This window comes from Cynocephalus volans, chromosome 3, assembly GCF_027409185.1.
Source record: "Cynocephalus volans isolate mCynVol1 chromosome 3, mCynVol1.pri, whole genome shotgun sequence".
Classification (NCBI taxonomy): Eukaryota; Metazoa; Chordata; class Mammalia; order Dermoptera; family Cynocephalidae; genus Cynocephalus; species Cynocephalus volans.
Genome location: NC_084462.1, coordinates 14,686,499 through 14,788,808, shown reverse-complemented (window position 1 = coordinate 14,788,808; position 102,310 = coordinate 14,686,499). Strand labels below are relative to the sequence as shown.

Sequence of the window (102,310 nt, the reverse complement as noted above, 5' to 3'; positions counted from 1 at the left end):
TGGTATGGCCCAGCAGTAGGTGGGGCAGAGCAGGGAGGTGGCAGAGCAGCCCTGGGCAGCGGTCCTCAGTTCCCTAGACCCAGAAGGAAGTGTTCTCTGTGGGCATCTGCTGATAGCCCATATGTGTGTAGCATGGTGCTATGACTGATCATCACTCAGGGTCAAGAGACAGAGCCACAGGAGATGTTTTTGCAGATCTGCTACCTAGGTATTATGGGATGGAGCTGTCACAGAGTGGGAAAGGTGAGTACTGCTGGGAGCAGCTAGACCCCTAGGGCTAAAGGAACAAAGGGAAGGATTGCAACTTAGAAGCTCCAATGAGTTTCCCATGGAGCTGAAACTCAGGCCCTTGAGGAGGGGCTGCTGCCAGGCTGGTCCAGGGGTCTCTTAGCTGGCAGGGAGGCCCTGTGGGCCTGGGACCCAGACCCCTGAGGAGAGGGTACTGCTCAGCTGGTCCTGAGGTCTCTGGGCTCAGAGGAGAGTGACCCATGTACCTAGGATGAGACACTGGTGTGGGTGTCTCTGAGGGGCCCAATGAGCCTGGCTCTGGGAGGTATATAAAAACCTCTGCTCCTGAAGGACCTGCTGCTGCCAGGACAAGGAGCAAGTGGACAGGTCTGAAGCCCAGAGGCAGGAGCTTAACCGAAGCCCAGCCCTTCTTTCCAAGAACAGCTACTTGAGGCCTGTGTGTCCAAGCTTCTTCCAGGGATGTGGCTGGACTTTCCCCTACCACTCTGAGGCACCCTGACCCCCAAGACTGGGTCCCTGACCTCAGAGAAAGATGACAAGCCAGCCTGGGCCAGAGGCCATCCTGTGTGGCACAGCGAGGGGTCCCTGGGCCAAAATCTGCAGAATTAGAGGAGTCGTGACTGGGCCCTTCAGCAGACAAGTGCTACCATACTATCTGCAGGGCTGAGGGACTGGACAGAAGGACCACCCCACCTCCACAAAGACACAGCCACGGCCTCTAGGAAATCCATGAAAGGTATCCAGTAAAGGAACCTCCAAGGCCCTGGTGTGGCCAAAATAATGGGCCCAGCCAGCCTGTCCTTGGATCATCTGCACGTGAGGCCAGACTGTTCCATCCCAAGCACAGCACCTCTCCCCCGAGTGCCGCATCTATCCAGTTATTCTCACCACAACCCCAGCCTCCCTGATTCTATTTCTCTCCACTCCTCAGCATTGCTCCAATCTCAGCTACCCATCTCTGCCCTGGTGGTCCAAGGCACCTCCCCTCATCCTCCCTTCCCTGCCTGCTCCTGCCCCTTCCTCTCCAAAATGGACTCTGTCTTCCCAATGTCGGCTCCCAGAAACTACACTAATGCCCACAGCTGCACTTCCAGCCTCACTCCTCGCCCACTGCATTCTGTCAAGTCCCTCTGAGGTGCTGGCCCTGGCTTCCCTCAGAGCCTTTGCACATGCTGAGTCCTGTGCTGCCTTCCTAGAAGCAGTGGACCCAGGGGCTACAGGAACCCTTGTTCCCCAAGCCACCTGACTCCTGTGCCCCTCGGTCACTTGGATGGCTGTAAGGGTGAAAAGGAAGACACAGCAGCACCACATCCAACCCAGGCCCCAGATTCAGTTCGACATCCCCTCCTCCCTGGTCTGGACTCCACGACCTTCTTTTTCTCAGCATGTTGTTGAATGGTTGATGGTCTTTCCCCACTGGATGGTGAGCCTTGAGGCCAGAGATCACATAAATCCAGCTTTGGCTAGTCCAGCATCACCTCTCTGGGGGACCAATACCCCATTCCTAGATGGGCCTTCAGCAGATGGGCCTCAGCAACTGACCCAAGTATGGACCCATGGACCAGGCTGGACAATAGGAACCATTCCTGAGACTAGATGGAAACAGCAGGATAGTCATCAACCACCACGTAGAGATGGCCTGTATGAAAATAATCAGCACAGAACAAGATGGCTGAGAAAAGAGAGGAAGGGAGATAGAAAAAGGGAGACTGAGTCTGGAGGGGCCCTCTGAGTCCCAGAACCATCCTTGTGTGAAGCCTGAGGAAGCTAGGACAGTTGAAGTCATGTTTGGCCCCAAACTCAAGCTGTTTGAGGCTTCTGAGCCCCTACCTCACCCCAGACCTCTCCAGCACCAGCTTTCAAGAGTAAAGGAAAGAAAGGGCTTCCGAGTGGCTCCGCCGAGGTGAGGACCGCGGGCCCGGGAAGGGTCGATTAGTAATTTCTCAGATGGCGAAGGAAGGGCCCAGGAGGAGACCTGCCTGACCCCACCACGGTCCCCCCTGGACTGCTGGGACCACGTCTCCCACAATGCCCCGGGCAGTGACTGCAGCCGCCACGGTAACTGGAGGGCTGCCCCCTGCTGACCGGCCCCACCGTTTCCGTGGCGACGGCCGGAGGTCGCTAGGCCGCAGGGCGCCGTTTCCTCCCGCCCTCCGAGGCATACTGAGCTGTGATTGGAGGGGAGCCCACATCCCGCGGTCTTGACAGCGGTGGAGAGACGCAGAGGCCGCCGTGCGTCTCCGCTGGAACCTGGGGCCCGAGCCCAGTCCGCTAAGTGTCCACCCCGGAGAAGTCTTCCCCTGACTTTGAAAACCTCCACAGTGCTTACCACCCTCTGGCACAATACATGTTTTATTTGTTAGTTTACCTCAATCAGAATCTCCATGAGTGGGGATTTTTGTTTGGGTTTGCAATGGGACACTGAAGCTCGACCCCGCACTCTCTGGGCAACGCCCCTGGCTTCGCCCAGGCTCTAGCCTTCCGTGATCACCCTGCCTTTGTGACCTCCGGGGTCAAGGACTTTGTCTGACCCGCCCCCACCGCGCTCGGCACATAGTGCAACATAGCGTGGACTGACAGAGAGCGAAGCGGCCCCCATCTGCCCCACTCAAAGATGGAAGCCAATACCGCTTCCTGCCCGGTCCAGCGAGTGTTCCCGGAAGTAACCGCGAGACTTCCGAATCGTCATCTCCATGAACGGAAATATCCGATCCTAGCCGAAATAGCCCGAACTCCAACTCTATCGCTGAGCAACGCGGGTCTGCGGCGACTGCGCAGGCGCCCGGCGTGGGCCGGGCGGGAAGAGCCGAAGCGGGCAGGCAGCGGAAATATCCGAAGCGGTGGGGTGCCCGAGGCCGTTGCCGACTTCCGCGCCGAAGCCGCTGCTGCCGCGGAAACCTAGCCTCCTCCGGTGCACGGCCGCCGCCACCGTGACTGCTGCGTACTCCTGCCCGACGTAGTGAGCTGGCAAACTGCGCGGCCGAGGAAGCCCCGCGTCCGCACCCACAATTGGGCCTAAGGAGACCTGAGCGGGCAAGGGTTGGGAGGAAGCAACCGAAGGAGGCAGGGGCGGGGCCGAGCGGGCCCGAGAGCAGCCGAGTCCGGCCGAGCGCCGCCGAGCGAGCCTGAGGCTCCGGGCCAGGCCCGAGCCGGACTACGGGAGCCGAGGCGGGCCGCGCGGTGGGCGCGGAGCGGTGCGGCAGGCCGGGCGGGCGGCGGCAACAGCGGAGAGGCCGCGGCGGCGGGTCCAAGGAGCGGAGGCGGCGCGGGCGGGGGCCGGGTGGCCGGGGTCCCGGGCCCCGCGGCGGCGGCAGGGGCGGCGGCGGCAGGATGATCAAGCTGTTCTCGCTGAAGCAGCAGAAGAAGGAGGAGGAGTCGGCGGGCGGCACCAAGGGCAGCAGCAAGAAGGCGTCGGCGGCACAGCTGCGGATCCAGAAGGGTAGGGGGTCGGCGGATGGGGGCCGAGGGCCGGAGGTCAGGGCCTGGGGTAGGGTGATGAGGTCGCCGAGGGTGAGAGATGGGCGGACATGAGTGTAGAGAATAGGACGTCAGGGCTTGAGGTTTGGGGTAATGGGGTAATCAGGGATAGTTACTGGGGGAGTCAAAGATAGGAGCCTGGTATGGGGGTTTTAGGATATTCGGAAGGCCTGGCATCTGGTATTAGGGACCCGGAATTTGAGGGTCAGGCGATGGAGGGGGGTGGGGACTCGAGAGTCTGGGAGTCAGATGGGAACCTCGGTTTGGGGTGACAGGCGAAGAAAAGAGGGATAGTGGTGGCCAGGGATTGGGGATATGAGTGGGAGAAGATTTAGTGAGTTATGGTAGGGTCGCTGGGAATCTCAGAGCCAGAGGGCTGGACTAGGTTAGGGGGCCCGGGACTCATGGGTCTGAGGGTCAGACTGCAGTCTGGGGATTTGAGGCAACAGGTGGAGAAGGGAGAGAGAGTGGGTGCCAGGAATTGGAGGTAGGTGTGAAGGAGAATTTAAGCTATGGTGTTGAGAATCTCAGAGTCAGAGGGAGTGGGGTGGGGGTAGGGCCCAGGGACTTGAAGGTGTGGGGATCAGATGGGATCTTGGATTTGGGAGACAGGCAAAGAGGAGGGACAATGGGAACTAGGGGTTAGTGTGAGTGAGACGGTGTATGGGGCATAGGGTCCTTTAGTTTGCTTGGACAGGTAGATACTGGAAAGTGGAGGTCATGGCTGGGGAGCCTGGGGTTTGGGATGGTCAGAGGCTGGGCCAGGGGCTTGGTGGTGGGGGCACCTGGGAGCTGGGGGACACAGCCACAATTGAAGATGCATGTTTCGAGTGTGCTATGGATCCAGAAGCGCCTTCCTAGAGACTGGGGAGGGGAGAGGGTTGGAGGTGTGGAGCACAGCCCAGAACAGAGTTCCAGGGGTCCAAGAGGAAGCCATAGGGGCTCTGCTGACACCACCACCCCCACCTGAATTCCTCTCCTTCTTTCTGTCTCCTTTCTCTGCTGCCCAATCACAGACATAAACGAGCTGAACCTGCCCAAGACCTGTGACATCAGCTTCTCAGACCCGGATGACCTCCTCAACTTCAAGCTGGTCATCTGTCCTGATGAGGTGAAGGCCCACATGTTTGAACTCCCAGGAGCAAACCAAGGGTGGCCCCACCAAGGGGAGGGAGTCCTGTTCTTCACATCAGGCCCCGAAGGATGGGGTCTTAACACCTTCTTATGTCTCCCTCCCTTCCCAGGGCTTCTACAAGAGTGGGAAGTTTGTGTTCAGTTTTAAGGTGAGTCCCAAGCAGGCAGGGGTGGCTTCCTGGACTGAGGAGCCAGCAGCTGAGGCCCTGCCAGACACGTATCCACCTCCCCTCTCTTTTCCTGGAGTCAGGTGGGCCAGGGTTACCCGCATGACCCCCCCAAGGTGAAGTGTGAGACGATGGTCTATCACCCCAACATTGACCTCGAGGGCAACGTCTGCCTCAACATCCTCAGGTGAGGGCACTGGCTCTCCATTGCCCTTTACAGCCCTGCCTGTTCAGTCCTCTTTATGGATACTGCATCAGTCTCTGTCCCTTCCCTCCCCCTGGTGGTCTGTGTCCCTTCATTTTCAAGTCACCTGCCTCATGGCCTGACCTTGGCTTTGTTTCTGGCCTTCTCCATGCCCTCCCCCACTGTCCTGTGCCCTGGGCCTGACCTGTACAGTACCAGCAAGGTCTGTGGCAGCCTTTCGCTCACAATTCCCTGACCCTGATGCTCTTTGCCCACAGAGAGGACTGGAAGCCAGTCCTTACGATAAACTCCATAATTTATGGCTTGCAGTATCTCTTCTTGGTGAGTAGGGGTGAGTAGTTAGGGCTGGGGGAGGCTGGCCTTCTGTCCCTTTGCCTGTTGACCTCCACCTTTACTGGCCACAGGAGCCCAACCCCGAGGACCCACTGAACAAGGAGGCAGCCGAGGTTCTGCAGAACAACCGGCGGCTGTTTGAGCAGAACGTGCAACGCTCCATGCGGGGTGGCTACATCGGCTCCACTTACTTTGAGCGCTGCCTGAAATAGGGTTGGCGCATACCTGCCCCTGCTAGGGCCACGAACCCTGGTATCCCCTGCAAATATTTATTGGGGGTTACAGGTGGGGGGTGTGGGGCGGCCAATGGGGTAATCCCTTCCTTGGCCTTGCCTCCCCTCCCTGCCACCTGCCCCTAGTTATTTTTTTTTTTAACCACCACGTGATTAAGGTCGGCGCTGCCTCCCCCGACCCACTCAGCAATGGGAAATGAATTGGCTTGTCTAGCCCCCCTGCTGGGTGCTGTCCAGCCCCCACTCTGGGCTGTGGGGTGGGTGGGCAAAGGGCCTGGGTAGCCGGGCGGGCAACCCACCCCTCCACCACCGGAGGTCCCACCAGGCTATTAAAGGGGAATATCACTGCATGGCCTCTGCCTCTTCCTTTTGTGGGGTGGGAGGGGCACTTGAGGTCCACCAGAGCGCCGAAGCAGGGAGTGGAAAATGTGTGGTCCCCTACAACAAGCTGCCTGGTGCCTGGGGCAGCCTTGGGGGTGGTTGGGATACCAGGCCCTGAGCCTTGCCTTGGGTAGGATGAAGCCCATTATGGAATAAGAAGTGAGGGCAGGATCCAGTGACCACTGGCTTCCTGGCTGCGTAGGCCGGCATAAAGTAAAGCAAGCAGCATCTCCAGTTTTGCCCCTTTCTGCCTCAGGTGGGCCCTCCTGCCTGGTGCTGTCCAAGGCCTCAGGCAGAAGTCAAGGTCCCACGGATGAGCTGGGCTTTCAAATGTGACGTAGTATTCCATGCGGATACGCGATGCGGGACCTCCGGGGTGGCTGCACGGAAGGCGCCCAGAGCTGCGCCACCCCCGCCAGAGCTGCGATCCCGGGCCTGGCTCTTAACTCAGGCAGGACTCGAACCTGCAGAACTGCTTGAGACCGTCTACAGATAAACGGAAGCTGGTGCGCATGCGCACAGATCCCAACTTGTTACAGTGCGCGTGCGCGCGAGCGCTAATGCCACCTCCCAGAATTCCGGGTGCGGGCGGGGCGTGTTACGTCAGGTTGTTTAATCCGGAAACGGCGGCGACGGCAGAGGGAACAGAACCGAGGGGCTGTCGTTGGTGGGTGCGCCGGGTCCCGAACAAGAGAAGCGTGACCCGGAAGCGGAAGCAGGTTCCCGTCGCAGCTCCGGTGAGTGGCCCCCGCTGGTCCCGGGCGGGCGTGCGGTTGGTGGCATAGGAGGGTTTCTCTTCGCCCGGGCGCCTCGTGCCTTGCCCCTCCCTAGGACCCTATCGTCAACATCGGGGTCCCCAGCACAGCCTTGCCCTTGTTGTGCAGAGCCCGCTGACACTCCCAGGCGCTATCCTTGGTGTACATTGTGCCCCAACCTCCATCATCCCGTTCTCGGTGTACATGGTGCCCACAGTACCCCGATCCTTGTCCTCCGCACCCAGGTTCCCTCCTCATTCAGGAGCCCCCAATCCTAATACCACTGTCTTCAGCTTCAGAGGCCCCACATACATCCTGTTCTTGGCACTCAGGGCCTCCAACCATCCTGCCCTCGGGCCTGCAGTGGTGGATGACTTTCAGGTCTGGCTGTCCCCATGTCCCTAGCTGTTCCCTTTTAGCCTCTCATTCATGCCTCCTGTCCCTGCTTGCCCCTTCCCATTTTGTCAGCCCCGTGACCCTGCTGTGCCTCTTGCCCTCCTTCTGGGCCCCATGATCTACAGCTAGGCCTCACATCTGTCCCAGGCCTGCCAGCTGGCTCCTATCATCATGGACCTGTTGTTCGGGCGCCGGAAGACGCCAGAGGAGCTGCTGCGGCAGAACCAGCGGGCCCTGAATCGCGCCATGAGGGAGCTGGACCGCGAGCGACAGAAGTTAGAAACCCAAGAGAAGAAAATCATTGCAGACATCAAGAAGATGGCCAAACAGGGCCAGATGGTGAGTGCGAGTGGTCGGGAAGGGTGTCATCACTCAGGCAGTGCTATATTGGCAGCGAACCAGACAGGACACCAAAAGACAGGTGCTTTGAGGAAAAGGAGTGAAAATAAGGGTGAGCGGGGCTTCCCTAGTGTAGAGACGTGGAAGGTCACCTCCAAGAAAGTAATCAGAGCCAACAGTTGAGTGACGAGGAGAGTGAGCCTACTACAGAAGGTTCAGGCAGGGAGAGTGTCAAGAAAATGGAGCAGTAAATGTTAGATGAGAGCAAGGTTAACCCACAAGAATAAGCTTTGACCAGGAGGCCAGTGAGAAGAGAGAAACAGCCAAAACCACTAGGGAGAGCATGGAGAAACAACAGTCTTTGACCATGACAGGGTTATGGCCTGAACATCTGGTCAGAGGAGGTGCCATTTCCCAGGATGGGCAAGGAAGATATTTGGGAAGGAAATCAAAAGCTAAGCCTCAGGTAGGTTTGTATGATTCTGGATAAAGTGTGAGGTGTAGGCTTGTGTCAGGTAGACAGGCAGAGTTTTTGTCTAGACTGGGGCTAGAACTGGATAAATGGGTGTTGTAAGTCAAGGGAGTAACTCTAAACATGGAAGAAAAGGATCCTCTAAGGAAGGAGACTTCCTTCCAGCATTTAGGATCAGTGGTAAGGAAGACCTTACAAAGGACCCCAGAGTGGTGGCCCAAGGGGCAGGAGGGTGATGTCAGGAGAGAATAGTGGTGACCAGTGCGTTCAGCCACATGGAGGCTTCTGCAGACCTCAAGAGCAACAGAGGCACTGTAGCTGGTGGGAGTGCCAACGAAGTATAGGATTGAGCAAAACCCCACTGCCTCATCCTCGATACCCTTGTCTACTCGGCAGGATGCTGTGCGCATCATGGCAAAAGACCTGGTGCGCACCCGGCGCTATGTGCGCAAGTTTGTGTTGATGCGAGCCAACATCCAGGCTGTGTCCCTCAAGATCCAGACACTCAAGTCTAACAACTCGATGGCACAAGCCATGAAGGGCGTCACCAAGGCCATGGGCACCATGAACCGACAGGTGCGCCTCTCCCAATCTCCCTTCCCACTCCCACTGCCCCACAGAGACCAGACTTACCATCCCCCCATTTCCAGCTTAAACTGCCCCAGATCCAGAAGATCATGATGGAGTTTGAGCGGCAGGCAGAGATCATGGATATGAAAGAAGAGATGATGAATGACGCCATTGATGACGCCATGGGTGATGAGGAGGATGAAGAGGAGAGGTGTGGAGAGACTGGGTTCTAGGGTGGAGATGTTTGCCTGGCCCTCGCCCATGCATGCGGACCTCACCGAGCTTCTCTTCTCTATTTCGTAGTGATGCTGTTGTGTCCCAGGTCCTAGACGAACTGGGGCTGAGCCTGACAGATGAGCTATCAAGTGAGTTCTCTAAACCCTGGGTCCCATTTCCCACCCAAGACCCAGCCACAGTCCTGACTTGCTCTCCTTGCCTTGCTTCCGAGTTTTCCTAATACCCACTCTCTCTGCAGATCTCCCCTCCACCGGCGGCTCACTCAGTGTGGCTGCTGGTGGGAAGAAAGCAGAGGCCACAGCCTCAGCCCTGGCTGATGCTGATGCAGACCTGGAGGAGAGGCTGAAGAACCTGCGGAGGGACTGACCACCCCCTTGCTACCCCACGGGGAGGGGGAACAGGTGGATGCCGAGGATGTTTACCATGCTCCTCTGTAATAAAAGATTGGACACTAGTTCCTGAGCCTTTGTGACTATTAGCCTGATGTGGGGCCACGAGCAGGAGTCATGCAGGTAGAGCTCAGTAAGGAGACAGTTGGAATGGGGCCAAGTGTGAGATTTGTTGGGGTTAAGGGACTGGAGTGGACAAGTCAAGCCCACCTGGGACGTTGAAGACTTAGGAGCTAAAGGTCACCTGTGGGCCCTGCTCCAACACCCTTCCCAGTCTCCACTCCTAAGATGGAGGACAGTTGAAGCCAACAGATTGAGGTACAGGGATAGCCAGCTTGACTTGGGGATTCCTCTGGGGCTCAACCGGACATTAGCCAGGAGGCAAAGGCAGCTTTAGATCACTGTATAGCCAAGCCACAACAAAAGTCAAAACAAGGATGAACATACTTCTGTGGTTCAGAAACACTATTTGGATTCATTCTACTGTGAGATATACAATCCCCACCCCCAACCTTATTACAACTTTTTTTTTTTTTTTTAAAGATGACCGGTAAAGGGGTCTTAACCCTTGACTTGGTGTCAGTACCACGCTCTCCCAAGTGAGCTAACTGGCCATCCCTATATAGGGTTCTGAACCCGTGGCCCTGGTGTTATCAGCACCACACTCTCCCAAGTGAGCCACAGGCCAGCCCCTTGTTACAACTTCTAACATGGAGGGGTGAAAAAGACCCATCAGGAACTTCAGCAAGAACAGGAATGGAATACAACTAGATATACATACAGGAGGTGGTTTCAACCCACCCAGCTCACTGTGGTACCTCCATCTAATGATGACAGATAGTTACAGCCCCAAACCCCAGTAAATACTCTGAGAGTAGCCGTCATGAGGTGCACCTGGGGCCTCACCCTTCCTACCCAGGACAAGTGAGCCAGGCCTACTCACCCACAGGGTACCACCTGGACAGCCTCTAGTGTGTGCATCCTTCACCCTGTGTGACCCTCCCAACATCAGAAAGGCCCAGGAGGGATGCTCTTCTCCACTCCCTGGGCACCCAGATAAGCCTAAACAGGCTAAGGACAAGGTCCCCAAGGGCCACCAGTGCTTCAGGATGGTGAGGAATAGATGCAAGCCGAGACCAGGCCCCGGACCATAGCCCCCCACCAGCCAAGGCCTGAGGAACTGGTGAAGTTTTTATTAAATCCACAGAAGTAAAAACCATTATTGTGAGGGACTGGGGAACGGGTCCACCAGGGAGTGGGATTCAGGCCACCAGGGGATGGGGGAGTGGGGATGGGGTGACAGGACAGACAACAGAGTCTGGCTAGACTGGCCATGGGGGACCCCAGACTCAGGGGCCATCGCCAGAGCCTCCAGACAGCTCCTGGGAACTCAGGCCAGCACCAGGCAGGCTCAGCGGCGGGGGCTCCACCAGCACAGCAGAGAACTTGGTGTCACCGAAGGCCTCGTTCATGCGCGTCTCAAAAAAGCGCTGCAGACCGATGATGGACTGCACATCCGCCTTGTCCTGGGCCAGGCAGGAGCACAGTGGGTGGATGGGTCCTGGCTCTTACACCACCACCTCCCCCTGCCCTTAGCACCCCCATTCGGCAGGCTCACCTCAGTCAACTTGTTGAACTGCTTGAACATGCGGCCCACATCCTGGGCAAACTCCTGAGGGGAACTATAAGGGGGTGACAACTTCTCCTGGAGGCGGGCGCGGATCAGGGTCAGGTCCAGGGTGCCACCGGGCTGGTCCTGCAGGCGGAAACCACACGCACGTTGAGAGTGAGGTTCAATGGCCCCATCTCTCCCCTCTCCCCCATCCTAGGACTCACCAGGGAGAAAGTGGAGTCAGTAGCCAGCTGGTGCAGGGGGCGGCAGGGCTCATGGCAGAAAAGGGCCAGCAGGACGCGCTCACATTTCTACAGAAAGACCAGGGATGTCAGAGCTGCAGGAGAGTGGGAGGGTTAAAGCAGCTGCACAACTCCCCACCTGAATAGCCCTGACACTCACCCGCTGGTTGGCTGGCGAGAGCTTGGCCACCACTCCAGTGCTGTCAGCACCATCCAGGCTGAGGCTGCCATCCTCCTCCTTCAGGTCAGGGAGCACGTGGCAGAGTGAGCAGCTCCACTCCTCCCTAGGATGAAAAAAGAGTGAGCTGCTGCACAGGACTCTACCCAGCCCTCCATGCCATATCCAGACACCACCCAGGCCCCACCCAGCATCACACACACCCTGGCACATCTTGCAGGGCAGGCAGGTGGCAGTCGAGGTGAAAGCAAAACTCGCATTGGTTGCACATGACCAGATCGCCTGGCTTCTGGCAAACACGGCAAATGGTGGCACTGTCATCCAGGGTGCCAGGGCCACCAGCTGGGGCTGAGGTGCCATCAGGAGCCACCACCTCCAGGCCCGAGCTGGTGCTGCCACTGGGTGAGGCCAGGCGGGGGCCCTCAGCACCAGGACCCTCTGCTAGAGCCATCAGCACAGGCTTGGTCTCAGGCCCCTCAGCAGCAGCAGCAGGAGGGGCTCCAATGGCAGCCTCCGTCTCCTCCTCCTGCAAGGTGGTAAGAGGTGTCCAAGAGGGTCCAAACCTGAGAGGCGAGTGTCATCCTACAGTCACGGTCCCTTGCTCACCTTGACGATTGCCATGCCAGGCAAGGGCGGGGCACCAGGAGCTCCTGGGGGTGCCGTCCCAGGCTGGCCAGCAGCCGCAGCCGCAGCCCCACGCTCAATAACAATGAGGTTGTAGTCCTCAGTGGTGCTACCGGGGAAGACTTTGAAGACGGGCGGCTGGCTGTCAGCTGTGAGGTCCAGGTCCAGGCGTTCAAGGCTCACCCGTGGCACCTTGCGCATGAGGCCACTCACCTCACCCTCACTGGAGCGGGACCTATAGATGCAGCCTGGTGAGAGCCCCCATCCATCCCCAGACCCACCATCCCAGGGAACTGCAACACTCACCGCTTCACACCTGACACATGGGGCTCTGCACTTGAGTAGGGATCATCTGCTCAAAAGATTTTTTAAAAAAAAGAAACAGCAGGTTGCAGTGGACACAGGGCACTGGTGCCCTCCTGCTCACCTGCCAGGCAGACCCAGTTACCTGACCCAAAGCCATAGCCTTCCTGCACCTCCATGGGCTGCAAACAGAGCAGAACAAGTGGATCTTAGAGGGGGAAGCATCCTGAGGGACCCAGTCCCTTGCCTTTCCCTGGGTCCTCTTCCCTGCTCACCTGGCTGCTGCCAGAGCCCTGCTTGCTCAAGGGTCCTGGGGCTCTGGGAGGGGCCATAGGCGCAGGGCCTGTTGAATTGGTGCCAGGACGCTCTGCCACAATCTTGCCTGCAGAAAGGAAAGAAACAATTAAGTACATAATTACACACTCCTGGGGAAGTAACAAGATAGTGCAGGGACAAGACTAGGACCCACCGAAGGCCTCAGCACTCTTGGTCCAGGCGTTGAGGTCCCACTGAAACTTCATTTCACCATGTGGTTCCACGGGATCCACAATCATCTTCAGGGCCCGGTGTAGCTGGAAGTAGATCTGGAGGCGGTGGGGGGTGGGGGGTGGGGCATAAGCATACATGGCAATGAATACGGCTCGAGGGTGCTGTGCTGGGGGTCACCTGCCTGGAGCCTACCACCTGGGGGCCCACCAGCACACACCAGCTTCTTAGAAAGCAATAGGGCTGTGTTATTGTCGCTCTCCAGAGCCCAAGAAGCGAAGCGCAGGATGTGCTCCTGGTGCTTCTGGATCTTGGTCATGGTCCAGTGCTGCCGCTCTAGGCGCTCCTGCTGCCCCTCGGTCACCTTCTGCAGGTGGAGAGGGGATGAAGTCAGCGGGGAGAGCACTAGGATCCTTCTCCACCGTGGTCAGGACCAACAGCCAGCAGACGGGGCCCAGGGACCCTCCTCGCTGTACAAAGTTTACCTGGGCATCATTGACCAATACACGGCCCCGCTTGTTCAGCTCCTTCATGATCTGTAGGATGGCCATCTTGACATCCACCTGCACACGCTTCTGTACATCAGACACCTGGCGGATCCTAGAGGAAAGGTAGGTCAGACCAGGCAGGGTCTCACCAAACCGCTAACGCCCACAGCCCTGGCATCCACACTTACGAGCTGCGAACTTCCTTGGTGCTCTTCTGCAATGTTGCATGCTTGTCCCCAAGGCGCTTCACCAGTGAGGCCAGGAGCTTGCGCTGGTTCCTCACTGCATCCTCCAGGAACTGGTACCTGAGAGAAGAGACATGTGGGCCTGGGCATTGAGCCCAGGAATGAGTGGCACCCACCCTCCCACTGTGCTTTAGGACTCACTGGTGGTCCTTGTGGGCATTGAGCTGACAATCCCGGCAGGTGAGGGTGTCACAGCTCTCACAGAACAGCACGAGGGGTTCATGCTTGTGCACGTTGCAATAGACAGTTCGTTCACCATCCCGAGACTTGGCAGGCCCTAGGCAGCAGGAACCATAAGGCTAGACCTTTTCCTCAGCCACCTCCAACTCCGGCAGCCCAAAGAGCTTGGGGCCTCGTTTCCTGCCTGTGCTGCCACCCTGGGCCAACAACTATTGGGAAGACTTAAGAGGGCCTGTGGCAATGGCTGAGAAGGAACACAGGCCTGCAAGCCCAACTCCTTACTCCCAGAACCCTTTGCCCCAGCCTGGCTAAGAGAAACCACACCCTTCCTTTCAGCTTCTGGGAGTGATAACATAAAGGGTATGGATGACAGCTTCTGACAAAAGAGGACCAACCCCTGCTGTTCCCTCTACTGAAAACTTCTCCAGGTGGGACACAAAGAGTTCTGCCTACATGCCATGCTCCATTTGGCTCCCTTTCTCCTCTGTTCATGGCAGCCTACTCTTTTTTTCCTTGATGGGAGAATGCCAAGATCCCTTATAACCCATATGGGCAAACAAGGGGGCCTCGCAGAGCCTTTTCACACTAGGAGAGACCAAACCAAGATCCTTAGAATGGTGTCAGGATCCCTATCTGGGGCAGAAACCTGGTGCTCAGAGTAATGCCACCTCAAGTCAAAATACCAGTAACCCCCAGAACCTGTCTACCCATTAGAAAGCAGATTGGGCACACTGGTCCCTTTCCTCCCCAACGTACCAGCTAAATCTGAAATATATTAACATAAGTACAGGTCAATCAGGCACGACTTCTCCAACGCTAGCCATTCCTGCACCCTGACCCTTTGCCTGCAACCCCTGCAGAACCCTGCCCATCCCTCCTGGCTCCTCATGCCCCACAGCCATCACCTCCACCCCCAACTTCCCACCAATGCTGTCCTCCAGGATGGAAAGAATCCTAGCCAAAAAGCCACTCACTGGAGGATTCTAAGCCAAAAACTGGACTAGACTCAGGAGAATCTTAAATTCCTTCCCATATCAAAGTCAGCCATGCCCAGAAAATCCTGAAAATAACTGAACTTCGGGTAGGACACTGCCAACTCACAGCTAAAAGTAAAACGTTTCCAGGAGTAGCTATCACCAACAGCCTAAGGGTTCTTAAAGCTTGTCAAGAAGCACTGTCCCAGAATCCTCACTTCCCCTAGCAAAGTCTTAAGACAGTCAAACCCCATATCCAACAAGCCCCTCACATCTTGCCTTTCCCTGTCTGAATATGCTAGGCCCTCTATCAAGACCTACTCTTTCCTTGGCGGTTTCCTTGGTAAGCCGCTTTAAACTCTCTGCAAACCCTGCAGCACACTGAGGGTGTCCTGTGCCTCTCTTGCCTGTGGCCTTTCCCTGCCTCCCAGACCTCCTAACACTGCACACCAGAGCCACAGCCTCCCTGCTTTTGAAGTTCTGCCTCAAGCGCCTCAAGTGGCACACCCTAGAGAACAGCCCTAAGACCCATCAGCTATTTGTAACTACCATCATAAGCAGCTGAGTACACACACAGGATATTTCCGCAGCCACCTTCGTCTCACGTACCAGTGGAGCGCACAGTGTGGTCCTTGGTGTACTTCACCCGCTGGTGCGCCTCCACGCACGTCTCACACAGAGGCTCGGAGCACTCCACGCAGTAGCTGGTGGCTGGGGCATTATCCTCACAGCTAGTGCAGCACTGCCAGGCAAAGGCAGGGTTAGAGAAAGCAAGACCACCTGATAGATCCACATCAACATCCCAGGAAATGCAACCTCAGATTAAGGTGGGTGCCTTGACCTAGCCTAAGCAGCCCACGTAAAGCCTTAGAGAGTAAGGAGAGTAACACCTACAGCTGGTGCCAGGCAACTCCTAGGCAGATGCCCCCTCCCCATGGCCAGAGACATCCTGGAGGTTGGTGGGGTAGAACGCACCTGGTTCGCATCCTGGGCATCAGTGGCAGCTTTGCTGCCACTATCGCGCATGAAATAATTCTCCACGATGTCTTTGGAGAAGCACTGTTGCTTGCACACGGGACAGTCCACCACTGCGAGTAGCAGGGATATGTGTGAGACCATTGCATGCTCTCACCCAGGCTGTGCCCCGACCCCCTGCTGGGCGCAAACCACCATCCCTGGCAAAGCCAAACCCTCCCCTCCCTAAGCCTGCTCCCCTCCAACTTAAGTCAGGCATCCTACCTCAGCACCAGGCCAGGAACCCACCCCCCACTCCCACTCAGGGTAAATACTGTATGAGCCCCTCATCTCTGCACCGAGTCGGGATCAAAAGCTGAAGGTGGGGGGAGGGGCGGCCCCCGGCCACTCAGTACTCACCAGAGCTGTCGCCCGCCGCGCTGCTGTTTCCCGAGCTGTTGGTGGCGGCGGGCGCAGCGGGCCCGAGACAGGCACTACAGGCCGAGTGCAGGCACGGCAGCAGGCGCGGCTCCCTCTCCGGTCGCAGGCGCTCCCGGCACACGCCGCAGTGCTCCAGCAGCTCCAGGGCCTCGCCGCCGCCCCCCGCTGGCGACGACGCCGAGGCCGAAGCGGACGCCGAGGCCGTGGCCGAAGAGGCAGCGGCGCGCTTTTCGCCGCCCGCCGATCCCTCGCCCTGGCCTGGGCTGCCGGAGGCGGCTGAGGCCGCTGCTGCCGAGGCCGCCGCCGCGGAGGCCGCCATTCACACGCCGCCGGGGGCGCCCAGGGGGGAGGAGGGGCGCGGGGCCCGCCGCGCAGGCGCAGACGCTCACTCCGCCAACGGTTGGGCCGCCGCAGCCGCGAGGCCGAGCGCTGCCACACGCCTCCTGGGCCGCTGCCCGCCGTGCGCGGGGCGTTGGCGAGACACGGCCGGCTGCTGCCTGCTCGTCTCCCGACAGCGCTGCCCGCGCTTCCTTCTCAGATGCGGCCAGACCGCACCACACGCCACGCACACAACCGCTCGCCCGCGCGCCCGCTCGCAGAAAGAGCTGCGGCCGGGGGGCGGGACAGAAATAACTGGCGCCGACGCAGCGGCGCACGCGCGTTGGGCGCTGCACGCCCGGGGGCGGGGCCCAGTCTGGTCGCCGCGAGCGAAGTTGCAAATACGCACGCGCCGGCGCCAGGTCCTCCTACCACTGCCAAACCCTCCTCCGCACAGCTAGAGCGGAGGGGGGGAAACGGGTCACTGTGACGTCACCGCCGCAATTTAATACACGAGCGGGGCGTGCACACCGGCAGTGGAACGAGAACCTCACCTAGCTCCACCTCTAGGCCACACGAAGGCAGGACGCTTTATGCCCAAAGCGCGTGGGCAGGCCAGACCTCCACCCTAAACCCCACCCCTTCGGCCAGCAAGGAGACGTCTCCAGCCCCTGCGTCACCAATAGTTAGGGAGAGAGAGCGGGGACGATAGAAACTGGGCGGATCCGAGACCTAAGGGAGGGCGGGGCCAAGGAGAGGGGCGGTAGGGTCTCCATCTGAGGCAGGGACCTGTCTAAGAGCTGACTTTTGGAAATTAACCTTTTTATTGTTAAACTTGAAAAGCACAGAAACTTGCTCCCCCCCCCAAAAAAAAAACCAAGAAAGAAACTTGCACAAATCAATTGCAGACTATTAGGGGCTACAGAGCTGCGAGTCCGCGAAATCCCGCCCAGCCCCCCAAGCGTCCCCTCCCCATGTTTTAACTGGTGGTTGTCCGGACTTTGATGCTTTCCCAAGTGGGCGAACCTCTACAGTGGGGAATCCTAAGAAGGAAGGCAGAGTCTGTGTGGGGAGAATCCTAAGAAGGAAAGCAAGGTCTGTGCGGAGAGGGGGACCCGCCTAAGGACCCTCAGCGTGGAGAGAACACAAGGTTCGGTGCCTCGGGGCTGGTCCCTGGGGGTGGGCCTCAGCCCCATGTTGAGTGCCTCTGAAGTCCTGAGGTCTCCGGTCCCGGACGACAACGGGGACCGGGATCCCCTCCGAGAGGACGCGGAGAGGCCGCAAGGACTGACGCCACTCGCCGCTCCCCAGGAGCACACAGGCAAAGGCGGGAGGGCAGGTGGAGAGTGGGGGCAATGGGCAGGGCCTCCCCGAGTCCCCGCTCCCAGGTGTCCACACGTGGCGGCGTCGAAGGCGCGTCCCGCCGCTGGGCCAGGTGGGACCTTTTGTTCCCGGCGGAGACTGGGGGCCTCGAGGCTTTGTCCCGCCCCTGCCTTTGTTCCAGGCTGGCACGCGGCCCCCCAAATCCGGGCCCCGCCCCCTCCGCCGTGTATTTGCCGACCTCCGCTCCCACCTCACTTCTCCGCAGGGCCACGCCCCCGCGCCTCCCCCTCTACCCCACCACCCCTACGAGGCACGGGACCGTTCCCTCGTTTCCTTCCTGTGATAACTGGAGAAAGAAAGTTGTTGGCTGGCAGCGCATGGGGTGCGGTGTGGGCGTCCCTTTGTAATATTTGATGAATGCCTGGCGCGTTAGTTCAGTTGGTTAGAGCGCAGCATTATAATGTTTCCTGAGCACCTTCCACGGCCCTACCCAGTGCTGGTCCCCAAAATGCCAGGGGGGACGTGTGACCCACACCTACCCTGTCCCCTAGGATACTGGGGCCAAATGGTTAAAATAAGATGGTAAAGATTTGTAGAAGTGTCTCTCCTAGAGGCCGCCTCCATATACCTTCTGGTAGGACAGTTCAGGTAGAAACAAGTGCAGTGGCCCTGAGGCAGAATAGCCATCTAGGGAGTAGTCAAGTGAGAAGTGGTGGGGGGTGCCCAGAGAGGTCACTGTGCAGCTTGCGGAGTCTGGGTGTAGGTTAGGTCCCCTGCCACCCTACGGCTGGCTGCCTGCAGGCCCTCCCCTAGACCCTGGCAACAGGGCCCTGGGATTTCAGTGAATTATCAAAGCCCATGCTCTTCTCTCTGCACCGTGGCGGTAAGAGTTCCCTTTCCTCCTCCTGTGCCCAAGACATTCATCCCCAGTATGAGGCAGCCACACAATCAGGTGTCACCCAGTGCCAGCAGCAGGCCTTGGAGTGTCTCCTCATCACCAGGCACCAGGCCACTGCTGGCACTATTATCCTGATGGGGAGACTAATGCTTCAGGAAGTGCCAGGACAGCATTGAAGGAAGGGGGATTGTAGTGGATTATGTTCCCCCAAAACTCACTGGACCTTGAATTGTGTCCCCCAAGTTTTATGTATTAGAAGCTTGGTCCCCACTGTGACTGTAAAGAGGGTGGAAATCCTGTTATGGTAATTGAAAGGTGGAGCCTTCAAGAAGTGATTAGAATGTAGGATCGCAGTAGTGAATGGATTAAAAATGGTGATCAGGGGCGTGGTTTTGAGGGCTTTAAAAGAAGAGGGAGTCTGTCTTCCTCTGCTCTTCTTCCATCATCTTGCAATATGAGACCCTTGGATGGACTTTGGACTTACCAGACTCAGAAACTGTAAGCAATAAATTTCGTTTTCTTTATAAATCACCCAGTTCTGTATATTTTGTTATAAGCAACAGAAATGGACTAATACAGGGATCAACTGGGAACCAGGTTCAGGCAGACTCAGGGAAAGTGAAGGAGGGTATCCTGGACTGGCCAAGCCAGGGTGTATATATAGGAGGACTAGGCTGGGGTAGGAAAACCACTCAGAGGCCGTCTCTGAGGAGCCAGCCCATCTAGGGTCCAGAAATATCTTGCTGGACACAAGTGCACCTCAACTCTACCCTCAGTCAACCCAGCCAAATGGTCAGTGTCAACTTACAATCTCATCCTCTGTGCTCCTGGCCAAACCTTTAGAATGTCTCTTTTTTCCTAGTTCTGGCCCACTGGGAGCTGTCTATATTCCAGCTTTGCAAAGAAAACTCTTTGCAAAAAAAACTCTTCACTTGGAAGAGTGAAGCAATATACGGAGGTTGCTCAGACTGCACCCAAGCCTGCTGAGGACTGCCCACCGCTGCAGTTGGCAACCTGCCTGTAGACAGCCACCCTCAGCCTCTCTTACTTCTTCAAACCCCACACCTGTGCCTGGCTCTCCCTCGCACCTCAGGTATCATCCCCAAAGCTACTTCCTGAGGAGATCTTGTTGCTTCATCACTCCAGAGTCTGTCTCTGTCTTCACATGGCCTTCTCGTTTTCTCTGTATCTTCCCTTCTGTCTCTTATAAAGACACTTGTCATTAGATTTAGGGCCCACCTGGATAATCCAGGATGACCTCATCTTGAGGTCTTTATATCTTCAAAACCCCTAATCCAATATGACTGGCGTCCTTACAAGAGAAGAGATAAATACACGGAAATCACCATATCTAGACAGAGGCAGAAACTGGAATAATATGTCTACACGCCAAGGAACATCAAAGATTGCCAGGAGCCACCAGAAAGTAGTAGAGAGACATGGAACAGATTCTCCCTCAGAAACACCAGGAGGAACCAACCCTACCAACATCTGTAGTTTGAACTTCTGGCCTCTGGAACTGTAAGAGAATAGATTTCTGTTGTTTTAGGCAACCCAGTTTGTGGTACTTTGTTAAGGGAACTCTAGGAAACTCATATGTACCCCCAAACTCCCTCCTCCCAGTCCCTAGCACTCACTAATCAACTTTCTGTCTCTATGGATTTGCCTTTTCCCCTTTGTGTTTTGCTGTGCTATTTTCTCCCCTTAATTGCCCACACTGTCCGCACTCCCTCCCCCTCCTCAGCTGTCTTCTCTGGACTTCTGAGTGTCCTCCAGCATGATTAACAGATAGAAGCCTCTGAGTGGCCATGGTTAGGCTCCCACCTGCCACCTGCTGTGGAGGGCTTCATCACAGGCCTCCCCGGTAGACTCATCTCCCAGTGATGGACCCCAGACAGCTACTCCCTCCATCTGTGGTCCATGAAGTGCTGTGACAGCCTCGTGCAGGCTAGGGCACACTTGCAGGCATTTCTCTGGGTTTATACCTGGACAGAGAATTGTCATTGTGATGATTAATTTCATGTGTCAACTTGACTAGGCCATGGTACTTGGATATTTGGTCAAACATTATTCTAGGTGTTTCTGTGAAGGTATTTTTTAGATGAGATTAACATTTAAATCAGTAGACTTTGAGTAAAGCAGATTACTTTCAATAGTGTAAGTGGGCTTCATACATCAGTTGAAGGTCTTAGAAGGAAAAAATTGACCTCCCCTGAGAAAGAGGAAATTTTGCCAGCAGACTGCCTTCAGACTCAGACTGCAATATCAGCTCTTTGCAGGGTCTCCAGCCTGCCAGTGTACCCTGCAGATTTTGGAATTGCCAGCTTCCATAATCATATACCCTGCAATGGTCATATTTGATTTAGAATAAAAATCAGATTCCGTTCTGGAACTAGGTAGTTGTAATGGTTGCACAACATGGCAAATGTACTTAATGTCACTGAATTGTATACTTTAGAATGGTTTAAGTGGAAATTTTTATGTGTATTTTACCACACATACAAAAAAAATCATATTCTGGGGCCGGCCCATGGCTTACTCAGGAGAGTGTGGTGCTGATAACACCAAGGCCACGGGTTCAGATCCCATATAGGGATGGCCGGTTTGCTCACTGGCTGAGCGTGGTGCTGACAACACCAAGCCAAGGGTTGAGATCCCCTTACCAGTCATCTTATAAAAAAAAAAAAAATCAGATTCTGATGAGATCCCTAGAGTCTGGCCCTGCTTGCCTCTGACCTCACCACTCTTCCAGCCCCACAAGAGACCTGTGGTCCCCAGCACAGGGCCTTTGTAGTTGCTGCTCCCTCTGCCTAGGATGTTCTCTGCCTCTCTTTCTGGCCGACATTTTCTCTTCCTTCCCATTTCAGCTAGAGAGAATCACGAAGCTGTGAGCTCTGAGTTGTTTGTTCTCCTTGCTGCATCCACCATGCCTAGCCCAGAGCCCACCCCGTGGTAGGCAATCGGTGAAGGTGTGAAAGGACAGACAAGTGCATGAAGGTGATGGCCGTCCTGACCCTGCAGGTTTTGTAGGCCATGAGATGAGGTTTGGATTCTATCACTCTGTAATTCTTGTGTGTGTGTATGAGTTAAAATTTACATAAAGTCAAATTGAAAGTGTACATTTGGTGGCATTTTCTACATTCATAATGTTGTGCAACCGCCACCTCTACCTAGTTCCAAAACATTTTCTTCACCTCAGAAGGCACCACATATCCATCAGCACTCTCCCACCAGCCCCTAGAACCACACTAATCTGCCTTCTGTCTCTATGGACTTTTTAACCTTTTGATGGAAGCTTATGATATGTAGATATATGTACGGTGAGCACCCTAGGTAACCAGCTCTGATAGCAAAAACAGATCTCTGGCTCCCAGAAGCCCTTCTGCCCCTCAAAGCTACAATTCTGACTTCAGACGAGCTTTGCCTGTCGATTCATGAAAACACATGGAGTTTGCACTTCTCTGTCTGGCTTCTATCCCTCAGTGCCCATCCGTGTGGTCTGTGTGACCCTAGTTCTTTCTCTTCCCTGGTTAACTAACATCTGATCATAAAAATTCCCTGCAGTTTGCTTACACATTCTCTTGCTTGCATTTGGTCTCCCTCCTGCTTGTGCTATTAGGAATGCACCTGCTGCAGTGGGCACTACCCTGGCATGGCTTCTGGCTGTGTGTTTCTTTAATTGTAATGAGGTGCTAACAGAATGTTTTAGCAGAAGGTGGCATGATCTGATTCCCGTTTCAAGGGTTCCAGGTGGAGAATGGGTGGGTGGGAGCAGGAAGGAAAGCAGAAGATATGTCCATGCAGGCCAGGCAGAGAAAGTGCTGGGTCTTAACTGCTCTTTGGAATCACTATGCTTCCTCCATTAGTTTCCTGTAGCTTTTGTAACACATTACCACAAACCTGGCGGCTTAAAACAAAAACTTATTCTCTCACAGTTCTGGAGGCCAGAAGGAGAAGACCCTTCCTGCCTTTTCCAGATTCTGGTGGCTCCAGACGTTCCTGGGCTTGTGGCTGCATCACTCCAGTCTTCAAGGCCAACATTGAAATATCTCTGGAGTTTTTTTGGCGGCTGGCTAATACAGGGATCCGAATTCTCAGACCTTGGGGTTACAAGGCTGAGCTCTAACCAACTAAGTCAACCAACCAGCCCAAATTTCTCTATTCTGACTTCATATTGTTGTAGTGAGCAGGACTGAAGCCATGTTGGGACCTAAAACCGCATGGGCTATAGGCAAATTTTAAAAGGACACAGTTTTTTTCTCGGCATGCATTTCTCTGAGTTCCCTTTCTTCCCACAGTTATTTGATATTTTGAACCTTGGTTATGGGGCAAGATGACATTATTTACATGAACGTAAAGTTGTTTTCCAGCCAGCCTGAAGCTGCAGACTCATAATGAGGCACTTACTATCCAGCAGGACCCAAAGACAAGGATGGCAGCAGAAACCAGATGAAGTCTTGGGGACACTTTGCACCTGAGACCGTGCATGAAGCCCTTGCTGCTCACATACCCCTCCCTCCTGCTTTTCATTCCTCACATTACATTCCCTTGGCCCTCTCTTTAAAAACCCCTCAGTAAGGGCCGGCCTGTGGCTCACTTGGGAGAGTGTGGTGCTGATAACACCAAGGCCACAGGTTCGGATCCCTATGTAGGGATGGCCAGTTAGCTCACTTGGGAGAGTGTGGTGCTGACAACACCAAGTCAAGGGTTAAGATCCCCTTACCTGTCATATTTAAAAAAAAAAAAAAAACCTTCAGTAAATCTGAGTCTTGGAGATGGCTTTAGTCTGGCCATTCTCCTTCAGTTTTACCAGAGATGTGGGTTAGCCCAACATCTCTCCTCAGGTCACTGGTATTCCTGAACAAAAGCTGACTTCCATTTTCACCAACATTTGACTTTTGAGTGGTTTGTTTTGAAGGGCAGCAGGCAGCCGGACCTGTGCCAGGTAATAATATCACCTTTTTCTCTGTGTGTCATGGCTAAGGGCTGACTTGTGCCCCTCCCCAAAATTCATATGTTGAAACCTTAACCCCCAATGTGATGGTATTTGAAAATGGAGACTTTGGGAGATAATTAGCGTTAGATGAGGTCATGAGGGTGGGGGTCCCCATGATGGAATTAATGCCCTTGTAAGAAGACACACCAGAGAGCTATCACTCCTCTCAAATCCCTCCCCCTGCAGCAAGCCAGCAGAAGAGTCCTCAGAATGAAATCTCCCTTATTGACACCATGATTTTAGACTTCCCTCTCCAGAACTGTGAGAAATAAACACCTGTTGTTTAAGTCTATATCATTTTCTTCTTTGCCTCTCTCTTATAAGGATGCAAGTTAATTTACATTTAGAGCCCACCAAATAATTAATAATTTCCTGATGTCAAGATTCTTAATTTCAATTGCAAAGACCCTTTTTCCTAATAAGGTAAACTTCCAGGTTCCAGGAATTGGGATGTATATATCTTTGGGAACCATTTTCAGCTCACTGCAGTCCCCATTCCACAGGTGGAAAAAACAAATCCTGGAGAGTGGAAAAAGTTGCCCAGGCTGGCCAGTTAGTTCAGTTGGTTAGAGGGCAGCCTTATAATACCAAGGTCATGGGTTCGGATCCCCGTACCAGCCAGCCACCAAAGAAAGAAAAAGTTGTCCATGGGCCAGCCCGTGGCTCACTTGGGAGAGTGTGGTGCTGATAACACCAAGGCCATGGGTTCAGATCCCTATATAGGGATGGCCGGTTCACTCGGGAGAGCGTCCCAAGTCAAGGGTTAAGATCCCCTTACCAGTCATCTTTTTTTTTTTTAAAGAAATAAAAATAAAAAGTTGTCTAGAGAGCACCACAGCCTATATGAATCTAACCCAGTCCAGGACTCGGGGGAGGACAGGAGACCCCCCAGAGCTCAGACTCTAATCCCTTTCCCTGCTGAGAGGAACCAGGGCTCTAGGGAGAAATGGCTGATTCCAGGACTGTACAGGGAAAGTCCCAGGTGAGCCTGAAACACCTTGTTATGATACAAAGTATGAAGTGCCCAAATAATGACAGGGTATAGTAAAAGAACACAGAAGCCAGGGGCTAGCTAGATAGCTCAGTTGGTTAGAGCGTGGCCTTGCAACAACGAGGTCAAGGTTTTGATCCCCATGCCAGCCAGCCAGGATGGAGGAAGAACACAGAAGCCAAACCTGCCCATATGACTCGACGAGCATCAGAAAGAACAGTGACTGTCATCAACTGACATACAATGAATCCCCACTATCCATAAGTTCTTAAGGTTCTCAAAAAGAGAGAGCCAGAAAAATAAATCCATCTGTCACCATATGATGCTGCTTTTAAGCCAGCCTCTCACTCTGAGAACTTGGCATTGATTCTGCCTTCCCAGGGGAACTGTGTTTCAGGGGAACACATGGCCCCAGTTCTTGCTTACAGAAGAACACCACTGATAATTAGACACTTGAATTTGAAAAACATCATTTCCCAATTTATGATGAAATCCCTGTGCAGGCCAGGATTATCTGCTTATGTTTATACTATGAGGTGTGTGGATTATCTGCTTATGTTTATACTATGAGGTGTGTGGAGGGTGTGGTGTCAATGTGGCTGCCTAGGGGGACATGTGAATGGGAAGGGGATAGTCAGGCTGTCACTGTCCCATGTTAGAGTCAACACTGAAATCCCACCCAACACCCATATGCCACATGTATTTTATGGCATAAAAATTAGACTTCGGCTGGGCTGGCTCGTTAGCTCAGTTTGTTAGAGCATGGTGCTGGTAACACCAAGGTCCACGGTTTGATCCCTGTAAAAGCCAGCTGCCATGAAAAAAAAAAAAATTACTAATACAAATATTAAGAAAGGAGAAGGAATCCAAAGAAGGTACACAAGTGGCGAATAAGTGCATGAAAAAATGCTCAATATTATTAGTTTTCAGGGAAATGCAAATCAAACCACAATGAAGTCATGATTTACAACCACTAAGGAGCTATTTTTAAAAATTACAGATAATTATAAGTGCTGGTGAGGTTACAAATGTGAAATGGTGCAACTGTTGGAGTGAGCAGGACTGAAGCCATGACCCAAAAGCCTAAAAGCACATGGGCTGTAGGCAGATTTGAAAAGGACACAGTTTTTTTCTCGGCATGCATTTCTCTGAGTTCCCTCTTTTCCCATAGTTATTTGATGTTTTGAACCTTGGTTATGGGGCAAGGTGACATTTGCATAAAGGTAAAGGTGTTTTCCAGCCAGCCTGCAGCTGCAAACTTGCAGACTTGCCCATACTATACAGGCCCTGGGAAACCAAAGAAGACATTAGTAAAGCTGTGCTGATTCCAACCCTCCAGCAGCACCCTCAGATAAGAGCAAGGACAGGAGCAGAAACCAGATGGAGTCTCAGTGAGACCTTGTACCTGGTTCCTTGCACAGAGTCCCTGTGGCTCATGTCCCCCTCCCTCCTGCTTTTCACTTCCCACGTTCCACTCCCTCAACCCCCTCTTTAAAAACCCCTCAGTAAATCTGAGTCTTTGAGATGGCTTTAGTCTGGCCATTCTCCTTCAGGTTTACCGGAGAGGTGGGTTAGCCCAACATCTCTCCTCAGGTCACCAGTATTCCTGAATAAAAGCTGACTTCCATTTTCAGCAACAGTTGACTTTTGGGTTGTTTATTTTTGTCTGGGACAGGCAGCAGGACCTGTGCCCTGTATCAAATTTCAGCAAGCCAAGCCAGGAGCTGTGTGGCCCCAGTAAGACAACCACCATGAAATAGTCTGGCAATTCCTCAAAGAGTTAAACAGATGTACTATATGATCCAGCAATTCACCTCCTAGGTATATACCCAAAGGAATTGGAAACAGATGTTCAAACAAATCCTTGTGCAGGAATGTTCTTAGCAGCACCACTCATGATAGGTAAAAGTTGGAAACAACCCAAATGTCCATCAGCTGATGGATGAATAAATGTGGTACATCCATCCAAAGCAGTCTCACTCAGTCATGAAGAGGAAGTACTGATATGTACTACAATACGGTTGAACACTGAAAACATGCTAAATGAAAAAAGTCAAACACAGAAAACCCCATATTGTATGGTTCCATTTATATGAAAAATCCAGAATATGCAGATTTATAGAGACAGAAAGTAGTTTAATGGGTGCTAGGGGCTGGGAGAAGGAGGGTATGGATTCTTATTTTGGGATGAGGAAAATGTTTTAGAACTAGATAGAGGTGGTGGTTATACAACATTGTGGCTAATACTAAAAGGAACTGAACTGTTCACTTTAAAATGAGTAATTTTTTATTATATGAATTTCATCTTAACTTTTTACGGAAGTGAGTGGGGCATGTGGATCCACCAGGAACAAAGGAAGTGAGGAGTCTGGAAAGGGTCCCTAGACAAACAGGCTATCAGGGCCCATTTAGAGACAGCTGGAGACTTGGGAATGTGGACCAGGTATGCTAAGGAGTGAGGAAGCTTCTGAAAATGATCTAGGAAACCCATTCTTGTTTTTAAAAGCTGCTTCTTGAGGTTAAAAGAGAAGAGTTAATCAATGTCTTAAACACAAAGAAGGCAGGGCAGAGAACAGCTCTTGTCATGAGGAAGAGGTTGAGTCTGGGCGTGGCAACTCTGGGCCGACCCCTACTGGACTGCAGCTTTAGCCACCACGGTAGGAAGATGGCTGAGAGAGCAGGGCTGGGTGGCCATTCTGCCCGTTGCCCACCTCAGCAGGGCAGCACTTCTCACACCAGATGCTCCTGAATGGAAAACACTGAATTAATCTGATCAGACAAAACCCACAACATTTGGGTGGCACAGGAGCCCAAGGCAAAGTGACACGCCAGTGAGGGCAGAATCCAAGACTTTGTATTATGTGATTCCACTGATAAGGAATGTCCAGAACAGACAAATGGATAGTGACATTAGATTAGTGGGGACAGGGGTGGGAATGCAGACTAACAGTAAATGGGCTGAGGGATTTCATTGGGGATGATGGAGAAATGATCTAAAACAGGATGGAGGGTGGTGGGGGTTACACAGCACGATAAATTTACTAAAAGTGATTGAATTGTGCATTTGAAATGAAAGAATCATATGTGAGTTGGTGTCTGGAGGCAGGAAAGGCCTTAACTTGGCTCACACCTACAGTGGGTGGTGGAAATTCCCAACCCCAGGGCATTAGAGGGGCAGTGACTGCAATGGGATGCTATTGAAGAAAATCTATTGAGTTTGTTTTTTTTTTTTTTTTTTTTCTATAAAGACGACCGGTAAGGGGATCTTAACCCTTGACTTGGTGTTGTCAGCACCACACTCTCCAAAGTAACCAAAAAGGGAATCAATTTACCTGGGCTTCAGGGGGTATGTTATACTCAGGGGACAGAGCTAGAGCTTGCCTGTGGCCTTGAGGGATGGAACTGCCTAGGTGTCCCATCGTGGGGGGCTGGGGCTTTCCTTTTCGCCTTAGAGATTTACTTAATTTTTATTTTTGGTGACTGGCCAGTACCAGGATCCAAACCCATGACATTAGTGTTACCAGTACCATGATCTCCCAATTTAGCTAACCTGCCAGACCTCAAAAGAAAAAAAAATTTTTTTTGGCGGCTGGCCAGTATGGGAATCCGAACCCATGAACTTAGCGTTAATAAAGCTGTGCTATTTTATTTTCTAGTGTACCAGAAATTTGCTAATTTGGGGATTTGAGTACTCGAGTCTACGCTATACCATTCTCTGTATTTCTTGGGTTTTTTAAGTTTTCGAAATTAATCCAAGGGTGCAATGCTGGGCCGAGGTGCTCGAATTCTGGAGAAGAGAGAGTGGTTGTTGCCTCGTTATGATTATTGTTTCAATTTAGGTCTCTTCCTCCCCGAGTTGTTTCCTCAGGGACTGGTAGGATATTCTTCTTTGTCTTTTACATATGAAAGCGCATTAAACCTTTTCTCTCACAAATATTTTCTGCCCCACCCCTCTTTGTTGAAGGCCCTTAGTCCCTTTTTGGGCTGTTATTTTTTTGGTAAATTCCAAAGGCACCTTGCTTGGTCCCACCCTTTGCTTCCACCACCTCCCACAGGGCCTGGGGCTGAGCCTTCCCTCCAGCCCCCTCCCTAAACTGCAGCCTTGGAAGCATTTCTCAAGTGTAAACAGGATCCTGTCACTGTGCATTCCCTGCTCCACAGGGCTCTGGTTCCCTCTCTGTCCCACCAGGAAGGCTCAACCCCTCACTGCTGTTATTTGCTTTGCTGGCCACCACCCCCATCTGCCTTGTACCAGAAAAAATTCCTGCGGGTATATATGCTTAGTGTTTGCCCCCTGGGCCAGTTGTAAGCTTCTGGCACACTGAGGTATGTGCCTGGATCGTGGAACCTGCATCCTACCCCTGACACAGCCCAGACCCACTAGGACAGGGCTGGGTTTGTGGATAGTGGTTGCCACAGAGGGAGACCCTGGATAAGAAGCTGGCCTGCTAGTGATGGAGGAGAGAGGGAGGTTGGGACATTGCCTGAACTGGGAGCAGGCATGGCCAAGGGGGCCCTGGAAGATCCCTTACTGGGGGCTGTTAGAGGAGTCTGGCCTTGGCCACCGGGGGAGGCCCAGTCACCTTGGAGTTCAATTTCTTCTCCTTTCATGTCTGTGGTCATTGTGAGCTTACAGCTTCTTCCCTTCAAGGCCAGCTGGTGGTGCCTGCCCCTTAGCTGGTGGTGTCTGGCCTGGAATTTTCAATGTTTTCAGGCCAATTTTCAATGTTTTCCACCCCCTCTCTGACTTGTTAAATCAGTGTTCTCAGCTATACTCATTTATTCCTCCAAATGCCCCACACAAACACTGTGATAGGTCTTTGGAGAGAAAAGCAAAATAAGTGTTTTTTTCAAGGCTTGCTACTCTGGAGGTCATATCTCTTACCTCCCTTGGCTGCCTCAGAGGGGTCAGGGTTTGGGTTTCTCCCTTTACACCCATCCTAGCCTCCTGGGCCAGGTCCTCCACCTCCACCTTGCCCTTACCTCTTGGGGCTGAGACCTTCTCTGAAGCCACCCATGTCCTCTCTTTCCCACCCTGAATCTATCCCCTTCTGCTCTTCCCTGCTGAGGTCAGAGCATCCATTGCTGCCTGCTGAGTCTCCCACATTTGCCACCCTACTAGGTCCACTGTCTTCCTCATACCCCGTTAAACATGCCATGGGACATGCTTTCCCCTCACACACCACAATCCTGCAGCTCAGCCCACAGTTCCCTCACCTGCCTTGCCCAAGGGAGGGCCACCTCCTTCCTCAGAGCCCTCATACATGACCTTCTACCTGTCCTTTCAATCTTCCCCCAAATCAGCTGGGCCTGTTCCAGTCATGCATCTGGACAATTGGTTTCCTCTTTCACCCACAGCCCCTCTGCTTATAAGATGGGGGAAGTAAGAGCTTCTCCCTGGGGAATGAAATCTCGAAGTGCCTGATAAAGGCTGGTAAGGCAGAAATGAAGCATTCGGAAAGAAGGATTCATCAGATGGGAGAACAAACAGTGGCATTTATCGGACGCTGTGTGGAGGCCTTGGGTCTCACCAGATGAATTTTTTTTTTTATTAGTTAGGAATATTCATGAGATACAAAGCTGATTGTCACCCCTCTTGCCCGTGATGTGGGGCCAGATTGTGGCTGTACATGCATAACCACAAATTGCATTTGTACCCTGTGTCCCCCACCCAATTATCCCCCTCCCCGCTTCCCCCCAACTCCACTTTATAGCCCATAGAATGTTCTCTCCCTCTGCAAGTCCAATGCTCTACTGTGGTCTTTCTTTCCTTCCTTCTTTCTCTCTTAGCTCCCACATATGAGTGAGTACTGAATTTGTTTTTTATTGCCACAAATTACCACAAACTCCGTGGCTTAAAACAACATCTAGTTATTAGCTCACCACTCTGTGGGTCAAAAGCCCAGGTAGGTCCTCTGCTCCAGGTCTCACAAAGGCTGCAATCAAGGGCTAGGCTGGTCTCTTATCTGAAGGTGCTGGGGAAGAATCTGCCTCCCAGCTCATTCAGGTTGTGGGCAGAACCAGTTCCATGCAGTTGTAGGACTGAGTTACCTGTTTTCTTGCTGGCAATTGTCTGAGGAACTTGGATTCTCCACAACCCTGCCTTGCACCACCCCTCACCCCCCTACCCCCCCCCCCCCCCCCGCCATCCCCGCATTCCATCTGGAGGCCCTGTCCACCTTCAAAGCCTCTGAAACAGTTCTCCCACTTGAAATTTCTCCACCTTCCTCTTCTGCCTTTAAGGACCCTTGTGATTACCTCAGATCTACCCAAATACAGTCATGTGCTGCATCATAATATTTTAGTCAACAACAAATCACATATACAATGGTGGTCCTGTAAGATTATAATACTGTAATTTTGCTGTTCCCTTTCTTTCTTTCTTTTTTTTTTAAATATGACCGGTAAGGGGATCTCAACCCTTAGCTTGGTGTTGTCAGCACCACGCTCAGCCAGTGAACCAACCGGCCATCCCTATGTAGGATCCGAACCCGTGGCCTTGGTGTTATCAGCACTGCACTCTCCCAAGTGAGCCACGGGCCGGCCCTTTTGCTGTTCCTTTTCTATGTTTAGATATGTTTACATGTTGAAGTGAGCAGGACTGAAGCTATGTGGGGACCTAAAACCACCTGGGCTAAAGGAAAATTTAAAAGACACAGTTTTTTTCTTAGCACACATTTTTCTGATCTCCCTTTTTTCCCATGGTTATTTGATATTTTCAAACTTGGTTATGAGGCAAGAGGACGTTATTTACATAAGTGTAAAGTTGTTTTCAAGTCAGCCTGGAACTGCAGACCTGCCATGGGACACATAATATCCAGACCCTGAGAAACCAAGGAAGGCATCAATAAAGCTATGCTGATTCCACCCCTCCAGCAGGACCCTAAAATAACACCAAGGATGGGAACAGAAAACAGATGGAGCCTTGGCAAGACCTTGCACTTGGCTCCTTGCACAGAGACCCTATGGCTCACGTCCCCTTCCCTCCCGCTTTTCATTTCTCAACCTCCTCTTTAAAAACCCCTCAGTAAATCTGAGCCTTTGAGATGGTTTTAGTCTGGCCATTCTCCTTCAGGGTTACTGGAGAGGTGGGTTAGCCCAACATCTCTCCTCAGGTCACTGGTATTCCTGAATGAAAGCTAACTTCTATTTTCACCATTATTTGACTTTTGAGTTGTTTGTTTTTGTTTTAGGCAGGCAGCTGGACTGGGGTTCCCCAACAAGATTTTGAAGCCTAAGCTGGGAACTGAATGCCCTGGGGTAACAGATTTTGGTGAGCCAAGCCAGGGTTTTTGTAAGGGGCAGGCAGACTTGTGCCCAGTAATGTACATACACAAATACCACTGTGTTACAGTCACCTACAGTATTCAGTACGGAAATGTTCTGTACAGGTTCGTAGCCTAGGAGCAGTAGGCTATACCATATACCCTAGGCGTGTAGTAGGCTATACCATCTAGGTTTGTATAAGTACATTCTGTGATGCTGGCACAACGACGAAATTGTCTAACAAATCTCTCAGAATGTATCTCTGTCGTGGTTAAGCGAAGCATCACTGTAATCCACGGTCATCTCCTATTCTAAAATTAGCTGGTTAGTAACCTTAATTACATCTGGGCATTAGCCTAGCGGGTGACCCACGGAAGACTAATACATGGTCTCTGACAGACCCCAGCCTTGCCAGCAGGGAGGTGCCTCTGCAGCCTGGCTTCTAGGAATCTCGAAGGGCCTTTGGGGCCCAGGATGTGGGTGCAGCACAGAGAGGGGTCGTACATGGAATGAGTGTACCTATTTCACCATGTAGTGTAACTATTCACACATAATATTATCATATTTTCAGCTTCCAGGGATTTGGGCATGAAATCTTGGAGGGGGGGCATTTTTAGAATTCTGGCCCCCCAACTCCCACCCCACCCCCCATATCAGATTGACTTGCAGTGTTCCAGAATCCTACAGGTTCAAGCTCAGTGGAAGCCCAGAGCAGGGTGAAGTGGCTATTCCTGACCATAGCAGCAGCAGGTGCCAAGATGAAAGAAACAGATGAACCCCCACCCTCACAAACCCTGTGACACACGATGGGGGGGGGCGGTTTGAGGTCAGGGAGGACCCTGGAGGAGGTGGTGGTATCTAATCTGTGTGAGAAGGTGCTAAAGACAAACTACGTGGGCCAGCCTCAAGGTGGGCACATGGAAGATGGAAACTTAGGAATGAGCAGAGACAGAGAGGAGGAAGGGGTTGTTAAGGCTGGTGGGAGCAGACCCAATGCATGGGGTAGGCCACAGTGCAGCTCTTAGAATCTGAACAAAGATAATGAGGCCAAGCCATTACACTTGGGTATTTTTTGCTTTGTTTTTTCTGGGCGGCTATCCAGTATGGGGGTCTGAAATGTTGACCTGGGGGATCCAAACCCTTGACTTTGGTGCTATAACACCACGCTCTAACTAGCTGAAATAACCAGCAAGATCTCTTCCTAACATTCTGTTCCCTCTGGTGACTTCTGGTGTTTGGTTTCTGGTCTTTCACAAGGCCATCTCATCCACCACATTTCCTTACTTTTTTGAGCTCTGATCCAGGGTGTGGCACACGGGAGACATTCAGTTCAATATCCATTCATTTGTTCACTTTTTATCCAGGGCAGGTGCGTCTGATGGTCTGAGGGTGGGGGTGGGGACCTCGAGTCAGGTTGCCTCCACCTTGGGACCCAGGCTCAGAGGCAGAAGGCGGGCGCCTGGGCCGGATGGGGTCCGCTCCCCATCCCACCCGCAGCCCGCGATCCTGGGGGATCGGCTGCAGGGGTATCTCACCTGCGCCTCACGCGGGGTGGAGTCGGACAAGCGATGGGGAGAGCCCTACTCCTGCTCTCACCCGTGTTATGGGGGAAAGGTCGCCTTTCCGGGTAGCAGTGGGGTTCACACCAGCCGGGCAGGTCGGGGGACTTCAGTCACTAACCGACACCCCGTCCTCCATTACTTCGGGCCGTCTCCACCCAGGCCGTGCACGCCCGAGGGCGTGGCCCGATTGACAGCGCAGGCACCGCGATTCATTGCGCCTCTGCGGCTCCATCATCTGCGACTTTGGTTCCGACTCTCACGAGAGCTGGAAGTGCGACCTGGAGGCGGCGGTTTATCTCCGTAGAAACACCGGAAACGTGCTCTGTCTTAGTGCTCCCCTGCGCAGCAGAGGTCGCCGACTTCGGTTCCGGAGACGTTGCGGCCCGGAAGTGCGGCCTTGGCGTTGGTGAGCAGGAGGCGGTCACGGCCCGGCTGGGTGCCTGAGGAGGAGCCGGAGGTGGGGTCGGGCGGGCATCCCCCTGCCTCAGGGCCGGCGGGAAGGCCGGGGCGTGCCAAGGCAGGGACGCCCGCGTTAGGCTCGGAGCGTACGCTGCGAACGCGAGAGGGCGCTGCAGGATCGGGGTACAGCGCGGGCAAGGGTGCGGAGGCGGGAAACGTGTTGGCCGGGGCTGGAGCGGGTGCAGCCATAGCGGATGGGGGGCGCGTTCTGGGCTCAGGGTCGAGCGCAAGCAGTGGCGCAGAGTACGGGAGAGGGTGCTCAGAGCAAAGTGCATGGCGTGAGCGAAGGCGTGAAACAGCGAGTATGCAGCGCCAGACCCGGGAAGGTGGGCCTGGGTACGGGGTCTCGAAGGTGGGCCTTTGTTCTAAAGCATCCAAGAAGGTCCTGCCGCATCTGGACTGAGGAATCGGAGCCCGCCAGGGAGCAGGGCGGGGGTGGGTCGGAAAAGTAAGGTTTCAAGCCCTGCGGGTTGATGCACAGGTTTCCGACCCTGTCGCCAGGACACTGATTTGAACACCTTCAGATACTAGGTGAATAAGGATGGGAAAGGGTTTGAGGAATTGCAAGGAATTAATTCACCGCCTAGAGGGCTCTGAGCAGAGGAGGGTTAGGATCTGTTAGGTCTGAACAGGCTCCCTCTGGCTGCCTCGTGGGGAATAGGACCGGGAGGTGGGGGACGCGAAGGGGACCAGCAAGGAGATCACTTCATCAGCCCAAGCCAGCGGTCACCGGGGCAGTGGAGTTGTGCGAAGTGGCCTGAGGGGTCAGATGTGGGGCGTGCAAGAAAGGGAGGGGTCTGGTTGGAGCAAAGGGAAGACAGTTTGGGAATAAGAAGCCGGAGAGGTTGAGTCTGAGACCTCAGTAGACCTCTAGGGTGTAGGGGCGGGATTAAGTGGTGCCCTACTCCGGCTGTGTGATCCCACGCGAGAGACAGGCTGGTGGAGAATGCATAGGTCTCAGGGTGAGTCCTGTGTCCCTCCCTTAGACTTCTAGTGTGTGTAGTCTGGGTGGGGGATGAGCCGAATGTCCCATCCCTTGTTTGATAGAAGAGGAAACGGAGGCCGGGGGAATCGCGGGCTCACCTGCTTGATGGGTGGAGTAGCAGAGCTTCTTAGATTCCCAGAGTCCTCTAGGGGCTACCTCCTCCCCTCTTCGGTGGCTGAGGGTGGGCAGTGCCCGGATCACTCGGCCACAGGTTCATAAAGAAGCATCCGGATTGCTCAGCCATGCTAGTCTTGCAGCAGCTACTGCTCCACCCACGCCCATCCAGTCACACACCCCTGCTCATTCCACACACTCCCCCTCTCCATGCCACACCCACATGTTGGGCTCTACCGGCCCCTTCGAGATTCTTAGAAGCCGGGCTGCAGAGGCACCTCCCTGCCGGCTGGGCTAGGGTCTGCCAGGGACCATGTATTCCTGTTCTGTGGGGCACCTGCTAGTCTAAGGCTCTACCATCAGCCCTTTGTGACCAGGCACACCCGAATTGCTCTGCCCAGAAGCGGACCACGCTCTGCGAGGACTAACTAGTATACCTGTATACTAGTTAACGTAAACGGGTTCGGGAGACAGCGGTCTTGGGTATGCACAGAGCCTTAGATTGGAGGGTGTGGCAAGGGAAACCCAAAAAGGAGCCAAGAGTGGGAGGAGTCGAAGCTAGTTGACTGGAGATGGGCCAGTACTTCTGCGACAAGGTCTGCTGTGGGTGAGGCAGGACAGCCAGTTCTGGATGGGAGGTCCTGGCCTCTTCTCCACAGGGCTGCACCCTGGAAGGGGGAGGCTTATGGATACTGGAATTGGAAAAGGGGTAGGAGGATGAGCCAAGATAGGGAAGGTCAAGCCCTGGACCCTCCCGGGGCAGTGAGCAAGGCTGGGAGGGGTCAGACCTTTAGTATCCCCAACCATCTCCCAGGAGTGTGCTGGGGGCTGCGGAGGTGGAAAGCGCTGCAGAGGACCTGGAAGGCAGGGGAGTCCTGGCGTGTCCTATGTTGGGAACGGGGTTTGGGAGGGGCCGCTGGGAAGGGATGGGGTCTGCGAAACCTGGGGGTGTGGTGTGCCCTTGGGGGCTGTCCTGCAATAAGGGATGAGGGGACAGTGACTCTAGGGCAGAGGGAGGTCCTCGGCTGGCCTCTCCCAGGCTTCATCCCCTCCTCCTGTGCAGATGGCGGCGGCGGAGGCGGTGCACCACATCCACCTGCAGAACTTCTCGCGGTCCCTGCTGGAGACCCTCAATGGGCAGAGGCTGGGTGGACACTTCTGCGATGTGACTGTGCGCATCCGCGAGGCTTCGCTGCGTGCACACCGCTGCGTGCTGGCCGCTGGCTCGCCCTTCTTCCAGGACAAGCTGCTGCTCGGCCACTCTGAGATCCGCGTGCCGCCAGTGGTGCCCGCGCAGACGGTGCGCCAGCTCGTCGAGTTCCTCTACAGCGGCTCGCTCGTGGTGGCGCAAGGCGAAGCTCTGCAGGTGCTCACCGCCGCGTCAGTGCTTCGCATCCAGACGGTTATCGACGAGTGTACGCAGATTATCGCGCGCGCCCGCGCCCCGGGAACCCCTGCGCCCGCGCCCCTGCCCACGCCTGTGCCCCCGCTGCTTGCACCCGCGCAGCTGCGCCACCGCCTGCGCCACTTGCTGGCCGCGCGCCCCCCCGGGCACCTCGGCGCCGCGCACAGCCGCAAGCAGCGGCAGCCCGCGCGTCTGCAGCTACCCGCGCCCCCCGCGCCCGCCAAGGCGGAGGGGCCTGACACCGACCCCGCACTGCCTGCGGCCACCGACGAGAGGAGTGAGGACGACGATGACGACGAGGACAGCGATGATGAGACCGACGGCGAGGACGGCGAAGGTGGCGGCCCGGGCGAGGGCCAGGCACCCCTTTCCTTCCCCGACTGCACCGCCGGCTTTCTTACTGCCGCCCCTGACAGCCTGCGCGAGGACCCCCCTGCACCCACCAGCCTAGCTGATTACAACGGTGCCGGGAGAGACTTCCTTCGGGGGGCTGCAGCGGCAGAGGACGCGTTCCCAGACAGCTACGTGTCCGCTTGGCACGACGAGGACGGCGCCGCTGCAGAAGGCTGTGCCGCTGAGACCCCTGTCCCGCCCGACTGCGTCCTAGCGGGACCCCGCCCGCCAGGCGTGAAGACCCCAGGGCCGCCTGTCACTCTCTTCCCATTTCACCTGGGCGCTCCCGGGCCGCCCGCACTTCCCCCTCCCGCGCCGTCTGGGCCGGCCCCTGCGCCCCCGCCCGCCTTCTACCCGGCCCTCCAGCCGGACGCGGCCCCCAGCGCTCAGCTGGGGGAGGCCCCAGCCCCACCTGCCGCTCCTGCCACTGCCACTGCCCCCTCAGGCACACCTGCGCGCGCCCCGGGTGCCGAGCCGCCTGCCTATGAGTGCAGCCACTGCCGCAAGACGTTCAGCTCGCGGAAAAACTACACCAAGCACATGTTCATCCACTCGGGTAAGCCGGGGCGTTAAGAGCGGGAAGAGGAGAGGGAACAATCCCTCACTGCAGATTCAATCCCCAGGGGGCCTAGAAATTGATCCCCCCAAGTGCAAGGCGTGTGGAGGAGGGGAAAGCTCCTCCCTGGCCCCCTCCCGTGGAGCAGTAGGCACTCCTGCTGGTCTGCCCACCTTGTTTTAATGAGGGAGGGAGGATCCTGAGGCCGGATAGGGAGTAGGAACCTTCTCCGGCCTTTGGAAAGCTGGCGGTGGATCATTTAGTAGCCATGATGCAGCCTGGGATGCACAGAAGATATGGAACCCTAGCAGGGGAGTAGTGGCCGGGTCGGGGAGTGGTGCTTCAGACAGTCTCCTGCATCTCTCCGGATGTCAGTGTGGCCAGTGACAGGCTGGCAGCGAGGGAGTGTGGGATTGCTGGCCTGGGAAGCGTGGGAAGTTGGCAGAGAGGTGGCCTAATGAGAGCCTCAGGAGTCTTGATTGAGAACCGGGCAAGAGGAGGAAGACATGGCTGCAGTATGGGGACCTCACACCCACGGAGGGACGGAAAGGGCCTCCAAGGGGGGCAGGGAAGTTAGAGTCGGAGTGGTGCTGGGAACTGTGGCTAGAGGTGAGGAGAGAGGGCCTGAGGTGGTGGTGGAAGGGTACAGGGTGCTCCCTGGGAGCTGAGGTGGAGGATGGGAATGGAAATCATGGGTCTGCTGGGCATTGTCAGGAAAAGCAAAAATTTGGCTGGAAGGCCACAGTGGGAGTGAAGTGGGGGATACTTCAGGGGTAGGAACTTGGGATTTGACTATGAGGGGCAGGGAAACTACCAGTGTTCCAAGCTGGGGAGTGACTGAGATGTCATAATTTAAATTTTCCACCTGGCTAGGGCCAGCCCGTGGCTCACTTGGGAGAACGTGGTGCTGACAACACCAGGGCCATGGGTTCGGATCCCTATATAGGGATGACCGGTTAGCTCATTTGGGAGAGTGTGGTGCTGACAACACCAGGGCCATGGGTTCAGATCCCTATATAGGGATGGCCGGTTCGCTCACTTGGGAGAGCGTGGTGCTGACAACACCAAATTAAGGGTTAAGATCCCCTTACTGGTCATCTTTTAAAAGATAATAAATAAATAAATAAATAAATAAATAAAAATAAAATTTCATCTGGCTGCCTTGGGGAGAATGGGGAGATGCTGGGGCCTGGGAATAAGGTGAGCTGAGTGATTGGCCTGTGGAGGCTGCGGGGGCGCCAGCGTAGTACCGGCTTTGCCCTAAGTGTGTGACTTGAGCCAGGTGCCTGGGCCTGCCCCCTCTCCCCTCCCCAGCAAGGCACTACTGCCCTGCATTTCTCTGCTGCTGAGATAGGCTTCCCCCCCCACTTTTCCTTTAACATCTGATGACTAGAGGCTGACACAGCCTGCCTCCCCTCCTCCAATCCAGGTAGCCCACCCTGTCACCCCGAAGATGTTATGTTTGCCATCAGGAAGGGGTTCTGGGCAACTGGGGCTTCCAGCAGGAAGGCGGCAGATGTGTTTGGGTCTCTCCCTATGTAAGGGTTCTGGATCTTGTTAGAATGTCCCCAGAATGGTGGCTGGTGATCAGAATTCATAAGGCTCTATGGGCATGGGAAGAGGGGAGGTAGACCTGTGTCCCCCTGTGCCAGAGTCATTAGGAGTTGGGGGCAGGGTCTGTCGAGGTGGGGGGAATCTGAGTGGGCAATCCAGATGGGCAGCGGATATTGCATATGGACAGGGTTCCCTGCTGGGAGAGTATCAGTTGGATTGTGGGGGTGGGGTGGGGGGGTGTCCTGCCAGGCAGTGACATCATAGGATGACAGGTCTGGGAGAGGGGCCGATCGCTGTAGGGCAGGGGTGGCAGAGACATACCGGGGTGTGTGAGGGTCCCTGCCAGACAGGAAGGTCCCAATGTGAGGGGTGGTTAGGGAGTGAGGGAGTGTTCTTGTTGGGCAGGAGGATCCCAGAGTGAGGGGAGGGATCCTGACAGGCACAGGATCCAAGCTGGTTCGGGGAGGCAGGTACCGGCGCTCAGGAGATGGATGGTCTGACGCGCATGCACGACCTGCCCTGTCCTCCGCAGGGGAGAAGCCACACCAGTGCGCCGTGTGCTGGCGATCCTTCTCGCTGCGCGACTACCTGCTCAAGCACATGGTCACGCACACGGGCGTGCGCGCCTTCCAGTGCGCCGTCTGCGCCAAGCGCTTCACGCAGAAGAGTTCACTCAACGTGCACATGCGCACGCACCGGCCTGAGCGCGCGCCCGCGGCAAGGTCTTCTCGCACCGTGCGCTGCTGGAGCGTCACCTGGCCGCGCACCCTACACCTTAACAGGGGCCCGGGGCCTGGCCAAACCCGCAGTGGGATCGAGGGGGTTCCTGCGCAGTTGGCAACACCCACTACGGAGCTGGACACGTTCCTGCTAAGTCGGGTCACAGCAGCCGCAGCACCTTGACCAGGTTCCCTCCACCAGTCCACGCTTTCTCCTGAGTGCAGGCCCTCCCTCTACCCATTGCTCCAGACTAGACCCTGGCCCGGTCCGCCTTACTTCACTCCTTCACGTACTTGGACCCTCCAGGGGCTGGGGCTAGTCAGGGACACGATCACCTCTGAGAACTGAACCATTAACTGTTCTGCTCAGACCCTTGGATCTGGGCCCAGGATTTCGTGTCTCCCCCCGCCTCCTCCCGGAGTAGGGCCTGGGGTCGCTGCCCTGCTCCGGTGTCCTGGGCAAGGCTACTGGCTCCCCATCCCGAGCCACCCCTCTCTCATCGGGTGCCTAAGGAGGCTCAGGTGGACCCATCATGGAATGGGGCCTGGCCATGGGACTCCTGCTCTGTAATAAAGGATGGTGGACCACAGGGCCTTAATATCGCGAAGCTGTGAGCACCTGGACCAGTGTGTGCCTCGCTCATAGATGGGCTGTGGGCATCAGGGCTCAGCGTCTCCGTCCCTGGGTGGCACCCGGGTTCTCCTAGGCAGGGACAGGACAGTCTGCTTTGCCATCCCAGGCCTTGGTTCTGGGAGGCCTGGGTGGGCTGCATATATGACTGGCACTTAGTTCTCCTGGAGCCCTTGGTCCTGTGGGGAGGGAGACTGGCCAGCCCCTTCTGAGGTGGGTCTCCCTTCTGAGAGGGAGGACACATATGGGAAACCCCCAGTCACACCCATGGGTGCTGCTGTCCATGATGTAGATTTCGAGACCCCTCCCCTAGATCTTTCAGCCAGACTCTGACAGCCTTTTGGATTTAAGACTTCCCCTCCCCCATTCTGATGGCATGATAGTTGAGCTCCTTACTTTGGGGGAGCCCAGGGGAATCTTTGGAGCCAGGCCACCGTGAGGGTCTACAAGCCCCAGGATACCTGCCCTGGTTACTGGGGGCCAAGTTCTGCAGTGCCAGGTCAGGGTTGGGGGGCCCCTTGGGCTGCCAACTTGTCAGCTGAGGACCATAACCCACAGTGGCAAGCCTGTGTCACGGGATCTGGCACCAGAGAGGGGCCACACTTCTCCCCTTCAGTGTCTAGCACATTGGCAGCTCCTGGCCTGGGTACCCAGCCCTAAGGATTTGGAGCTGATGGAGGGGAGTACAGTCTGGAGCGCCATGCCCCAGCCCAACCTGCTGGGCTCCTAGGCCAGCGGTGGGTCCTCTGACATCTTTCTCTTTGACTGCCTCCTAGAGGTGAGAAGCTAAGACTTTCCTGGTCTAACCACACACATCATGGGCAGAGTTCAGCCTCCTGAGCCCAAAGACATCCCCACTGATGTCAGGGGTGGGGCAGAAAGTCACAGAGCAGGCACATGGGTGGGAAGCAGAGCTGGGTTTGAATTAGTCAATGCAGGTGCTCTTTTGGGTATTTACTAAGCACTTGTGTACCTGGCAGAAGGCTAGGCTCCCGCAGATCACTGGGGTCAAGGGGCTTCTACCAGTTGAGCCACCTCTCCCTGAGGGTTAAGTTGGGTGCCAATGGAGGACCTCCCAGTGAGGTGGGCAGAGTGGCAGGCCATGCTTGGGTCAGGTCCACCTTGCTATCTTGCTTTTCCATTTGGCCTGACTGGAACGTTTGCCAAGGGCAGGGATTTCTGCCTGTCTCCCAAGTGCATGGCACACAGGGGACCTGGGAGGGGAGGGAAGGGAGACAGGTGCCAGCCCTGGAGGAGTGACTGGGCAAGCAGGACAGCAGAAAGGAGGTTGGTGCTGTGTCTAAGGGGGCAGAGACCTGGGAACCCAGAGGCCAGCGACAGTGGAGAGCGGAACAAATCTAGTGAAAGGGATGCCGGGGACTGATGAGGGTGGTGAACAGGAAGAGAGGCAAAACAAATGTACAGACGAAAAGGCTGGGGGCGGAGTCGGGGCAAGGAGGAGCCACTGTCAGAAGCGCCTGGGCTACCACCTCGGGGCGGGGGAGGGCGGACGGGCAAGAGGTCAGGGCTAGGGAACCCAGGGGCAGAGGTGAGTCTGTATTCACAGCGACTTCTCTGAGGAGAGAGCTGGTGCGATGGGTGTCGCACTGCGGCTGGCCGTTCTGCTGCTCCTGCTGCTCTTGCTGTGGGGCCTGGGGCAGCCCGCATGGCCGGCAGCCACAGCTGTGGCCCTGCGGTGGATCCTGGGGGACCCCGCATGCTGCGTGTTGCTTGGCCTGGCCGTGCTGGCGCAGCCCTGGCTCAGGCTCTGGATGCCCCACTGGCTGAGCCTGGCGGCTGCGGCCCTCACACTGATTCTGCTGCCAGCCCGGTTGCCCCCGGGGCTACGCTGGCTGCCTGCCGACGTGGCCTTCGTGGCCAGAATCTTCTTCATGGGCTTGAGCATCAGGATGCGCGTGAGCCGACAGCCGCCCGAGACCTTTGTGGATGCCTTTGAGCGGCGAGCGCGAGCACAGCCTGGCCGCAAGATCTTGGTGTGGACAGGGCCCGGGGCCTGCACGGTCACCCTCGGCGAGCTGGATGCTCGGGCCTGCCGGGCAGTGTGGGCACTGAAGGCCACGCTGGGCAGCCTTGAGGATCTGTGTGCCGGGGAGCCCGTCGCCCTCTTGGTGCTGGCCTCCCAGGTCGTCCCAGCCCTGGGTTTCTTGCTGGGGCTAGCCAAGTTGGGCTGCCCAGTGGCCTGGATCAATCCGCATAGCCGAGGGATGCCCCTGGCGCACTCCGTGCTGAGCTCTGGGGCCCGGGTGCTGGTGGTGGATCCAGGTGAAGGCCCCAAGGAGGATGGAAGGGGGTAGGGGCAAGGAACGGGCTAGAGGACAGAGGTCTTGGCAGGGGCTAGGCAAAGAGCCCACCAGCCTACCGTCAGAAAGTTCAGGGTCAGAACTCAACATAACTGAAAAGTAATTCTGAGGTCACCAGAATTTTAATTTTTTTTCCCGCAATGGTTATTTCAATCTTTTTTGCCAAAACAAAAACGAAAACCAAGTAATTATGGGATTCTTTATCGAAGAATGTGGAAACTTTTTTCTGCTATCTGCTCCTCTGTCCCTGTCTCTGGGCCTCAGGTCCCCTTCACAACCTCAGCCCTACCTCAGTTTCTCCTCTGACCTATCCTTGCAGACCTCCGGGAGAGCCTGGAGGAGATCCTTCCCAAACTGCAGGCTGAGAACATCCACTGCTTCTACCTCAGCCACACCACCCCAACGGAGGGGGTAGGGGCTCTGGGAGCTGCCCTGGATACTGCATCCTCTGACCCAGTACCTGCTGACCTGCGTGCTGAGATCAAACGACAAAGCCCTGCTCTATTCATTTACACCTCCGGGACCACCGGTGAGAGTGCCCAGCAGCCCTAGACCTGGCCTCTGAACTCTTACCCTGACCTGATCCCAAACTTGATCTTTGCTTCAAACTTGACCTCTGAAACCCACTCTGCCTCTGATCTTAACACCTGGCCTGAACTTGACTCCCATGTGACTGAGTGGTCAGTGCCAGAATCCCGCCTCTGCCCAGTAAATGGCCACTGAAACTCTTAGTGACCTTTGGGCTTTTATTGTTTTGTTCTGTTTTCTTGCAGCTGGTTGGTACAGGGATTGAACCCTGGACCTTGATGTTATCGGCACCGTGCTCTAACCAACTGAGCTAACCAGCCAGCCCTGACCTTTGGTCTTGACCCATTACTCCCAGTCAGAATTCAGCCTCTGAACCCAGCCACACATCCCCGTAGTTGACCACCCTCTCACAGCCTCAGACCCCAATGCAGGCCTGACCGTGGAGACTCACCCACTCCGTGCTGGTCCCTCTTCTGTGCAGTCCTTTCACCACCGCACCCTTCTCCTTCCTTCATCCCCCAGGTCTCCCAAAGCCAGCAATCCTCACGCATGAGCGGGTACTACAGATGAGCAAAATGCTATCCTTCTGTGGGGCCACAGCTGATGATGTGGTCTACGTGGTCCTGCCTCTGTACCACATAATGGGCCTTGTCCTTGGGTTCATCGGCTGCTTAGACCTCGGTAAGCCCTTCTCTGATAAACCCTCCAATCCATGGGACCACTCACTAGAGTGGGTGTCAGGGTGGGGCTGTCAAGGTGACAAGATCCCAGGGTTACCAGCACCCTAGGTTCTCACTTTTTTGTTTGTTTGTTTGGTGACTGGCCAGAATGGGGGATCTGAACTCTTGACTTTGGTGTTATAACACTGTGCTCTAACCAAATGATCTAACTACTCAGCCCCTGGGTTCTCATTTTTGAGAAGGGAAATGCAGCAGCAAGTCCCAGGGCCACATGGACAGAGGCTTGGACACCCAGACAGTCCCTACTTGTTGTGCTTTGGTGGGGAGGTGGCAAGAGCTGATATAAGTGATGGTCACCTAGGGAAGCTGGGGTGCTTTGGGAGGTGACGGGGATACTGGGCCAGATCTATGACATGGTCCTGGAGGAGCAGGTGAGGAAATGCTCACCACGCACTCTGTCGGCTCAGAATTCAGACTGGGACATCTCCACAGTGTGTTCTTTTTGTTTTCAATTTTTATCATAAAAAGTTTGAAACACACATGGACATTTCTAAATTTTTCTCCATGAATCCTCATGTACCCACCACCTAGCTTCAGCCACCATCAGCATTTTACTGTCCATGCTTCGTTTATCACCTTCCCCCCAATTCTGCTTGCCTTTTTACTCTGTTTTAAAAGATTTATCACGGAAAATTTCAAACATATACAAAAGTGAAAATAGTTTGATAATGTCTCATACATCCTACTCAGCTTCAACAATTGTTAACATGTTGCCAGTTTTATTTTATATTTACTGCCCTCTTTCTTTCTGGATTATTTCCCCTTGCATTTCCTGTTAGATTGGAAACTCCCTCTATAGTCATTGTTACACTCATTTTCAATTATTCTTGGCAAGAACCTTGGGGAGATGCTTTGTGCTTCATAGTGGAGGCAGCTCATGCCTGCTGTCCTATCTCAGGAGGCTATGTTGGATTGGAAAAACTCCCCCTTAACCTTCCTCCTGCTATTTTTTTTTTTTTTTTTCATTTTTTTTGTTTTGGCCACTGGCCAGTAAGAGGATCCAAACCCTTGACTTTGGTATTATCAGCACCATGCTCACTCAAGTGAGCTAACCAGCCAGCCCCAAAGACATTTTATGAATCAGATGTTTCATTAAGTGTTGGAAACAAAGCTGTCACTTTCAAGGACTAGGCATTCATTTTCACAGAGAGGACATTACATATTATCCCCCCCCCCCAAATACAGCTTCAAAGAAGACACACTTGTTACATCACCAAGCACATGATGTCCCTTTGGGTGCAAAAATGATGATATGTACCTTGCAGGTTTTGTTGAGGATTTGGGTTGGGGTACAGAGAGTGCCTTCCAGAGTCAGATGCAGATGAGGGGATCAGGAGGGAGGAGTCATTTTTCTGGAGTGAATATAGTAGGTCCTATATCTTATTTTTTTTTTTTTTTTTTTTGTCATTTTTTCGTGACCGGCACTCAACCGGCACTCAGCCAGTGAGTGCACTGGTCAGTCCTATATGGGATCCGAACCCGCGGCGGGAGCGTCGCCACGCTCCCAGCGCAGCACTCTACCAAGTGCGCCACGGGCTCGGCCCGGTCCTATATCTTATTAATCCATATGTCCATCCATCAGTACATCCATCCACCAACCCACCCATCCATCTATTCACTTCCTCACCCATCCATCCTTCCACCCATCTAGCCATTCATCTATCTTTACACATATCCATCCATCTCTCCACTCACCCATCTAGCCATGCACCACACACCCACCCATTCATGCCACCACCCATCCATCCATCCATCCATTCATTCACCCATCCAGCCTGTCCATCTACCCACTCACCTTTCCATCAATACATATCTGCCTAGTTGGGCATTCATTTATCATAATCAAGAATGACTGGGCTGACCAGTTGACTCAGTTGGTTAGAGTACAGCCTTGTTACACCAAGGTCAAGTGTTCAGATCCCCGTACTGGCCAGCCACACATACACAAAAATAAATAATTAATTAATATTCACAACCTTTATTTAGCAGTGCTTACTTTGTACCAGGCACTGAGCTTTCCACATCTTCTGGAGACAGCATTAATTAATTAATTAATTAATTAATTAATCAATCAATCAATCAATCAATCAATCAATCATCTGTTTATCTATCTATCTATTTATTTATCTAATTTTATTTATTTATTTATTTATTTTTGGTGAGTGGCCAGTACGGGGATCTTAACTTGTGACCCTGGTGTTCTTTTTTTTTTTTTTTTTTTTTTTTAAAGATGACCGGTAAGGGGATCTTAACCCTTGACTTGGTGTTGTCAGCACCACACTCTCCGAAGTGAGCCACGGGCTGGCCCGACCTTGGTGTTCTAAAGCTGCACTCTTGGGGTAGGTCCGTAGCTCACTTGGGAGAGTGTGGTGCTGATAAAACCAAGGCCACGGGTTTGGATCCCATATAGGGATGGCCAGTTAGCTCACTTGGGAGAGCGTGGTGCTGACAACACCAAGTCAAGGGTTAAGATCCCCTTACTGTTCATCTTTTTAAATAAATAAATAAGTAAAGCTGCATCCCTGGAGATGGGATTTGAACCCAGGACTGCCAGTGCTCTTCTGTGGGGGCAATTCTGGCTGGGCCGGGGACACAAAGATGAGCTCAACATTATCCTGTGCTTCAGGGGGTCACAGTCAGGTGAACAAAGCAGCTTTTCACAGGAACTTGGCTGCATGACCTGAAACTCTTTCCTTCCTCCCTCCCTCCCAGGAGCCACCTGTGTCCTGGCCCCCAAGTTCTCTGCCTCCTGCTTCTGGAATGACTGTCGGCAGCATGGCGTGACAGTGATCCCGTATGTGGGCGAGGTCTTGCGATACCTGTGTAATGCTCCCCAGGTAAGGCTCTAAGAGTAGGGCTCCATGGTGAACACCCCAGGTATGAAATCTCAGATGATATCCCAGGTGAGTCTCAGGTAAAGATTCAGGTATGGAACTCAAACAAGTTCCCCCATGTAAAACATTCTAGGCAAGAGCCCCATTTAATGATTTCTACACAAATTTTCTTTTCTTTTTTTTTTTTAATTTAAAAAAAAATGGTGACTGATAAGGGGATCTTAACCCTTGACTTGGTGTTGTCAGCACCACGCTTTCCCAAGTGAGCTAACCGGCCATCCCTACATAGGGATCCGAACCCGTGGCCTTGGTGTTATCAGCACCACACTCTACTGAGTGAGCCACGGGCCGGCCTCTACACAAAGTTTCTGATAGTGGCTCCTCTGATGACCAGCTATGCTACCTTGGGCAGATGACTACCTCTCTCAGCCTCAGTATCCTCATTTGGAAAATGGGATAATAATAGCCCCTACCTCAGGGGAGTGTTGTGAGAATTAAATGAATTAAATATAAGTAAAGTGTCAAGAATAGAGTGTGGCTCAGGTAGACTCACTAGATGTGAGTCAGCCTTATCCTTACAGAGCGATGAGGTATGGTCCCCAGGAACTATCTCCAGGCAAGGTCCCCTGGTATCCCTCCAGGTAAAGCCTCTAGGCAGTTCCTCAGGGAAAAACTCCATGTAACTACCCCCAGGTAAGGGCCTCAGGTAATCCTTTAATATGAGGCCTCAAGTCATTCCCCAGCTTACGTCCAGGTAAAGGTCCCCAAGTAAGCCTTCTAGGTAAGGCCTCCAGGTATCATCCTCAGGTAAGACCCCAGAAGAGGCCTCCAGTCACCCTTTAGGTAACCCTCCAGGTAATGCCCCCAGGTAATTTCCCCCAGACAAGGCTCTCAGGTAACCCTTCAAGTAAAGACTACAGTAACTACTCCAGTAAGAGTCCTAGGTAGGGCTGGCCCATGGCTCACTTGGGAGAGTGTGGTGCTGATAACACCAAGGCCAAGGGTTCGGATCCCTATATAGGGATGGCCAATTCGCTCACTTGGGAGAGTGTGGTGCTGACAACACCAAGTCAAGGGTTAAGATCCCCTTGCCGGTCATCTTTAAAATAAATAAATAAATAAGAATCCTAGGTAGATTACCTAGGTCTCCCCACACCCCCCAGGTAACTCTAGAGGTAAGGACCTGAGACAGCCTCCCTCCCCCACCCTAGGTAAGGATTCCTGGGCATGCTCCAAGGGCACCTTCTCCTCACCCTTCTTGGGATGTCTCTGTAGCAACCGGAGGACCGGACACATACAGTCCGTATGGTGCTGGGCAATGGACTTCGGGCAGATGTGTGGGAGACCTTCCAGAAGCGCTTCGGTCCCATTCAGATCTTGGAAGTCTATGGCTCTACGGAGGGCAACATTGGCTTCATGAACTATCTAGGGCGCTGTGGGGCCCTGGGCAGGATGAGCTGTCTCCTTCGAGTGAGTGGGTCGGGTGCTTGGCATGACAGTGGCCCTGACTGAGGCTAAGTCCACAAGACCTCTACTGATGATCCCCAACCTCCACCCCAGATGCTGGTCCCCTTTGAACTGGTACAGTACGACCCAGAGACAGAGGAGCCTGTGAGAAACAATCAGGGCTTCTGCATCCCTGTGGGGCCAGGTATGGTGGTCAGGGAGCCTTCCCTGGTTATAGGGAGTGGAGATGTGGAGATCCCTCAATTTCTTTCTTGGCTGGACAAAGCTGCCCAAAACGTTGAGATTGCTGACCAGTAGAGATGTCTACAGCCCTCATCTGGACCCTGAGTCCCTGGCCTGTCTGACCACCTTTTGTGGCCCTCTGCCTCAGCTTCTTGACTCTGCTCAGCTTTCCTGCTTCAATCTCTCAGCCTGCTCTGCTGGGTCTCTGGTTGTCCATCTGAGTTCTCTCAATCTTTCTGTGGAAGTTACATCTTTCCAGGAACCATCTGTTCTGTACCTTCTCTTAGAGTCTTTTCTCCTGGGGGCTTGCAAGGCCCTTGCCATATCTCTTTCTTCCCATCACCATTTGTCTCTATCCCTTGTAATCCTTTTCCTGTTTCTCATTGGCTCCCCGATGATGCCTTCTCTGTGCTTCCATCTCTCATTTTCTGTATCCTCGTGTTCCTGTCTCTCGGGGTCTCTCTCTGTCCTCTGTCTCTGTCCTTGTGTCTTTCCCCTTTCTGGATCTCCCTGTCTCTATCTTGGTGTCTGTCTCTGTTTCTTTGCCTGTCATTGGCAGGGTCCTGGGTGATGAAGAGTTGCTGGAAACCTCCAACAGGAGGCTGGTGGGCTCCTGCAGTTACTGGTCATGCTTTATACCCCACTCTTATTCCTACCCCTAGGGGAGGCGGGGCTCCTGTTGTCTCAGGTGCTAGGCCGTAACCCCTTCGTGGGCTACCGCGGCCCCCGGCAGCTGTCGGAACAGAAGTTGGTGCGGAACGTGCGGCGCACGGATGACGTTTACTTCAACACCGGGGATGTACTAGCCATGGACCGCGAAGGCTTCCTGTACTTCCGTGACCGCCTCGGGGACACCTTCCGGTCCGGGGCGGGTTTTCTCGGGCCGGAACTGGGAGGCGGGGTTTCTGGGGATTAAAGTGGGGGATCTTCCAGATCCAAGAGGGAGCCAGGCTGAAGAGGAGGGACTTCTGGATGCCTAGGGGGCGGGGCTTCCTATCCTTAAAGAGGTGAGGCTTGGAGGCAGTACTTCCCATCCGAAGGCGAAGCTTCTCGGTTCTGGAGGGTCCTGGGCTGACCAAGCTTTCACTTTCGAGGCGGGGCTTGGTGGGCAAGAGGCGGTGCTAGAGGCGCAATCACAAGCACTGGCTCCAACTCTACAGGTGGAAGGGTGAGAACGTGTCGACGCGGGAGGTGGAAGGCGTGTTGTCACTGATGGATTTCCTGCAGGAGGTTAACGTCTATGGCGTGTCTGTGCCAGGTGCGGAGGGTTCGCCTCATTTTAAACCTCTAACAGCTTTGTGGGAGGAGGGCTGTTATCCCGATTTTACATGTGGGTGAACTGCTAGGGCACAGAGAGGTTTAGAGACTTGCCCAGTCGCATAACTAGTGAGCAGAGCTGGACCAGGCGGGAGGGTTCGCCATGGGCCCCACGAAGTGGGTCAGCAGAGAGTGACCGGTGTGCTTTCCAGGGTGTGAGGGTAAGGTGGGTATGGCTGCCGTGCAGCTGGCTCCCGGCCAGACTTTCGACGGGCAGAAGCTGTACCTACACGTCCGCTCTTGGCTCCCTACTTACGCTACTCCCCATTTCATCCGTGTCCAGGTGAGCCCAGAGTAGCAAGAGTAGGTGGGGGGGGGGATTATGGCTGGAGGTGGATCACAGTCAGGGGGTCATGGTCATTGTCCTGCAGGAAGCTCTGGAGGTCACGGGCACGTTCAAACTGGTTAAGTCCCGGTTGATGCGTGAGGGATTCAACGTGGATGTCATTGTTGACCCCCTATTCATACTGGACAACCGGGCCCAGGCCTACCGGCCCCTGACGGGAGACGTGTACCAGGCTGTGTGTGAGGGAACCTGGAAGCTCTGACCACCTGGCCAGCGCACAGTACATCTGAAGGGGCAGAAACCAACACTGGTCACCACCCCCACTCAGTGTCACCTCCACCACGCACCTGCATGAGATTGTCATGAATCCCAGACTGGCCGTGTCCCCAGCCGCACAGGGCTGGAAATGACCCTGGACCCAGTAGTAGACTGTGAATAAACTCGAACATGTACACAAATCTGCGTGGATGAAGGAACAATGGAGGAGTGAAGGGCCCTGTATCCTCCGGAGACCTTACCCCAGGGTATCCTCTGCCTCCCTGCCAGGGACCTCAGCTATTCCCGCGGGATGGCACTGTCTGGGCAAGGCCAAAGGTATGGGAGCAGCTGGCCAATCTCGCAGCCACTCCAGGATAGAAAATAAGAATCCTGACTCCATCTGTGTGTCTTTTGTGGCCACTGAGGGGGGCCAGGCTTGGGTCAGGATGGGACAACGGATGTAGATGGTTCCCCTGTGATCTGGAGAATGTGGGGAGAAGTGTTGTGGATGAGCCATCTGACAAAGACTGGAGGGCACTGGACTTAGGAAAGACGGGCGAGCAGGAAGTAACTGGGAGAGGAGCATCCCTGGCAGAGTGAACAGCACCTGCAGAACCCCTGGGGCAAGTCTTGTGGGCGGAAGCAGCGGGCGCATAGGCCTCCGGTAAATGGAGTCCGCTCCGTCTTGAGGGATGCAAGTGCTTCCTGGAGCACTGTGGGAGCTTAGGTAGGGGCTCCTGGGCATCAAGACCTCTGGGAAATGGAGTCTACGCTGTTTCAGGGGTTGGAAGCACTACGCGGAGCATTGTGCAGAAGTAGTTGGGGGCGTCTGGGAAGTGTAGTCGGCCAGCTTTGGGCCCGGAAGTGCCCCAAGGGGCATTGTGGGAGGTGTAGGCATAGGCGAGCGGCCACCAAGGCCTCTGGGAAGTGTAGTCGGCCGCGGCTCAAGGGCCGGAAGTTCAGCTCGGAGCATTGTGGGAGCTGTAGGCGAGGCGGCGAATGCTGGAGCAGTTGTAGCAGTACCCCAAGGTGGGATTTCCCCCGATGACCTTTGGGCGCGCCGCTCAGGCGGTGAAGTCGACGATAGTAACTCCACAACAGTAATGCCTGGATTCGACCCTATCCTGTCAGTGTCGTAGGCTGCGACCCCGCCGATCCTTAACCTGCACTCCACCGCGCTTCAGCCTCCTCGAGCCGGTGGGCCGCGGCGAGGCCTGAACGGGCCTTACTAGGAAGCAGCACAGGCAGCGCCGCACACAGGCCGTCGGGCAGTAGGGCCGCGCTGAGCTCTTCAGGGAGCCGGTGATGAGGCTCTGCCTGTCAGCCTTGCAGCCTGGGGCGGAGACAGTGACTCTGGAGTCTGGTCATTTTACCTTAGATACCGCTGTGAGGATCTGTTCGTCATCGGTGGCGGTTGCGACCTATGATTATCTTCCACGAAGTGGTTGTTGTCACTTGATGTCTCTCTGTCCTGCGCGGCCGACGGATCTCCGCCTGGCCCCTGCAGAACTGCAGCCCCTTCGCGCAACTGGATTTGGATTCACGCCCACTGTGGTCCAACCCTCCTTGCCTGTACACAATAGCACCTGGAGAGACCCTGGCCAGGAAGGGAGTTAGAGCTGTGTGAACACAGCAGCAGAGGCCCAGGATGACCACCCCTTCCTGCAGCCCTAGCTTGTCACCCTCTAGTGCACAGTATGTCCAATATTATTTAACAGCTGGTGCCTAGCAGCAGAGACTGAGCTGGTCCCCCTGAAAGGCCCAACTCTCCTGCCCTGAACACAGTCCTTGTTACATTAAGGCCTTTGTATCTTCTGGGACCAGAGACCACCACAGAAGGGAGTTGGAGTGCACCGATGAAGCAGCAGAGGCTGGCGCCGGCCACCCCGACTGCAGCCCCATGCTCCTGCCATATCTTGTGACCATCCCTTGACACCTGCTGGGCCCTGCTCTCCAGTACCATGCTGCCCATGACCCAGTGCCACCCTGAGCCCAGATATCTCTACCTCTGTTGCATGTACCATGTTGTGAGTGGGCATTAAGTTATGGCCATTCTCCCATGAGGAATGCTGTGTGGAGAGAAAGGCAGCCACTTACAGGCTGTGTGACCCTAGGCAAGTCCCTAGACCCACCTGCCTCCCATGCCTCAGTTTCCTCCAGTGGAAAATGGGGCTGAGGATCATGCCTACCTCGAAGGATGTTTGTGGAGATTAAATGAGAAAATCACAGGAAGAATTCCCCACAAGGGTTACCTGTTGTCCCTGCTGTTGGCATCTTGGCTCTCATTCTTTATTCAGGGCCTCAGAGCAAGTATGTTGACCGCACCTTGCATTGTCATTGGAGGGGATCCTCATCAACAATAACAAAAATAAACTTGTGTCTGAGGCTCCTTGGGGCCAGGCCAGGACCGTTATTTCTCCACTGACAGCTCATCTCCTCACCACATCTCACAAGATGGGTTGTAGTGTTTTCACTTTATGACCAAGGAAGCCCCAGCTGAGAGACGCACTTTAACCAAGAGTTACTTAGCCAACCGCATCATGGCAGATGTCAGGTCAGAGGGCATGGATGGTATAAAAATCTCACTGTGGATCCTCAGATTTACAAGTTCACCAGCTCTTTATACAAATCCGTGCTCTACCAAACCCCAACCAGCTTGGAGTATTCACACTTTTTGCTATTACATTTGCAAGGATTAAAAAAAATTGTTTACTTTTCTTATTCTCCCCCTAGACTAGAAATTATGAATTATTTATTCAATATATCACACACATTTTATTTATTTTTTCCTTTCTAAAAAATTTTACTTATACACCGTCGGTGCAATATTAAAAAGCAACACAGTCAGCTGGAGCAACAATCCAGAGAAAGAAAGGGGGGAGGGTAGGGAGGACCCAGGGACTCACCCCAGCTGCTCCCCAGGGGCTGGACGCCAGGGGCAGACTGAGAAGGAGCATGGGTGGTGGGGGAAGGAGGAAAGACCATCAGTAATGTGAACAGGCAGAACAGAACATTTGTATGGGAAACATCTGGCTGAACTGAAGAGGATCTTGGTGAGATGGGGAGCCCTCATTTCTTCTTTTCAAAAATGTCCTGGGCTGTGGGGGAGGTTTGGCCTCCTGGAGAGAAATAAGTAGGCTGAGTCCCACCCCACACTCCACTGTCGTGGGATATGGGATGTGCTGGAGGACAGATGGCACACATTTTATTTCATTCTATTGATCTTTCTGTTTCTCCTTGTCCCACACCACTGTAATTAGCACAGCTTTGTAATAAGTTTTAATATTTGATAAGGAATTCGTTCTCCTTACTCTTATTTCAAAACGTTTTCAGCTAGTCCTGTGTCAGAATTCTTCCCCGGTTCTGCCTTCTCACATACACAACACTGGCTAGGTAGAGAAGTGAAAGGTGTTGGAGGGCACCATGCTTTTGTCACACTCTCAGGGTGCCTACTGGTGCAGGGATCCCTGAAGTGGTTGGTGGATGCCCTCCTACGAGGACCAGTGAATCCCATGAACAGCAGCCTGTGTTGTCCAAGGGGATAAACAATGCCTGTCACATAGCCTGTGAGTTGTCAAAATACAAGCGATGCTATTGTGATGGCTCAGATGGTGAAGTTTCTTAAAGACTTTCCCAAGTCCACAGTTTGTCCCACCTTTCCCCCCTGGCTGCCCCATGTTAAGTGCCCCACCCCTAATGGCAGATGAGTTCCCTGCTCCCTCTTCAGCATCCAGGGCTGTGCTCTCAGGTTTGATGGTTTAAGGTGAGTTTTTCTCGATCAACGAACAAGTCATGATAGTGATAAACAACGGTGTTAATGAGAGGCACCTCTTCACGTTCATCTCCTTCTGTGTATTAGTCCATTTCTGTTGCTTATAACAAAATACCTGGAACTGGGTAATGCATAAGAAAACAAAATTTATTGCTTACAGTTTTGGAGGCTGGGAGCTACAAAGTCTAGGGAACACATCTGGATGTCTTCTTTGGTGGTGACACAGTGTATCACATTGTGAGATGGTGGAAGCAGAGAGAATCTCACCTCCTCTCCTTTTAAAGCCCTCAGAACCAAGCCCATGACCACCATTATTAATCCATTCATTAGGGCATGGTCCTAAGAATCTAATCACCTCTTCAAGGCTCCACCTTTCTTTTTTTTTTAAAAGATGACCGGTAAGGGGATCTTAACCCTTGACTTGGTGTTGTCAGCACCACGCTCAGCCAGTGAGCGAACCGGCCATCCGTATATGGGATCCGAACCCGGGGCCTTGGTGTTATCAGCACCGCACTCTCCCGAGTGAGCCACGGGCCGGCCCAAGGCTCCACCTTTCAATTATCATAATAGGATTTCCCACTCCCAACAGTTACAATGGGGATCAAGCTTCTAATACATAAAACTTGGGGTTCACAGTCCATATCATACCACTCCTGGCCCCCAAAGTTTATATCCTTCTCACAGGTAAATACATTCATTCCATCCTCAAAGTGTTAACTTGTTTCAACTCAAAAGTTCAAAGTTCAGAGTCCCATCTGTGAAATCAAAACAAGTTATCTACTGCCAAGATACATTGGTGGAACAAGCATAGGTTACATATTCCCCTTCAAAAAGGGAGAAATAGGCCAAAAGAAAGGGGTAACAGGTCCTAAGCAAGTCCAAAACCCAGCAGGGCAGGCGTTAAATCTCAAAGCTGGTGAATCATACACCTTGACTCCACGTTCGATATCCTCTGCATGCTGTTGTAGGAGTTGGGTCCTCAAGTCCGGTGGCAGCTCTGCTCCTATGTCTTCCCTGGTCTGAAGCCACACTTCAGCTCTCCCAGGCTGGCATTGCACACTGGTAGCTACACAATTCTGGGGTCTCCATGGTGGTTCCGCTCCCATGGCTCCACTAGGCATGACTCTGATCAGGTTTCTCTGCTGCAAGTCTAACCCCACATTTCCTCTTGGCGTTTCTTTTTTTTTTTAAGATGACTGGTAAGGGGATCTCAACCCTTGGCTTGGTGTGAGCACCATGCTCAGCCAGTGAGCTAACCGGATATCCCTATGTAGGATCCGAACCCGTGGCCTTGATGTTATCAGCACCGCACTCTCCCGAGTGAGCCCCGGGCCGGCCCCCCTCTTGGCATTTCTCTAGCAAAGCCTCTATGTGGTGAATCCGCCGTTGTAAATGATCTTTTCCTAGGCCCCCAGGCTTTTCCATACATCATTTGAAATCAGGGTGGAGTCTCCCATGCCTTCACAGCTCTGGCATTCTGCGAGCCTACAGACAACACCTTGTGTGCACATGCCAAAGCTTCTGGCTTGTAGCTCCCAAAGCTGCAGGTCCAGCCACACCTGAGGCCAATTTAGCCACAGCTGGAGCACCCAAAACAGCCAGGGTGCTGGTGCAGAGACCAGCATCCCAAGGTGGCCTGGCCAGCGAGCCTGTGGAGGGCATCTCAGGCCTGTTCCCTGAGATCATTTTGTCTCCATAAGCCTCCAAGCCTGTAATGAAAGAGGTAGCCTCTGAAATGCCTTCAAGGTCTTTTTCCTCTTCTCTTCATAATGCCTTTCTTCTGTACTAATCTTGGCATATGGTCATTGGGCTGTACCATTGTTTTTGTGGCCACGCTGAAAATTTTCCAATTTTTTTCCCTCTGCTTTCTTTTGAATTATAAATTCTGGCTTTGCCTCATGCCTTTTCTACCATAACTCAGTGTAAGCTGTTGCAAGTAGCCATGCAGCTTCCTTAATGCTTTGCTGCTTACAAATTTCTGCCAAATACTCTAGGTCAGCACCTTGAAGTTCCACATTCCATAAAACTTTTGGGCATGAACAAAATGCAGCCAAGTTCCTAACCAGATCATAGCAAGGGTGATCTTTGCCCCAGTTTCCAATAAGTCCCTTCTCATTTACATCTGAGACCTCAGAATGGCCTTTACTGTCTATATTTCTATCAGCATTCTGCTCACCACCATTGAACCAGTCTCTAAGAAGTTGTAAACTTTCCCCGGTTTTCTTGTCTTCTAAACTCCCACCAGCAGCTAGGCTTTTCCTAGACTGTTCCTCCAAATTCTTCCAGCTTCTCCTCAACACCCAGTTCCAAAGCCACTTCCACATTTTCAAGTATTTGTTATAAGCAACACCCCACTTCTCTGGTACCAATTTTCTGTATTAGTCTTTCTGTTGCTTATAACAAAATACCTGAAACTGGGTAATTTATAAGGAAATAAAATTTATTGTTTACAGGTTCAGAGGCTGAGAAGTCCAAAGTCCAGGGAACACATCTGGTGAGGGTTTTCTTTGGTGCTGACTCAGGGTATCACATTGCAAGAAAGGTAGGAGCAGAGTGAGAGAGACTCTCATGTGCTCTCCTTTTAAAGCCCTCAGAACTATGCCCATTGAACACCATTATTAATCCATTCATTAGGGCATGGTCCTAAGAATCTAGTCACTTCTTCAAGGCCCCACTTTTCAATTATTATAATAGGATTTCCCACCCTCAACAGTTACAATGGGGATCAAGCTTCTAATACATAAAACTTGGAGGACACAATTCAATCCATTTCACTCTGCTTTCTTGAACTCTCTTCTCTAGAACCTGCCTGTCCCAGGTGAGGGTGCCCTGAGGAGGCATGGACATGGTTGCTAACCCTGTAGTTTGACTCGGAGTAAGTTAGGGTCTTCTCTTTTTTCTGACATGCCACCCATTCAGGGAGGGTTGGGCAGAACCTCATAGGCTAAAGCTGTGGGCCAGGTCCCTGCTGTCCCTGCTGGGAATGAGACTGGGTGACAGGAGGCCTGTAGGGAGAAACTGCTGGGAAGGGTGGGATGATCATGACCCGAGAGGCTGGATCTGAAGAGAGAGCAAGTTTGGCAGGAAGGGAGGTCCTTAGGACCTGTCTGGTGCTGGGGAATGGGACAGGCAGACCTGGTCCAGACAGACCATGTGGGGGAGGGCCCCAGGCTGGGGAGTCGTGGGGAGGGGTCATCAGGTGAGATGGGTGAGACTCCCACAGAGGGAGAGATGGCTGAGTAGTGCACAAGCACTGGCGGCAGCCCGTATTCAAATGCCTTTGTTGTTGCCAAGACCACGGAAAACACAAGCTCCATTTCAAAGTGAACTTCTCCACGTGGTGCCCATGGCCTGTCAGGCGAGGGGTCCATCCCAGGCATCTGCTGCTGTGGGAGGAGGCTGTAGCCTGTACAGACCCCAGAAAGGGGCTTGCCTCTTGCAAAGACAGCACCAATTGGAGGGGAGCTGGAGTTGGTTACGGGCACCAATGGGCAGGACTTACCAAGTGTGGTTCCAGGTGGAGAATTGGGCTCCATGGAGGAACATGTATTAGTTTAGAAGTTATCTATTTTAAGGTGACTGGATATGCAGTTTCTTTTCTTCTGGGATGATGTGAATTTTACTTTAAAATAAACGTGTGGTGCTGGCTGATTAGCCCCGTTGGTTAGAGCACAGCTTTATAACACCAAGGTCACAGGTTCAGATCCCTGTACTGGCCAACACCAAAAATAAATAAATAAAATAAATGTATGATTCTGTTGAAAGAGGAATATGTCAAAAATGAAGCAGATGGCCTTGCAATCTCGTTGTCTGCAGGGGAAAAGAAAAAAAGCAGATGGCCGGAGGATAAAGGAATGGGCTCAGTGGCTTAGGGCACGGTGTGTCTGGCCCCTGCCCTTGCACTAGACCGAGCCTTTCTTGGGCTCCATCTCCTCATCTGCCAAGGAGATGGTCACACCCTATTGGGGGCAGTGGTGAGCAGTCAGGGAGGAGACAAGTGTAAAGTTACAATAGGCTTGGCATGCATGTGAGCAGTGCTCTAGTGGCATGTGGTCTGATGTCATATGGCTGCCTGTAGTGGTGACATAATAGGGACAGAGGTGTGGGATCACTGGCCCAGGCAAGGGTGTGAAGCTGGAATGCCTCATCCATGAAACCCCTGTCTCATCTCACCATTTGCCTGGAATCACCCCAAAAGCTGTTGCAAGGGAGTTTCCAAAAAGGAGTGCCCCAAACTGTCCTGAGATGGGTTGGTTGAAATTCTAAAGAAAGACACACTAAAAGCCAGGGTGATCAATCCAAAGCATTTACTAGTGGAACTTACTTACAGAGTGCTGCAGCGAGAGAAAGGAAGGTTCTACCTAGGTATGTCTGCATCGAGGGGGTCAGGGTGTGGAGTTTATATGAGGGTTTAAGGAATTTGGTTCAGGGCCATAGCCAGTTTCTTTCAGTGTTTTGGGCAACAACCTAGATACTTTTATCAGTGCCTGGGAATGTTCAAGGTCCAAGTTTGGGTTCCAGCCTGTAGGGAGGAAACTGCAGCTGGCTGGGTCACAGAGCAATCAAGCCCCTCTGTGATTTTTGGTCAGGACACAGAAAGAAAGCAGGGAGAACTGAGGGACCCTATAGCCCCACTTGGGGGCTAGCTATGAAGGTAGGGTCTGTGGCACCACAGCCCTTTGTCTGATCACCCCTTTCTGCTCCTCAGTGGCATCTCTTCCTAGGCTAGCTCCTGGGGCTCCATGCTCTGGCCTTCCTGGCTCACATTGATGGTGCATGTAAGTAGCCCCACTCTGCTGTCTTTTTTTTTACCACCCTCCACCCCCTTAGCAAAACTGCCCCATACCCCAAGTTCCAGCTCAGGGGCTCCTTGCCTGCTACACCCTCACTCCTTGCTAGTCATCCTCCCCACCATGGTTTGCACAGCACTTCAGGCCAACCAAAAATATCATCCTTGTCATTTTTCTGTTTTTGTTTGTTTCTTTTTGGTTGTTTTTGGCAGCTGGCTGATATGGGGATCTGTGACTTTGGTGTTATCAGCACCATGCTCTAACCAAGTGAGCTAACCAGCCAGTCCCATCCTTGTCAAGTGAAACCTTCCATCCCTCCATTCTCCTTTCTTCTTCCTGTGGGTGAAGCAGTGTGTATGAGTCTCCTCTTGCTGCTATAACAAATCACCACAAACATGGTGGCTTAAAATGATACACATTCATTATCTTACAGTTCTGCAGGTCTGGAGGCCTCATGGGCTGAAATAAAGGTGTCAGCAGGACTGGTTCCCCTTGGAGGATCTAGGGGAGAATCTATTTCCTTACCTCTTCCAGCTTCTCGAGGCTGCATTCCTGGGGTCATGGCCCCTTCTGCTATCTTCAAAGCACATCACTCCTATTTCTGTCTCCATGGTCCCGTTGCCTCCTCCTCTTCTGTCTGCCTAATCTCTTCTGCCTTACTCTTATCAGGACACTTGTTGGATTTAGGGTTCATTGAGGCATGATGGACCAGGATGATCCTTAAATTAATTACATCTGCAAAGACTTTTTCTCCAAATATGGTCATATTCACAGGTTCCAGGGATTAGGACATGCACATATCTTTTGGGGGCCTCTATTTAACCCACAATAGACACGGACATTCTGCCTAATACACAAGGCAGGCAGGTTGTCCTCCCCAGCCCTACCCATAATGTTCTGGAGTCTTTTTTTTTTTTTTGTACAAAAGATGACCGGTAAGGGGATCTTAACCCTTGACTTGGTGTTGTCAGCACCACGCTCTCCCAAGTGAGCCACGGGCCAGCCCTCGTTCTGGAGTCTTTATCCCAAGTACACATGCTGCTCCTTGATGGTTCTGATGTCAGCCAGGCCTGAGGACCTCTTCAGATTCTGGGTCCTCCAGAGAGAGCCCATGAGACCCCCTCTTGGGTCTTTGGGGGGCAGACAGATTTGTACACAGAAAACTCTGTCCCCAGCAGCTGCAGGCATGAGGGAGAGTTTCCTTCTTTTTACCATGTGGAGACTCTCACCATCAGCAAACAGAGCCTGCAGTTTGGCCAAATGCTGGAATGTCGCATTAGCACTGAGTTTCCATGTTGGGGGTCTGCTCTCTAGTTGAATGATGGGATTGCCTCTAATGTGTTGAGATGTCCTGGAAATTTTGGACATTTGATGGCTCAAACCACATGTTCCAGACTCCTCAATATCCTCTCCTCCAGGGCCAGGAAGAAAGCCAGTTGAGTTGTGTGATCAGCAGAATAATGACCCCAAATATGTCCATGTCCTAATCTCTGGAACCTCTGAATATTCTAGGTTACATGGCAAAGGAGCCTTCAGATGGGGAGATTATCTCAGATTATCTGGGTGGGCCCAATGTAATCACATGGGTCTTTACAAGTAGAAGGAGGCAGAAGAGGGAGAACAAGAGAGATGGCATCAAGAAGGACCTAGCACATCATTGCTGGCTTTGAAGATAGAAAGGGGCCGTGAGCCAAGGGATGCGGACACCCTCTAGAAGTTGGGGAAAGCAAGGAAATGGATTCTCCCCTAGAACTTTCAGAAGAAATGTAGCCCTGCTGACATTTTGATTTTATCCAGGTGAGACTATTTGGAACTAGTTTTGGTTTTATTTTGTGTTTTGGTGTCTGGCTGGTACGGGGATCCGAACCCTTGTTCTTTGTGTTATAACACTGCGCTCTAACCAACTGAGCTAAACAGCCAGCCCCCCATTTTGAACTTTTGATTTCTAGAACTATAAGACACAAAGCTTGTGTTGTTTTAAGCTACCAAGTTTGTGGTAATTTGTTACAGCAGCAAGAGGCAATTAATACCCGTGTCCTGGTTCCGGGTTTGGAGTTTGCTGTAGGTGAGGTTGCTTCATTCAGCATTGCGCCAATGAGGGGGGCCCCACTCGTGAGGCTGTGCATGGTGGATGCCCTGTGTGCTGCCTGGCTTCCCCCTAGAGGCAGCCTAAGTATGGCCCCTTGGTCTCCTGGGCCGGGTAGGGGAAGTGGGGAAGAGAGGGGAGTGGCTTGTCCACTGGGAGACTCCTCACATCTGTCTGTCTTTACACTTTATTCACAGTTGTTTCTGGTTCTGAACCTGCCTGATTCTTCCTTTCTGGATCCAGCTCAGTGGCATTCAGGGGGAAAAGGAATAAGGAGCAAGTGGAAACAGGCTTAGAAGGACCAGTGGCTTCTGCTACGGGTAAATATGTCTCTCCTTTTAGTCGATCTGTTTTATGACCCTCAATAAAGTTTTAGTTTCTCTGCTTAGTCTTTTCATATTTATTTGCAAATCTATTCCTAGGCATTTTTTAGTATCGGTATTGCTATTATGAATCGAGATTTGAAAATCACATTTTTTTTGAAAAAAAATTTTTTTTAGAAAATTACGTTTTCTAAATAGTTATCACTCTGACAGAAAAGCTGAGGATTTTTTGTATCCATGCAGCTCACCAAAAACATTTAATAGGTTTTCAGTAGGTTCTCTTGGATTTTCTAGAGAGAGGTAATGAAATCATCTACACAGAGTGACAATTTGCTTCTTCCTTCAGCAATTGTCTTTTTTTTTTTTTTTTTTTTTCCTTTTCTGTCATTTTTTATCTAGAGCCTGGAGTCTGATGCTTATTAATTGAGGTGACAAACATTCTTTTCCTTCCCCTGCCTGTCATGGGAATGTCTCTGGTGTCCATAAGTACAAAGTTTGCTTTGAGTTCATCATCCAGTAAATATTGATCACTTAGTGTGCACCAGGCACAGTTTTAGGAGTTGGAAGTACAGCAATGAATGAAACAAAGAAAACAAAGACCCTGCCCTCACAGAGCTGAAGTTCTAGTGCAGGAGGCAGATAAACAAGAAGACAAGCAAACAAACTGTTCAGGTAGAGTAAGTGCTGCAAAGAGAAATAAAGAATACTGTGGGGTGGTTAGGAGGCTGTCTCTGAGGATAAGTGAAGGGAGAGGAGCCTTCTGTGTGTCTGGCAAAGAGCCCTCCAGGTAGAAGAAAGCAAGAGCAAAGACTCTGGGGCAGGTATGTGCCTGGTGTGCTCCAGATTTCTTATTTTTTCCTTTTTTTTTTTTTTTTTTTTGCGGCTGGCCCGTATGGGGAACAACCCTCGACCTTAGTGTTACAGGGCTGTACTCTAACCAACTGAGCTAGCAGGCCAGCCCTCTCCAGGTTTCTGATGTGTCATTTATTGTGTTCAGGAAGTTTCCTTCTTTGTCTACTTTACTAGTTGTATAAGCTGCTTGGGCTGCCATAACAAATACCGTAGATTGGATGGCATAAACAATATAAATTTCTCACAGTTCTGGAGGCTGCAAGTCCAAAGTAAGGGTGCCAATATGGCCGAGTTCTGTTGAGGGCTCTCTTCCTGGCTTGCAGACAGCTGCTTTCTTGCTGTGTCCTCACACAGTGAGGAGAGACAGAGAGCTCTTATAAGGACACATCTGATAATGGAGGTCCCACCCTCATGATAGTATCTGAAACTAATAACCTCCAAAAGGCCCCACTTCAAAATACCTTCACACTGGGAGTTTCATATGAATTTGGGGGGGACACACTTAGTCCATTTAATCAATAGCTGTTTTTTTACCAAATGCCTTTATAGCAATTGAGAAGATCACATGGTGACTTTTTTTCTAGAAGTTTTACAAATAGAGAAACATGTAGATAATAATGTAACAGCTATCAACACACCTCCCAGAATCAATAATTGTTAACATTTGCTTCAGTTCTTTTCTTTTTTATTGAAGTTTAACCAACACACAGCAAAGTGCATGAATTATAGGTGAGCCATTTTTTACATGTGTAGACACCGATGTAACCATCTGCATAGCTACCGCACAAAACAAGACATAGACCATTTCTAGCCCCAGTCCCAGTCCCACCCCCACCCCCAAAGACTCCTGTGGTCCCCTCTCCCTTATTATCTCCCAAAGGTAAAGACTGTTCTGACCTTGATCACCATGGATTAATTCAGCCTGTGTTTGAACTTAATATTAACAGAATCACAGTGTGGACTCCTGTGTCTGACTTCTTTTACTCAGCCTGATGTTTTGAGATTCAACTATGTTGTTGCATGTAGCAAGAATTAAAAAATCCCATGTCCCATCATCTGACTGAGATGGGGAGATTATTCTGGATTATGCAGGTGGGCCCAATGTCATCATGAGGGTCCTTATAAGTGGTCAAGGGAGGCAGAAGAGAGTGTCAGAATGATACTCTGTGAGAAAGACTGGCCAGTGCTAGCTTTGAAGATGGAGGAAGGGGCCACAAACCAAGAAATTCAGGCAGTCTCTGGAAGCCAGAAAAGGCAAGGAACAATTCTCCCCCAGAGTTCACAGAAGGCGTGCAGCCCTGCCAACACCTTGATTTTAGCTTGGTGAGACAATGTCTGACTTCTTTTCTCTAGAACTGTAAAATAATAAATAAGTTCTTTTAAAGCAAAAACAAAACAACAAAATCACATGCTGCCTGTGATTCACCAATCCCACTTTGGGAAATACGTCCTAGGGAAATAGCCAGAGTAGTGTCCGAGGTGTATGCTCAAGGACATTCATCACAGCACCAGGTACCATGCGGGACAACAAGGAACTCTCTTGGCTTGGCAGAAATGATGGTGCCGGCCAGAAAAGGAAGCTTCATCCAGGCATTAAAAACATGTTAAAATTTTAATAACACAGGGAAATGAGGGAGTGAGAAGAGCATGATTCAAATCACCGTAAATCTCCTCACAAGCAACTTTATATTGAAACACCCGTACACATGGACACCCAGAATAAGCATTGCCATGAGACAGGAGAATCAGGGGCTATTTTCACGATCTTTGTGCTTTTGTATTTTCACATTTTTCTTTTTTTTCTGACCGGTAAGGGGATCGCAACCCTCGGCACAGTGTGGTCTGCACCACGCTCACCAGTGAGCGCACCAGCCATCCCTATATAGGATCCGAACCCGTGGCCTCGGCGCTCCCAGCACCGCACTCTCCCAAGTGAGCCACGAGGCCGACCCTATATTTCATATTTTTCTAAGTGAATATGTTACTTTTAAATATGAAAAAACTGCTCGCCCACCCTCCCTCAGTGCGGTGCTCCCCCCACCCCCGGCCCCTTTCACAGCCTTCTACACCCAGGCTCTCCCTTCTGAAGCCAGGGCCTGGCTCGAGTCCATGGGTTTTGTCCTCCTCCTCCTTGTCACCAGCACACTGATCTTGCCTCCTGCTTGCCCACCAGATTGCCTCCCCCCAGCTTCATCTCCAGCCTGGTCCTGCTGCCAGAGGCCTGAGCATAGGAGCAACTGGCTAGAAGGTCCTCAGAAGACTGAGGATGGAGACCAACCCTCCAAAGGGAGACCTCCCCCGTTCCAGCTTCAGGCTGTAGCAAGGCCCCCGCCTGGGTAACCACGGCAGCCACCCTCAACATCCACCTGCTACTCATGCACATGCTTCAGGGCTCCCTCCCAAGTGTGCACCTGTTTCCCAAAAACATCCCCCATGAAAATGCCCTTCGTTTTCAGAGTAGGAAGGAAACAGAGAAGGGTGCTGAGTAAGCCCCCCCCCCAAGAATCCCTGGAACCTGTGAACATGTTATGTCACATGACGAAAGGGACTCTGCAAGTGTGATTAAGTGTGCAGGTGGGGAGGGGACAAGATGTAATGAAAGACCTTGAGATGGGGAGATTATCATGGATTACCAGGAGGCCCTAAATGTAATCACCAAAGTCTTTATGAGAAGGAGGCAGGAGGACCAGAGTCAGAGAGCTCGAAGCCTAAGACAGACTTGACCATTCATTGCTGGCTTTGAAGACGAAGGGGCCACATGCCAAGGAATGCAGACAGCTTCCAGAAGCTAGAGAAGGCAACAAGACAGATTCTCTCCTGGAGCCTCCAGGAGGAATCAGCCCTGTTGATACCTTGCTTTTAGCCCAGTGAGACCCAATCACAGTTCTGACCTTCAGAGCCCTAGAATAAATGTGTTGTTTCAAGCCACCAAGTTTGTTAGAGCAGCAATAGGAAGCTCATATGGTGCACTGGTAAGTCACGAGTGACTGCTCATAAATGCAACCAGATCTCTCTGGCAGCAGGGGGCTGGCCGTTTGCCCTCCTGCTGTGTGACCAACTGACCACATGGGGTGCAGCCCTGACCTAGAAGTATACACAGTCCCTGTGACGCCTGTTTGTGGCCTCTCTTCTCAGAGGTCACCCTTGTTCATCCATGCTTGAAAAGGAAGTCCCCTTATTGTCCACCCAAGCCTGGGCTCAAGAGCTCAAAGGCCGGCGAGATTGTGAGTGATGTCGGCAACCAAGGAACCAGGTAGGCTGGGGAATTGGGGACTATGGCAACAGGAGGGTTGGCACTTCTGGGCTCAGCTGCCTTGTGGCTCCAGCTACCAGGCAGGAGAGCACCTTGCTGATCTTCTGACCAGCAGAAGCCAGAAACCAAGAATTTATGTTAAAAATCTAACATGCATGTGGAGGTTCAAGGGTCACATGGAGCCAGACAAACAAAAGCCAGCCATGCTTTCCTGGGCTTTCTGCTGCCTTCCACTCTGAGACCTCAGGTCCAGCCCAAGAGGCAGGAAGGCAAAGCTTTTGAGCATCCACCTGGGAAACAAAGTCCCAGGAGGAGGAAGTGTCCTCAGTCTGCACTATGGCACAGGTGAGGTGCTCAGGGCTTGGCAGTCACCCCACATTCACTAGTAACCCATGAATTCCAATCCAGACCTCACTCCAGAAGGCAGGGGCAGGAGGAGAAGAAGCAGCTTCTTTTCCTCACACCCAGGTGGCCTTTTGTGGGAGGCCAGGCCAGGGAAAAGACTCTCTTGGGACCCCTGGTTCAGTCCAGTGTCCCCTTCTGCCTTCAGAGACTCCCAGACAGACAGCTGTACTGGAGCCAGCCCCCAAGACCTCCAAGGCCAGCACCCTCTCTATCTGCTCATGGAGCCTCTGGCTGGTGGCTCTTCCTGTGGATGACCAGCTGAGACTTCCAGTCGAAGCCCCGGCCACAGTCACTGCAGAAGTGGCGCCGCTGCCCAGCATGGCTCTTGCGGTGGATGACCAGCTGCGACTTCCAACTGAAGCTGCGCCCACACTCCTCGCACGCGTAGCTCCGGGGGCCTGCAAGTGAGCGCCTGAGGTGGCGAGGAGCAGCCGGCTCCCGGGGACCCTGCGGCGACTTCTCTGCTACCCCGACGGCCAACTCTGGGGCCCGCATGTGTGTCCGATGATGGATGACGAATACTGACTTCCACTCGAAGCCACGGCCACACTGCTCACATGTGTAGGGCTTCCTTGGAGGGGTACCTGGCTCTAGCCCAACCCCCGGGGCTGTGGGCGGGGGACACGCAATGGGTGTCCCCAGGGTGGATGCAGTAGCCCTGGATGGGCCCTCCCAGGTAACAGGTCCTGGACCCTGGGGCAGCTGGGCTTCTGGGCAGGGAGGACCCTCGCAGTGGCTGTCACTCTCATCTCCTGGAGGAATGAGATGTGGATAGACATGTGTGAGCCCTGGCACCTACGACACAGGCCCACCCCTACCCCAGACCTGCAGGGGTGGCACAAGCTCCCACCCCACCCAGGTCTGGCAGTACAGGTCACAGAGGGGCACTCACCTGGGCGGAGGCTTCTGAGGACCTCGGTCCCCACGCTCGGTGTCCCAGGCTCTGCCTCTGCATGCACCTCCGGCCTGGGGGGCGGTAAGCCTGCTGGGGTGGGGTGCAGATCAGGTGCCAGGCCCAGCATGGGGGTGGGTAAGGGGCTCGTACGAAGTAGTAATGGGTGGGGGCTCTAGAGTGTTACAAGAATGCACACAGGGAAAGGCTGGGTTGTGCGTTTCCAGATTGATATTGTAGATGCCCAGCCCAGCAAGGCCGACCGCAGGGGTCAGGTGCCGGCACCAAAGGAGAGGGATGGGGGGTGGGGGGCTGGCTGGGAGGCACTAGCTGATCCTCACCCAGCGAGACCACAGTGCCGTACTTCTCCAGCATCGCATCCCAGTAAAGCTCCTTCTGCGACAGGTCCAGCAGCCCCCATTCCTCCTGTGGAGGACAGGGCCCATCATCATCAGTGCCCACCCCTCACCCCACCCCATCTGGTGTCACATCCTTACTCATTACCTGGGGGAGAAGGCAGGCTACCTAAGTCTCATCTGCCAGGTGGGCTAAAGATGAAGCCAATGAGTGTTTGTGAGTGTTGGGGTCATCCTTCAGGTCACCTGACCAGCACTGCCAGCACTCGTCCCCCATCAGTTACCCCACCCCACATTCTAGCCCAAAAGATTGAAAGTGAGGGCAGGCTTCCAGGAGGCCAGGCAGGGATAGCCATGGCTATCTTCATCCTTCCTCCTGTCACCATGTCTTGAACAGGAAGAGCAAAAGACCAGGGAACTGGTGGGGACCTAGCCACCTCCTGCCAAGCCTCTGGTTACAAGAGTAACAGAGATCCACCTTGGGGGAACCACCGAAGGCTGAGAACATTCTGGATGTGGGGAGGCAGAAGGCAGGCACCTTGGGATGTCTGAGGGGGTACGAGGGAGTGGTAGTGGAGAAAGCACAGAGTGTCCCTGCTGCTTTGGGCAAGGTCCTGAGAGAGGGTGGGCTTGGCAGCACAGCAAGGATCCACAATGGCTTTACCAAGGAATGCACTCCTTGTCCAAGGCATCTGCCCTCCTCGTCACCCCGAGTTCCATCATCTTGAGCTTTGGTGGATTGGGAAAAATAATCTTGAAGCATAAGCCAAAGTGGGTCCCAGAGCTGGGAGGCAGCAGCCACTCAGAGCCACAGCTAGAGATAAGGCTGGCTGGAAGGGAGGACGCCGTAGAAGGGTGCAGCCTTCCCACCCTGCCTCATGTTTCTAACTGTGCCATCGGGCCACAGAGGGAGCCTGGAGGGATTTCTCTGCCTCAAAGCACATCTCAACCAGCAGTTCTGCTCTGGGAGCTCCCACATGGAGTGGCTTAGAAGCAGAAGAGCTGAGAGAAAACAAGACCCCTGCTACCCACACTAGAGAACCAAGTGCTTGAGGTAGCAGGGCCCTCGAACTGAGCTTCCAGGCCCAGCTGGTTGCCCTTTGAGAAAAGCCCCAGGAGAGAAGAGACTTCAGGCATTTCCCAGAAAGAGTGTCTCTGTTCTGGCCTCAGATGCGGAGGGAGTACTACAGGTGGTGGTCATCTTTTCTCCGCCCCACCTGTACACATACAAGTTCAAATCCCCGAGTGCTGGCCTAGGACCTCCAGGAGGTGCAAACCTCCCAACTCACTTCTCTGGATGTGAGGAAGCCAAGCCCACCAGTTTTAGCCACTCTATACCAAGTTTCCATGGCCTGAGACCCAAATCCTTTCCAGTGATAGAGACCACCCACCAGTCTGTCCCTCTGCCCCCAGGACATATGGGGGTACTGCTGCTATGACTCCATTTCTGGGGAGCAAGGAGCCCGGAAAACTGCAGGGCAGAGGGTGGCCACCAGTGGCCCCCCCCCCCCACACACACCTGGGGCCTGCACTTCCCACCGGCGGCAGCTCACCTGAATTCTGGGTAGATGAGAGGATGTGGAGGCTGGTTCCTGATGTCCAAGGTGGGCCTCAGGGGGCTGGACTGGAAGTGGTGGGTTGGAGGGTGCTGGAAAGCAGGGCAGATGGGAGGGCATGTCAGGGGCTACCCATGTGAGCCGGGGTGGAGGAAGACCTGGTGTTATTGCTGCTCCTCTGCCCTGCAGTATAGCAGGCAGCCAGCCCTCTGTTCCTGCCTCCTGGGGATCCAGCTCTGCAGTCCCTCTAGGGGCCCCACCCCAGCCAGGGATGTCCACACTCCCTCCAGGAGCCCCCAGACTTGGTGTGGCCCCCCCTCACCCATCTCCTGGCCATTGGCATTGGGCTCCTCCTTCACACTGTAGCTGAGCTGGGCAGACCCCTCCATCCTGGCATCCTGTGGACCCTCCCCAGGGGCTGCCCCAGGGGGCTCCACTGTCTCTGAGGGGTACGGGCTCCCAGAGGACTCCTCTGTCTTCTGGGCTGCAGAGAGCATCTCCGGCTTCAGGACGTGGGCTGTGATCTGAAGAGAAGAGGTAAGTCATGGAGGCTCTAGCCTTGGTCTGTCCCTTCAAGAAGCCAATGCCAGCCACACTCACCCAGCCCAGCAGCTGACCAGGATCATGGTGCAGCCCCTCAACCAGGGTAGCGGCTTCCTCAGGGCTGCCTGGCCGCTGACCTCGCACCCAGGCCTGGATCTCAGGGGGCAGTGCACCCAGGAACTGCTCCAGCACTAGCAGCTCCAGTATCTGCTCCTTGGAGTATGCCTCAGGCTGTAGCCACTGGTGGCACAGCTCGCGCAGCCGGGCCAGGGCTTCTCGGGGACCTGCCACCTCCTGGTAGCAGAACCCCCGGAAACGCAGGCGTGCAGCTTCAGGCTCTTCGACGGTGGTTTCGGGGTCCATGAAGGGCAGGCATGGAGGACCAAAAGAGGATGGCATTCTAGTTTGGGGGGGAGGAGTGTCTTCCTGTAGCCGCCAAGAGGGACCTATAGAAAAGGAGGGGTCGGGCCGAGCTAGTGTCACACTCGGGAGAGTGCGGCGCTGGGAGCGCAGTGATGCTCCCGCCGCGGGTTCGGATCCTATATAGGAATGGCCGGTGCACTCACTGGCTGAGTACCGGTCACGAAAAAAGACAAAAAAAAAAAAAAAAGAAAAGGAGGGGTCAAGGTGTCAGCCAAGAGGCCCTGGCCAGGGAAAGGCAGACACCAGGCCCAGCCCAGGGAGCTGAGTCCAGGACAGAAAGGACCTGAGACTAGGGGTGGGTGAGGCCAGGAAAGCTTCATGGAAGGAGGGGGTCACAGGAGCTGACTGCTAACAAGAACTGAGAACAAAAAGAAGTCTTGGGGACAAATGACTGGAGGTGAGGTGGCCACAGAGCTCCCAGGAAATTATAAACAGTTGGGTACAACAGTGGACTGTTGGGAGATGATGACGAGAGGTGGGCAAAGGAATTCATCCCAGGCTTCCAGGGTGAGGCTGAAGAGCCACGGAAAGTGCCCTGCAGAGAAGGAACGATCAGTCAGGCAGTGGGGCCATAGTTCAGGGTGAGCAGGAGCACTGAGGATGGGAGGAGCAGCAGGCAGGAGGCGGATTCCGGCTGGGTTGTGCCGGGGTGCTTCTGTGCCGGGTAAATGTTGACTTAAGTGAGGCAACCTGAGGGACTGGCTCTGGGGGCGGAGTACGACCACACCACGAGGCAAGGCAGGGGCTGATGCTGACTCCATGGCATCGTGCTAGCTGACCCCAGCGAACCGTGGATGGCCGGCACCACTTGGGCCCGTGCATGTAAAAGCCAAAAACAAAACCAAAAGCTAAGCAAAGCGGAGCCATGCATTGCGTGAAGTGGTGGGCTGGCAACTGTGCCCCAGCCTTGAAAAGGGTCTGGAGTGAAACTCTCCTAGGAGAACAGGCTGGGGATCAGGACTGACTCCCAAAGGACCCTGGGATTTCGTCGTCGGCCCCGCAAAATGGGAAGGAAAGGAAGAGGCCTTCCAGAAGGACGAGCCTGGGGGCCGGGCATAGGGAACGATGTTCTGGGTGCGAGGAAAGGCCTGTGCAAAGGCTCAGAGGTGAGGGCGCGCAGGGAGCGGTGCCGGCCATGTCCCGGGGGATGGGGAAAGCCGCGCGCCGCCCAGCCAAGCCCGCGCTCACCTCCACCGCAGCGCCGGGGCCTGAAAGCCACTTCCGGGAAGTAGCACCGCGCCGCCTGGCCCGCCCGTTACCCTGGCGATACCGCGCTGGCCAATTCCGCGCCTGCTCCAAAAATCGCCCCCTCCCTTGGACTACGTTTCCCATGAGCCTCAGCAAGTAAGGTTAGCCGTGTTTCGGCCAGCGGGCGCGCATGCTCACAGGCTTCTCACAACTGAGAGATGCTCTGTTCCTTTTAGAGGAATCTATAGTGTCGCAGAGTGTTGGGGGCCCCTTTCCTGACGCGGCAGGCGCTCTTCCTTTGCACCCCAGCCCCGGGACTCAGCTGCGGAGCTGGACACCAAGTTAGAATCCTGCTCACGTGCACAGTGGCCTAGCGCCCATTTGCAAGTAAGGGGCAGGGAGAGAGTGACCTTTTAGCCAATCAGAGCCGGCGACCCGCCCAAACCCCTTCGCCCCCGCCCTTCGTGAGGTGTCTTTATCACCGCCCACTCGTCCCCTAGGTAACAACTGGAGCACATCCGCCCACCTCCCGCTCTCTCCATAGCAACGACCGGGGCGTCTCTGCTCTCCTCAGAGGCCGGAAACGGCGGCTCCGCGTTCTCCTGGGTCTTGTAGTCTGGCGGAGGCTCGCCTCCAAGTTGGCCCCTGGAGAAGCCAGGGTCCAGCGGGAGAAGCCAGCCTGACTCGTGGGCCTTCTCCGCCATCCCCGGCGATTTGTCCCGCAAAGACGGTGCTGGGGTCCTTTATTAGACTTCCGTTAGGCGCCCTGCGGACATGCGGGAGCAACAGGGACTCAGACAGGCACCTATTTACTGATGAGGTAACTGACAATACCCTCAAAGTCTGACATGTCTTCAGCTATCAGTACTGCAAAGTGAGGGATGGAGATTTCTGTCCAGGCTTATGGGACATGCTCAAACTTTTACTTTGGGGACCAGAACTAGGCAGGGTGACCTTTATTTAGTTTCTTTCAATAGGCAATGCTATTGTTTTAAAAATCCGACTGTGGAATGGGGTCAGTTTTGCTTTCACGCATCAAGTGGCTGAACCATGAGTTATTCAATACTAAATTGCATCTGCCTGTTTGGCTTTCTTCTGATATCTGGGAATCCGTGGCTGCCTGCTGAAGAGCAGTTGGTATTAAACACTGATTGGAAGCTCTGGGACTGTGCATGGGTGGGGCTTGTCACCTCTGAGCTTCCCAGTGGGTTCCTCAGGTTGGGCTGTTTTAAGGGGCTTGGGTCTTTTCTCTAGGACTGTGCAGATTCCCCAGAATCAACTCTCACCATCCACCAGCTGGGGAAAGCATTGGGGCTTTCATAGCGTCTCAAGTAGCTGACCCCAGGCAGCTTTGTTGTAGATCTTTCCTCTCTGGGCTGCTGGTTCCCAAACCTTCCAGCGTACTGCAGGGTAAGCCTGGTCTGACCTTTCCACTTTACCCCAGTGCCGCCTAGATATTTGGCTTTCCTTAAATCAGTGACAGCTCCCCCATCCACTTCTAGATTCAGAATGCTGTTGCCGTTGACTCCCTTCATCATCCTCATACTTGTGGGTTTGTATGTTTGAAACACTTCCCTCTTTGTGGTTTCAGTGGATTTCTGAGCTGAGTGAGATTCGTGTCTTAAGTCTGATATTTTGACCTAGAAAGCCCAGGGGCACTTTTACAGTCACGGCCTGTTTAAGGTTAAGAGCAGAGGGGCCGGCTCAACATGACCGCAGAGGTTGGGGGGGAGGCCAAGACATAGGAGGAGGTAGGAGCCCAGGTTGGAGGCCAATGACCAGTCCCAGGTATTGGGAGGGGCAGATCTGAGGAGGGTGGAGGAGCTGAGGGACAACAGAGCACTAGCACAGAAGTGGGAATGGGCTTGATGAAGGACGGAGGAGGCAAGTGGGGAGACAGGATAAGGAATGAGCCCAGCCTGAGGGGTATAGAGGGCTCAGGGCAGAAATGGCTCCAGGCGCTTCCCTCCAAGGCACCGTAAAGTTTTCATGTGACAGCATATCACGAGGACTGGTTCAGAGGACCTGCCTTTGCAGGGTCTTGGGGAGCTGGGTCGTGTATGCCCCGTCTCCTTACGGAACTTGTAAGTCTCGAGGGGCAAAAGATAGGTCTGACCCTGATGGCAAGTGCTACTTGTGTATGGAGGATGGCTGCAAGGTTTTGGAGTTGATGGGACTGGAGTCAACCTTGCCAGGTGACTCACCTCACACATGTGGCTACACCCACTTTCAGCGGCAGGTGGCACACAGCCTTGCCTCAGTTTCCCCACCCACTACCCTCCCATAGCCTGGATTCATGAAGGCTCATCTTCCAGCAGAGCTGCTGCTGGGGGTAGACCAACCCTGCCCACCCCACCCACCTCTTGCCACCAAGGAGATACAGGTGTCCCAGTTCCTCACCGGGCTGCAGACAGGCTGCATATCTACCCTGTGGCTTCTCAAGGGGACCCAGGTTGAAGCCACGTCCCCAAACCTCTGACAATAACACACCCTGATGGCCTGTCTGTATATGTTCTCTTAATATCATCTGCATTGTATTAGGGTGAAACAGGCATCAGACTGTTAATGTTCATACAAATGTTTTAAAAAGAAACCTTTTATCAGGGAGCCCCTTTGAACTCTTGATAAAACCTGAACCATGCTCTGGAGCCTGGAGGCTGAGGACTTCCACATTGCTGTGCAAGAAATTACAATGTCCATTCCAAGTTGTAAACTCTAGTCTTTTTTTTCCCCCATAAAAAGACCATTAAGTTCCCTGGTCTGCCGAAGATCACAGGAAGCAAACTGAGCCACCACTGCACCCTTCTGTCCCATGTGGGGGCATTATACTGGGCGGGAGAGTGGATCTCAGGAAGGTACCAAACATGGCCTTAGGTAATGGCAAATCCTTCCTGTTCAGCTCTCTGTCCACCCTCCAATTGAGGGGGAAGATGGGTGGGCACGTGGCCACCAAACCCAGCAAAACGAGCAGCCCCATCTTGTCTCCTCTGAATGTTACCACCACCCTCGGATGTAAAGGCTCCTCTTAAGGTTGACTTTGGTTACAAGAGTCATTGATAGGACTTGGCTAAAGATCAGGCTTGGAGAATGTAAATGAGCACCACAGGAGAGCTATCATCTGTCTTTCCAGTGCTGAAGGGGGAAGCCACCTCTTGCCCCCAGGGCCTCCACCTCCTGTGGGTCTGCTGGGGGGAGCGGGTGTCAGGCCACACCTGGCAGACTTGAGTGCACCTCAAGTGTGTGGGGGTGGGTGAGCCATCTGGATGCTGGGCCAGCGCACCTAGGTTTGAGTCCCGGCTCTGCTGTGTGCCCTGGGCAATTCACCTCCCCTCTGTTTCCTCATCTTCTAAGTGGATATCAACTGCAGGAGCCACCTCACATCACAGGAGGAACTTCCCAGCACTCAGAGCAGAGGCTGGCAGTGAACATGTGTTGGCCATTATTAGGATCCCATCTGTCAGGGTGTCTGCAAACACCACGAGGGTGGGAATCTTTTTCTTCTCCCCGGAGGAAGCTGAAGCTCAGAGCCCACCACTTGCCCAAAGCTTGACCCCTACTTCCCTGTGGCTTCCTGTCGGCTGGGCTGGCCGCCAGGGAGCCTTGGATGAACAGTGGCCTCGGGGAAGGATCCCCAGTGTCGGTCTAGCGGTCAGTTTGTGTGCAGACTTCAGAAGTTTCTCTGGGCTGCTCCCACCCCCTTTCCAAACCACCCCCCCTCCGCACCTTAGCGTCCAGTCATAATACTCATGAAGTGGCACCACCGTGTGGGGCCGCCTTTATTGGCCTCCCACTGGGTCTGGCTGCAGTCTTGGGCTCACCAAAGTCCCAGTCTCCATGCCATGCCCGTACCCCTGATGTTTCTGCAGTGTGAATTCTCTGGGGATGAAGGCGTGAGCTATGGCTGAAGTGGCAAATCCTGTCACCACGTGCAAATAGAACCGCAGCCAAAAGGTCTCCCTCGTCCCTGGCTCGCACGCACAGAGCTTCTTTCCATTGTGGATTTGCAGAGGACACGGGTCCTTTAGCCGAGGAAGGGAGTCACAGAATGCCAGGGAAGGGTGGAGCAGCGACCTCAAGCCTCGACTGGCTTCGGGACTCCAGCTGGGCTGGAGGCAGGAGTGGGCTGGGCTTCCCTCACCGGGGCACCTTCCGAAGGAGGCCTGGCGGGGGCGCGCAGGCCTGCCCTGGGCTTCCGCGCGGCCTTCTCGCCTGTGTGGATCCTCTGGTGGTGGAAGAGGGCCGGGCGCTCGCGGAAGGCACGGCCGCACTGTGCGCACACGAAGGGCTTCTCGCCAGTGTGGATGCGCCGGTGGCTGAGCAGCACGGCGCCCTTGGCGAAGGCCTTGCCGCAGTCCCCGCAGCGGAAGGGCCGCTCGCCCGTGTGCAGAAGCTGGTGCTGCGTGAGGTTGGAGCTGTGGCTAAAGGCGCGGCCGCACTGCGCGCAGGAGAAGGGCTTCTCGCCCGTGTGCACTCGCTGGTGCTTGAAGAGCGACGAGCCCTGGCTGAAGGCGGCGCCGCAGAGCGCGCATGCGTACGGCTTCTCCCCAGTGTGCGTGCGTTCGTGCTGGATCAGGTGCGAGTTGCGGCAGAAGCGGCGGCCACACTGCGCGCAGGCGTAGGGCCGCCCGCCCGCGTGGATCTTGCGGTGCTGGCTGAGGTTGGAGCCGTGGCTGAAAGCCTTGCCACACTCGCCGCAGCGGAAGGACTTCTCGGCCGTGTGGATGCGCTGGTGCCGCACCAGCGAGGAGCTGTGTCGGAAGGCTTTGCCGCAGGCCGGGCAGGCGTAGGGCGTCTCCCCGCTGTGGATGCGCTGGTGCTGCGTCAGGTGCGACGTCTGGCTGAAGGCCTTGCCGCACTGGGCGCACTCGTACGGCCGCTCGCCGGTGTGCGTGCGCAGGTGCTTGAGGAGGTCGGAGCTCTTCACGAACACCTTGTTGCACGCCCTGCATTCGAAGGACTTCTCGCCGGGGAGGAGGCCGGGTCCGGCGTGGAGGGCCTCGCCCAGCTCATCCCAGGTCGGGGGCTCCCGGCCGCCGGCGAGTCTCTGAGGCTCGCGCCAAGCTGCACCCATCCCACGTTCTACCCCAGCACCAAAGGCCTCGAGGTCCGGGACGCTAGGGAAGGCTCTCCCAGGGGCCGCCCGTGCGTATGGCTTCGGCTGTTCGAGCGCTCTCGGCTGCTTCCGCGGGGGGTCTTTGAAGTCCTTCTCCCTGGATGGGCTGCCTTCGGGAGCCCTTATGGGGGAGGTCAGTCGCAGGCTGACGCTTTCCTCGCCGCTGCCCGAGCCTAGCAGGAGCCTCTCCCAGTAGATCACCGACACTCCTGTGGGTTTTCTCTCCCGAGATGGGGAAGGGCCCCACTGTCCCTCCTGGCTTTTTGCACCATGGCAGGCACCCGCAGTGGGGAGGACACTGATAGGTGTCCCTAGGGGGCTATCGGGGAAGGCCCCTGACAATGCTGCTTCTCCAGAAACATCCTTGTCCTTTGACAGACGCCGGGAACCTGAAGGCAGAGAAACAGCGATTGCCTGGGTCATCCTGACCAGGAGATGACCAGGGCAGACTGAGTGGGCAGGCAGGGGGGAAAAGAAAAGGCCCAGGCTGGCCCTGCAGAAGGGGTGGGGAATGGGGGAAGCATCTGCCCTGACAAGTTCGGCACTCACTGTATCAAGGACCCCTGTGGTCAAGGCACCAACCCACAGACACCCGGATGTGGGGGTGAGGAAAACTGAGCAGCTACTACATGGCACCCAGGACCCTGCACTGGCTGTCCCGCGCCCCCCACACCCTTCCCATAGCTTACTCTCTTCTCTCCAGTGGCCCTCTCTCCAGCGCTCACTTCCCAGACTGCTTTTGCTCCTTGCACTGACCTCCATCTGATGCTATAGGCTTTACTTATGAATCCTGTTTACCGACTGCTTCTCCCCAGGCACTGTCAGCCCCGCAAAAGCAGGACCAGGAGCATCCTGGTCAAGACTGTGTCCCCAGTGCTCAAGAAACACTGGGTGAACATATGAATGATGGAAGGAATGGCCCCATAAACGTGGCAGCTAGATATGGAGAGTTTGAAGCCACACAGCCCAGCTGGGGGTAGGACTCTGAGCAGGTCTCATCATGCCTGGGGGTAATATTCCATGTGAACTCAACTCCTGTGCCCTTGGAGTGCCCCCTTCAAAGATAGCCAAGGCCTCAGCCTCCAAGAGAGGCTGAAAATGGAAGTGAAGGGAGTCAGGTGTGTCTGAGGGAGGCAGGAAGGGGGAACATTGGCTTGGACACAGGTTGGTCCTGAGTTTACCCCACCCTGAGCACCCACTCACCAGGGCTGGGCCTCCTGTGGGCATTGCTGGTTGGGGTCATGTCCATCCCACCGGCAACCCAGGGCTCCTGGCCACGCTCAAGTTTGATGACCACACGAGGTCGGGCGGTGGAGAGTCCTGTGAGGTGGAGGAGCAGGTGAGAGGCTGGCCCCAGCTCAGGACAACCCACCTACCAACAGATGGCAGGAGTCAGGGCTTCATGGAAATAGTGTCATCTGTGCAACCAGGAAAACCCGATGGTTGTACCACGGGGAGGGGCTCACAGGAACCAGTTCAAGGGTCCCCATGAGCAGCAACTGTGTCAGTAGCACCAAGGGAAGGGTACTGAGTCCAGGCACAGAGAGGTCATGGCCGGACAGGACCATAGGGAGTGGTTGAACTAACCAGACTTCAAATCTCCGGGGCCTGACCCCAGCCCTGCGTGGTCCTTGGCCAGAAGGTGTGGGGCTGCTCATGAGCCAACAAGGAGGGGAGGAGGTAATTCTGGCACCAACTGCACTTCCCATGGAGGACCCAGAGCCTTACCGAGTGAGGCCACAAGTGCAAAGTTCTCCAGCATCACATGGCGGTACAGGGCCCTCTGGGCTGTGTCCAGAAGCCCCCACTCCTCCCGGGAGAAGTACACAGCCACGTCCTCAAAGGCCATCATGCCCTACGACAACAGGCAGAGGAAGACAGACATGGTCTAAGGTAGGGCTGTGTGATCCAGGACCCAGCTCCTGGTGGACATGCACAAGTCAGTCCCTTCCTCCACAGCGGTGCCCCCTCTGTTTCCTTCCCATTGCTGCCACCATGCTTTCCCTCAGCCACCCGTCAGACTCTTCCCACAGTCCCAGACGACCCCAGCTGCTCTTCCCTGACTGAGTCTATGAGCTCGTCCCTTCTCCTCAATCCAGTTCCCAGGCCCTGCTTTGGCCCAGGATATCAGGACTCTGTCCATTGGATTCCTACAACTTCAGGACTTCAGATCCACGAATGACTCCACTGGGAGACATCACAGACTCCTGATCTTTCCTCTGAAAGAAACCTGTTTCCTCTTCAAATTCTTTCTGTCTACAGCAGCTCCATTATTCCAGACAGGCTGTAAAACTTGGGATGGTTCTTCACTCACAACACACTCTCACACCCTACACTTGATGCATCAGCAGATCTACCCCGAATTCAACCGCTTTTCCCACCACCACTGCCCCATCTGATCCAGGCGCCATCATCGCTCACCGGGCCTGTGGCAGTAGCCTCCACTCTTCACACCAGACACTCCCTTCCGCTTCTGTTCTCTACTCGGTAAACAGTGGGATACTTTTAAAATCCTAACTCAGGGGGTGTCCAGTCTCTGTTCAAAACCTTCCAGGGCTCCCAGTGCCTTCGGGATAAAGTCCCAACTCCTCAGCCTGCCATCTCAGGCCCACCTATGTCCTGTCGCCGAGCTCCAGATCGAGAACGCTCAGTTCAGAAGGACCTAGGCTCAGTTCCCCCTCCAGCTTTTGCACGTGCGGGCCTCTCCCCTTGGTACTTCCTTCAAGACCTCACCCCCTTGGCTGCCAGAAGTGGGGATCCCACACGTGCACGCCCCACTGGCCTGGAAACCTGGGTTTAGAACAAACCGCTCCGCTCCACTCCCGCACCCCGGGGCAACAAGAGAGAAAGACAAGCCTTCTAGGTAAAGTCCTTCCCTCAACGGGGGCTCGGGCCCATGGGAAGAGGGGTCCCTTTACTCACCCGCGCCGGGTCGATCAGAGACGCCGCCATCGGAACCTGCGGTTGGGGGCAGAAGGGGTGAACAACCCGGGCACCGCTGATGCCTGACTGCAGCCGGCTCCGGGACTCAGCCTCCTCTTCAGTCAAGGGCGCAGAACGCCCAGGACGCCGCCTCCGGGGCTGCTGCGGGGGCGGAAAGCACGTGGCTCGGGGCGCTGCCCGACGGCCTCACGGGGCCGCCTACGCTACGCCCGGAGAAACCGAGGCTCGGGGGCGGGCCATCAGCTAGTGGTCATGACGCATGCACAGGCGCGGGCCCTCTGCTAGTATCTTCCTCGCTGCCCTCGCCTCGGGACCCCAGAAACTCCTAGAAAACCAGCCCCGACCCCGCGCGCTCTGGCCCAGATCGCCGGTGTGGCCCGACGCCGGGCAGCAAAGTGACAATCCCAGACGCCGGAAGTCCAGCCCCCCCAACCTCTCATTGGGCCAATGTAAGCTGCCCCGCACGTGTAGAGCCTTCTGGGTGGTGTAGTTCCCGTCTGCTTTCCGGAGCAGTAGGCGGTGCCCTTCCCAATCTCCATGGCAACGGCCAAGCATCACCACGCGGGGCGCTGGGAAAAAGAGTCCAGCGACTACACCCCGGTTTCCGTGGGCCCCACGTCTTCAGCGCAGGGTCACTGGGTCCCGGCGCCCACCCAAGCGGACTCCGAGGCTAACCCCGGGAGGCGCGAAAACGGAAACTACCGAGGTTCTGGGAGGTGACACCAGCAAGGAGCACAAAGGAGAAAACTTAATGTGAAGGGCGGATTAAGAGGTGGAAGAAGGGGCTGAGATCCCAGAGCTCCGGTTTCAAATCCCTGTTCTGCCTCTTACGGACTATGCTCCCCAGGGCAGGGGCTTGACCTCTCTGTGCATCCGTGCCCTGCAAAGAGTTAAGACCCGTTTTGCAAGCCCTACACCAAGAATTACAAGCCCTTAGCCTAAATTTTTCTCGAGTCTGAGATTGTTCTCAGACACCTGCGTAAACCATCCGTTTCCTTGGATCGCGCATAAGTTACATTCCTTGTCTTGCTTGTTCTTAGGGAATCTAGTTCTTGCCTTGACCCACACATCACAATATCGACTCTTTGTTCCTTTTTTCTCGGGACCAATCTAAGTGTCTTTTGACACAGGAAACGAAAGGCAGGGCAGTGTCAATGCAGACTGACCATATTGTTGACAGAGAAAAAGGGTTTCTCTTTGTTGCTCCACTATGAGGGTCTTGTTTTTAGGATCTTTAGACAGTCCTTAGGTGTTAAGTTCCTTCAATCTTTTAACCTCCCTCCTATATTTTTCTCCCTCTCTCTCTCATCTATCATCTATTTACTATCAACTGTAACTGTCCACAGAATTGATACTACTTGTAAATCCTTGTAGTGCAAGAGAGTTCATCAATTTTGGAATATTTGTGGGGCTGGCCCGTGGCTCACTCGGTAGAGTGCGGTGCTGATAACACCAAGGCCCCGGGTTCGGATCCCATATACGGATGGTCGGTTCACTCACTGGCTGAGTGTGGTGCTGACAACACCAAGTCAAGGGTTAAGATCCCCTTACCGGTCATCTTTAAAAAAAAAAAAAAAAAAAAAAATTTGGTATATTTGTGTGTAAATTTGCTTGCTTTCAAATAATTTAAGAAAATTTAAGGTATTAAACTGTGATCTAATCAAATGCTTAAAGGCATTATTAGCATTTCAAGCATAGTTTGAATGTTTGGAGGCATTTAACTTCTTAAACTTTTTATTTGTAAATTATCTTTCTAATGTGTAATTATTTAGACTAGGGGAATGTTAATTGCTTAATATTTAGATAAACACTAATTGTTTCATAAATTTATAATTCAATCAATTTGGCATGAAATAAAAATAGCAATAAGTCATCTTCTGTACACACAATAGCCCCATCTACCTGGCTCAGATCCCCAGCCTGCACAGGACTGCACTGGGGGGGTTACTGTGGCAAGTGGTTGAATCCTAATCAACGTGGTTAGCCCTCTGATTAAGCCTCTGTCCTCATCTGTAAAAGAGACGGTAGCAAACACTTGCAAGATGCTGAATTGTACTAGGCACTGCTCTATGACTTTACACATATCACCAAGAAAACCATGCCATTATCACACCTATTTTAATATTGAGGAAACTGAAGTACATGCCCCAGAGCATGGAGCTGATTATCTCCATGGGTGGGATGTCAACCTATACAGTTAGCGCCAGAGTCTGCCTTTCACCACTTCACCATCTCTAGGACTTACCTTCAGGGCTGTTGTGAGCTTTAAACAAAGTATGTGCAAACCACAGTGTCTTGGATTTACTAAGCTCTCAATATATGTTGGCCATTATTTCACTATTATCCTGGCTAAGACAGTTATGACTGAAAAAAGGGGGGGGGGACGGTTAGCTCACATGGTTAGAGAGTGGGGCTGGTATCACCAAGGTCAAGGGTACCGCACAGCCCCCCAGTGAAAAAAAAGACAGTTATTACAGAAGACAGGTAGGGGCTTCCTGGTGTTGCTGGCAGGGGAAGGTGTCCCCAGCACAGGGGAGTGCACCAACAAAGGCCTGGCAGCTGGACAGCCTGGGTCTTTAGGGTGGTAGAGAGGTCAGGTCTGGGCAAGGGGGGGTTAATGAGTGGGAGGGAGAGTGAGGGGAGAGTGTGGAGGCTGAGGAACCTTTCCAGACACCTTAAGGGTTTGAATTTCATCACAAGGCTGGGAATAACCAGGAAGCCAGGGTTACCCTCCCTGGTCCCAGGGCAGGCCAGGTCATTAAACAAAGCATCTGACAAGGGGACTAGGGTCTGGGAGACCAAGGCAAACTGCACAACTAGACAGACCTCCAAGGGGCGTCATTTCTGTGCTTCTCCCACTCTAGAGCAGCTCAGACCCAAGGCTGCTGTGAAATCACCCAGCTTCTAGATGGTGGCAATGGATTAACTCTTTTGAAAATTTATTTTTAATAAGCCATTTGGGGAATCTGGACCCTGTCCAACACCTCTGGCCGGAGCCAGACTCCTTGGCCATCTTGGTTGTAGATATGGCCCCAAAGCATAAAGGGCCAGAACTTGCGGGCAAGGGACACCACAGGCCAGAGCTCCAGCTTCCTTTTTGGAAAAGTCTGCCTGACTGCCACCGAGAGAACAGACAGGGGATGATTCCCTGAACATGATGTCTTGGCACTACAGCAATTCCAGTTGCTCTCTCAGCTCTCAAAATCTAGGGCCACTTGATGCAAAATGCAGGGGAAATGGGTACGATCAGTCATAACTGCACAGAAGGAGCAGCCAAAGTGAGGCTTCTCTTCATTAAAAGGTAAATGCCAACTGCACTGGTCACCTGAACCCCCCAGGAGATAGACATGAGGACAGATCCAGAGGCCCTGAAATACAGAGAATCAAGAGGGGGCTCAATTAACACCCAGCAAAGATGCCACCTTCATATGCTTTGTCACAGTTTCCAGTTTACGTTGGCTTGTGTGATTTGATGAATGCTGTCAAGCACACAGCAGGCAGGGCCAAGACTCAGCCAATAGAGAGACAACAAGCCCTTAAAGATTTAGAGGTTTATTACTTACATAGGCAATGAAGGGAAAAGGACCCAAAGCTGCCAGCTCCCTCTGGTCCTTGTCTCACATACCAAAAAGGACAACAAAATGAAAGGAACCAGATGACTGCAACTCAAGTTGTGGGACACCCCTTTGTTGAGGCCAATTCTAGACTCCGGTTAAGCAGTATTACGTCTGCAGCTGTACCCTGAGGGAACAGGGATCCTCAAACAACAGAGGACGATGGTGGAAGTGACACTGTGACTTCTGAGGCTAGGTTATAAAAGGCAATGCAGCTTCTACCTGTCTCTCTTCCTTTTTGAACCCAGATGCCATACTCAAAGGAAGCTCTACCCTTGTGAAAATGTTCCAGGAAAATGTTCCACCTGACATCCCAGCCAACAGCCAGCGTCAGTCTCAGAAATGTGAGCAAGGAAGCTTCCAAGATGATTCCAGCCCCATTTTCTGTTGACTGTAAACTGAGAGACCCTGAGAGAGAACAACCCAGCTGAATCAAGACAACTCTCAAACGTTGTGAGATAATAACAAGTGATCCTTGCTTTTTCTCAGAACTAAGTTTGAGGTGGTTTGTTATGTAGGAATAGGTAACTGATAAGCATCAGGAAGGTGGGAATGAGGTGTGACTGTCAGCCTTGGCACAGGCACGGCTCAGCCCTGAGGTCACTTCCTCACTCTGCTCACACTCACCATTCCAGGCTCCCTCTGGGATTTCCTTGAGGCCAGCTTTGAGTCTGCCCCACTGGACACTCAGGGTTCCTCAGTCTACTCCAGCTGGATGACCACACTGGATCAGGAAGTCACAAGTCCTCTGAGGGATGACGGGTGGGTGAGGGACTGGCTCTAGACCAGGGAAACCCAATTAGCAACTTGCAATTCAGCTACAACTGGGAGAAAAAGGTGAACCTCACAATAATACTCTCCAAGGAGGCTCTCTTGGGAATATCCCAAGTAGCCCCCACAAACAATAACCTTGTCAGTGCCTGCTGGCCTGACTTGCTTCCTCTATGAAGCCAGCCACCATGCTGTAAGGAAGCCCAGGCCACATGGAAATGTTCTGGCTAGCAGCTCCAGCTGTCACAGGCCACAGCAGCATCAATCCCCAGACATGTGAGTGAGGGACATTTGTGTTGACTCCAGCCCCATTCGCAGCCTGACTGCAAATGCATGAGACATGGCCCCCAAGTACCTTCTGCCAAAGGAAAGGAGCATAACCCAGGCCACTGGCCAGAAAGAGGCTGAGCTGCAAAGGACTTGCTGGGAAAGTTTTAAGACTCCTGCCCCTGCCCCTTCCTTTCACAGCCCTTGGGCAGCTGTTGTGAGGACCGCTGAAACCCAGCCTCAGGATTGAGAGCACCTCGTACAGGGAACCCAAGAAGGGCAGAGGCAAGCCCAAGATTCAGGGGTAGGCAGGACGGGGTGGGCATGGTGTCCTACCCAGTGAAGCCACAAGAGTAAAGTTCTCCAGCATCATGTCATGACAGATGCCACTCTGGACTGTGCTGAGTAGCCCCTATTCCTCCTTGAAGAGGCACACAGCTATGTCCTTGAAGGTCAGCGGATCCTGAAGTAGGCAGGTGGGTAGGTGTCAGTTCTGGCCATGGGACTGAGGACCCTGTTTCCCTTCCCTAGCCACATCCCCTGACAGCTGTCAGACCCCATTCTCCCATATACCTAATCATGACCTCAGGACCCCAATTCAGATAAGCACCAAGGCCATGGCTCATTGCTACTGTGGATGGAACACACTCCTTATTTCTCCAAGCCTCCTCCCTGATGTCATTTCCTGGTCCAAGCCACAGTCATCCCCTCATCCTCCCAACTGCCCATTCTGGGGAAATACCCAGAGCACATGACACACATAGCGAGGACCTAGAAAAGGCAACTGGATCCCCAGGTCCTCAGCTCACTCCTGCTTAGATGGTCAATATCTGGGCCTCCATTCCTCAGTTGGGCCTGCCCCATGCTCTAAACCCTCAGGCCTGCAAAAGCATACAGGAGTCCTAGACACCCCCCACTCTAAAGACCCTGCTTTTACACATTCTATGCTCTCAGCAGACAAGCTATTTCTACTCCTTTCTCCAACACTCCTCAAGGCCTAGGTGATCTGAACCCCTGGTACTACGTACATTCCTGGCCCATCTCCCTTTTCTTTTTAAATTTGTTTTTTTTTGCAACTGGCCGGTACAGGGATTGAACCTTGGACTTGGCCCGTCTCTGATCCATGCCAGACTCCCGGGGGGGGGTTCTCAGCACCTCAACTTGCACAGTGGCTCTTCCCTTGCTGCACAGGGTGTGGCCATGAGGGTCCACTGAGCCTGCAGGGCAGTGAATCTTCCTAGGCCAAACCTCACCTTATACCTACAGCCGTTTCTATTCCAGGTCCAACTGGATACACCTCCTCCTCCTTGGACTCCATGCTCTCACGACTTTGGAGCCACCCTCAGGGACGCCCGCCCCTTTCGCCTTGCCTCAGGCCTCAGCGCTCCCAACCCTCATCTCCAGGTCTAACAACTACAGTATTAAGTTCCTCACTCCTATGTCTGGGAGCCCAGCTACGCCCTAGTTGAGGCCACTAGTTTCATGTCTTGGAAATCTCCAGCCTAGAACCAATCGCAGAACTCCAGACCCAGTCTCTACTCAGGACTTAGCATGTTCACAATCAGCTGCTTCTGCCGGTTTCTTGCATCTCCCTGTTCGGAAGACTTGAGACAGTCCTTCACCTCACACTTTCACTCACGCCCTTCATCTGATGCTACAGGAAATACTGCCTCCTCTACCATTACAACTTATCCAGAATTCAACTCCTCCTAACTTCCCCGACACCCCTTTGGCGGCAAGGCTTTCACGTGCTTGTCCTCCTGCCCGGGACACTTTCCACACCTCACCCCAACATCTGCTAAAGAGGAAGTGTCTCCCTGCGCAGGCCCCGCTGTTCCAGGCAGGCCGCCCTCAGTCATGGCTTTAGGATACTGGAGCTTGAAATCCCGCCGGATGGAGACTTGGGGGCCCTCCCCGACATGCGCAGGGTCGATCAGGGTCGCTGCCATCTGTAGCTGTGGACGGAGTGGCGACGGGAGAGTCCGGCTGCCGGCAAGCCGCTCGCTGGAGATCACGGCACGTACAAAGGCGAGGCAGCGGGCTCTCCCTTTCTCTCTCCGCCACGGCTCAAGGAGCTTCTCAAGAAGCTGCAACCCGCTCCCCCACGTCCCTCAGACCGAAGGAGGGGACAGAGTGACATTCACGAGGGCTACGCCGGAAGTCCCGCACCCGCCGACGGGAGTCGACGGAAACAAGTCTCTCCGGCTCCTTCACTGGCTCAGTGCCTCCAACGCAGGGCGGAGCATTCTGGGTAACGTAGTTTCCCCAGCAAAGCCCCCCCCCCCCCCCCCCCCCCGCTCTTTGGGTTCTCCTGGACAACGGCCAAAGGGCACCGCTAAGGACGCTGGGAAACAGTGCATCTTGGTTGACTGGATGGAGGCAGGCTTCGTCTCTTCTTAAACGGGCCAGGCCTAGAATTTTGTCGCCACCAAGAGGCAAGGCCGCACCCTCAGAGGTAATCAGTTGCTGACCCGCGTCCTGGGCCTTCATGGCTTCTCATCCACCCCCAGGGCCAGCTGCTTCACCTCTCTGGTCCAGGAATGGAAATGGAAAATCGAGGTTAACCTCCTTCTAGGAGCCTTTGTGAGATGTTTAATGTTCCTCAGACAAAAACTCTGTGTATCGAAATGGTGAAAAATGCAGTAATGTTTTACCATTCCTTCCTCGGTAGCAGCGCATACTGCAGTGCAGTGATGGCTGCTGGTACCAGGAAGCCTGGCCACTCCCCGCTGCTTTGCCCAAGCTAGCCGGGACCTGCGTGTGACCGCCCGGATCTCCTCAGGAGTCCCCCATGTGGGTAATAAATTTTCTTTTTTTTTTTTTTTTTGTCCTTTTCGTGACCGGCACTCAGCCAGTGAGTGCACCGGCCAGTTCTATATAGGATCCGAACCCGCGGCGGGAGTGTCGCAGCGCTCCCAGCGCCGCACTCTACCAAGTGCGCCACGGGCTCGGCCCTAAATTTTCAAATTCTCTTGGTGTGTAGAGCATCATCAGCCTCCATATTCGAACTAAATTTCAGTGGGGGTCCATCTCATTTGTGTGGGATGGCTACAAAACACCCGCATACCTGACACGTGGGCATTTTCTCAGGGTACTGGTATTCTGGTGCATGAGGTTTAACGTCCATCTGAAGCTCTCTCGCGAAGAATACTCTGGTGGGGCGTCTTTTAGGTGTGATCCCTTTTATGCTGAAGGAGGCCGCGGTGGCAGCTGACCTCCTCTAGGTCCACTGCACTCATGTCCTTTCTTTTACGTGGACACTGGAGCTGAACAAGTGTGTGGTTTGGGAGATGGGGGAAATTTCCTGATATTTACTGTACTCCTAAAGGCTGTATCTGGTGGGAACTCTTTGGTGTTTGATTAAGTTTGATCTAGAGCTAAAGGCTTTCCAACACTAGCAAGGCCTTTCTCTAGTATGAGTTTTCTCATGATGAATATGGGTGGAGTGTTGGCTAAAAGTTTTCCCACAGCGGGGATACTTGTAAGGTCTTTCTCAAGTGTGAACCTTCTGGTGCTGCATTATGGTCTAACTTTGGCCAAAAGCTTTTCTACACTCATGCACTTGTAAAGCCTTTCTCCCCATAGACAGATGATTAAAAGCCTTCCCACACTCCTTACACACATGGGATCTACAGAGTGTATTTTTTGGTGATTAACAAGCATTGATGTATTAGTCCATTTTCTCTCTCTTATAACAGGATACCTGAAACTGGGTAACGTATAAAGAAACAGAATTTATTTCTTATAGTTTTGGAGTCTAGGAAGTCCAAGGTCAAGTCAAGGGGGGTATATCTGGTGAGGGCCTTCTTCTTGGTGGGGACTCTGAAGAGTCCTGAGGTGGCACAAGACATCACGTGGTGGGGGGGCAAGAATGTGTATATGTGCTCATTTGCTCTCCTTATAAAGCAACCAGACTACTCCCGTCATAATTCAACTCATTAATCCATTACTGGATTAATCCATTCATGAGGGTAGAGCCCTCGTGATCCAATCACCTCTTAAAAGCCCCACCTTTCAAATACTATAATCGGATTTCACACTCCCTTAACATTGTTATAGGGATGGCCAGTTAGCTCACTTGGTTAGAATGCAGTGTTACAACACCAAGATCAAGGGTTCGATTTCCATAGCAGCCAGCCGCCAAAAAAAGAAAAGAAAACCAACTAAACAAACCCACATTGTTAACCCACATTGCGGGGGTTCAAGCTTCAGTTTGACTTTTGGGGGGATACTCAAACTATAGCAGTTGATTTCTCCTTGCAGAAATTTCTGCCTGTTGGGCAGCTGAAGGGTCTGTTTGCAGTGTGAATTCTCAGGTGGTTGAAGAGCGCAGAGCTCTTCAGGAAGGTTTTCCCACAGTTGCTGAACTCGAAGGGCTTCTGTGTGGTGTAGAATCCTGGGAACTGCCCAGAAATGGAGGTGGGTGGAAGGCCTCTCCATGCTCAATGCTCCTGCATGGCTGCCCTTTACCATGGGTCGCCTGGTGCTGAAGGTGATGGCTGTCCAGGTCATTCTTACCACCCTCTTCATTCATGGAGGGCTTCTCTGCTGTGTGCCTGCTCTGATGCACAATCAGGATTGAGGCCTAGAAGAAACAAACTCAGAACAACAAGGTCAGGTGTTCCAATCCCAATATGGACCAGCCACCAAACAAATAAGCTCAGTTCCTCCCACTATACTCTTAAAACACGCTTCTAATACCCAAGGAGAGGGGAAAACTCACTTGTTTCCCTTTGCTGTCACATCACAAGAAACAACACAGAATACTTTTGTGACCAGATATGTGAGGATTTCTCCCCAACATAAAGCAATCAATCAATTCTTCAGCAGACAGGAGCTGGGTGTCCTCTAATTCAATTTTGACACTATCTACCTGGAGGTAGCATCAGATCACACAGGTTGATGGTTCAGTCCCACAAGTCTGAGCCCCACTTCTGATGCCAATCACAAGCCCCAGGTATTATTTATTTTTTTAAAAGATGACCAGTAAGGGGATCTTAACCCTTGACTTGGTGTTGTCAGCACCACACTCTCCCAAGTGAGCCACGGCCGGACCTAGCCCCAGGTACTTTTGCCTGTGCTTCTGACCAACTGGCTCTAAATTAGGGTTCTTACAGCCCCCTCCTTGGGTTCCGTTAACTTGCTAGAGTGGCTTGCAGAACTCAGGGAAACAATTTTATGCTTACTGGATTGTTACAGAGGATATTTAAAAGAATACAAATAAACAGCCAGATGAAGAGATACATAAGGTGAGGTCTGGAAGGGTCCCGAGCACAGGAGTTTCTGTCCCTGTGGAGGTGGGATGCACCACACTCATGGCATGAAGATGTATTCCTGTTCACTTTCCTAGGAGCCCCTACATGTTCAGCTATCCACAAGCTCCCCAAATCCTGTCCCTTTTGTTTTTTTTATAGACACTTCATTACCTAGGCATGATTGCCATTGCCTATTGGCAGTTGCTTTAACCTTCAGCCCTTCTCCTATTCCCAGATGTTAGGGGGTGGGGTTAAAAGTTCCAATTCTCTGAGCATGTGGCTAGTTCCCCTAGCAACCAGCCTCCCATCCAGTGGTATCTAGGACTTTCTAAAAATCATCTTATGGGGCCGGCCCGTGGCTCACTCGGGAGAGTGCGGTGCTAATAACACCAAGGCCCCGGGTTCGGATCCCATATACGGATGGCCGGTTCGCTCACTGGGTGAGCGTGGTGCTGACCACACCAAGTCAAGGGTTAAGATCCCCTTACCGGTCATCTTTAAAAAAAAAAAATAAATAAATAAATAAAATAAAAATAAAAAAAATAAAAATCATCTTATTAATGTAAGTTCAGGTGTGTTTGAAAGGGCTTGTTGTAAATGACAAAAGACTGTCTTTCACGTTTATACTATAGGAGCTCCTTCAGTAACCAAGGACAAAAGGCCAAAATACTTCAACCAAAGATATCCCAGCAGTGCTGCCTTGTAACACCAAGGTCAAGGGTTAAGATTCCTGTGCTGGCCAGCTGCCAAAAAGAAAAAAAGAAAAAGGAAAAAGATATCCTCGGGGCCGGCCTGTGGCTCACTTGGGAGAATGTGTTGCTGATAACACCAAGGCCCCGGGGTTCGGATCTCTATATAGGGATGGCCGGTTAGCTCACTTTGGGGAGTGTGGTGCTGACAACACCAAGTCAAGAGTTAAGATCCCCTTACTGGTCATCTAAAAAAAAAAAAGAAAAGAAAAAAGATATCCTTATTGCTCTAAAATAACACAGCTTATAGGAGCTAAGAGCCAGGAATTGTGTATGAAAACCAAAATATATTATACATCTTGGGCCTCCATGTCATCAAAATGAACAAAATACCAGCAGAATTTAAGGCAAGCAATGCTTTATTAAAAATCAGATAAACCCATGCAAAAGGGAGTCAGCAATAGAGAAGCTATCTTCCCGAGAAAAGCTGGGGAATGGTTTTTAAAGGCAAGCATTTCCTCAATTGATGTCAGCATCTTGCCTTGATGATTTCTGATATCTTTACAGTGGTCGCGATGGAGGTCAGCTCCAGGAACATCCTGCATGCAGCTCACAAAGGGGTCTCAAGGTTAATCTGTAACTTAGTTTTTATAATTACAGGAAAAGAAAGAATGTGTAGATAATAATGTTTTGTTTTGTAAAAAAAGATGACCAGTAAGGGGATCTTAACCCTTGACTTGGTGCTGTCAGCACCACGCTCTTCCAATATAGGGATGAGCTAACCAGCCTATATAGGGATCCGAACCTGTGGCCTTGGTGTTATCAGTACTGCACTCTCCTGAGTGAGCCACAGGGCCGGCCCTGATAATAATGTTTTATTTTTTATTTTTTTGACGGCTGGCTGGTACCTTGAGGTTATAAGGCTGCATTTTAACTAACCAAGCTAGGTGGCCAGCCTTTTTGGGTTTTTTGTTTTTTGGTTTTTGGTTTTTGGTTGTTTTTTTGGCTGCTGGTCAGTATGGGGATCTGAACCCTTTGACCTTGGTGTTATAACACAATCAAAGTCATAGAAATGAAGAATGCACCCAGCAGTAAAGCAAGAAATGCTTTATTAAAAGGAAGGGAAAAAAGGACTTATGAATAAGGGAGGTAGCTACAGGGAAGCTGTTCGGGGTCCTTTTTAGGGCAAGGGGGCAAGGGGTGCAGGCCAGCGTCATCATTCTGCACCTCTGGAGGTGGTCCATTCTCTCCTTCCTGTTTGCATCATGGGCTCATACTCAGTTAGGGATTTGGTCCTTGCACGTGCTCAGTAGGTCCAAGATGGCAGTGCTGCTCATTATTGCCGCCTAAGGAGGGTCATTGTAGCAGTCACCTTGAAGCTTTGTGTGCATGCAGAGTTGCCCTAGCTGCCCTGGGGGAAGTTGGGGAAGGGTTTTGTTTCTTTAAAAAGCAAGCAGTTCCTCAATTGGCATCTAGCTTTGATGATTTCTGATATTTTTATGGTGGTTGGTGGTCGGTTCCAGGAGCATCTTGCATGTAAGTTCTAAAGGGGTCTTAAGGTTAATCGGTAACTTAATTTTTACAATTACAAGAAAAGAAAGAATGAGTAGATAATGATAAGTTTTAAACAAAGCTAACAGTTATGTTTTAACATCCTTGGGGAAGTGGTTTTGCAGCTCAGTAAATATCTGTTCTCCTCTAATCTTAGTTTATCAGGGAATTATGCCCAACCAGTCTCTTTCAGTCACTCTTATCAGGGCCAAGGAATAATCATGTGCCCTGGGGGTCTCATGATTGAAGAGTGGAAAAATAACAAAATGTCCTTGGAAGTGCAAATGGAGTTGGTTTGGTTCTCAGGCGTAGCCCTATCCTGTCTCAACCTGAGGTCAGAGAGGCAGGGACGACACATCAGGACAGAGGAGACAAGAAGACAGAATGTCCACGAGGGTGTAAAGAAAGTGGGACTGAGGGCAGGACATTGACCTTGGTAACAGGACAGCAATGTGCACAGGACTATGGCAAGGCACAGTCTGGCCCAGCCCAGATCTCAGCCCACTCCCAAATCCCACTTAACCAAGGCCTGGCTTCTTCCAGGCCTTTCTTGTCATGGCCAGAATTTGCATCCTTCCAGCCAGACACTCAGGGATCTTTGCCTGCTCCAGCAAAATGACCCTGTAGGTGGAGTGGCCACAAGTCCTGTGGAGGACAAGGCAGGTGAGGGGCCTGCTGTGACCATGTGTGACCCCCCTGCAGAGGATGAGGAGCTTGCTTCAGCTTTGCCACCAGTGAGGAAAAGGGTTTTCACAAAACAAACCTTCAAGGAGGGTTGTACAGGAATAGCCCAGTAGTCCTTGTGAGGAATGACCACCTCAGGACCCTAAGGTCCTGGCACTGGGAGGCTTTTAGGAAATATCTGCTGGAAAAAGAGGGTAGAATCCACCACACAGAGAGACCCTGCCATGGAGCCAAGCCCAAAGGGCTTGTTGGACAGATGGGGAAAACCCCACTCTCCTCTCCTGGCTCCTTTTCGCCAGGGTTTGATGCAAGTGACTCCATTTCAAATCTGTCACCATTCACTATCCCGAGGCAGGTTCCTGACAGCTGAAGGCCCACCCTGTGATGTGTGTGCAAATGTCTTCAAAGACACCTGGATCAGCATCAAGGACACACCTCTGGCAGAAGCTGTACCCTCAGGGGATATGGGAGAGAGGCTCCTGGCTCAGTCTGAGCCTTCACCAGCACCAGAAGCAGCCCAGTGGAGAGAAACACTACAGAAGGGGCTGGGGCAGGCCTCCTTCTGATCCTGCACTTCAGTGCCCAGTTGAGACTCCCTTTCCTCGCATGTGGGAAGGCCCTCTAGCCAGACCTGACCCCTTCAGCAGGACCCCTGCCCCAGCCAGGAGAAGCCACAGGGGCCCTTGAGTGGTGGCCAAGAACTGTCTCACTCTGGCCAAGGGGACCTATGGAGTATCTGCTGGTAACACAAAAGAAGCTTCCCTCCTTCATGGATGTGGTCATGTCTGTATGTGGCACCTGTGATGTCCTGAGGAGTGCTTGAATCACCATATCCTAGAACCCCTCTACCTCAGACTGCTCTTGACTGCACAACAATAGAGACAGGGTGATTATCTCACCTTTGAGCATGGGTATGGCTAGGGAGGCAGGGAATGGAAATGGGCTACTGCTAGCATGTGGGGACGGGGTTCTCAGCAGTGACCACAGCAACTGTCTTAAAGGACACAACAGGAGGGAAGGGGTCTGTCCTTTTGTGGTCTTGGGAGAAACTGAGGTACTGTGAAAAGAACATGCAGCTTAGATTCAGTTACCTGTGTTCCCAGAGCTCACCTGAAGAGGGGCTGGATGATGTGAGGGGCACAGTGGTCTGAGAGGCAGAGGCAGTAGGCACCTTATCCTAATCAGATCTTAGCGTGGCCACCAGCTGAGGCAAAGTGGTCTCCAGATCCTGGTGCTGGTGAGGGGTTACCACTTTAAGCCCTACGAGGGCATGTCAGAACTGTATGTAGATGAAGAATGGTGGGGTGTAGGTAATAGAGGACGAGGTGACCACCCACAGAAGTGCATGTGAGAGACTTGGGGGGATGATGATGATGATAACAGTAAGAATGATAGCTCTCATATACTTAGCTCTGTGCTCAGCCCTGTGCTAAGCACTTTTCATGTCAGCTCTCAAGAGGAAGACTGTACTATTATCCAAAATTTGTCACTGGACTTTGAATTACCGCTGATTCTGAGTGAGCATCCGAATCCCCAGCAAGGCTTATCAAAGCATAGAGTGCTTGGGATCACCCCAGAGTTTCTCATTCAGTAGGTCTAAGGGGAGGTGGTGTCCAAGAAATTGCAATCCTAGCAAGGTCCCCAGTGATACTGATGTCACTAGTCCGGGAGCCTCTTACAGGGACATTTGATGTTACTAAACAAAGGCCCAGTAAGGGAGGTATTATCTTCATTTTACATCCTCAGAGAAAAGAAAGGGTTCCCCGAGGGCCCTGTCAGGGTCCACAGCCCCGTTTCCGCGACGCGAGTCACTTGCTGGACCAATAAGTGAAGGAGGAAATCCGGGAGCGGCACCTTTAAGAAGTTAAACCACGCCTTTACTATTGGGGGGAAAAAAAATCTCAGGACCACTTTTCCCAGCGCACCTCCGGGTGCAGCCTGGGCGTTTCCAAGGAGAACGGGAGGGGCGCCCTTCGCCCGGCCGGACACAGGGCCGAAACTACATTAACCAGAAGGCCGACAGGAATAGACATGGGCTCTGGACCAATCACAGCCCAGAGCGGAGCTTCTTCCAGCGGATAGGGTATGTGGGGGCGGGACCTCCGGCGTCGCCGTCGTGGGCGCTCATTTTGCTCTTGACAGGTCGTTCCCCATTGCCCTTGGGAACGCGAATGCTGGGTCGCGACCCGCCGGGCATGACAGTGAGGAGGATGGGACCGGCTTCCGCGCTTGTGTTCGCGCCGTGACTCCTGTAATGGGGGTGTCCTCCGCACTCGCCCTCGGCGGTCGCAGCTCCCGGAGGTGGCGCCCTGGGCCCTGAGCGCGTTTAAACCGGGGAGACAGAGGCCCCGAGCGCGACGTCGGCCCGCGGTCGCCTGGCCCATTTGAGTGCGGGGCTTGCCAAGCCCGCAGGGCCTGCCCGTTTCCGATGGCGGTGGCGGCGCCGATGGACTCGGTGCGGGTGAGTGGAGAGTGCCCCGCGGCCCTCACTCGCACCGACCTGCCCCCAACACACGTCGCCTGAAGCCCTGAATAGGGGAGGGGGATGTTCCAGGACTCTCCTCCTATTCCCCCTTCACTCTCTTCTCTTGCTAATGGACACGCTAGTGTCAACCCGTGCCCACGGTCCTGAATCCCGGTCAGGGCTTATGTGGAAGAGTTCCCATCTCTGGAATCCAGTGGGATGAGGTGTGCAAAGCTGTTTCAGGCATAGGGGCCTGAATATGCAAATGCTAGTGAGGCTGAGCTGAGAGTTCGAGGAACCTCAGGTCTCTCTTATGTCTGGGGGAGACAGAGAGTAGGTAGGCAGGTGCCAGGCCTGGCATGGCCACCCGACGAGCTCTGTCTATAATCTGAGGGTGGTGGGAGCCATGGAAAGTTTGGAACAGAGTAGGGAGGTGATCAGGCTCCTTCTGGCTGCAGAGGGGAGAACAGATAGGGTAAAGGTGAAGGAGAAGGACAGGAGGTTCATAAGGAAGGATTCTACGTTAAATAGATCAGGTCAGTGACTGATGGCTCAGCCAGAGGTGGGAGAGTGGTTGGATTTTGGATCTGTTTTTTGAGTTGGGCCAGCCAGATTTTATGATGTGGAAGGTAAGAGAAGGGGAGGAGGTAGGGATGTTTCCTCAGGTTTTGGCCTCAGCAACTAGAAGGTGGAAGTGCCATTCATTGAGATGGGGAAGTTGGTGGGTGGGGCAGGTTTAAGGGAGGTTCAGGAGGTGGATTTGGCCATGCTGAGTCTGAGATGTTTCAGAGACTCCTGAGTGGAGGTATCAAATAGGCAGCTGGACACACAGGTCTGAGTTCTGAGGGACTCAGCATCGTGACGTCCAGTTGGCAGCAGCCAACCTATGAACTGAGGTGAAGCTCTGGCTCAGATTAAGAGGGAGCATCTTTAGGTAATGGCAATGGATGCCCTGTGGAGGCTGCTGAGGACTGGGTGTCTGGCCTGGGCACCTGCACATGGGTGGTGGGCATCACAAAGTCAGATGAAGGCAGGGGTAGCCTCTGGGGAAGGTGTGTGGGAGAAGAAGGTCCAGAAGGTGACCAAGTTTCCTGGGACAGAGGCTGAGGCATACGAGGTGTAGGTAGGATGAGCTGAGGCCAGGGCTGGTGCTTATTCACCCCCCTATGGGCTCACCAGCTTTTCTTGGCTGCCCTCTGTGGGGCCTGGAGTTTTCATTCAGGCTGGCAGAGTAGCCAGCTACTCAGTGGCAGACTGGGTCAGCCGTGAGAGTTCCAGGCCTGGGGTGGAAGGTGGTAGGGCTGGGCTTTGAGGTGATGGGCCAGGTGGGGAACCATGAAGGAAAGGCTGGGTGCTGCTGCCCCTGGCATTTGGGACTTGGAGGTCTGGGGCAGGACAGGATCCTGATTGCTCTCACCAAGCAGCCAGGCTCTGGACACAATTTGCAGAGGCATGTGGGGAGGCAGGGAGATGCTGGCTGTGTGGGCCATGGGGTGGCTGTGGGGTCTGGAGATGAGGGATCCAAAGAGTGATGTACACCTGAAGAAGGAATGTGAACAAGGGTCAGGACCTAAGGGAGAAGGGTGAACCCCAGCCTGGTGTTCCTGGGGACCCAGAGCTTAGGTGTTGTCTATCTGCCCACCTGCCTATAGTTTGAGGGCAGACACAGTGATAAGGAGGACAGAGTGGCACCCATGGGCACTGGGGCTTGGGGAGGAGGTAACTTGGGAGTGTTTGTAAAGAGGTTGGGGGTCATGGAAGAAGAGATGCCACCAGGGAAGTGGTGGGAGGCTGTGTCACAGGCTGAGGCCTGGATGGGTTCATCTGTGGTTTTTTTTTTTTTTGGTCTGATTTTCTGCTGTCCTTTGGTCTCATTGACTTAGCTGTTGCCATCATTGAAGGACCGGGTGACCTTTGAGGACGTGGCCGTGTACTTCTCCTGGGATGACTGGAGACTCCTTGATGAGGCTCAAAGGCACTTGTACCGTGATGTGATGCTGGAGAACTTTGCGCTGGTGGCCTCGCTGGGTAAGGCCCCACACACCCCCAGCCTCCTATTCTAGGTTCTGCCTTTCCTCTTTTCCCTGGGAGTAGCTCTGCCTTCCCACAGCTGGAGCTTGGATGCTGCTTCCTCACCTGAACTTGCTGCTTTGTGTGCAGAGCTGAGCTGCAGGCACGACCTGGTCCTCTCCCCATGGGGCCCCGACACCTACTGTCCAAAGCATTCTGGGGAAGGGCTTGAGGTTCAGAGTCTCAGTCTGGCTCATATGTCTGAGTCCATTCAGGTCAGTGGCACCTCTGTGCCCCAGGTTCTGCTCCCTTTTTCTATGAGATATTTCTAGGAGCCTGGTCATGCCAGGGACTGCAGGCACCAACATAGTCACTGCTTGTGAGGACCACTGAACTCTTCCTGTGAGATCCCCCTTAGAGGCTTAGTTTGTAACTTTGACTTTCTTTCCTGGTTCCAAAGATGAGATGAGCTCCTTATGGTCTGCCATGGGGTGGGTTGCTCTGATCTGAGGCTAGCCACTCACCTGTCCTGTCTTTCTCCCAGGACTTACATCTTCCAAATCCTGTGTGGTAGCCCACCTGGAGCGGAGTAAAGAGCCCTGGGTGCCTGACAGGGTGGATGTGTCTCCAGCTACAGGAGAGGGCCAGAGAGATTCTAGCCCCGGTGAGTGGGAACTAGGGGAAAGGACATCAGGGCTGCTCAGTATCCATTAGCGTTTCATTGCTGGGGCAGTGGCCACATCTTACTGCCAACTTTTCTTCCTCATTCTGGACACGCCACCGTCTTGCCTTTTCTATCTTCCTTTCTTTGTTTCTGCAGCTGGCCAGTACAGGGATCAAACACTGGACCTTGGTGTTATCAGCACCATGCTCTAACCAACTGAGCTAACCAGCCAGCCCTCTTCTTGCCATTTCTACTCTGACTTCTGGCCCTGGAAGACAGATGCCTCCACTGCTCTGCTCTCACCTCTATGTCTTCCTTTGCAGGGCAGCCCTGCATTAGCCTGCATCCAGCGTATTATGAGATTTGCATGTATCTTCATGTAGACTCTGAACACCATGTGCCCAGCTGCAGGTGAACTATCCTGGACTTGTGCACACTGCTCTGTGTCCCCTTTTCCTACCAGAGATCTCTTGGGGCCTGCCTGTGTCTCTGGTCCTGCTGAACACTGAGGCATGAGTTGGAGTCCCTGCCTCTTTTCTCAGCCTGAACTCCACCCCTGTGTTCTTGCACCTGGTGAGGGCTTCTGTGGCCTATCCAGTCCCTGCCCTGCACTGCTTGCTCTTCCTCACCTGACTTTGTTCTTGGACATGTCAGACATGTACTTGTAAAAAGGCTGCCCCCTCCTGATGAAGCCCACATGCACTTCACCAATATTTCTCTGCTTTCAGGTTGCTGGCCAAGAGCAGAGGAAGCCCCCCCTCAACAGCGTGTTTCTGTAGAAGGAGTGGTTCAGTTTGGGACCCCTGAGGCAGATCCTTTCACCCGGAAGGTCAATACCTGTGACAAGTGTGGCCCAGTTTTGAAAGACATTTTGTATCTGGCTGAGCACCGGGGAACAAACCATGGGCAGAAACCATACATGTGTGAGGGATGTGGGAGAGGCTTTTGGATCAGTGTGAACCTTCAGCTCCATAAGGAGCACAGTGCCGAGAAGCCCTTCGTGTACAGGGAGGGTGAGAAGGCCATCCTGGACCGCCATGACCTCCTCCACCACCAGGCCACCCATAGCAAGGGGAAGCTATGCAGGAGCACTGAGCATGAAGCAGCCTTCCTACCCAGCTCCAATCGCGGGCAGCAGCAGGGAGTCCACACCACACAGAAGCCCTTCAAGTGCAGCGACTGCACTAAAACCTTCCTGAAGGCCTTTGCACTCCTCGACCACCTGATTACTCACTCTGAAGAGAGAAACTTCAGATGCCCCACAGGTGGAAATGCCCCCAAGGAGAACTCGAGCCATGTTAATCACCAAAAATTTCATCCTGGAGAAACATCTCATGTGTGTAAGGAATGTGGGAAGGCCTTCAGCCACCTCTTTAAACTGAGGACACATCAGAAAGCTCACACTGGAAAAATGCATCACAAGTGTACCGAGTGTGGGAAAGCCTTCACCCGCAGACATTCACTCGTTCAGCACCAGAGAGTCCACACTGGAGAAAGGCCTTATGAGTGTGGCCAGTGTGGGAAAGCCTTCACTCGCAGTTTCCATGTTGTTCGGCACCAGAAAGTTCACAACACAGAAAGGCCTTATGAGTGCAGACAGTGTCGGCGAGTCTTTAGTTGTATCTCCAACTTTGTTGAGCACCAGAAAATACACACGGGAGAAAGGCCTTATGAGTGCAGTGAATGTGGGAAAGCCTTCATTAACAGCTCCCATCTTGTTCGGCACCAGAAAGTTCATAACACAGAAAGGCCTTTTGAGTGCAGTGAATGCGGGAAAGCCTTCCGGCAAACCTCCAAGCTTGTTCTGCATCAGAGGAGTCATACTGGAGAAAGACCTTATAAGTGCAACCAATGTGGGAAAGCCTTCAGTTGCCTCTCCAACCTTGTTCCACACCAGCGAATTCATACTGGAGAAAAGCCTTATGAATGCTCAGAATGTGGGAAAGCCTTCAGTCAAAGCTCTGCCCTCATTCAGCACCAGAAGGTTCATACTAGAGAAAGGCCTTATGAGTGCAGTGAATGCGGGAAAGCCTTCAGCTATAGCTCTAACCTTGTTAAGCACCGGAAAGTTCACACTGGAAAAAGACCTTATGAGTGCAGCCAGTGTGGGAAAGCATTCAGTGAAAGCTCCATCCTCAGTCAGCACCAGAGAGTTCACACTGGAGAAAAGCCTTATGAGTGTAACAAATGTGGAAAAGTTTTTCGCTATAGCTCTAACCTTTCTAAGCACCAGAAAAGTCACACTGGAAAAGAGCCATCTAAGTGCAGTAGACGTAGGAATGCCTTTAGCCAGAGCTCTGGTCTCATTCAGCACCAGAAAGGTCACACTAGAGAAAGGCCTTAGAAGTGTGATCAGTGTGGGAAAGCACTTATAGCTGGGGCTTTCTCTTTGCTCACCATAAAAAGACTCACTCATGGGGGCCGGTCCGTAGCTCACTCGGGAGAGTGTGGTGCTGATAACACCAAGGCCATGGGTTCGGATCCCATATAGGGATGGCCAGTTAGCTCACTGGGTGAGCATGGTGCTGACAACCCCAAGTCAAGGGTTAAGATCCTCTTACCGGTCATCTTTAAAAAAAAAAAAAAAAAAAAAGACTCACTCATGAGAACCCTTCTGTGAGTGTAACATTTATGAGGAAGCCATCAGCCAAAAATTGAAACTTGCACATCCCAACACCCTCCTGAGGAGATTGCCTGTGAGTGCGTTTCGTGGGAAGCTTTTGGGAGCTATGTTACACTCTGTAACCTGTCCAAAGTCTTTGTTAGATTGCATCACCAATACTGCCAATACCATCTTGCCTCTACCAGCTGGCAGGTCTCCACAGCCTGTGCCTGTTTTACTCAGGGACGGCAGACCTCTGTGCTCTCTCTCATTCCCTGGAGGGAACCATGAATGATGGGAGCCCTTTGGGGTCACCTCATTTCCCACTTCTCCCATCTCCACTGGTTAAGGCATTGCCCTGACTAGTTCTCTTCAAGAGGATCTAAACTGGAGTCTGCTGAGCACTTCCAGAGAAGATGTCTCTTCTTGGTCCTTTTTGATTCTACAGATGACACCAGAACAGATTTGTCCAGTCTCCAAATCACCCAACCCTGGAACTGCCTGCCTCCAAAGTGTGTGACAATAAAGGCCTTATTTTTGAAACCATCTTTTAATCCTGGGGTCTCTATCCATTGTGTGTGGGGAGAAATTGAGAAGAAAATTGGTCTCTAACAGTGGAAAGAGGGGAAGGGCTTTTGTAGGGGGCTATCAGAGGGGACAGAAGAATGGCAAGGAACAGTTCTCAGTCCAGTTACACCTAATTTGCTTTGTAGCTCAAGGCCTCCTGGGACAGACTGAAGGTCACTCTTGTCCAAATCGTGTCCTGGATGCAGGATGACTTGCTGGGCCCAGAGCTTTGGAAATTGGATATCTGGACTGGCAATCTCCAGTACGTCCTGGAGCAGCAGGGGTTGGGTCCCTTGTTCCCAGGAATGTCTCACATTCCCCAGCACTGTTGAGGGGCCACTGTCTTTTGGTACCTGCCCATAAATAAAGCCCCTGAAGTCCAGAATCTATTTGCAAGTGTCACTGACTGTAAGATTTATAGTGGCCAGGTGGAAACAAACCATAAGTGGGTACAAAAACACCAGGTTTGAGGTCAGGGAGTGAGGGAGAATGTGGTAAACAGGGGGTGTGCCTGAGCCAGATCACAGTGGATCACAAAACTGGTTACATTCAACTCCACATTCAGTGACATCATATGGGTAGCTTGAAATCGGCCACAGTACAGGAATTTACACCACAAAAGTTAACAAACAGCAGTTCTCAGGAAAAAAAACAAAAAAACCTACCTAATCTTCAGTGTTTGCCCAATTTGCTGACAGTGACCTTGGCCACAGGAGAGATGGCTCTGCAGGTCTTGAGAAGTCCCGTACATCCTCTTCTTGCACAGCCATGTTCTCTAGAACACGTGCAGATGCCCCTTTAGAATGGGCACAATCAGAAGCATGTTGTTTACTGTCAGAGCAAATCATCTAAAGGTTTTGTGGATTCCTGTCGCATCCCTTGGCTGTTCACTTCAAGGCCATCACTGCACAGGCAGGAACCCCAGGACTGAGAAGGAAGATCCTATAGTCCAGAGATGTGGCTTTGTGGCCCAGCCAATATTCCTGGTAAGTGTGGGGTAGCCATGGCCTTCATCATCTGCTGGTTTCTGCTGCCACTGAGGGACAGAGATAGTGGAATCAACACATGGTTGTTCCATTTTCTAGTTTTCCAAGAAGAGTAAGAAATGCACATTTTTATGTGCAGGCTTTTGATTTTATAAATGTTGGAATCTATTTCCCAAAATCTTATATACAAAATTGATTCAGCAGAGCCTATGTATATATGTTCTGCATATGTGTTCGTGGGCCAACAGTCATGACTCTCAGGAAGCAAACCAGGCATTTGTCCCCGCTGGCCCACCATGAGTTTACCCCAAGGCATGAAGCAGAGTCAGTGGCACTGCTGCCACCACTCCATCCAGGATGCCTCTCTTCCCCCAAGTCATCTGAAGTGGGGACATTAGCTGACCACATGAAGGACAGCATACAGACATGTTTGCAGTCAGCTGAGCACGTGGCAGGTCTGCAGAAGTTCTCCCCATCATCCGAGGTATCAGGGAAGCCCCTGGCTTCAGGTTATCCCTTCTGGGTATAATAATTGTCTTCCACCAACATGGGAGGGCTGCTTGGGATCAGAGTTAAAATCCAGCTGAGCCATGTGGGCCTTAGATATGGGTAGACTTTGTGAAATGACCCTTACCCCATTGGTGAAAAGCCCTTGACCTGAATCTGCTTTCTGGTCTCTCCAGCAGGACTCTGCAAGGCAGCTGGCTTGCCGTGTCCATGTGTGTGCAAGTATACGTGCCAGAACATCCAAAGTGAAGTTCATGGTTCTGAGCATCTATGAATCAGGGCTGCTGACATCCATCTTGATTCTTCAGGGAGGCCTGCTTGTGACCTGCCACAGAGGAGGGCAGCGTTGAGTGACGGCCAGGGACAGCCCTTCTGACATCATGTGAACTCCAGATCCACTTAGTGCCTGAAGCCAGATGCCGAGTGGACTTTTTGGTTCCATGTACCAATAAATAATTTTATATCATACAGACACACACACATACACACACAAATAGTTTTTGCAGCTGGCCAGTACAAGGATCAAACTCTGGACCTTGATAATGATTTTTCCCCCCCACCCCACCCCTTGATAATGATTTTGGTTGAAGCAACTTAAAATGGAATTGTGTCTGGGCTGAGCCCGTGGCGCACTCGGTAGCGTGCTGCGCTAGCAGCGCGGCGTCGCTCCCGCCACCGCGGGTTCGGATCCTATATAAGGATGACCGGTGCACTCACTGGCTGAGTGCCGGTCACGGAAAAAAAAAAAAAAAAAAAATGGAATTGTGTCACTTGGAAGTGAGAGAGTTCTCCACCTGCAGTGGTGCCCACAATATCAGCCACCCCTTCTCTACTGGGGAAGCAGGACCCCAGAGCAGAGCTGCCTAGAGAATTTTTCACCAGCTCCACGGACGGGGACAAAGACTGTCCTGGCTCTGGAGGCAGCAACATGCAAGCGGCCTCCTTTTCCCCAGCTGCCCTTCCCTGAAGCTCCTGAC

At 53.2% G+C, this 102,310-nt stretch overlaps 8 protein-coding genes across 11 annotated transcripts; 5 read left to right on the top strand and 3 right to left on the bottom strand.

Annotated features, from left to right (window-relative positions):
* Window positions 1–3,025: 3,025 nt before the first annotated feature.
* Window positions 3,026–6,148, top strand: UBE2M (ubiquitin conjugating enzyme E2 M). Its single transcript, XM_063092065.1, has 6 exons — window positions 3,026–3,688; window positions 4,743–4,837; window positions 4,971–5,009; window positions 5,111–5,214; window positions 5,490–5,553; window positions 5,637–6,148. Exons 1-6 carry the CDS (start codon window positions 3,580–3,582, stop codon window positions 5,775–5,777), a joined length of 552 nt encoding a protein of 183 aa, XP_062948135.1. The 5' UTR covers window positions 3,026–3,579; the 3' UTR covers window positions 5,778–6,148.
* Window positions 6,149–6,778: 630 nt separating this feature from the next.
* On the top strand, window positions 6,779–9,402 carry CHMP2A (charged multivesicular body protein 2A). 3 transcript variants are annotated; one of them, XM_063092062.1, is made up of 6 exons: window positions 6,779–6,916; window positions 7,456–7,669; window positions 8,538–8,717; window positions 8,792–8,922; window positions 9,015–9,076; window positions 9,187–9,402. In XM_063092062.1, exons 2-6 carry the CDS (start codon window positions 7,502–7,504, stop codon window positions 9,312–9,314), a joined length of 669 nt encoding a protein of 222 aa, XP_062948132.1. In that variant the 5' UTR covers window positions 6,779–6,916; window positions 7,456–7,501; the 3' UTR covers window positions 9,315–9,402. The 3 variants fall into 3 exon arrangements, with proteins under 3 accessions (XP_062948132.1, XP_062948131.1, XP_062948130.1); XM_063092061.1 differs by having other exon boundaries at window positions 6,780–6,916; window positions 7,478–7,669; XM_063092060.1 differs by lacking the exon at window positions 6,779–6,916 and adding an exon at window positions 6,929–7,315 and having other exon boundaries at window positions 7,478–7,669.
* A 1,108-nt stretch (window positions 9,403–10,510) lies between these two features.
* On the bottom strand, window positions 10,511–16,665 carry TRIM28 (tripartite motif containing 28). Its single transcript, XM_063092005.1, has 17 exons — window positions 16,044–16,665; window positions 15,645–15,757; window positions 15,279–15,411; window positions 13,657–13,792; window positions 13,459–13,575; window positions 13,268–13,382; window positions 13,003–13,149; window positions 12,766–12,880; window positions 12,572–12,678; window positions 12,442–12,478; window positions 12,300–12,345; window positions 11,976–12,228; window positions 11,573–11,895; window positions 11,352–11,475; window positions 11,174–11,260; window positions 10,956–11,093; window positions 10,511–10,863 (listed from the first exon to the last, which is right to left on the bottom strand). The coding sequence occupies exons 1-17, from the start codon at window positions 16,381–16,383 to the stop codon at window positions 10,687–10,689; spliced, it is 2,508 nt and encodes an 835-aa protein (XP_062948075.1). The 5' UTR covers window positions 16,384–16,665; the 3' UTR covers window positions 10,511–10,686.
* A 17,157-nt stretch (window positions 16,666–33,822) lies between these two features.
* ZBTB45 (zinc finger and BTB domain containing 45) lies at window positions 33,823–39,746 on the top strand. The gene is given in 4 exon segments (XM_063092052.1): window positions 33,823–33,875; window positions 36,040–37,330; window positions 39,417–39,596; window positions 39,599–39,746. Coding segments are annotated over 3 exon segments (1,536 nt in total). The 5' UTR covers window positions 33,823–33,875; the 3' UTR covers window positions 39,664–39,746.
* A 2,083-nt stretch (window positions 39,747–41,829) lies between these two features.
* On the top strand, window positions 41,830–50,407 carry SLC27A5 (solute carrier family 27 member 5). Of its 2 annotated transcripts, none has more exons than XM_063092032.1 (10): window positions 41,830–42,265; window positions 42,875–43,084; window positions 43,606–43,764; window positions 46,536–46,660; window positions 47,933–48,127; window positions 48,218–48,308; window positions 49,009–49,207; window positions 49,507–49,604; window positions 49,816–49,946; window positions 50,035–50,407. In XM_063092032.1, the coding sequence occupies exons 1-10, from the start codon at window positions 41,830–41,832 to the stop codon at window positions 50,209–50,211; spliced, it is 1,821 nt and encodes a 606-aa protein (XP_062948102.1). In that variant the 3' UTR covers window positions 50,212–50,407. The 2 variants fall into 2 exon arrangements, with proteins under 2 accessions (XP_062948102.1, XP_062948101.1); XM_063092031.1 differs by having other exon boundaries at window positions 41,830–42,517.
* Window positions 50,408–64,094: 13,687 nt separating this feature from the next.
* ZNF446 (zinc finger protein 446) lies at window positions 64,095–69,551 on the bottom strand. The gene is made up of 6 exons (XM_063092066.1): window positions 69,093–69,551; window positions 68,815–69,016; window positions 68,490–68,584; window positions 66,922–67,006; window positions 66,581–66,670; window positions 64,095–66,440 (listed from the first exon to the last, which is right to left on the bottom strand). Exons 1-6 carry the CDS (start codon window positions 69,432–69,434, stop codon window positions 65,905–65,907), a joined length of 1,350 nt encoding a protein of 449 aa, XP_062948136.1. The 5' UTR covers window positions 69,435–69,551; the 3' UTR covers window positions 64,095–65,904.
* Window positions 69,552–74,381: 4,830 nt separating this feature from the next.
* On the bottom strand, window positions 74,382–79,076 carry ZNF324 (zinc finger protein 324). The gene is made up of 4 exons (XM_063092044.1): window positions 78,682–79,076; window positions 77,488–77,614; window positions 76,963–77,079; window positions 74,382–76,148 (listed from the first exon to the last, which is right to left on the bottom strand). Exons 1-4 carry the CDS (start codon window positions 78,709–78,711, stop codon window positions 74,719–74,721), a joined length of 1,704 nt encoding a protein of 567 aa, XP_062948114.1. The 5' UTR covers window positions 78,712–79,076; the 3' UTR covers window positions 74,382–74,718.
* A 14,580-nt stretch (window positions 79,077–93,656) lies between these two features.
* Window positions 93,657–99,819, top strand: LOC134373942 (zinc finger protein 883-like). The gene is given in 4 exon segments (XM_063092030.1): window positions 93,657–93,994; window positions 95,881–96,025; window positions 96,552–96,671; window positions 97,400–99,819. Coding segments are annotated over 4 exon segments (2,061 nt in total). The 5' UTR covers window positions 93,657–93,961; the 3' UTR covers window positions 99,163–99,819.
* Window positions 99,820–102,310: the final 2,491 nt, after the last annotated feature.

What these genes read in the sequence shown, in the direction of transcription:
- UBE2M (XM_063092065.1), top strand. Translation starts at nt 3,580, where the DNA reads ATGATCAAGCTGTTCTCGCTGAAGCAGCAGAAGAAGGAGGAGGAGTCG. An exon ending in TGGTCATCTGTCCTGATGAG is followed by an intron (nt 4,838 to 4,970) that starts GTGAAGGCCCAC and finishes CTCCCTTCCCAG; the next exon opens with GGCTTCTACAAGAGTGGGAA. An exon ending in GCTTGCAGTATCTCTTCTTG is followed by an intron (nt 5,554 to 5,636) that starts GTGAGTAGGGGT and finishes TACTGGCCACAG; the next exon opens with GAGCCCAACCCCGAGGACCC.
- ZNF446 (XM_063092066.1), bottom strand. Translation starts at nt 69,434, where the DNA reads ATGCCATCCTCTTTTGGTCCTCCATGCCTGCCCTTCATGGACCCCGAA. An exon ending in TGCCAATGGCCAGGAGATGG is followed by an intron (nt 68,585 to 68,814) that starts GTGAGGGGGGGC and finishes CCTGCTTTCCAG; the next exon opens with CACCCTCCAACCCACCACTT. An exon ending in CGGCACTGTGGTCTCGCTGG is followed by an intron (nt 66,671 to 66,921) that starts GTGAGGATCAGC and finishes CCACCCCAGCAG; the next exon opens with GCTTACCGCCCCCCAGGCCG.
- TRIM28 (XM_063092005.1), bottom strand. Translation starts at nt 16,383, where the DNA reads ATGGCGGCCTCCGCGGCGGCGGCCTCGGCAGCAGCGGCCTCAGCCGCC. An exon ending in AATGCCCACAAGGACCACCA is followed by an intron (nt 13,576 to 13,656) that starts GTGAGTCCTAAA and finishes CTCTTCTCTCAG; the next exon opens with GTACCAGTTCCTGGAGGATG. An exon ending in CTGGCATGGCAATCGTCAAG is followed by an intron (nt 11,896 to 11,975) that starts GTGAGCAAGGGA and finishes ACCACCTTGCAG; the next exon opens with GAGGAGGAGACGGAGGCTGC.
- ZNF324 (XM_063092044.1), bottom strand. Translation starts at nt 78,711, where the DNA reads ATGGCGGCGTCTCTGATCGACCCGGCGCGG. An exon ending in CTCTGATCGACCCGGCGCGG is followed by an intron (nt 77,615 to 78,681) that starts GTGAGTAAAGGG and finishes CTGTTGTCGTAG; the next exon opens with GGCATGATGGCCTTTGAGGA. An exon ending in TGCACTTGTGGCCTCACTCG is followed by an intron (nt 77,080 to 77,487) that starts GTAAGGCTCTGG and finishes TCCACCTCACAG; the next exon opens with GACTCTCCACCGCCCGACCT.
- SLC27A5 (XM_063092031.1), top strand. Translation starts at nt 41,830, where the DNA reads ATGGGTGTCGCACTGCGGCTGGCCGTTCTGCTGCTCCTGCTGCTCTTG. An exon ending in CTATGGCGTGTCTGTGCCAG is followed by an intron (nt 49,605 to 49,815) that starts GTGCGGAGGGTT and finishes TGTGCTTTCCAG; the next exon opens with GGTGTGAGGGTAAGGTGGGT. An exon ending in CCCATTTCATCCGTGTCCAG is followed by an intron (nt 49,947 to 50,034) that starts GTGAGCCCAGAG and finishes ATTGTCCTGCAG; the next exon opens with GAAGCTCTGGAGGTCACGGG.
- CHMP2A (XM_063092060.1), top strand. Translation starts at nt 7,139, where the DNA reads ATGGTGCCCACAGTACCCCGATCCTTGTCCTCCGCACCCAGGTTCCCT. An exon ending in TGGCCAAACAGGGCCAGATG is followed by an intron (nt 7,670 to 8,537) that starts GTGAGTGCGAGT and finishes TCTACTCGGCAG; the next exon opens with GATGCTGTGCGCATCATGGC. An exon ending in CCTGACAGATGAGCTATCAA is followed by an intron (nt 9,077 to 9,186) that starts GTGAGTTCTCTA and finishes CTCTCTCTGCAG; the next exon opens with ATCTCCCCTCCACCGGCGGC.